At 44.9% G+C, this 144179-nt stretch overlaps 2 protein-coding genes and 1 long non-coding RNA gene across 3 annotated transcripts in view; 2 read left to right on the forward strand and 1 right to left on the reverse strand.

The window, feature by feature from the left end:
• The first annotated feature begins 18956 nt into the window (after positions 1-18956).
• Positions 18957-101768, forward strand: Poc1b (POC1 centriolar protein B). The gene is made up of 12 exons (XM_057757708.1): positions 18957-19076; positions 19581-19665; positions 38734-38905; positions 42891-43070; positions 57198-57305; positions 57435-57550; positions 61612-61745; positions 63754-63822; positions 64664-64816; positions 72777-72857; positions 98610-98825; positions 100397-101768. The coding sequence occupies exons 1-12, from the start codon at positions 19062-19064 to the stop codon at positions 100499-100501; spliced, it is 1434 nt and encodes a 477-aa protein (XP_057613691.1). The 5' UTR covers positions 18957-19061; the 3' UTR covers positions 100502-101768.
• Galnt4 (polypeptide N-acetylgalactosaminyltransferase 4) lies at positions 19970-22408 on the forward strand. The gene has a single exon (XM_057757707.1). It carries the CDS (start codon positions 20208-20210, stop codon positions 21957-21959), a length of 1752 nt encoding a protein of 583 aa, XP_057613690.1. The 5' UTR covers positions 19970-20207; the 3' UTR covers positions 21960-22408.
• Positions 101769-142048: 40280 nt separating the features above from the next.
• LOC130866610 (uncharacterized) overlaps positions 142049-144179 on the reverse strand; it is an 8507-nt gene continuing 6376 nt past the window's right edge. The window contains exon 3 of the long non-coding RNA XR_009056357.1: positions 142049-142434. This is a non-coding gene — a long non-coding RNA (uncharacterized LOC130866610). The remainder of the gene's footprint in view (positions 142435-144179) is intronic.

Raw genomic sequence — 144179 nt, forward strand, 5'->3', positions numbered from 1 at the left:
ATCTCATGTGGTTGGTTTAACTAGGAATGGCTCCCGTAGGCTCATAGATTTCAATACTTGGTCACCAGGGAGGGGCACTATTAGCAGGTGTGAGCCTTGTTGGAGTTGATGTGGCCTTGTTGGAGGAGGTGTGTCGCTGGGGATGGGTTTTGAGGTTTCAAACGCTCAAATGAGGCCCAGTGTCACCCCCTCTTCCTGTTGCTGCCTGCGGATCTAGATGCAGAACTCTCGCCTCCCTCTCCAGCACCATGTCGACCTGTGTCCCACCATGTTTCCCGTCACGGTGATAATGGAGTAGACCTCTGAATTGTGTGCAAGCCCCAGCTAAAGGCTTTCCTTTATAAGAGTTGCTGTGGCCATTGCGTCTCTTCACAGCAATTGACTAAGACATCTCATATGCAAAAGTATCATTGACTCGGTCTTAAAGATTTCCTCGCTCCGTTGTTGACATCTTCCCTGACACCAACCTGGTTTCTCATATGGATTGTTAAGACAACCTTCTTGGTTGGAAAGATGGCTCATCAGTTAGGAGTGCTTGCTACCCTTACAAAGGAATTGTAGGCAATTCCCAGTACCCACAAGATGGTTCATCACTATCTGTAACTCCAGTGCCCCTTGCTTCTTGGGTGGCTACATAGTCTCTGTCTGACTCCAGCTTCTTTCTCCTTGCATTCAGTTTAGTTTTCCCACCTACCTATATTCTGCCCTGCCATAGGCCAAAGCAGCTTCTTTATTAACCAATGGTCATAAAAATATATTGATAGCATACAGAGGGGAATCCCACATCACTACACAAGCGTGAGGAGCCAAGTTCTGGACCAAGCACCCACTTAAAAATACAGGCATGCTGGTGTGTGGTTGTGATCCCAGGACAGAGGTGGGGGTGAAGGTGGGGAGGGGCAAAGACAGGAGTCTTTTGCTAGGTAGCCAGGCTACTCTAATGGGTGAACTCCAGATCCTGTCTGAAAATACAAGGCAGCTATTACTGAAATGACATCCAGGGTTGACCTTGTATGCATATATGCATGTGTGACCACACACAAGTGAACACGCACACACAAAAAAATATTTTTTAAGATTTCCTGGCAAAAAATCAGCTAATCAAAGATTTTAGATATATCTACCTTTTCACCTCTGATTCATTTAAGAAAGACTGTAAGATACACTATTTATCTGAAATATGTCAATATAAGCTAAGATAATCTCTCATTGCCTTGTTGGCATCTGAGGCTGAAGTCTTTATCGGAATTTTTCTCACAGCTAAAAGCAGCTTCCTAAGGAACGGTTCCCCGCTAACTTAAGGGTTCAGAACTGCACATTTGTGGGTGAGCTCTTCCGCCTCCCCTCACCTCCCCAGCCCTATTTTCAGCGTCTCTCTGCATAAGCAGATGACTCAGGATTCTTGCTGCTTCCTGACTTTCCCTCCAACCGTGACTCTGATGTCATGGGGAATTTCCTATGATCATTTGATGAGGAATGGGACACTGCCAGATTTCAGAAGGTGTCTCTCTTGGTTGGTCCTGAAAGTCAGACGGGAATCTCATCATGGACAGGTTTTGGGGACGTAGATATGGTGGGACATATGAAGTAAGAGACAACTTATGGTTTCCTTAGATGGACAGGAACCTTTATAGAGAGTGGTTAATGAGTTGGTTGACTTGTCTAAGGCTTGGGAGACTGCTGTCAAGGTCATCAGAGAACGAACTATATAATGACCTTGTAAGAGGCTGTTTGGGTCTCATACTGGTCTCTCAGAGGACCTACATACTACAGAAGGAGGCAGCCATGATGGTCTCTTGCTTGATGGCAGTGAGTCTCTCTTCTGGCTTCCATATTCAGGATGGTTCTAGCCCCTCAAGAGTCTTATGCTGAAAAGGGTCAAGGGTCAAGGTTCCTGATGGGGGAAATCCACAGAGACAGCTGACCCCAGCTAGAAGAAGTTCATGAACTCTTATTGACAGCTGGGGAGACTGCATGGGACAGAACCAGGCCCTCTGAATGTGATGCAGAGGGGAGGGGCCTGGTCCTACCTCAACTTGATATGCCAGACTTTTTTTTTTTTTTTTTTTTTGGATTTTTTGAGACAGGTTTTCTCCGTAGCTTTTGGTTCCTGTCCTGGAACTAGCTCTTGTAGACCAGGCTGGCCTCGAACTCACAGAGATCCGCCTGCCTCTGCCTCCCGAGTGCCGGGATTAAAGGCGTGTGCCACCACCGCCCAGCATGCCAGACTTTTTTGACTCCTCATGGGAAGCCTCTACCTTCTCATGGGGGTTAGAGAAGTGGGAGGGTGAGGGAGGAGGGGATGGAGGGAGAACTGTGGCTGGTATACAAAATAAATTTTAAAATCTTTTTAAAACGAAAAAAAATGAAACATCCAACATATAATAAAGTCTCCAGGTAATAATTTTTTTTTAAAAAAGACTTTTATGTTTAAACATAATCGCTAGTATAATAACATTAACAGTGAAGCTGTTACAAAATGTCTTAGGGTTTCTATTGCTCTGAAGAGACACCAGACTACAGCAACTCTTATAAAGGAAAACATTTAATTGGGGCCAGCTTACAGTTCCAGAGGTTTAGACCATTATCCCTATGGAGATAAGCATGGCCATATGCAGGCTGACAAGGTCCTGGAGAAGGAGCTGAAAGTTGTACATCTGGATGGGAAGACAGCAGGAAGAGAAAGTGACCCTGGGCCTGGCTTGAGCATCTGAGACCTGAAAACCTACCCCCCAGTGACACACTTCCTCCAACAAGGTCACACCTCCTAATAGTGCCATTGTCTGTGGGCCTATGGAGGCCGTCTTTATTCAAACCACCCACAGGAAATGGTTAGTTCATCAAGACATTGCCCTCGCAGATAGGATTAGTAGCATGGTAGAGGAGGCCCTTCCATCACAGAACACGGAAGGTATTATGTGTGAACAAGGAAATACAGAATCCCCTGCCCTCCTGAACTGTGACAACTAAGTCTTTGTGCTGATAAGCCACCTAGTCCGTGGCATTTTGTTGCATTCGTCTGGACACACTGAAACACTAGCTACATTTATGTCCACGAAGAAAGTGAACGTGGGAATCAAAATGGAGACAATAATAGGGGTTAAGAGCTGGGTAGAGTTCCTCTCACCTCAGCTGACACCATTTCCTGGGGGCAGCCGTCATCCGGGCTAATTACATTAGACTGCTTCATCACAGAGAGGACAGCAATCTGTCTCCATGGTAATAATTGCACATTCCGGAGAGCAACTTCCCTTTCTTGTCCACACTCCTGCCAGCATCCTCATCTACACGCCTGGTTGACTCCTTCACCCCACGGCATCACACGCACCGTTGCTAGTGGTCCGGGACCTCATTCACAGTTAGACATGAGGAGAATCAGGCTCATGCTGTGGAAATTTACCATTCTGATGTCATGTAGGCGTAGGTGACAGAATGGCAGAGTCAATTCTCCCGCTATGCCTGCTAAGGGGTGACACTTGGTGACGTCAGGGTGCTGGCCTCTGAAGTGGTCAGACTGACCACTCTAAGCTCTGGAAGCCCAGCCATGGGTATGGAAGGAGTGTCTCTCACCATCACACTTAATATTTCACTTGAAGAATCTTTTTTTTTTTTTTGGTTTTTCGAGACAGGGTTTCTCTGTGGTTTTGGAGCCTGTCCTGGAACTAGCTCTTGTAGACCAGGCTGGTCTCGAACTCACACTTGAAGAATCTTATTTTCTTCTTAGAACACTTGCCTTTTGGGTCTGAGGTCCTTATTCCACATGAAAGACCTCCACCAGAAAACCCGAAACTGCCCCAGGAAAGTGTCGGGCTATTCAGAGCCTTGATCAAGGGCAGACGATGGTACAGGAGGCCAGTGTGTTTGGCTTTGCTCATCAGGAGAAATGGGAATTGTTGCCATCAAATGGGAGTGGCGCTATGCCTGGAACACACTAGACACTGCATGCCCAATATTCCCAGCGACCAGGCAGCCGCCGAAACCACAGAGATACCCGGATGCTGTGAGAGAACCTACCAAGGCGGCAGCTGAGGGTCCTGAGGCATGGAACTAATCGAGAAGAACAAAGAATCCACGGTTATCGGATTACACCGGTGGGGGGGGGGTGCAATGGCAATGGGTTATTTCATTCTAGGTGTTTCTTCCCCTCCCTCACTGTCTTCCATCCTACGAATGACAGATAGAGCAGCTCAGGTTCCAGGGAAGAATCTGACCGACCTCGGCCTGCACTCAGGCATGGGAGATGATGAGGATGTCTGCCTTGTGCTTGGGACCCGAGTTCCTAAGACTATACGAGAGACCAGAACGGAAGCTGGGTGATAACAGGATGGCCTGGCCTTGTTATTCTTAGACGAGTTCTCTGCCATTTTCCCGACAAGCTCTGTGGCCTTGGACACTGACCTCCGTTAGGCCCGCGGTCCCATTTGCTTTTTTTCCTCATTCTCTTCAAGGAGACCCTGGCAAGAGGCCAGCGCAGAGGAGAAGGAGGCCAGGTATTTTGATACCCTCCTCTTCCGTCATCCCTGCCTGGCCACTGCAGGCAGGGTTCCAACTGCCAGCCAGTGAGACCTCTCTTGTGCGTGATTCTAGCTCTGGCCAAACCAGTAGTAGCATTGGCTCCCAGTGTCCCTGCAGGGGACGTTTTGTTCTAAGGACCTGTCCTAAGTGCATCTTCAGTACGTGTTCCTTCTGTGTTCGCCACGCCCACGCCTCTGTAAGTTGCCCCCAAGTGAGGCGCATTCAGCTAAGCACTTAAAGGGTTCCAACTGTTTCCTTCCAATACTTGAATAGATCAACCGGGAAAACAGCTGAGATACAGGCGGCATCAGCCATTGGGAAACAGGGGGAAACCGGACCCAGATAAGATATATTTTCACATGCTGAAATTGGCCAACACAAAAACAATGTCTCTACGGGTCAGATCTCATTAATTTTTTTTTTCCTTATCAGTGAGGAAAACCTTATGAAACTGGTTTATAGGCGCCAAAGTTAAGGGATTTTCTAAGATCCATCCGTTAGTGTTAAGACCGAGACCAACCTGAACAAACTGGAATTGTTACCTTAATCTGTAGTTATTATCAGGACCTTCGAGTCCTGCCCAGCTGTTGCTGCCGAGGGGACGTTCTACTCCACCCATAGTCGATTACGTCACCTTGTTTCTTCCAGCATTCTCTAAGTCCGTCATGGCAGTCTGAGACTCTCTCTTAACATGTGGGGTCAGGTACCCACTCTCAATTGGTCACTCTTGAATTAGGGCTTTGGCCTCAAACTCAAAAACTGAACTGAACCAAGTGAAGCGTCCGGAACCTCCTTGCCCCTACAGCCCCGGCCTTTGCTGACCTATTGGTGGGTAGCCTTTCGGGGGTCTCTTGTTCTTTGCTAAGCTCTGACGTGGGTGCTCTGTCTCCCGGCGTGCTGTTAGAGCTCCAAAGACTGGCAATGTGTCAGAGGCGGCACCCGCCTCTGCAACATGAACAATCTGCCAGGCAGTGTTCTGGGTTCTTGGTACATTTTTTTTTTTTTTTTTTGATAAGTATTTCCTACAGACTCTGCTCTGACTTTGTTAAGTTCTTGAAGAAACGGGAATCTTTGACCCAGCTGACGAACCCAGCAGCATGGGAACCAAACAGTACAGGGAGCCGCTGTGTGTGAGCCGTTTGAATGCAGGCTCTCATTTCTATAATACAATTATTTTGGTACTTAACTCAATGGCTTGGGCTTAGTGGAAGTCAAACACTCAGCATACAGAAGATACTTAATACTAGCTCTGCTTATTACACACCAAACCCAGGGTGGGGAATCTAAGTGTAAACGGGGAAATGTCTCAGTCCCAGATCCAATCCCTTTACTCTTCCAAGCTCCTCTGCCTACGCAAAGGCGCCTTCTAGAGCCCGTGATAATCAGTTCGCCTCCTTAAGGAGTGAAGTCCGGGAGCGCCCTCTAGGGGACAATAGGGCTCCAAACCTCGGCTACATTACCGCTCACCAGATGTGTGCGGTTGTTCTCTTGGTTTCTCCAAAGGTTTGCCCTTCCTCTTGTGCTGAGTTCTGTTTGTCCTTCTAGATCTAGTTCTATTTCTTTCTTCTTTGTTCTGGAATCCAGTCTGATGATCTCTGAAGGCTTCATTTGTGACCCTCCTTTCCCTCCATCTCCAGAATTGTACAGAGTGGTCCTTGCAAACCTCTAGTCCCAGCATTTGGGAGGTGGAAGTAGGCAAATCAGGGTTCAGAGTCTTTCTTGGCTGCATAGGGAGTTCAAGGATGCCCAAGGAACACCCAAGATCATGTGTGAAGAAAAAGTACCTTAATTACTGAGCTATTTTCTTCCTTTGTCCATTAAATGCAGCTAAAGGAGCAGCAGAGGAAATCTTGGTGAGGTTCACGGGGTAGAGGAGAAGACCCAATCCGCAAGCGTGCTTTTGCTGATAGTAAGATATCCTCTCATTTAAAAAGAAAAAAAAAGGTTTTCTCTATAATTAAAATGTTCATGTCTTTGCATCATTAGACCTCTGCGATCATCTCAGCCTAACGCCTTTTCTCTCCCTCACTCCAGTCATGGAAAACAATTGGAATTGCTGCTTCCTGCTTGGAGGCCCAGCATGGTGTTTCATCCCTTCCCCTCAGAACTGGAGAACAGGCCGCGTATTGTCTTGAGACCTCAGCAGACACTGAGAAAAAGAGGGCAGGAAGAGTCCCTACTATGCAGAGATGTGCCTTGCAGCTGGTGGCATTCTCTGCACAGATGCCCCTTAAGTGCTGGTAGCATGCCGATGGACTTGACTGACTTCATTGGTCCCTCTGCTGAACTACGGGGCACTCAAAGCAGGGTCTGAGTCAGGTGGAAAAACAAACCGGAAGGTACAAGGATGAAATCGGCTGACTTAGGAAGGAACTAACTCCTGTCTAGCTCATGTTTCCACACGGGAGGATTTCTTCCCTGGAGCAGCTAAATTGACCTTTTACCTTTGGCTTTTGTTATCTTCCCGTGTGAAAAGCCATTTGGAGAGTTTGGAAGAAGGAGTCAGGTACCCACGGCTCAACCCGGTATACCTGTTTCTGTCTGTCCCCAGAGAGGAAATATGGTCTAATCTCCTGGCTGTAGGTTACCTTTTACCACTACCAATGCTCAGACTGAAGGGGTGATCCTCAGACTGCCTAGACTGGACTGTCTCTCCACCAAACCTCAGACTCCACACTCCAGTGAGTTCCTGTCTCTTCCCCTTTATATTCCTCTCTCTGCCCAGATGCATCACTCCTGTCTCCACCTCCCTAAGGCTGAGATTGAAGGTGTGTGACTCCCAAACACTGGGATTAGAGGTGTGAGCCACCACCACCTGGATCTGTTTCTGGATCAATCTTGTGTAGCCCAGGGTAGCCTTGAACTCACAGAGCTCGGTCGCCTCTGGGATTAGAGGTGTGTGCCACCACTCCCTGGCCTCTAGTGGCTTAGATTTGCACTCTGATCTTCAGGCAAGCTTTATTTATTGAATACAAATAAAATATCACTACAGTTGGGGCTGTATAATTTTTGAAGGTGCCTCCTAAAGATATGCATGAGTTTTCCAGCTCTCCTTGGTTCCAAGCCAGTCATGGTTGCTGGATTTGGCAAATATCAGAAAATATCCAATAAAACAAAAGTCGTTATATATTGATCCCATTATTAGTAGAGTGTAATGGCAAAGCTACATCCAGAACAATTCGTGCAATTGAGTTAGGGCAGCCATATTGCCCCTGGAAATTCTCTGCTTTGCTTGTTACTCACATGGGCCAGTAAAAACAGATCTGGGTGAATTCACACTTATTAATGTTCAGTGCCTAATGTAACTATGTGACCCGTTTATGAAAAGAAAATACAAATATGGACCCAGGGCAAAAGCTATGATCTGAAGGAAACACAACTGATCCAAACGACGATCCAACAATAACCATCTCTTTACTGCACTCGGCTTGGGTACAATTGCGCCTTGGTGACCGAGGAACCCGACCTGAAGGCTTTGGTCTGTCCGTGACAGGCTGAACAGAGGTGGCTAAGCCAATGAGCCTTCCTGGGCCTCTGGTTTCCTATCTCTGAGATGCTTGCTGGCCAAACCTAATATATTTCATTGCTGTGGTTCCCTATCTCAGTAGATGCAAAACACCTTTGAGGAAGATGCAGGAACTATTTTAAGAGTTCAAGAAGCTGTGGACATTGTGCCATGTGCACCATTATCTGATAACAGCATCTTAGAAGAAAGGGCCATATATAATCACATCACATGCCAATTGAAGGAATTATTTGCAAGACCTAGAGGTCTTGGGACACTAGGAATTCAAGCAATGGTGAACTGATTTAAGGGTGTATTTAACAAATGGCAGGGCAGGGTTAAATCCAGGTTTCCTGAACTCTCCACTATTGACACCTGAGGCTGGATGGATCCTGGAGGGCAGGGGTAGCTATGCTATGCATTGAAAGTGTTTCACACCTTAAATCTTGTGATCTCTATTCACCAGATGCCAGTAATGTCCATACAGTAGTGATAAACATAAAATTTCCCAGACATTGCCAAATATTCCCTGAGGGGAGGGGATTGCCTCTAGTTAAGAACCGCTGATTTAAATGATCTGTTAGGTAATTCCCAGCAACTCAGTAAAGTCAACTCTCTTCCGCCTTGACTGTGTCAAAACGCTATGGGCTGTAACAACATGGCAGGAAGACCCTCTGTCTTCGCTCTGTTTCCGACCTTGTCACCAGGCTCTTCACCATCAAACAGCTTTTGCTGATGTCCTCTGTCCCCTTTCAAGGCTCTGTATTCACTGAGTTTGGTAAATCAAAGTGTGGTCACGTTCTCCTTCCAGGAAGAATGTTTCCCTGGGGGCTGAGAAACAGTTCGGCTGCTTAAAGAACTTTCTGCTAATGCTAATGACCAGAATTCAATCCTCAGGACCGAAGGCATGGTGGAAGAAGAGAATCAATTCCCATAAACTGTACTCTGGTCCACGTATGCAGGGTGGCACACTGGGATCCATATATGTGTGTGCATACATCCGTGTGTGCACACTTGCACGTGTGCAAATATACATACACACACAATAATTCTTCTCTTGTCATCTTTAACCAAACCTTAGGCTGCCAGGAAATGAAAGGATAAAAAGCCAACTCCTGCTAAACACTAACTCCCAGGATGGTCTGAGTTCTGCTACCTGAAATGGGGGCAGGCTCATTAGAAGCCATCTTTATTTACAATTTCTTCTGTTATAACGAGATAGGAACAGTGTGTTAACAGGAAGAACAGGCAGTAATAAGCAACAGTGTTAGCAGGTGTTTCCTAGAGAGGAAAGATGAGCTACCTCCTGCTTACAGTGGGGTTCAATTTTCACCATCTTCAGACTTCACAATAAGGTTGCATTTTAATGGGAGTTTTGGTGGGACCATTCAAGACCCAAAAGCAGATTAAGATAATGGGTTTACACCCTGGTGATGGTTCTTACCATATTTTGAATCTAAAATGCCCCACCCCCCACAGTTCAAGGTTTTGAACACCTGTTTTCCAGCTAGTGGCAATAATCGGGAGGACTACAAATCCTTTAAGAGGTGCGTCTAGCTGGAAGAAGTAGGTTAGCAGGGTGGGCCTTTGAAAGTTATACACAACTCCACTTTCAGCTTTGGCCTCTGCTTCCTGGTCCATGCGGACACAGTTGCCCTGTGCTTCTGTGATGTCCTGCTTCCTGGTCCACCGGGATACAGTTGCCCTGTTCTTCTGTGATGTCCTGCTTCCTGGTCCATGGGGATACAGTTGCCCTGTTCTTCTGTGATGTCCTGTTTCCTGGTCCATGGGGACACAGTTTCCCTGTGCTTCTGTGATGTTCTGCCCAAGTGCATAGCCCAAGGAACTTCAGACTGAAATGCTCTGAAACCTTGAGGCGAAATAAAGCTTTTCTCCATTAAGTTGTTTCCGCCAGCTATTGAAGTTACAATGATAGGAAAATAACTAACATAGCCCTACACATTAGTCTAGCATGTTCTTCGGATGGCATGCTGTATTTCCCGAAGGATCACTGGCAATGTGTGTTCACTGGTGTTTTTTCTTACTGTACCAAATACACAAGAAACTCAGCTTATGAACAAAAGAGGTTTAGTTGGCTTGTGGTTTTGAAATTCCCAGTGTGTGATGGGTTGTCTCTGTTGATCTGGGGCTATAACATGGCAGTGTACCACGCTGGGGAACATGAGGTAGATAACTGCTCGTTTTATGGACAGAATGAGAGGAAGGAAAAGATGAGGGTCCCACAATGTTAATTGAGGGCACCTTGCACCACTATGACCCCTAGACCCTATCTCCTAGAGCAGTGGTTTTCAATGTCCCCAATGCTGCAACCCTTTAATATAGTTCCTCATGTTGAGGTGATCCCCAACCATAAAATTATTTTCGTTGCTACTTCATAACTGTAATTTTGCTACTGCTATGAATTGTAAAATGAATATCTGTGTTTTCTGATGGTCTTAGGCAACCCCCATGAACGGGTCATTTGACACCCTGTAATGGTTTGAAAGAAAATGGTCCAACGAGAGTGGCACTATTAGAAGGTGTGACCTTGTTGGAAGTGTGTCACTGTGGGGGCTTCATTCAGAGTGACAGTCCGTTGACTTCCTACTCCCTTCGGGTCAAGATGTAGCCAGCACCATGTCGGCCTGTATACTGCCATGTTCCCAGTCACGAACCCCTTGAAACGTAAGCTGTCACCTCAATTAAATGTCTTCTGTATTAAGAGTTGCTGTGGTCGTGTGTAGGGCCCATGGGTCTACCCCTGCTCCTGGGGTTCATCTTGAGGAGAGTTTCTGGACAGCCAGCTAAAACATTCTGGGAAGCATGGTGACAAACAGGCAGACATGGTGCTGGAGAAGGAGCTGAGAGTTCTACATCTGGATCTGCAGGCAGCAGGAAGAGACTGTGAGCCACTAGTTTGGCTTGAGCATCTGAGACCTCAAAGCCCATGCCCAGTGACACACACTTCCTCCAACAAAGCCACACCTCCTCCAGCAAAGCCATACCTCATAATAGTGCCACTCCCTGTGACCCTATGGGGGCCATTTTCTTTTAAACCACCATAAATTACTGTCATAAATTGCTGTCAGCTTCTTAATATGTTTCTAAGCTTCCCTCCTATTGTATGTAGCATTAACTGGCACTTAATCTCTTTTTAATGCCAGATAGTGTTCCCCTGTATGCGTGAATCTCATTTTGTTTACTACTGATCAGTTCAAAGACATTTAGTTTGTTCCAACTCTTGAGTAATGCTGCTATGAACAAGAGACTGTGTCCAGGTAGATGTACGTGTCTGGTTGCCACAAACAGAAACCTGGAAGTAAGAGTGCTTACTTATATGCTATGCATTTTTTAAAATGTTTGAACACTTTAATAACTAAGAAAGACAGTCTATGGACTTGTAACCGTTGCACAAAAATTAAACATACTTCCACAGGACTGAAACATTCCATTCCTAGGTATGGTTACTGCACTATTTTACAGTAACTATCTTACAGTGTGGTGTGTGTGTGTGTGTTACAGTATCTAATTGTGGTTTTCATTTACATCTCCCTAGTGGCTAAGATGGGAGTTGTCTCATGTGCCTGTTGGCCATTTGTGTACCTTCTTTGGTGAAAAGTCCCCTATCTGCCATCTTTTTTAAAGCTGGAAGGCACACGCTTTAGAATAAAAATAGAAGTGTAGGATGAGGGAGAATGAGGAGGCACCACATTTAGCCAAGGTGTGAGGCTGAAAGCAACGGGGTCCGTGCAGTGATTCTGGAGACAGGCATCAGAGCATCAAAGCCTCCGGGGATATGAGGCCAAAGTAAACACGCTGTTTCAAGAAATCTCCTTGAGGTGTGACTACTCCCTAGTGTCTTGAGAGTCACCCCATTCCATCCTCACCCCCATATCTCTTATATAGACATCTGGGAAGTCCTACTGATGCTTCACTCCCGACTTAGCAATGCCTTTGTCTTAATTAGGATGGGAAGGGGAAGGCAGGCATGATTTCCAAGTGGGGAAAGGGAGAGAATTCCTTAAATAGAAACTTATTAAAACTGTTAAATTCACACACACACACACACACACACATTTAAGTGGGTTCTGCAAGATTGCTCAGAGGGTAAAGGCACTTGCTGCCAAGCCTGATAACCTGGGTTTGATCCCTGGAAACCACAAGGGAGAGAACTAATTCCCACAGGTTGTTTTCTCACACACATGTACACAGACAGAGACACACACACCCATGTGCACACATTTTAAAAAAAATGTAAAAATAAAAATTAGGCAAAATTGGTTAATTAAAATACGACTCTCTTGTTTCTGAGATACTAAAATGCTACAATGTTTTCGGTAAGGTGTTTTAATATTGAAACCATGCTCCTTATGGAGGAGTTACTGATTTATCTGGGAAGGTGAGACCCATTTGTGGAGCAGGGTTATTGGTTCAGTACCAAGGACAGCAATCAAGAATTAGGGCCCCTGCTCCATTTCTGTTTACACCTGCACAAATGTATCTCTATTGTTATTTTCTCTCTTTTCTTTACCCTTCTCCTACCCTGTCTCCAGCGGGACAGACTCCCTCATTCCTCTGTTCTCATCTGTAATGAAGTTCATCCTGTGAACAGCACCTTAATCGTGTCTGCTCTTTCAGCACCCCAGTGATTGCTTTATTTCATTTAATATAGATGAGTGTTCTCTATGCATGCATTTCTGCATAGCACGTGTATGCCTGGTGCCTACAAAGACCACAAGGCGGCACTGGTTCCCCTGGGACTGGAGTTACAGATGGTTGTAAACCACTACAGGAGTGTTGGGAACTGAACCCAGGTCCTCTGCGACGCTTTGAACCACTGGGCCATCTCTCCAAACCTCTTCCTTTTTATGGTAGTTAAGAGACACACCGCATTTTCAACAAAATAAGTGATGATATTCCAGTGACATAGAAGTATAGCCATACTGCACGAACCCCACCACTCACCTACAGAATGGTTTCTCATCCATAAAAATGAAACTCTGTGCCCATTAATCACTGTCCTCCCTCCCCCTTCTCCTGGTCCTGGCAGATGCTATTCTATGTTTCTCTTACCCCTACTTTCTGTTTAGCTCTCTGGTTTTCACTGGAAAAATCACCTGTGGCGTAGGCATTCCATCTGGGGATTGGCACTGGTATAAAGACAAAATGCTGGCTGCCTTATTCCAGACCTACTGAACTTTAAACTCTGGGTAGAATTCTGAAAATCTGTTGGAAACCAATTGTTAAGAAGATTCTAATCTGGGTGGGGTGGTGCATGCCTTTTATCCCCACACTCCAAAGGCAGAAGCAGGCACGTCTCTGATTTGAGACCAGCCTGGTCTACAGAATGAGTCCAAGACAGTCAGAGCTACAAAAATAAACCTATGAGGGGGAAGGATAGGAAAAAGAGTCTAAAACTAAGTATTTTAGCATTTCATTAGTCACTAATTCCAGAGCATTTCATTGCCCTTAAATGAAGTTCTTTTCTCATCAGTAGTCATTCCCCATTATCTCATGCTATAATCCTTATCAAGCACAACTTTTTAAATGATTATTGAAAATCCCCTTCTCCAGGAAAATCTTGTCTAAGAACACCTCCCGAGGCCAGTCTAATGTCTTACGTATACCCAAGGCTGCAAAACTGCGATATGGTCACCACATTGATGTTTGCATCTTTCCTGTGATTACTAGGGACTGTTGATATCTTTACATACTTTAATCATTTCATGTAATGCATCCTACTTCTCTAAATGGTGTCTTCCAGGGGCTGAGACGCTGCAGAATAATACCAAACATGGGAGCGGCACAGCTCTGTCTTTCCTGGCTCCTCACTACAGTGGCGGCTGGCAGATACACAGCATGATACAGACATAATGCAACAGCATAAACCATGCCAAGTGGAACTATAGATAACACACTAAGGGGATGCAGCAGAAGTAGGGGAAAGGTTATGTGTTGTCGGGATAGGCCAGGAGATCATTTCACATAAACACATCTTTCTGGGTCCTGGTGTTTGTCTCTTTGTGCGCATGTTGGAAAGAGTGGAATGGGCATTTTCAGCTTCAGGAAAGTCCTCGCAACGCCTGCAGAGTCTGGTTGTATGTAGTGCGTTGCAATGGCTTATGTGTTAGCCCTAGAGTATATGTGATTAGATAAGGGGAAGGGGACTTGGTTTGAGGCATTTTTTAAAGACCCACACCCCAGTATGCACAGAATTCCCAAATGGCAATGCAACTTATAATTGCCCAAGAAGCTTGCTTGACAACATGTAAATTCCTGGGGTTCACACCAGACTTTCTATACCAAAACCTCTAATGGGAGGCGGGGCTCAGGAATCCATACCTTTAGCAAGCAGCCCTGACGTATCTGTTACCAGTGAACAAGAGAGACAGAAAGAGAAATCCTCGAAGTCAGAGAGCACATGGAGATTATGAAAACACTCTGAGAAATAGAGGGTGGAAACCGAATTCCAGCGCCTGTCACCATCTCTGTGGCAGGAACCAGAGGGACAGAAAACAGGAAGCTAGGAACACTGACGAGGCTATAATTGGTGAGATTTAGAGACTGAATGTTGATTGAAATAAATCAGTCACAGCCTTCCAAGTGTGTGTAATGCTTAAATGATCGGCATTTAGCTCATGTTTTTCCTGTCTACGCAGGCTCCCAGTCTGGGAGCACTTGTATCAAGAAGGCAGTATCGTTGCCTATAAACAGCTGTTTAATGCAAGTGCCATACAGTAATGTGAACAGCAGGTGGCACTTAAGTGCCTAAATTCCCAAAGTGGAACACCACTAACCTAAGCATCACACACACACACACACACACACACACACACACACACACACACACACACACAAACACACACACACAAGCCTTTATAAGGCTCGGGCAGACACATTCATTATCTAGTCAGAGGGAGATCCAGAAAATGAGAGCCAATGAAAGGCCGCTTGCCCTATCTAGTATGCAGTCTCCCACGAAGCCTTGTAGGTTTACAAATATTGACCCACCCCAACTGTGGCTATTTCCATACTAAATCTGACATTTTGTGAAGTGCAAAATAATCGCTGTGGGAAGTGGGCCACAAACAAACTCACGCAGGTTTGTGATCAGACATACTCCCTCGGCTTTGGCTGTTTGCCCAGTGTCTACCTATGAGCTTCGGCTGCTGGCAGCAAGAGTAGGGAGAGAAAAAAAAAAAAACAACATGGAAAAGGCTACAGGAGGGACAGCTTAGAGCAATAGATCGGAGCTGTGGGATGTATGTACGTGAGATTTTGCTTCTTAATCTTGGTCAAACTTATTAAAACCATAGCTAGTATGGAATTTTAAAAAATAACTAGCCGGGCGGTGGTGGCGCACACCTTTAATCGCAACACTTGGGAGGCAGAGGCAGGCGGATCTCTGTGAGTTCAAGACCAGCCTGGTCTACAGAGCTAGTTCCAGGACAGGCTCCAAAACCACAGAGAAACCCTGTCTCGAAAAAAAACAAAAATAAATAAATAAATAAATAAATAAATAAATAAATAAATAAATAAAAATAAATTACTGGAGTGGAGGATGTGCCTGGCATGGAAGCTCATGCAGAGGCTGGTTCTTGCCTTCCATTTTGGTTCTCAAGCCTGGCAACAAGGGCCTTCACAGTCTGAGTCACTACGCCAGTCTCACAGGACACAACCTTTTGTGTATTTACAATAAGCATGCAACAGTGAGGCTAAGCACGATGGTTTATAGCTGATAGCCCAGCATTTGGGAGACAGGATCTAAGGAATCTGGAGTTTGAGGCCAACATGGGCTATGCAGTGAGGCAGACAAAAATAATAAGATAAAAAAACAAAACAAAAACTTGCAATCATACAAGAGATATCAGGACTTTGCGGTGAGAAGAGGATCATTGAATGCCTAAAATCGTTTAGCTCTCCCTTTTCTGAGCCGTATGCCTTGGCTAGAAACGATATCTTTGTACTTCAGGTGGAAACAGGACTCTAGCAGGATTACGATGACGGCTAATGTCGAAGTGTAAGCAGGGACTTGGAAGAACATCTATCTGTAGCGAGCACATCATAGGATGTGACAATCTTGTATCGTTTTATTTCTGGGAATATGACAAAGGTTGTAAGGCCAACTTCAGATGATGAGAAAATGTTTTTATTACATTTTTACTCTGTAAGGAAAATCATACCGTTATACAATAGAACATACCCACCTCCCATTTTCCCCTCCAACTTCTCCTATAGCCCTCCCAATAAGCCCCTCTCCCAGCTTCACATCTGTATTAATGATCCACCATGTCCAATGGAAGCGGATCATATGTGATGGATGGGGGCGGGGCATTGATGGGAGCATGGGAAACCAGATAGTGGCCACACTCTCAAAGAAGAATCATTCTCCCTTCCCCAGTAGCTACCAACTGCCTACAGAGCCCTCAGTTTGGGGGTGGGTTCTGGAGAACACCACCCACATCTATGCTAGAACTCGGACCAGCTTGATCCTACACAGGTATGCATGGGCACCAGCCATGCCATGGCCAGAAGGTGGCATTTCACGGCACTCCCCATCCTTATCCTCTGGCTCCTGAACTCTGGGGTCGGGGTGGGGTGTGACAGAGATGTCCTCACTCTTATTCCCGGCACTCCACCCAGTTATAGGTCTCTGGGTTGACTGCTGTCAACTGCAAAAGGCAGAGTCTCTAGCCAGTGTTCAGAGTAGCCCAGGCCCATCTGTATAAGCATACATGCTTAGCAGGTAATCTGACAGCATGAACATTTATGAAAGTGACGGTAGCAGGCTATACCCTAGGGCGCTGTGGGAACTCCTTTAGCCTTTAAGATACCGACCCACTTTGGACGTGGTCTCATGTACTATAAATGCAGACAAAAACCATGCATGGACCTCTTGGTTGCTGGATTCGGTTCCAGTTCCCAGGGCAGGCAGAGGACCCTTGCTATGAGTTTATCCCCAGATAAATAAGCATTTGTTGTACTCCGTTCCGGGCTATAGTGAGACTCTTTTGTAAGCCAACAGTAGGGCTTATCTCTCCATCTATTTAAAGTATGTCTATTCATGAACTAAAGAACAGTCTGATACAAAAGGAACTTAAGTAGTTGTGGAATATCTACCATAAATACAGGGAAAGTTTATAGCGAGACACATGCTTTCATAACTTGCTTTGTCTCCTGGCTTTCTGGTTTTCTTATCTTTAAAAAAAAAAAAAGTTCACTTGTGACAAATAGAAGATTCCAAAAATAGTACTCAAGCAATTTTTAAAAAACTTTATACTTGTTTCTTCTTTTCGAGTTAATCTCTCCAACATTCTTCCCTTTGATCTGGTGTGTCCCAAATCAGACATAGCTATGAGAGATCTTGAAGTCTTGGTTTCTCCTGTATCTAACATCAGAGCATTTTACTGTAATCAAATATACAAGAAATAAGCATCTACTTATTTTGCTATCTAATGCAGACTTAATCACACAACGTGATCTTATTTATTTCTAGTTTATTCGCTTGCTTGCAACTAGTAGCATGCATCAAATTGCATTTGTTTTTATGGCCAAATAATATTCCTTTTACGTATAAATACCGATTAATCTGTAGGATACTTAGTTGTTTCTAGCTTTGGGCTGCTTTGTATAATGCTGCTATGAATGTTGGTGAATACAGATGTTTGGCCCCTGTTTTGCCAGATCATAAGTAAATTGTTTGATTTCTGAGTAATTTCCATGATTTCTGAGTATCTATCTGTCCATGTATCCCAGGCTGGCACGAATCTCCAACGTAGCCAAGGATGACCTTGGACTTCTGATCCTTCTGCCTCTCATTTCCAAGTGCCAGGTTGGGTTGGTGTGGTACTGGCAGTAGAGGTGAGGGGTTTTCTTGTTCATGCTAGGCAAGCACTCTGCAACCAAACTACAGACCATCCCAAGAATGGTAAGTTCTTGAGGGCAGGGAAAATATTTTGGCCTTTTTGGTTTTTTTTTTTTCCCCTTTTGTCTTGTTTTTTTGTAGTCTTTGGGGTCAAACATACAAAAGATATTTAACAACCGCCCACCCATGTGTTAAACTAATACTGTATTGCAGACTTTATCTACTTAATTGCTACATAGTGGTTAAGACTAAATGCAGTCACAATACAGCCCGTTAGAGAACCTGTAATTAAGACATCTTTCATTTACATAGAACATGTATCTTGCAAGGTATCATGACATTTTGTTGCCAAGAATCTGTTTCGTATATAATTTTCAGGTAAGTCCTTTACGCTTCTGGGCAGGGTTTGCTGTCGTCGTTTGGTGTCTCAGGCTTTGATGTGACCTCCCTTTTATAAACTGCCACCGACAACATTTTGTAGCTTTACCAACCTCATGCTGCCGAAGCACAGATGTGTAAGAAAGCCTGCAGTGCAAACCCTTATAGTAACCTTGCGGTGTAGTAATGTTCCTTCATCATGTGCCGCCGGCATTTGGATCTACACCACGTGCAAAACCAAACAAACAACAAAAAACCCTGCAATTAAGCCAAACCAGGTTATCCGCCAGGTACTTAGCTCCTCTGAATGCACTGTTACAGAAACTAGCATGCCTGAACCTCCCAGTTTCCCACTCCGGTCTTCACAACGTGTAGCGGATCCGTTGGCGCGCTTAGGGCGCGGTCTCTTTAAGGTGTAATGGAACTCTGATGGCGTCGAGCACAGGCTCACATCCGCCTCGCCCCCCCCACAGATCTCATTTCGCCCCAGGCTTCTCCCCGGTCCCCCCGAGCACCAACCCGAGGGTCCGCTACCTCGGATGCACGCGGGCTCCGCTATGTGCGAGCGCTGGACCCCGCACCGGCGCGCTCCTGCCGAGCCGTCCGCTGTCCCCCGCGTGGCCAGCATCTCGGGGCTCGTCTGGCCACGCCTGGAGCGCGGGCTTTGATTGGGCCACCGTTGTTGTAGTGACCGGGAGGCGCCGGCGCTCGGAGCTGACGGTTCCGGGCGCCGCACGGTCCCCCCTCGTCCCCGTCCCTCCCTGGCTCCCTCAGGCCCCGGAGCTGCCCGCTCCCCGCATGGCCTCCGTCCGGGTAAGGCCCCCGCCGGCTGTCCGAGCCGACCCTATGGCAGCGGGGCCAGGTGGGGGGGACCCCCGGCCCAGGAGCTCGGCCTATCGCTCGCACGGCGCCCGGCACCGGGAGCTCCGTGCCCAGATAGGGCGGTGAGCGCTGCTCCCGGGCTCCCGGAGCTCGGACCCCTTGACTTCCAGGCCGCCTTCCGCGCCACGCCTGCGTCAGAATCGCCTGGGAGGTTTAAAGGGCGCGGGAACCTGCGCCGTGCACCGGCGGCTCGGCCCCCCGAGCCGGGGCGGGTCCCTGGGCTGCACGCTCCGGAGCCTGGGCTGGGGGCTCCTCCGGCGGGGGGCACGGGCAGTTCCCATGCCTGTCACCCCGGAGGTGATGCCCGCGCTTCCCTCGCTGCCCATCGATGAGGCGGGGTTCTCTCCGGCCTCAGGGGACCGGCAACGCTGGCCTCTGATCCCGAGAGTTCGAATTCTGCACCTGCTTTCAAAACTTGCCAACTTTCCATCCTAGGAGGACCCGATTCTGGAACGTTATTTTAAAGGCCACAAAGCTGCGATCACTTCCGTGGACTTCAGCCCCAACAGCAAACAACTTGGTAAGTCGTCTTTTTTTTTTTTTTCTTCCTTTTCCTTTCTTTTTGTGACGGTAAGCAATGATCACTTAGCAGAAACCCTTTCCTTCCTTCTCGTTGGTCTCTGACTGAGGGAGCCAGGCGCGACGGGGCACATGGGACCACTCCAGGTCCCCTGGTCTTTGCTCAGTCCCGGTGCGGCCGGTCTGGGCCTGACAGGCAACTTTCGTGAACTAACCACCAGGAGGAGTGAGTGGGAAGGGGAGGGGTTTGTGATCGGCCCGGGGAGGGTGGAGTATTGGCTGGAGAGTTTGTGAAAAAGTTCTGAGACGAGCAGGAGGAAGTGGGGACCGACCAGTTGAGCTGCACCGGAGGCCGAGGAGCAAGGGGGACGGGGGTCTCAAGTGACCCCCGGGAAACTCCGGTGTCCTGGAAGGAGCCGAGCGCCTACATGAAAGGAGGGACGTGGTTGGAAGGTCGCCCCTACCTGAGCCGGGAACTCCAGCTACTAGGTCCGCAGCACTTCCCCCGCGTGCTGGCTGGGTGGCCGCGTCTACGCACGACCCATGAGGATCCGGATGGCCGTGAGGTGGACCTGGGCAGGCAAGAGCTGCCTGCTGCTGGCGTTTTTAACACTGGCTTATATCCTGGTGGAGTTCTCCGTCTCCACTTTGTATGCCTCCCCAGAAGCCGGCCATGCCAAAGAGCTGGGGCCAAGGCGGCGCTCAGACATTGAGACGGCGGGGGAAGAGGATTTGTCTCAGCCTCTTTATATAAAGCCCCCTGCAGATTCCCATGCTCTTGGAGAATGGGGGAGAGCGAGCAAACTGCAGCTCAACGAGGGTGAACTGAAACAGCAAGAAGAACTCATTGAGAGATATGCCATTAATATTTACGTCAGTGACAGGATCTCCCTGCACCGCCACATAGAGGATAAAAGAATGCCTGAGTGTAAAGCCAAGACGTTCCACTACAGGTCACTCCCCACCACCTCCGTTATCATCGCCTTCTACAACGAAGCCTGGTCCACTCTGCTTCGAACCATTCACAGCGTTCTAGAAACGTCGCCTGCGGTACTCTTGAAGGAGATCATCTTGGTCGATGACTTGAGTGACAGAGTTTATTTGAAGTCGCAACTTGAAACTTATATCAGTAATCTCGATAGAGTGCGCCTGATTAGAACGAATAAGAGAGAGGGGCTGGTCCGGGCCCGCCTCATTGGGGCCACTTTTGCCACTGGGGATGTTCTCACGTTCCTGGATTGCCACTGTGAGTGTAACACTGGTTGGTTGGAGCCACTTTTAGAAAGAATTAGTAACGATGAAACAGCAATCGTATGTCCTGTTATTGATACTATCGATTGGAATACTTTTGAATTTTACATGCAGACGGGGGAGCCCATGATCGGTGGGTTTGACTGGCGCCTAACATTTCAGTGGCATTCTGTCCCCAAACATGAACGGGACAGGCGAACATCAAGAATCGACCCCATCCGGTCACCCACCATGGCAGGAGGCTTGTTTGCCGTGAGCAAGAAGTATTTTCAGTACCTGGGAACCTACGACACGGGCATGGAAGTATGGGGAGGGGAAAACCTTGAGCTGTCTTTCAGGGTTTGGCAGTGCGGAGGCAAACTGGAGATCCACCCATGTTCACATGTGGGCCACGTGTTCCCCAAGCGGGCGCCATATGCTCGCCCCAATTTCCTACAGAATACGGCGAGGGCTGCCGAAGTCTGGATGGACGAATACAAAGAGCATTTCTATAACCGAAACCCACCAGCTCGGAAAGAGGCCTATGGCGATATTTCTGAGAGGAAGCTGCTGAGGGAGCGGCTAAAATGCCAGAGCTTCGACTGGTATTTGAAAAATGTGTTTTCTAACTTACATGTCCCTGAGGATAGACCTGGCTGGCACGGAGCTGTTCGCAGCATGGGCATCTCTTCGGAGTGCTTAGACTATAACGCTCCCGACAGCAACCCAACAGGTGCTAACCTTTCCTTGTTTGGATGCCACGGTCAAGGAGGCAATCAATTCTTTGAATACACTTCCAACAAAGAAATCCGATTTAATTCTGTGACTGAATTATGTGCGGAGGTCCCCGAACAAAAGACTCACGTAGGGATGCAAAACTGCCCCAAGGATGGTCTCCCTACTCCCGTCAACATCATTTGGCTTTTTAAAGAAGACGGCACGATTTTTCACCCTCACACAGGACTGTGCCTTACTGCTTTCCGGACAGCTGAAGGCCGACCCAGTGTGCAGATGAAAACATGTAACGCCCTTGATAAAAATCAGCTCTGGCGTTTTGAGAAATAGACAATAGCAGGGGAGCATCTTCTGTGTGGGAGCTGACAATAGCTCCTGGAAAGTCAGAGTGACCAGTGATGATTATATTCTTCCTAGAAGTCACCCAGAAGCTGGCCCTGAGAACACTGGCAAGCCATGGTTCATGTGGCGATGTCACTCTGAAGCTGGGTGCCCAGAGCATCGCTGCTTAATCTTTCAAAGTGCCTTCTTTCCTGGGGGCTTGTTCTATTTAAAAAGCTTTGTTGATGTGGTCCCCTACTTCTCTTCAAAGAAGCTGCTGTGAATTGAGATGCACAAAACAAGTGTGGGTTGTGGGTGTAACTCAGCAGCGGGTGCAAGACCCTGCGTCAGACCCACAGCGCCACAAAATGCACACTTGAGTGCATGACTTAATATTAAAGAATGTAAAAGCCCAAGCAAAATGGGGTATGAATCATGCTGATTGGTAAATCCATTGCTTATCCTTTTCTTTTTTTTTTTTTATCAAAGCTTGTGAATGTGTAATTAGAGCTATTACTGTTTTGATTATGTAGGGTTTGAATTTCTTTTAGTCAGCACATTAAGTTTGAGGTTTTTAGAAACAAATTTGTCTTTGATCAGATAGAAGTAGAGGAAATTTGATCTTGAGAAAAAGGCCTGAGGTTGATATATTGGAAGAGGAGACTGGTCCGAATGCAAGTTTGGAGGTTTTTTTATTTTATTTTATTTTTTTGACAGTTATCTCAGAAACCTAGACTCGGGCCAGATGAGATGCTGGGACATTCACATTCCGTGCTTTGTAAGCGTGAGCTATTGGAGTAAACTGACCTGTATATCGATACCTCGATACCTCACATGGCTGGCTCTGCAAGCCGTCCACTCTGTGAACGGGTTTGTGCGTGTAGGGCATCTTCTGACTGCCCTTCCTTAGGCTGTGAATGGACCAGAGTGGGGCTCACTCAGAATACTGCGCGTCCCTTCCTTAGCGCCTAATCACTTAAACAGGACTGGGGCCTCTCTTAAGTTAACCCCAAATGTGTTCGCTGAAATGGGTGAAACCGAAAGTGGGCCCAGGCCTGCAAAGGGTGTTGGACTTGCCTGAGTTCTTGCTCACCTGGAAATTTGGAGGACTTCTCTTAAGATCGCAAGGGAAGAAAGACTGTGTTAGTAGTTGTCGGTTGCCGCCTGCCAACTCACTGCTAACACCTGGCAGCCTGGCAGCTCTCGCAGCAGAAGGATGGCCTTGAGTCATTCATCTTGCTGGGGCCTCAGTTTTCTTGTCTGAATAGCCCGACCGGGTCTTTTGGAAATTGACCCTTCCATATACCTTCCTGTCCCCTACTCACCCACTGTGATTTCAAGGAACACTTTTGTGTCTTTGTTTTTAACATAGGTAGAGCTAGGCCTCTGAGCTGTGTTCAGTTTGGAAGACGGAGAAGCTTCCATGAGCCGAGCTCACCTGAAGTGTGTTTCTCAGTGCATGGGATTGTAGTTAGTTTTATAGTCATTTTATTTTGACAGTTGTTGAACTGATTTTGTTTTTTAAAAGTTTTAAACTTTCCAAGTAATTCTTTTACTAAGTATATGGATGTTTCCCAAACTAAGTTATTTCAGAAGTAAATACATCTTAAGGCATTTTTTGGTTCCTTACTATCGTTTTATCCAGAAGTCACAGGCCAGATTTGGGAGCGAGTCCCAGTTCCTTGACTGTGTTATGAAAAACGCGTGCTCCACAGTGAACCAGTCGTCAGGAACTCGTAAGAAGATTGTTTTCAGTGTTCACTTGACAGTCTGGGTGGAGAAAGGGAGCCTTGTAAACCCTGAATTGATGCAAATTGTTTAGGGTGACCATGTCAGAAATTAAAGTTTGTATGTTCTTGTGACTGTTTTGTTCTCATTGACTCTTTGAAGATCTGTTTCCGCTTTTCTGTAAGTTCTCCAGCATCCTTAAAGTTTTTGAAGGTGTGTCCAGATTCTGTGGGCAATGCTTGGCCCTTATGTTATTAAAGTAAAATACATAAAAATACTCATTCAGAAGGAAATTCTCCTTAATGCCCTCTTGCCTTCCCCATGTCCTCTTGAAACAATTTTTCTTTTTCCTTTTTGGAAAATTTTTCTTTTTGCCGTTTTGTTCTTGTTAGCCCCCTGTTAGATGAGAGAAGGAAATGACTGCAATCTGGAAGTGAATATTGAAATTATATTATGTTAGTATCTTGATGTCCCTGTCAGAAGAGAGAAGGGCTTTTAAGACTAAAGCATTTAGTTCTGTGTTCACCTTTTTCTCTATGGTGGTTATGACTCTTTAGGCTGGTGGCTTATTTATATCTATAATTCACAGCAAAAGGAAGCTGGAGTTGTGTTTTTATTGTCAGTGTGCTCCAATTTCATTCCAAAAAGTACACCATAATGAAGCATACAAATATTCTTTCACTTCTTATTTCCAATTTATTGTTACCACCCAAGCTCTCTGTTTTGCTGTAGACAGTTGGGGGCTGATCCTTTAAGCGAATTTACATGCTTAAATTAAATGCCACGAAAGCATTTGGTAAGCAAGGAGTTTCCATCTTGTCGTTTACTGGCCAGTCCCGTGACTAGATTATCTACAGAAGCAGCTTGGCAGCTGTTTTTATTAAAGAATGATAATGTGGTCCTCAGAAGGCGTCCTTTAACTTGAAATACCTTGTTAGTAAGGGAAAGTGTGTTTACTCAGCCAATAGTAGGCTCTAGCATGTGCATTGATGTTAGCAGACTAAAATAGTCTGTGCAAAAGTCGGGTTTTTTTTTTTAAGTTGTATATTCTTAGTTGTTTTAGGGTCTCAATTTTAATGAGTAAAATTTAGATTTGACTTGTCTTTTTGAATTTCTATTTTAATAACATTTTAAAATGTTAGTATAATAACATTTTTGAATAATCAGAAACTGAGGTTCGGATGTGTGCATTTTGAGCAGTATCTGTGTTTCTTTTTGTTAGTAGTATTTTAGGACACGCTACACAATGTATGTATGCCTAATTATTTTTGCAAACGGATTCCAATGATTTTAGCCTGTAGAAGCAAAGTTCCTGTGTACACATTTATGACTGTGGCTTGATAGTTATATAAACATACGGTTCTTTTCCTTACTTGAAAGTTCAGATAGGGTATTTAGAAAGTCAGGTTTCCGGCTTGGCCGTGTAAGATGTCGTTAACCAGTAAATGATTCAGAAGTGGTGTCAGCACTGTCGTGCGTTAGCTATGAACAAACTGGAAATGATAAGGCTCCCCAGGACCCATCCTGTCCACTCTACAAGGAAATAAGTGGCTCCCAGGACACGTGGACACTCTTCAAAATCGTGGGCTCAAAAGAACACGCTTGTCCCCTAATCCGCAACCTCCCACTCTTTCTTGTCCATGAGTACAGGTACCTTTCAGCCAGTAGTATGAGTGATTTTTTTTTTCTTTTTCTTTTGAGACAGGGTCTTGTGAACCCCAGACTGTCCTCAGACTTGCTATGTAGCCAAGGATGACCTTGGACTTTGCTCCTCCTGCTTCATCTCTTAAAAGCGATTCTTCAGGAATACCCCATACCCTGGCCTCTTTCCAGTGAGCTGTGCTGTCCCGAGAGTGCTTATTCTGAGGACCCTGCCCTTGTCAGATGTGCTGGGGCCACATTTAAGGACACACACTAGATAGAGTGAGCATTTTTTTCTGCTTGTTTTTATATACAGAAAGTTTCTATACATGCAGGTGCTCACACTCTAAGCAACTCTTTGTAAATCATGTCGTGTCTCCGTGTTTCAGTCTCACAGATGTACAGGCGATGACCGGACAGACTGTGTGCAGGACATTCGTGAATCCCCGGGCTATGGAGAAGGAGGGGTAGACAGTGGTTGCTCACTGAGGCTTTTCCTTTTCTGGTCAGAGCGAAGAGTAATGTGATGAGAACATTCTGGAGTGAGTGGCAGTGATTCCACTGGGTACGAAACACTGAATCGTGTAGCAAAGGGTAGGGCTTATGGTACGCGAATTATATTTCAATTTAAAAATTATTGCTGGGTGGTGGTGGCGCACGCCTTTAATCCCAGCACTCGGGAGGCAGAGGCAGGCGGATCTCTGTGAGTTCGAGACCAGCCTGGTCTACAAGAGCTAGTTCCAGGACAGGCTCCAAAACCACAGAGAAACCCTGTCTCGAAAAACCAAAAAAAAAAAAAAAATTATTGGTGGAGTAGAAGAGAGACTGGAGAATTCCAAGCATCCCAAAGAAGAGTTTTTTTTTAAATAATACATATGTTAATCCTCTGGCTTAGTATTAGGTCGAAGGTGAAATTCAGTCTGTATCAGTTTCCCCTAGCAATCCTGAAAAGCTGCAGTCCATTCATTTGGCCAGGAGGTATAGAGAGTACAGAACGGGGAACAAAGACCTTACTTATCCAGCCGTACCCGTGGCAGAATGGATCGTCAGGAAAGTCCTTAGAATTTACTAATAACAATCAGATATGCCTTTTCTGTTTGCTCAGTTTTATGGCTTGCCCGGCCCAGGCGGGGCACAGTAAGTCTGAAATAGGTGAGAGGTGTTCCGGCTGTCTGCTCAGTATTCCAAGTCCTTCCTTTGCCGTGCAGAAGGGGGGAGGACGGGACTGTTGACTTAATATCCTTTAGCCCGTACTATCACGTGCTCTAGATATACATACAAGAGAGAACAAAACAGATGTGTGTCCTAAAATGATATAAAGAGTTCACAGTCCAGTGGGAAAGACAAACAGCCTACAAATCCCTGTGTAGCTAAACTCTTCCTCAACAGAACAAAGACACAGCGCTGAGGAAAAGGACAGCGCGGTAGGGGGGATCTGAATGGAGCAAGAGTTAAAGGAGTAATTGATTGTCCACAGAAGTAATTCTTAACCGGAGCCCTGAAGACTCAGCTAGGTCGACAGCAGAAGAGGAACAGTGTAGGAAAAGGTCAAGGGTGGGGAAAACCTTGTCTTAGAGAAGTAGGAAACTTCCATAAAGGATAGAGCCCGGTACTCAGGGAGAGTAGAGCTGGAGGGTGGGCAGCCGGACTTGTTAGGACTTAAATGGCAGCTGGTGGGCCTACAGAAGAGTTGCCTCAGTTTTAGTCCCTGGAACCTCTGGTGTGTCTTTTTACAGGCAAAAAGATTGTTTTAATCATAGTTTATGATCTTGAGGTGAGATTGTCTGAGTGGGAAATTCTGTCACAAATGCCCTTATAACAAAACGGCACAGTCGGTCACACCTGCCATGCAGCATGGAAAGGGAGGAAGGACACTGCGAGGGCCTCGGGAGGAAGGACACTGCGAGGGCCTCGGGAGGAAGGACACTGTGAGGGCCTCGGGAGGAAGGACCTCTGTGAGGGCTTCGGGAGGAAAAACACTGTGAAGGCCTCGGGAGGAAGGACCGCTGTGAGGGCCTCGGGAGGAAGGACCGCTGTGAGGGCCTCGGGAGGAAGGACCGCTGTGAGGGCAGCGAGACCGGCCTGGGATGCAGAATGAAACACAGGCTCAAACAGAAAACCCAGAATAGCCAATCAGGCGTGGTGGTGGCACGTGCCTGTAATCCCTGGCATTAGGGAAGCTGAGGCAGGATTACTGAGAGTTTAGATTAGCCTGGGCTACATAGGGAGACCCAACCCCCCAAACCAAACAAACAAGTGGAAAATAGATAAGGGGAGGCTATAGGAAGCCAGAGGCAGACTGCAGCGAGGCAGAGCAGAGGAGGCCCAGAGGGAGAGGGGGTGGGACTCCCCAGGGCCTCTGGAGGGATGCTTCTCTGTCAGCACCTTGACCTCTGGCCTCCAGAACCGTGAAGAATAAACTTCTGTTGTTTTAACTGTCCAAGTTTGTGGTCTTTGTGATGACAGCCACAGGAAACGGAAGTGTGTTTAGGGATCTGGTCTATGGTTTAAGATCTGATTTATGCTTTGACTTATTATCATGGCTACTGTGTGGAAACAGATAGTAAAGAAGTTCCTGAGCTGTTACAGAAGACCGTCAGAAAGGCCATCGTGCATGCGAGGATGGTTATCCTCAAGCTAGGGTGAGGGTTTGCTAGGAGACATGTGGGGGTGTAAGTAGATAGAGGTCATTTGGGGTCACAGGAAGGGATCTGGTCACAGGAAGAAAAGCAGAAGAAGGAGAGTAAGTGGCCTGTGCGTGAGCCCTTCCTAGCTCCGAGCTTTGGATCAGAGAGATAGGCAAGGGACTGGACCAGTTGGAAGGGAGCCGGCGTATAGAATGGCAGAAGGCAAGCCTATGGTGGAGGAGTCAGCCAGGCAGAGAGATGGAGAACGGAGAGTGAGAAAGGGGGCCTCTTCAGTCAGTGTCCCTAGTCCTCTTCAGTGTTCCCAGTCCTCTTCAGTGGCTCCATTTGTGTCACACGCTGGACCGTGCCAGCAGCAGACCCCAACCGTCTGCTTCCTAAATCCATGTTCAACACCTATCCTGAGGAACTGCTTCGCATACCCCTGCCTTTCTCAGTAGCTTCAGCTCAGGGCTCCTGTGCCGGCCCATGTTCCTCACTGAGGCCTCTCACAAATGCAGCTGACCATGCAGCCGATGGCACGCCACTCCCACATCCATCCCTTTACGTTCTCCAGGCAGAATCCAACCCCTCTGAAATTTCTGAGAGAATCTTTGAGCCAGTGACAGTTCCTAGAAACACCTCCCCCCACGCTACAAACCCAGGATCACCCACTTTCACACATCTCTGCACACAAGCAGCGTGCTGTTGTTAGCCTCCCCCCTGGACACGCTGGCAAGGGATTTTAAAAATATGTTTAAAGGGGATGGATCCAGAGGGGAGGTAGGGGGAAGAACTGGAAGGAATAGAAGGATGGGAACTGGAATCGGGATATATTATATGAGAAAATAATCTATTCTCATTTATTTATTTATTTGTTTGTTTGTTTATTTATTTTGGTCTTTCAAGGCAGGGTTTCTCTGTGTAGCCCTGGCTGCCCTGGAACTCTTCCCTGTAGACCTCTACAGAGATCCTCCTGCCTCTACCTCCCAAGAGCTGGAATTAAAGGCGAGCGCCACCCACCCGACCAAGTATCTATTTTCAATAAAAGGAAAAATTAGTTTTAAAAACTACATCTTGCCCTATGCATGCGATCTCTCTGTCCAATCCCCCGCTTGGACACCTCACTTAGAGATCTGTTCTTTTTCAACACTAACACAACCCTGACCTTCCCCACACACTCCATCTCCCCTGCTGTATAGGTCAGATGCTGTTTAGGAGGAGAGGACACACGTATGCACACTGCTGTGGAGGCCAGAACACAGCCTAAGGTCTCATCCCTCAGGTGCCACTTCTGCCTTGCTTGGTTTTGTCCTTGCGATGTCCATCGTGTGTGTGGTCTATGCACTTACCAGTTCCATTGTGCGTAGGTGCGCGTGTGCGCATGCGCACACATTTCCGGGAGGCCAAAGGTTGATGCCAGGTGTTATTTCTCATTCTTTTTATTGCTTTGAAACAGGATCTTTCGCTGAACCTGAAGCTTATTGATTTGACTGGCTGGCTTATTGATTTGTCTGGCTGGCTTATTGATTTGTCTGGCTGGCTTATTGATTTGGCTAGCTGGCTAATAATGATCCCTAGCCCAGGGATTACAATCATATGTCATTGTGACTGGTTTTTTTTTTTGTTTTGTTTTGTTTTGTTTGTTTTTGTTTTCTAAATCTGGCTTCTCAGGGTTGAATTTAGGCTCTCATGTTGGCAAGGGAAGCACCCTTTACCAACCATGCCAGCTCACCAGCCTGAGGCCGTACTCTTGAATTATGCTAGGAGTGGAGCAGTGAGGCGGTCTGACCTGAAGGGGGCGGTCCTGACCTGAAGGGGGCGGTCCTGACCTGAAGGGGGCGGTCCTGACCTGAAGGGGGCGGTCCTGACCTGAAGGGGGCGGGTGAGCTGTGAAGAGAAAGGATGGTGGCTTTAAAGGACTTGAGAGGACTTGGTGTCCCCAAGCAGTCAGATCAAGGTTGAAGTGGTTGTGGAGGTTTCTGGCTCTAAGGGAGAGCATGTATCTGCTATTCTCGGGCCCACAGACCCCATTTGGGAAGGAGATCAAGCATGGTACAGGGCCCTAGCTAAAGGGTATGCAGAGCCCTATGGGGGTGAAAGCTTACACCATGATTGATGAGTGTAAAGATGTAAGGCTTAGCTTCTGGTGCTACGTTGAGGAAGACAAGCATGGAGCATGGTGGAACACATACATTCACATCCCCCCTTCCTCCCAGCTCTGCCCCCCCCCCAAGTTATCTTTAGTGAAAGTTAATTTTTTAAAGCCCCCATAGTTCCTTTAGACACAAGATTTTGTTTTTCTCATCTGGGGCAGAGAAATTTTAAATTTGGACCATTACTTAATTAAACTAACCATAGTTAGTTGGCTAGTAAAAACAGATTCGGAGAGTATTAAGCTGTTTGCATTTTGTAGTTCCAGTTACAATACTGTGATCTTATTGTACAAACCCTCTTCCTTTTGGGTTTGTAAATGTGTGTACTTAAAGATTACATCTTATTTTTTTAATGATCGATAGAGAATCCCTTGTCATTGATTTCTCTAGACTTCCTGGTTTATTTTTCCCTACGGAAGGTAGTCCATTGCTTTCTTTGATGGCCGCAAGGCCGCTGTGACGCTGAACATGCAGGAGCAGGTGTCGGGTAGCTTGTAGTAGGGAAGGACAGAAGCAGAGAGCAGAGAGCGTAGAAGAACTTCTAGAGTAGCTGTGCAAAAAGACAAGGTGTCAGATAGGAAGGTGAATTACCAGGCTCCTCGTGACTATGAAAAGACCCAGCAGAGGATATAGTTCAGACGAATAAAAATAGATATGGGCCTAGCAAGATGACTCAGCAAGCAAAGGGGCTTACCGTGAAGCCTGACAACCCGAGTTCAATCCCCGTGACCCACGTAAAGGCAGAAGGCGATGACTGACTCCACCAGCTTGTTCTCTGGCCCCTACACTTGCACCGTGACACATTTGCCCACACAGCATGCAAGTGTGCGTGCGTACACACACACACACACACACATACACACACAAATGTTTTTAAAGATAAATATGAATGTCAACCTTTTTAGCAGATTCTGGCATTTGTCCTCTGACTTAGATCCAGCAGTAATTATTGTACAGACTTATCAGAATGATATGTTTGTATGGCAATCATGCCATTTACAGAGCAGCATTGTATAAAAAAGCAAAAAGATCACAACTGATCTAAATAGGGTAGTTTCATTAAATAATTTGAAGGCTAGCTACACAATAGGCTAATATATAGATTTCTCCCTCTGGTTATAACAGTAATTGGAATCTGAAAAGAACCGTGAAACAAGATTCCATACACAATGTATCTTTTCCAGGCAGTGAGCCCAAGTACAAATAAATCCCTGGCCTTTGGGGGATGAGAGCACACAAGGTGAGCCCTACACCTTGACTTTCTTCCTAGCCACACTCTCCCCAGAGGATAGCAGAGACATAGAATGAGCAGCTTGTCCCACTGGCTGAGCTGCTCCAGATGTGGACTGGAGAGGCTGGATTCCGAGTCGTTTTTGAGCTCAACCTCAAAAGAATATCTGTCTGTGGGGAGTTATTCTAAAGCTTTAATTGACAGCCAAGAAGCACACATAAAGAGCAGGTTACACCATTCAGAGGGCAGACTCCCTAGGACTCCTTCTCAAATCCCACCACCTAGGAATACATTGGGGTCGAACTGCAACATGAGTTTCAGTAGGGACCAAGCACTTAGTAGTAAGTGACTTTAAGTTCTAGCTTCATTGCAAATGATTAAGAAAAAAAAATACATATTTAAAGGTATTTCTATAAAGAGAAAAGTGGTAGGGTCAACATGTAAACTTGATAAAATCTCCAGTAGGGAAAGGTGTGGGGTCTCTTGTACTGTCTTGTAATCTTTCTACAGGCTTGGAATTATGAAAACTAAAATGTCCCAAGAACAGAAAAGGGAACACAGAGTAAGGTATTCTGTGTATTAACAAAACACACGTGCCAGCATACACTGAGTAGACAGGAGAAGAAAGGGAGAGGCAGAATGCTAAAGGGCAGATACACACTGTCCTCTATATACAGAAGAACAGATGTGCACCGTCCTCCATATACAGAAGAGCAGATGTGCACTGTCCTCTATATACAGAAGAGCAGATGTGCACTTTTCACCATATATAGAAGAACAGATGTGCACCGTCCTCCATATACAGAAGAGCAGATGTGCACCGTCCTCCATATACAGAAGAACAGATGTGCACTGTCCTCCATGTACAGAAGAACAGATGTGCACCATCCTCCATGTACAGAAGAACAGATGTGCACCGTCCTCCATGTACAGAAGAGCAGATGTGCACCGTCCTCCATATACAGAAGAGCAGATGTGCACTTTTCACCATGTACAGAAGAGCGGATGTGCACTGTCCTCCATATACAGAAGAGCAGATGTGCACCATCCTCCATGTACAGAACAGATGTGCACTGTCCTTCATATACAGAAGAGCAGATGTGCACCGTCCTCCATGTACAGAAGAGCAGATGTGCACTGTCCTCCATATACAGAAGAACAGATGTGCACCGTCTTCTATGTACAGAAGAACAGATGTGCACTGTCCTCCATATACAGAAGAGCAGATGTGCACCGTCCTCCATGTACAGAAGAGCAGATGTGCACCGTCCTCCATATACAGAAGAGCAGATGTGCACTGTTCTCCATATACAGAAGAGCAGATGTGCACCGTCCTCCATATACAGAAGAGCAGATGTGCACCATCCTCCATGTACAGAAGAGCAAATGTGCACTGTCCACCATATAAAGAATGCATGAGAATGAACACACCAATGTCTGTTAGCACATAGAATTCCCAGTGGTTATGCTCCAGGAAAGGACATATGAGAAACTTGACTAGGACAACAGACTTTGTTCTTCTGTGTCCTAACAAGGATTTCCTCAAAGAATGAAGCTGTTTTCATAATGTATTTTATATATGCATATAAATCATATATATAATATATATGTAATTTTTTTCTTAGATTGGTAGATTTACTGACTAACATTTTTCTTGACATCCTCCCTTTGGCATTTTATCTTAAAATAGAGCAATAGCACGATGAATACTGTGAACTTTGACATTTTAAGTGATGTGGTAATGTTTACATGGGGTGTGGTTCCATAGAAATTGAAATGAATATGAAAGCAAATTATACGGTCACACAGTTCAGTCGTGACATCCATACTTGCATATCATTTTTTTTATTATTGATACTGGAACAATTCTTAACCAGAAAGAAGATTAAGGACTGGGTGAGGTACACACATCCGTAACCCCAATACTTTAGAGCTGTTGGGGTGCGGGAGGGTCTGGAATTCAAGGTTGTCATTGGCTCATGGCAGGCTTGTGTCTAGTTTGGGCTACCTGAGATCCTGCCTCAAAAAAGGGGGGGAAGGAGGAAGGAAGGAAGGAAGGAGGGAGGGAGAGAGGGAGGGAGGGAGGAAGGAAGGAAGGAAGGAAAACAGAACAACGGAGGAGGGGAATTCAGGCGAGAGAGCCAACGCTGACTTACATATTAGTATGATATTTTTACTATGTTGTTGACATTATTTCCTGTTTTTTCCAGACAGGGTTTCTCTGTGTAACATCCCTGGCTGTCCTGGAACTTGTTATGTAGACCAGGCTGGTCTCAAACTCACAGAGATCAGTGTACTTCTGCCTCCCAAGTGCTGGGAGAAAAGGCATGTGCCACCATGCCCTGTTTGTTTGCTTGCTTTTTTTATTTATTACTTATTTTTATTTCTTATTTGCATTGGTGTTTGGCCTGCATGTATGCATATGTGAAGGCATCAGATCTTCTGAAGCTGGAGTTTGCAGAGAGTTGTGAGCTGCCGTGTGGGTGCCAGGAGCTGAACCCAGGTCCTCTGAAAGAGCAGCCAGTTCTCCTCATGGCTGAACCATCTCTCCAGCCCCATCTAAAAGGAATAAAAATAATACATTAGTAGTTTTTATATTTTGTTTTCCTGAAGTGTAAGAGAAAAGCATAAAGTATTCCAAACTGCACCTGTGACTGGGACATTTCTATGTCTGGTGTGTCTTCATTGGTACATCTCACTTAATTCTGATTCTGCAGCTTAATCTTTTAGCCATTATACTGAAGTTAAACATCTTTCTAGGCTCCAAGCAGGTATATACTCCCTCCCCGACGCTCACACTTATGTTGACAGCATCTCTGAACAAACTCTTGGTTTTTCCTTTTCCCACCTCTAGACCAGAGGTTCTCAACCTGTAGGTCAAGACCCCTTTGGCAAATCTATGTCCAAAAAATATTTACATTACAATTTATAATGGTAGCAAAGTTACAGTTATGAAGTAGCAACAAAAATAAGTTCATATGTGGGCCACCGCAGCATGAGGGACTATGTGGGTCACCACAGCATGAGGGACTGTATTAAAGGGTCACAGCCTCGGGAAGGTCAGAAGCATTGCTCTAGAGCTCTTTTCATCTCATTAAATGGCCTTTGGTTTTTCTGGGAGACTGGCAGTCAGGACCGTTCTGCTTTTCTTCCTAAAATCCATTAACGAACCCCGTAGTTTCTACCCCTCGAGTTTTCACAGCCTCAGACCTAGTCAGATCACCATCCCCTCCAAAGAGCACTTTTGTGGTACTGGAGTTGATTTCTTTCTTACGGATCTTCTGTTTCCTTTGTGATATGCCTGTTAACCTACTCCAGAGTAAGCCCCAGTAAGGCCTTAGGCAGCTTCGAACTCCTATGGCAAATACTTAAGGAGGAAAGGTATATTTGGGCTTCTGGTTGGAGGTTTCAGTTGGTGGCCAAGTTACCTGTGTCTCTTTGGGGCCCATGGTAAGGTCCCAAGTCACAGCAGAATCACATGATGAAGGAAGCTGCTCCCCTCTTGGTGGCCGGGACCAGACAGAAAGGGCTAGGTGTCCTATGACCCATTCAAGGTCTTCCCCCATAATCTCACCCTACCCACTAGGCCCCAACTCTTAAAATTCACCACATCCTGATAAATACCACAAACTGTTGTGCAAGTCTTGACCACATGGGCCTGGCTGAAGTTCCTCATTATGTCACTCCAGTCATTCTCTTTGTGAAGGGTGATTTTAATGTCTTAGTTAAGCCAACTTGACTGTGTGCTCTTCTAAAAGCTCACCGTCCTCCATGTAACGTTTTCATAAGTTCATAACCAACCGCTTCAGTCATAGAGGAGGACTACAGCGTATCTGTATCTACTCTGTGCCAATGGGTAAGGAGATTCTAGCATGGGCTAACTTGAACAGAACTGCTGCAAACACTGGCATGCGCTCTGTGAAACGTCCATGCGTTCTCTTTGGTACATAGGTGGGGGTGTAGCTGCCACGTCAGATGCCAAGTGTGTATTCTACTTCAGATAGGTACATTCAAACACTTTCCAGAGTGGTGACACTAACCAGCATGACAGGAGACTTCTGGTTAGTCCACGTCCCCAGAGAGGCAGTGTCTCTTTTACTGTAAGCATTTGGATGAGGGTGTGGTGACCCTGGTTTCCTGTTGACTAACAGAATTGAGCACCTTTTCTTACTTACTGGCTTGTGGTTTATGAAAGCACCATCTGTTTAACCCTTTGCCTATTTTCTTGCTAGGTCATAATCATTGTTCTTATGGATTTATATGATGTTTGTAGATTTTAAGCACAGTTTGTTAATTATTGGGGTATTCATTCATTCATTCATACATACATACATACAATCATCTCCCTTGCTTATCTCTGCGTGCACACCGCGTGTGTGTGTGTGTGTGTGTACTATTCCCATATAGCTTAGTCTGACCTGACACACACACACACACACTCACACACACGAGAGCCTTACTTTACTGACTGGAATCTACTGTAGCCCAGACTGGCTTCTAACTCATAAACACTCTTTCTGCTTCTGCCTTCTGAGTGCTGGAATTGCAGACATGTTCCACCATGCTCAGCACAGTGGGTTCTCTTTTTTCTTTATCTGAACTCATTTATATATACATACACACACACATATATATTTGTTTGTTTGTTTATTTTATTCAGCATCTCCTGTTCTGGTCTTAAGATGAGGTTCAACTCCAAAGGAGTGAATTTTTAAGGAGATCTGGGGGTTGGGAGGGAGCGGCAGCTGGAGAGATAGCTCATTGCTTAAGACCACTTGCCACTGCTGCGGAGGGCCAGGGTTCAGTTGCCAGCATCTGCATGGTGGCTCACAAGCATCTGTACCTCCAGTTCAGGGCAGATGACAGTTCTGCTGATAGCAAGCTCCTTGTAAGCCCAAAGACTTGACTTCCATCCCCAGAACCCAGGCAAAGCTAAATAAAATCCAGGCATGGTGGCACCCTTACGAAATCCCAGCACTTCAGAGGCAACGACAGCAGATTCCTGGGGCTCATTGCCAGCAGGCCTAAGCTACTTGAAGAGTTCCCAGCCAGTGAGAGACCCTGGCTAATGAAGGAGGGGGAGGAAGGGAAGGGAAGAAAGAGAGAGGCAAGGAGGGAGGAACGATCAAGAAAGATCAAGGCAAGGCAAAGAAAATACCTAAGAAATAATACCCAAGGTTGTCTTTTGGATTCCATGTGTGCGCGCGCACACACACACGCGCGCCTTTCTTTGCTTTTTTTTTTTTTTTTTTTTTTTTTTTTTTTTTTTTTTTTTTTTTTTGGGAGACATTGGTCTTACTGTGCAGCCCTGAATTGGCCTGAAACTCACCACCAGACTGGCCTTGAATTCACAGAGACCTATTGGTCTCTTCCTCCAAGCACTGGGATTAAAGGTGTGTGCCGCCACACTGTCCACAGCGATCCCCGCCCCCCAAGGGAGAAAAGTGTTTTCATTTTACTACAGCATGAAATGTCATCCTCTTTCTTTATGATTAGCAGTTTATAGTTTTGGTTTTAGCAAACGACTTCCCTCAAAGTCATAAAGCTATTCTATGTTCTCCCAAAACTTACTGTTTTACCATTTTAATGACATTTTAATCCGTAACACATACAGACTTTACTCATTTGAAAAGACAAAAACAAAGCTCTTCTCTAGGGACAGCGACAGTTTTCCCACCCAGAGCATGGGGTGCCCTCTTTGCAAGACCCAGTGGCTTCCTGCTGCACTTGGGGTGAACTGTGCCTCTCCCTGTGCCTCCTTGACCAAAGCCTGTGCCCGTCCTGTCTTCCGAGCGCAGTCTCAGACTTTGCACACGAGTTTCCTTCTCCAGGCACAGTGGTGCATGCCTTTTCCCCCACTACTTCGAAAGCTGAGGCGGGAAGGTTACATGTTTGAGACCAGCCTGGGTTATAAAGGTTTCTCTGTGTATCCTAGCTGTCCTGGAGCTTGCTCTTGTAGACCAGGCTGGCCTCTAACTCACAGAGATCCACCTGCCACTGCCTCTCAAGTGCTGGGATTGAAAGCGTGCACCACCACCTCCCAGCTGAGTAAATGATGTGTTAAGATGCTCCCTCCACGTATGATGGTGCTAATGATGTCTCACTGAGGCATGATCTTTCTGAGAGGGAATGACTATGTCTCACTTGCCTTTGCATATCCTGTTTGCAGCATAATACACAGAACAAACCAGGATCCCAGCATAGCATGTGTGACCAGTTGTCTTCCCTCTTTGTCCCTAATCCCCAGTAAACAGACCCCAGTGCAGATGTCTTAGAGTTTGGACAAACTGCAGTAGAACATCAACTTTTTGTACTCTTTCGCCACCTCCCCCAGCCTCCCCCCCCCCTTTTAAAGGAAATATATTGAATAAAATTATGGCTCAAAACCTAGAAACTCACCGGACTTTAAATGTGGAGATAATGCATAAGCTGGGGAATTTGGGAGACTTGTGTAACTTTGTAAAGCTGGGCCCTGTTTTTGCCTGTCAGTGATATGCACTGTCCTTGAAGTTTACAAAGTTGCCAATATCTCCAAGCATTCTCTGTAGACATGGTGATTCCCAGTGGCCTGATTTCTGCTGTTGGAGCTGTTCTAGGATGTGTGCATGATAGAACTTGTTTTGTAGGCAAGGTTTGAAGATTTTTAGGCTAATGTCCAATATACAGTTCTTTTTATTAATCATCAAATGTCATAAAATTACAGAGCAGAAACAGACTTTTAAGGGCATCTCACCCAGCTTTAAAAACATTTCTGGACCAGTTGATGAAAGTGGGTGATTAGTTTCTCAAGCTTACCTGCACCATGGGCGTGTGAGAAAGAGAAAAAAAAAAAAAACCCATATTCCTAGGGAAAGCTTGTGGGAATGTTTAGCAATAAAGACATGATTTATACAGTGCATTTCATATGGTTCAGGAAAAAATCGTTTCTGCTTATACCCGTGTTTACGCACAGAGAGAAGCACCAAGGATTAGGCAAAGAGTGTATTAGGGCTACTCCTGCTGCTTTGACTTCTGGGTGAACTCGCTTCCACATACTTTTCTCAAGTAGCTCACCTGTCCCTCTGAAAAGATTGATTGCCCCCACACTGAGGTGAAGTAACTTCCAGCCACCCAGATGGAATGACTCAGTCTAATGCCCTCTTCTTCAGCCTTCTTCCTTCTGGTAGCTTGTAGTCCCTACGCTCCCCTTGGATCCTGGGACTAGTACCCCTGCTGAAGCAGGCCACTACCAAGTTTGCATATTCATAATGAAACAAAAATCATTTAAAACGATAAAATACTTTTGCCCTTACCTGGTCAGCTCTACAACCTCTGACTTCTTTGTTAATCACAGTTGTTAGTGACAAGGTACGCGTCCGTTCCTGTCCTAACCCTGGTTTGTTTGTTCTTCTCTTTCTCGACAGCCACTGCCTCTTGGGACACCTTTCTTATGCTGTGGAGTTTGAAGCCAAACACTAGAGCTTACAGATATGTGGGCCACAAGGACGTTGTGACCAGCGTGCAGTTTTCTCCACAAGGAAACTTATTAGCCTCTGCTTCACGAGACAGAACTGTTAGGCTCTGGGTTCCTGATAGGTGAGAGGAAGAAACACTTGATAAGTTTTGGATTGGAACTGTGAGGAGCTCCTGAGGTCTGGCTGCTCCTAATGTGCTTCTTGGGATTACCTCAACTAGTTAATGACCTGTACTCACTGGGATCACACAAGTACTACCCTGGTCTTAAACTCATACTATTTCGTTCAACTCAAAATTATGTCTTCCTTCTGAAAAACCATTTCTAAACTGGAGATAGGTACAGTATGTCTGAATCTTTGGGAGATGGCCAGCAATCTCCGTGTAACTCTGAAACACAATGGCATATATCAAAAGTTTAATTATTAACCTCCTTGTACCCTTTCATGGGGTTTTTTAGGAGCCCTTGGAACCCTGTTGACACCCTGTGCTTAGACTGTCCTTTTCTGATTAAAAAATTTTTAGGCAGAAATATAAATCATTGCCTGGCATTGGTGACACATGCCTTTAATCCCAGCACTTTGGAGGCAGAAGCAAGTAGATCTCTGAGTTCGAGGCCAGCTTGGTGTACAGAGCAAGGACCAGAACAGCCAGGGCTACACATAAACCTTGTCTTGAAAAACCATATATATCATTGCATTTGCTGAAGTCTCATTCCCTGATAACAGATCTTCTGTGAGACACTGTTCAGACATGAGCCAACAGCCTGTCTTTTTTTTAAAAAGCTCTGGAGTTAGGATATTTTTGTAAGTTTTAAATTTTAAGTATCCCCCCTCCCCATACCCGCCAACAGCCAGCCAGCCTTGTACCATGTATCTATCCCTCCTTTCTCCAGGGTGCTTTTTGAATGGCTCCTGTGTGCTCTGTCCTTTTCCTCTGTCCTGTAGCGGAGGATGGGAGTGACGGCATTCCCGTGACTCTGTGGCTCTATGGTGGCAGGGATGATGTGCAGTCTGTGACACTCCTGGGCACCTAGAGAGAAAGCACACGTGTGAATGGTTGCCTGCCGCCAGGCACTTCATTCTGCCACCACCCAGGGGAAATTCTGTTCAAAAAAGTCGGAACATTTTGCTGACAGAAGTAAAAACTCTTAAAGAGATTGACATGAGGATGTGCAGGGACTGTAGGAAAACTCATGCGGAGGAGGCGAGTTTGAGGCTCGGGAGGAAGCGTACGCTTTGAAAGCCTTAGCTCTGGAAATCGAGGACCAGTTTGTTGTTTCAGGGGTTGCAGCTGGTTTTTCTGTTACTGATGTGAGAAACAGAGCATCCAGGGGATGGGTGCACTAAAATCACCCCAAATCATTGCTGTACATATCCACCTAGTGATTGTATTTTTGTACTGGTTTCTCTTTCTAAATAATAGCAGTAGGCCATTTATTATTTAGATTATTTATTCTAAATAATCACAGTAAGCCAGGACAGTGGTGAATCATTGCAATGGGGAATTTATATATCAATGTTTAGTTGCTCATTACTGCTTAAAATCCCCCTTACTGACTAGCTCAATCCAAAGACTAACACTTCTCTTCATGTTGTGGGTGGCTGGGATGCTTTTTTCCCCCGTTTGGTGTTGGCAGAGGTAACCACACAGCCTCGTGAGCTGGTGGCTGAGCTGGAAGACACACTTGTGTCTCAGTCACAAGTGTGGGGCCTTGGTTTTCCTTGAGCCCTCTGACCCAGCAGAATAGCCTACGGAGTGGCAGGGGAGCTCCAGGATTGCGACACCAAAAACTGCTGGACGTCTTAAGTACTTGGCCCTCAGCTGCGCAGTGTCACCGGTGCTGGGCAGAATAAGTCACAAAATCAGACTGGATCTGAAAGAAGAGAGCGGCGAGGCACCAGCCCAGCAGACGGCACACGAACTCTGCTGTGCGGGCTTCTACTGGGTTCCTGTGTAGTAGGGCCCAGGGCAGGCCAGCCTACCCCAGAGAAGGCCCCAGAAAGATAGCCACGCAGTAGCACAGACTGCTGGGCAGGGTGTAGACTGAAGTTCAGGGACTGTTTTAATGATATTGACTGTCAGTGGCTTCCTGGTCACTATGGATGGCAAGTCTTTTCTTTGCTGTCTCCTGATTCTTTTCACAAGAGTTCCCATTGAAAACGGACTGAAGTCATCCTTGAATATTCTCTCCTGGATGTCTACTACCAATGTCGATTATTTTGTATGCATTATCCTATGCCTGGTGATAGAAATTAATGATAAAGTCAATTTGCCCCCATGGGCCACTGGCTGGGCAAGCCAGACTGAATCTCCCAAGCTTTGTAATACTAACTCTTCTGAGTGAAATTCAGTAGGTGGTTACTGAACGCTCTCTGTGTACCTGACGTATTAAATGGTATCTCACAGAAATGAGTACGGTCATTCCTGTAGGAGAGAAAGGAGTTTAATTTTAAAAGTCAGGATATACTGCAGTTATTCAAATCCTAGTAGCAGATCAGGGCCAGCATGGTGGGGTCAGATGTCTGCCAACGGGCAGGGGTCTTCCTAAGAGCATGACTGCAGAGGCACAGGTGTGTCTGAAGCACTCTGAATGTGCCGGGTACAAAGGTCAGCCCCGTGGCAGGATATCCTGCCTGGGAGACTAGGGCGTTGTGCTCTATGTCAAGGGAGCCAGGAGCACATTTACACTGGGATTTGTGTGCTTGTCATTCCCTTTTCAACAGTGATAAGCTCAGTCTGTAGGTGACGGGGGGGGGGGGGGGTAGGGGGGGGGGAGAAAGGATTAGAGCAGGGCGACCGATTAAGAGGCTTTTGCACTAATCCAGGTGAAGGGTGCTAAGGAGCTAAGGATAGAAGTTCCTGGAGGCAAGCAGAACTGGGGCAGAAAGAAGAGGGCTATTCAGAGGGTGTGGAGGAAGTGGTAACCGCCCCCCACCCCGGGTTTGGGGATGCAGTGCATGGAGGAGAAAGTGCATGGGACTTCTCCCGACTTGTGCCATAGAGACAGTGCTGCCTGCCCCAATCCCAAGGTAGCAAATGCAGCGTGAGGTACAGGTGTTCGGATTCCTGTGGGCATCTAAGATTTGAGAATCTAAAACAGATGTTTCTGGCTGAATTGGCGTCTTATCCCATTGTGGCAGTCTCCCCGTGTACTATAGGAAATGATTTTCCAAATGTAAAAAAAGGACTATAGTGACCATCATGCCTTGCGAACTTAACACTGACACAGAATTTCCCAGCATTCACCTTGGCAGTCAGCACCACTTAGTCTGCTGATTCTTCTGAGGTTTTGTTTTGTTTTTTTTTTTTTAGAGAGATTTTTAACTTACTGTGTGTTAGTGTGTTAATAGAAGAGCTGCGTGGGGAGGGAGAGCACACACGCATGAGGGCTTCTCTAAAGTGCTACCAGCCTTCATCTGTTTTTAAAAGATTTTCCTCACCTCCAGTGCCTCACATCTACTCTCCATTGCTCTGTTGCCTTCTTCCCCAATTAAGAACAGGCGTGTACGCAAAATTTCAAAACTCTTTTGCTGTTTGTGAGTGTAAGATAGAGGCCATGAGGTCAGCGAGGCAGTAGGTACGCGCTGGAGCCTCTGTAGTTGGTACCGGTTGATGCAGGCTCAGGAATAAGGAAGAACATCAAGAGCTGTTGTGTATCTAGCACGGAGGATCCTTCCTCTCCCGGCCCATAGCTCACAGAACTCCACGTGGCAGGTATGGCCTTGGGGCTGCCAAGCTTAATGAACCTAAGTTCTTCAAGGTTGAAACTTCTTTAGACTCCAGTCGGCTGTAGCACACAGTGCAGCGTAGTGACTGGTTCCGAATAGTATTTTCCCGCTTTCCATTAAGTCAGAAGCAGCAATGCATTTCACGGGCAGGAGTGACCAGCCTCCTTCCCATTAGGTACGAGCTGCGACGTCTGTGACCCCAGCCAGTGCACGGGAGGACAAGTGAAGCATGCAGCACCACGTGGCCTTCACGCACTTTTGTAAGGGTTTGTAAGCTTTAAGCTACTTGTAAGTTTCCGACTCAGTGTGGTGATTAAATATTAAAATTAAATGAACTATTAAAATAGTAATGTATCACTCTTAACCTTTATTTTCAGGAGAGGGAAGTCCTCTGAGTTTAAGGGACACACGGCTCCAGTTCGCAGTGTGGCCTTCTCGGCTGATGGCCAGCTTCTGGTTACAGCTTCTGAAGACAAATCGATCAAAGTATGGAACGTGTTCCGCCGGCGCTTCCTCTACTCCCTGTGCCGGCACACACACTGGGTCCGCAGCGCCAAGTAAGTGCGGAGCTCGGGCAGACAGGGATCGTCCTGCTCGACTACGACTGTCAACCCACAGAAAAGGGGCCGGGGTCACACTCGGTCATTCACTCAAGTCTTTACTCTGTGACTGCGTGTGCTGGGTCCCTTATAAGCAAAGTAGCCAAAATCCCTTGTTTTCATGGAGCTTACACAGTAGTGTCAGGCAATTAAAAATATTTTAGATATATAGATGCTCATATATACATATATATATACACATGTGTGTGTATATATATATGTAATATGTACGTGTGTGTGTGTGTTTGTGTGTGTTTGTGTGTAAGTCTGTGCAGTTTTCAATGGTGCTCAGAAGCTGCCTTACAAAGAAGTCTTCTTCAAGCAGGGACCTAGGGGAGGAAGGGGCGGAAAGAGTACGGCTTGAGGAGATTTGTCAGAGGAGGCGAGAGCCTGGTTGTCATTTGAGAAAAGCAAGGAGCAGAGATTGCAAATGGGAGCAGGCTGAGGTCAAGGCCCTGGTTGAGAGGAAACACCACGGACCGTGTTCCTGTCTCCAGCTCGCTTAGTCATGGCGTCAGCAGTGTGCTGTGTGGTGATAACTGTTATCGGCTTGAGAGGTCTAGAGTCACCTCAGAGACAGACCTCAGGGAGTAGCTATGGAAGAGTATCTAGGTGGAGAAAACCCACCCGAACTATAGGTGTCGCTGTTCCATGGGCATTGGATAAGAAGGAGGGTGCTGGCTGAGCAACAACATCCGTGCCTCTCAGCTCTCGGTGTGGATGCAGTGCGATGGGCTGTCTGTTTGCTGCCCCTACCATCCTGGCTTCCCCGCCCTTACTGGGCCCTTCAGGTGGGAGAGACCAGGATGGATGTGTGTGTGTGGGGGGGTCTGAACTCAAGAGTCATGGGCTAATATGTCTGTTAGAGAAACATCAAGACAGTATAGCATTCCGGGAGTGACGTGGCCTCTGTCCCCTGCTATTACCCGGATCTGCAGTAAAAGAGAGCCACAAGACAGGAAAAGCAGGAAGCGTTGTGAAGAAAGGCACGTGAGCAAGTTTGTCGTAGACAAAGCACCTGTTGAGAGAAAGATGAACTTTGTTAAAGAGCAAACTCACTCCTGTCCAGCGGAAGATAGGAAAGACGCCCTACGTGCACAACTCCACCCATTGAAGGCTGTGACTTGTAAAGATGAAAATTCATTTGAGCAGAGAACCTGAACTGAGAAAATTCAGGCTTGAGAGGTCTAGAGTCACCTAAGAGACAGACCTCAGGGAGTAGCTATGGAAGAGTATCTAGACGGAGAAAACCCACCCGAACTGTAGGTGGTTCTCTGCTAGGAAGCAACCACCTAGGCTCACAGTGGCCACTACGGCTTTGGCTCAGGGGGCCACCCTACATCTCCAGCTGGCACCCACATTGTCGGTGTTGTCAGCGTGGTACCAAAATGAAATGCTGCAAGAAATGAACCATGCAAGAGTGAAGGGCTCGCTCCTGGAGGCCTTCTTGAGCTTCCCGACGTCTGCTGAGGCGTAGCGGTGTGAGGCAGGACTGGGTTTACTGCCCGGGAAGGAAGGCATGGTTGGTCTTCTCATTTGACAGATGAGGAAAGGCAATTGCAGAGAGCTGAAGCTGGGACTCATTTAATAGTGTCAGCTGCCTTCGTTTTCCTTCCCCTACAGAGGCTCATTACCTGGTGTGTTTGGTGATGCCGTACTGAGCAGGACACAACCGGAACGAAGAATGATTCTGGGCCTCTGCATGCTTCTTTCAAACATACTGGTACCGAGGCTACTGATGTTTCCGAGCTGAAATCCTCACAGCGTTGATGGTGCCCAGGAAAAGCCTCCTCTCTCCCTATTTCTGTTAGGAAAGGCCTAGGAGTCCCCCAGCTAGCGGAGAGACTCAGTGGTTCCCTCAGGCCAAGTCAAGTTCCTGGGAGAAATGGCCGCTTTGCCCAGGAGTAGAGTCACACCCGTACCCCATGTTCTAGTATGGGGACAGAGGAGCCATCTCGCAGAAATGCTGTGGCCTTGGCCTGTTCACTGGAGAACTGTGGTCCCTGTGGTCCCAGGCAGGTTAGAGTGGAGTGGGGGTTTGAGTCTAGACATCTGTGTGACCTAGCAGTCCCCACTCTTTGCGGCTGCTGTGGTCTTGGGGGCGTGTTATTACTCAAGAGGTGCTGATTACGATCTCTGGCAGTGAGCCTACCAGGAATAGAAAGATATGAACCTACTCTTCTAGTGAATCATGTCTTCTTCAGGAAGCGCTCAGTTACCTTTCGGCTGCAGCCACCTCGGTGTCATTTCTCTCTATACACCTGGGCGGTTGAGAATGTCCAGTCTGGACCCAGATCGCATGTGGGTTGGAATCGCCATTCTTCAGTTGTGTGATCTTTGGGGGGCTACTTCACTTCTCAGCCTCTGTTTCCTTGCTTGTAATTGGGATGATGGTGAGAGTGGGTAGGGTATTCCAGTGTGTAAATATGTGGGTAAGTTTTTTAAAAAATGCCCAAACAAAGCTGTATGAGAAAAAAAATCTTCAAAATTACTGAGTTCAAGAAACTAAATTATTATAAAATGTGACTTACAGGAAAATAGTAAGTGAAAGAATGAGGAAGCGTGTGAGTGAGGTATTGAACTAGATTCATGTGATGAAAAGTCGAGAGAGGAAAAAGAAAGTCTAGAGACACACCCGGGTCCAGAGCCGAGGGAAGGGACGAGGAAGTGGAAACCAGGAGCAAAGCTCCCTGGCCGAAGGGACCTGGTGTTCTCTCGGGAGCATCACTACCCAGACGTGGTTAGAACTCAGGCAGTGTGCTGGGACAGGGCGGTCCACATTCGTGGGCCTGCCCAGAGCACACTGTGGTTCTGATCTCAGCCACTGAGGACACTTGACTTCTGTAAATGGGAAACAGAAGTTCGTGGTGTTTGGGATTAAGCAGGGCCATGGGACCGGCTTTCTCCAGCTCGGCACTGGCGGTTACGGGCAGACCCAGCAGAGGCCTGTGAAAATGCTGGCTCCCTTTTCAGTGGGAAGAAGACCATGGTGGAAGGCCAGGCTTCCTACTACCTGTGTAGCAGCGCTGAGCCTTCCTCGGCTCTCTGTGCTGTGGGGGAGACAGTGAGGAAGCAGCATCTCCCGTAGGGCAGCAATGGCCTGTCCTCCTCTTTAGGTTGAGGCCTGTAGTTGCCAAGAGACACCATGGACAAAGAACTGAGTTCAAAATAACGCTGACGCAGAGGACAGCAGGCTGTGAGATACAGAGAGGGGCATGCTGGAGCTGGGGAGATGGCTCAGTGGTTAAGAGCACTGGTTGCTGTTCGAGGACCTGGGTTCAATTCCTAACACCTACATGGCAGCTCACAACTATCTATAACTCCAGATCTAGAGGATCGAACACACACACACATGCAGGTCAAACACATATAAAATAAAAACAAATCATTTTTTAAAATAGAAAGGGGGCGTGCTTTCTAACGGCATGCTCCGCTTTCTGAAAGAGCGTGAGAGGAGGAGGAGGAGGAGGAGGAGGAGGAGGAGGAGGAGGAGGAGGAGCATCCCTGCAGAACTCCGCTTTGCTTGGTTCCTGTGCAGATGAGATGCTTCTGTAGGAGACGGCACTGGAACAAGCAGTTTGTGGTCAACCTATTGCCATAGTTCAGTGTCGTTGGTCCTTGTAGAAGCTTGTAAGATCCTTTTTTTTCCTTTTTTCAAGACAGGGTTTCCCTGTGTAGCCTTGACTGTCCTGGAACTCACTCAGTAGACCAGGCTGCTTCTGCCTCCCAGTGCTGGGATTAAAAATGTGAGGCACCGCACCCAGCTTTTAAGGTCACCCTTTAAATCATCTCCTTGCTACAGAATCTTCTGTGTTACACACACACACATGCACGCATGCACACATATGCACATGAACACATACACACACACATGCATGCACGCACAACATGCACATGAACACATACACACACACACCCCTCCTGTTACTGCTTCTGTAAAAAGCAAATTTGACCAGGTTGTTTCCCAGCTTTGAACGCTGAGTGACCCTTTGCCGAGACACTTATGCTTTTCCTTCTATGACAACCTGTCCCTCTGTGACAACCTGTCCCTCTGTGACAGCCTGTCCCTCTGTGACAGCCTGTCCCTCTGTGACAGCCTGTCCCTCTGTGACAGCCTGTCCCTCTGTGACAACCTGTCCCTCTATGACAACCTGTCCCTCTGTGTCCTTTTCATCATTCATTTGCCTTCCCACAGCTGCACGTGACTCTTCAGAATACAGCTGTGTGCCCTAAGTGTCTGCACCTTCTGCTTTTCAGTCAGGGCTTACAGCCTTCTTCTCTGACTCTGCTCTGCATTGCTTCCTCCAACAGGGTTGGGCTTCCTGTCCCAGCCTGAGTCTACTGATGTCACAGTGTCTGGACGTCTGTTAGCATCTCTCTGTCCCAGCCTGAGTCTACTGATGTCACAGTGTCTGGAGGTCTGTTAGCATCTCACTGTCCCAGCCTGAGTCTACTGATGTCACAGTGTCTATCTAGGAGGTCTGTTAGCATGGGTAGACTTTGAAGTAGAAGTATGTCGTTTATGCCATGCTTTCTTCTCTGGCCCTGCTCTAAATTCTGTGGGTCTGAGAGAAACAGAAACAGGGAAGCTCCTCCTGTGCTGGTAGAGCACCTGATGCCAAGGGCAGACAAGACCAACAACAACTATATTAACATTCACACACACAGATTGGAAAAGTCACATCTGCTAGTGTGACATTGGTCCTAAGACCCAACTCAGCAGAGGGAGCTGATGATGTAGGTATCTGGAAAGTGGACCTTCGAGACAGTCCCGTGCAGTATGAGACCAATGTCTCTATGGGCTCAGGGAAGCCCAGAATGATTACCCAGAAATGGGATGGGATGGCCCAAGTGTAGGCAGAGGCTGCTCTCAGAGAACTTTGATGGCAACATCCAAGGGTTTCTTCAGAACTAGGTCATTTTTGTGAGCCTTTAATACAAATGCAGGGACATTATATATGCATGCTAACCGTGGCACGCATGCAGCTCCACCTGTTCCTTGTACCGTTTGGTTGGGTCTCGTTCTGGCCGACTGGGTGTTCACTGACACGCCCGACTGTGACGGAATTCTTGCTGGTACCTGCGGTTCTGGGGGACTGTTTAACCACGCTTGTTTTGGTGCTGTTTGGGTGACTCATGCAGCCACAGAGCCCTCACCACCCTGAGGAGTATCCTTGATAAATACTGTGGTGAAAGTTAATGCGTTCCACTTCTCGGCAACACTATGCGTATGCTATCCAGCATGCTTGCAGATTCTTTTTCTACCTCTGCTTTAATCTTGGCTCATCTTATGCAGTTAGGACAACAGAGATAAGAGAACTATCTAGGTGGCCATTCAGTCCAGACTGCTCAGGGCATCTTCTGAGAGGGCATCCTAAGTCAGGACGTAAAGTTCTCTTTTCAGTCACTGTCAAGGGGCAAGAGGTCAGCAGGAACTAAATCATGCTGAGCAAGTCTGGAATAGAGGCCAGGGTTCGTATTTATAATGACACCGCCAGCTGCCAGAGGCCCTAAACGTCCTCACGCCTCGATGAGGGCCTTCTTAACTTGGACGACAAAGTCCGAATACTGTACAGAAGGCTCTTATAAGACCTGGGCTAAAGCAAGAGGGGTTCGTGGGGAAAATCTCCAGGAGTAGTTTGCTCATTCATACCCATCGATGCCAAGGGTACAGCACCATCAGTTTCCTGCTCGGGTAGCCCTGTAGCCAGGGAGCAGACATGCCAGCGGCTGTGGCTCTTTCACCCCAGCTGTTGCTGGGCACCCTCTGTCTGTTGAAGCAGGAGCCCGCCCTCAGTGATGCAGTACCACTGGCTGGTCGGAGCAGAGAAGCAACACAGTGTAATTACACGAATCCTGGACACATAACTTAACCTTCCTGGGCCTCAGTCACTGTTCCAGAAAATGAATCCAATGGAGGTATTTTCCTCATATAGTGGGGTAGCAATAAATATCAACCATAAATTGCTCTGTGTTTCACTTCTTCCTCCAGGGGCTATACTGGAGTCCCTTTTATGTGAGGTTCAAAGGTCATTATGCACATTTACATATAATTTGGGGGAATGCTATCAAGGTAGTGAGTAGCATCTATTTAATGTATTTTATGTTTTTGACCATCAGAGGTAATTTTATTTCTATAATTTTGCATTGCTTTTGTGAGTTTGTCTGTTTTATCTTGTTTTGTTTTGAGACAGGCTCTTACTATATAGCTAGACTGGCCTGATGTTCATGCTTGCCCCGCCTCAGCCTACTAGACTCTCTACTGGAGCAGCAGTTCAGCTATATTGCATGTTTAGTAGTAGAGTTGCTGGGATTAGTGGAAACATATTTTCCTGGCTGTTGCTGTGTTTTTACATTGGTATCTAAGTGTCTGGGTTTCAGATAATTTTAATTCTAGATGCTGGTATCTGGTCTTCTCTCTATTGGGTATGTGTTCAACTCCTTGGTTTCTGTTGTTCTTTCTGGTTCTTCGGAGAGTGTGGTGGGTGTGGGTTGCCTGGAATGGAATGCTTCTGAGAGCCTGCCAGGTGTGGTCATTGGTGGTTCTGAGTAGAATGTATTTCCTGGTGGTGGGAGCTGACACTTAGTGATGGAGGTGGGCTAGGGGGAGAGGGGTGGGGCGGGGGGGGTTCTACTGGAGGGAGGAAAGCCGGGTGTGCCACCAGGATCTGAGAATGGGGGTAGAAAGGGAGTTGAGGCCATAGCCAGCAGTGTGCTACAGAGCTGGGGATGAGACTGGGGGATTGGGCTTGGGGGAGAGGAGAGAGAGGGAAGCTCTGAAGCTTGCCTAGCAGCCTTGTTGGCTATCCCTTTCTGGTTGGAGTGGTGGCCAGCTGTCCCGTGGGTTCCATGAGTGCCGCAGAAGTCGGAGGCTGAGACGAAGGGATGGGTTGGTGAGGGAGGCTGTAGGAGATCTAAGCCATCTGCTGGAGACGGAGGCAGAGAGTGAGGGGGGCCACAGCAAGTGTTCTGCTACACATCTGTGGATGAAACCGCGGCACTGGGTGCGGGGGAGTCTGCAGATCGCCTCCCTGCTTCCTGGCCCCCTTTGCTGAACGAGGTAAAAAGTTAGAAGCAGCATCAGGGCAGCTTGTGAGGAAGAGCAAGATTGGTCCAGGGCCAGGGGGAGCCCAGGGATGCAGAAGAGGAGACAGGCTAGTCCTGAAGGGGCTCCAGTCAGCAGGCAGGACTCAGACCTTTGTCTGCAGCCATAGTGAAGCCGCAGAGCATTTGAGTGGTTGAAGATTTCGAGTTCACTTGTGTTGCTGCAGACGATGAGAGAGCGAAGTGCCAGATGCAGTTGAAGGGGAACTTGATGGTGGAGGGAAAGTTGGAGACATGGAAGGGGACTGGAAATCAGCCGTGAGTTTCTAGTACTGTTTCTGGGTAGAGAAGCTGTCTCCTGAGAAGAGGGCAGAGAGCGAGAGGAGGAAAATGATGCGCAGAGACTGGAATTGTGTTGGAGGCCCCTTCAGGCGGCTCTAGAGGGGAGGATCCCAGGAGAGAAATCAGGCATGTAAGTGGTAAATGACATAAGAATTCATCCCTGTCTGATGCCACGCTCTCTCCCGGTGTATCATCTTCACTTGTTTCTCGATAGTTGCAGGAATGAATCCTGCTAATACCGTCGACCTGGCTTCTCTTCCTACCACTTAGGGAGATATAAATGTTTCCTTCCTTGCCTTGACCTTCACCCTCAGGATGCAAGCACAAATCCTCACAGAAAAGTCTGAGACTGGGAGCTGGAGAGATGACTCAGTGGTTAAGAGCATTGCCTGCTCTTCCAAAGGTCCTGAGTTCAATTTCCGGCAACCACATGGTGGCTCACAACCATCTGTAATGATGTCTGGCGCCCTCTTCTGGCCTGCAGACATACACACAGACAGAATATTGTATACATAATAAATAAATAAATAAATAAATAAATATTTTTTAAAAAAAGTCTAGCCGGGCAGTGGTGGCGCACGCCTTTAATCCCAGCACTCGGAAGGCAGAGACAGGCGGATCTCTGTGAGTTCGAGGCCAGCCTGGTCTACAAGAGCTAGTTCCAGGACAGGAACCAAAAGCTAGGAGAAACCCTGTCTCGAAAAAAAAAAAAAAAAAAAGTCTGAGACTGCTCATTCGCAACTCATGTATGAGAGGTTTAAATCCGACTGTAGCCTAAACTCTCCCTGCACTGAGGGAAAGCTACATCCCACGTGGTAGTGAAATTCACAGGGTTCCATGGCTAGTGGGAGGAGGGTAAGTGGAATTTACCCTGTGGAGTGGAACCAGTTCTGGGCATTTCATTACTTTGAGCTGGCTTCCTCCTCCTCCTGCTAAGTACAGAGAGCTTACCAGACAGGAACCCGTACAGCCACGCTGTTTGATCTTAGAGCTCTAAATGCAGAGAACATGTTTTTATAGACAATCTATTGAATAATCAGAAACGGTCAAAAGAGGGCTATGACCGTAGCTCAGTGATCAAGCTATGCCTGGCATTGATTCTCCATCCTCGCCTAAAGAAGAAAGCAAGCAGATAATCCCAAGGGACGACTCCTGGAGTGCGAATTTGGACAAACAACTTTATATAGATGCCAAGTTAAAGAGCGCTTGCTGTTTGATTTGGGCTACTTGCAAACACCTGTAAGCCAGTTTTGCTTGAAAAGACGTCTGCAAATGTCTTCATTCTTTTGGTGTGCCAGGCATCGTTAAGGGATCCAGCAGTAATTTGGGGCTGACTTGTCAAGTGCTATTCAGAGAACCCATTAGTCACCGCTGACTAATTCCTGGAGTCTCCAAAGGTGCCTGGGTGGAAGTGAATTGAGACCGAAAAATCTATTAATTGTCCGTGTAGACTTCAAGTCCTCCTGGTCCGTGTAGACTTCAAGTCCTCCTGACATTTAAGAGAAAATCACAGTCCTGCTAGATGGTGTTGGAGCCTTGACAGTTCAAGTCTAGCTTTTCCTCATGAAAGTCCGGACAAATAGAAACCTGTCTTTTGGATGTGAACTTATTTTTGATGTCTCTAATTAAAAACCAAAGAGAAGAGGAGGAGGAGGAGGAGGAGGAGGTACAAAACAACATGCCCACTTTTGCCCTCTCAAATGAGAGGCATGTGTGGGAATTAAAGTGAAGGGGGAGGGGAAAGGCCTGACCTCTTAGGCCTTGGAAGCTTCTTCCCCCCTCCCCCAGCACCTGCTTCCCAGCCTCCTCCTGCCCTTTTTGCTGACCTGGGATGCACAGCCCCTTCATATCTTTAGTGCCAGGAAGTTGTTCCCAGGCCTTAATCTCCTGCCTAGGGTGAGTTTTCAATACTGAAGAGAACCTGCTTTTCCTTACTGACAAATTCCTTTGAACCTTGTTTCTTCCCTGGAGCTTCTGGAGGACAGAATTTGGTTGTAGTTGTTTGTTTGTTTGTTTGCTTGTCTTGTTAAAAATATCAGGATACCAGTATCTATAACTGTATCATTTGTGGAAGCATCGTGAGAGAGAAATCTAACTGTGTCCTGCTATTGAGGGCAGCCCCATGCTGGGAGCTCTCTTACCCTTTGAGTGACTCCATGGATGACTGTTCTCCTCGAGAAACACCACGAAGAAAGAGGCCGTGCTTGTTTCGCCTAACTGCTAACAGACACCAGTAACAGTGTGTGTAGTTTCTCTTTTATTCGTTTTCATTGTTTGAGATTTCCTATATGCATATAATGTGTTTTGATCAAGTCTAAACTGAATTCCCTCCCTTCCAATTCTTCTAGCCTCCCAACACAGATATTTAGTAATTTAAAAAAAATCATGTATATCACAGGAGCACTGCCTCATGGTTTCCTTCCATTTTAATGGAAGCCCGGAAGAGAGCTCATATGGTAAATGCTTGATATACATGTGTGAGGGCCTGAGTTTGATTCCCAACACCCATGTAAATATCAGGCAGGCTGGAAGAGGGGGATATCCACTTCCCTCCGCGAAAGGGGAGGGGTTTGGAGAGGGTGGGGCTTGTCTCTTAAAGGGTCAGGGTATCCAGGTGACAGACCAGGCCAGCAAATCATAACAGCCTGTTTTTATGCTCTTTCTCTCCCTTCTTCCCTTTTTCCTTCTTTCTTCTTTCTCTCTAATGCTAACACACACACACACACATACACACACACACACACACACGCACACGGGATGGGGATTACATAGACGCTATCTGAAACTTTCAGTGCTTTTGCATAAACTAGCCATTAGACAATACTTCCCTTTTGTCAGAGAGCTGCACACAGTGGTTCAGAAGTTTGGCTGCGGGAACCAACAGCCTGGCTCCAATCTGGACCCCTCTCCTTGCTCCTCGTATTAGTTATTTTTCTGTTGCTGCGACACCGTGACCAAGGCAACTCATGGGCTCACAGCTGCAGCAGACTCAGCAAGGTTGTCGGAGCAGCGAGCTGAGAGCTGACATCATGAAAAAGCAGTCACGAGAGCCAACTGGAAATGGCACAAGTCTTTAAACTCTGAAAGCTTGCCTCCAACAAGACCACACCTCTTAAATATCCCCCAGACAACATCACCAACTAGGGCCCCGTTCAAATACTTGAGCCTATGGGAAAATTCACATTCAAATGGCCACATTCCACTCCCTGGCACCTATAGGCCTGGGGCCATATCATAATGCAAAATGCAATTTCTTGGTCGTCACCTCTTGTAAAATCAAAAAACAAATTGTATATTTCCAATGTATCATGTCACAGAATATGCATTACTATTCCAAAAAGGAGAAATGGGACACAATGAGGAAGTACTGGGTGGGGTCTTGCCCTGAGGTCCCCTTTCAATGCAGATCAGGCCTCTACTTACTGGTGCTAATCTCCCCCCACCTCCCTCCCCTCCCCTCCCCTCCCCTCCCCTCCCCTCCCTCCCTCCCTCCCTACCCTCCTCTCCCTCCCTCCCTCCCTCCCCTCCCCTCCCTCCCTCCCTCCGTCCCTCCCTCTTTCTCTCTCAGAACCAGCAGCATTAACTGGAGCAGTAGTTTTCAGGTGCTCTGTTTCCCCTTACACTGTACATTTTGTATATCTTTCTTCCCCACTTGGTATTTTTCACTGTAGACCTGCATTACAGTCATTAATAATAGTCACACCACAGATATCAACATCAATATTATGCTGCTTCCACCAAAGAAAGTAGTCCAGTACTTTTTCATTTCGCCTCAGACAAATTCTTAGGACAATAGCAGAAAGAAGGCACATTCTCTAATAAAATATTACAGGGACAATCTCTGGGCCAGTTGTTAATATTGTTCCTCTCTGATACTTCTAGAGCTGGGCCCCCACAGTCTGCATTGGCCCCAGGATTACTGCCTTCAAAGTTCCTACTAGGATGGCCCAATAAGCTCTGCTTATAGATTCGAACACATTTCTAGTACAGAATCCAGAATCTTTTACTGTTCCTCCGAAAAACAATATGATCAAGTTGTGAACAATGACACCCCACTCCTGGTTTGAAATTCTTTATTAGTTCCTTTTCTGTGCTATGGTAAAATACTGTGACCAAGGCCACTATAGAAGTAGTAGTTTGTTTGGACCTACAGATGCAGAGTGATGTCAGGGAGGCCGTGGTAGCAGGCAATGCGTATGGCAGCTGGAGCAGCCAACCGAGACAGAGCTCACATCCTGAACAAGCCAAAGCAGAGGGATACAGTGGGAAAAGACACGAGTCTTTATAGTCTCAACACCTACCTTCATTGCTTTACTTCCTCCAACGAGGCCACGCCTACTAGACATCCCTCAACAGCACCACAGCTGGGGACCGAGTGGTGAAATGCATGAGATTTGAAGTATGAAAATTCTCATTCAAACCACCACACGCCTCTGCGTGCCCCAGTTTACTCCTCTGTGTGTGGAGACAAGCACCAGTACCTTTTATAGGATTGTTGTGCATATTAACTTAGTTTCTACAGGTGAAGTGTTAAAAGCCATTTTGTGATATATGGGCTCAATAAATATGGGTAAGATATTGTGATGATGGTGGTAGGATTGATCAATAATGTCACTAAGATACAGATCAGTAGGAGAGTGCCTGCTTACCGTACACAGTGCTCAGATTTTGATCCCCAGCACAATTAAACAACAACAACAATAATAATAGTCATAGAATGTTTTGCAATTGGATCATTCCAGTTGATTAAATGCTTTTATTTTATTTATTGTTTTTAATTGAACTATACAATTTCCCCCCTTTGTCCTTCCTTCCTCCTCTCTCCCCTTACACCCTCCCCTCTGCTGATTAAGCGTTTTAACATTTCTTCCTCAAAATGTTTAGAATAACTTCATCTTTTTTGCTGGGTAAGATTTTCATATTAAGTAATTTTCCAAAAATAAGGCTTATTAAGAAATATGGTAGCTGGGTATGGTGGCACACACCATTTATCCCAGCACTCTGGAGACAGAGACAGGTAGAGCTCTGTGAGTTTAAGGCCAGCCTGGTCTGCATAGAGTCCCAGGGCAGCCAGAATACATAGTGAGATCAAATTCAAAGAAAATTTTAATTAATTCCTACATGACTATATTTATATTGTGAAAATTTTAGTTCCATGAAGATAATGAGTCAAGTTTTTTTTCCCAAGTCCATAGCAGATAAGGTTTTCTGTTTGAAATATTTCTATAATATTGTTGCCCATATTTGAATATTTCTCAAGGAAAAGATTAGTAAAATATTACGTGTGATTTTAAAATCATAGAAAACTACTAATAATTAAAGATTTGCTTCCTTGAAGGAGTATTTTCATGTATTTTATATGAAATATAAAATAAAGTATATTTCATATATTTTAAGAGACTGATTCACATAGAGCTCAGTAATATTTCTGTTTGTTTTCCCTTTCACATGATGAATTCTGAAGTGTGGGATTCAAAGTTTCAGTCATGAAGAATTATTTCTAGGTCTCTCTTAAGAATAAGTTAGGGAGCTAGAGAGATGGCTCAGCAGTTAAGAACACTGTTTGCTATTCCAGAGGGCCCAGGTTCATATCCCAGCACACACTTGGCAGCTCACACCTGTCTGTAACTCCAGTTCCAGGACTTCTGACTCCCTCCCACAGATATACATGTAGGTAAAACACCAATGAACAGTAAATAAAAATAAATTACTTATAACTTATACATCTATACAGTAAGAGAGAGAGTTAGGAGTGCTGAGAAAAGAAAATAAACCTTTAATTACATTCCACACCCAAACTGAAACTCCAACAGAAATCTGGACTTTGGGCTGGAGTGAGACCACACTTAAATGTCTTCCTCATCACCGGTCTGTGAGCTCATTTCGTCCTTTCTGAGCTTGGCTGCTGCAGGACAACTAGTCAACAAGCCCCTTGGAGTTTCCTAAGCTTCACTCCAGTTTCTGTGTGCTCTTCTGACTTGAAAAGGCAGCTATTGTTACAAATAAAGAGTGAATATGGAAAAGTGTAGGAGCTGTAGACAAGGTGTCTGGAATCAATCTCTCTCTCTCTCCCCATTGGGCACTCTGGTGGAAAGCTGGAGCAGGACAGAGCGGCTGTTCTGAGTGACTTGTCCTGCTTTCAGTCCAAGCCCAGGAAGCCACTGGCCTTGGGATTCAGGTTGGTGTCCCTTACGCTTTCTCAACCCACCAACCTATTTTATTTTTTATTTTATTTAGCAAAAGCTTCACTACCAGGTTGGTGGGGTGAGTAAAAAAAAAAATCTCTTGAATCAATTAGGTAATGGTAGAAAATAAGCAATTGAAAATGAAAAACAAATAAGAAGTAGAGTGTTTTTAAAAATACGAGGTATTTGACTTGGAAGGATTGCAGGGTTTAATCAAAAGCTTCCAGGAAAACACAAAACTGAATCAATTATTTAATCTAAACAGGCACAATAAAAAAGAACATGGCTGGTCTATGTGACCTTTGGTCTTTCAAGGGTCTCCCCAGTGTTTGTCACGGTGATGTATTGTTGCAAAGATACTGGTTACAAAATGTAAGCTTGCTCTGCAGCCCAGGTATTGTTGTGACAGTGAGCCTCTGCTGTCTACTCTGTTTAGCCTGACTTCTGTGTGGCATGGACATGTGTGGTGGTGATTATCCAGCATTGCTCACATGTAAAACCTTCTGCTTCTTAGATTCTCACCCGACGGGAGGTTAATCGTATCATGTAGTGAGGATAAAACGATTAAAATTTGGGATACTGCCAGCAAGCAATGTGTCAATAACTTCTCGGATTCGGTAGGGTAAGTTCATTCTCTCCGCACGTTCATATGGATCTGCCCTCTAAGGAGATACCGTATTATAAACAATCCAAACTTTAAAACGAAGGTAAAGAAGTTGAAATGTCAAACCGCAATATTCTTGCTTCCTAGGTTTGCAAATTTTGTGGACTTTAACCCTAATGGTACATGCATAGCTTCAGCGGGTTCTGATCATACGGTGAAAATCTGGGATATACGAGTGAACAAATTACTCCAGCACTACCAAGGTAACGGTGGTTTCCCCGACCAGAAAGAAGTTTCACTATGGGATGGCTGCTATGAGTAGGGCTTGTGGCTGGGTTTAGATCTCTCTGCTTGGGGGTCAGAGGCTGTGCTTGACCTGGCTTGAGAGCGGAGCAGTTGACTGCCACCAACAGAAGAAACACAATGAGAAAGAAAGGTACAAAAACAAGCCGAGAGAGAAAATGGACTCAGTGTGACCATGTCAGGGAGGTAAACAGAGGACCAGTTGACCCCCAAGTCTGTCTTGGGGTAACAACCGGAGCTTCTGTCTTAGGCAGAGGAAGGACTGAGGCTGGGTGCAAGGAGGTATGTGTATTGCAGCCCTGCTGGCCGAAGCGCCGGTGTAAGAGGTGTCAGATTCTGTACTGCAGGCAGAGAAAGCCCTTTGAATCCCATTGCCAGAGGGATGCATCTGCTTCCTACCTTCCTTTGCTTTCTCCCCCATCATGAAGCTCACCTTCCCCGGATAATTATCCTTCTCTGGGAGATTGGTCTCTTCTGAGAGGTTTTCTGTTTCCAGGACTCCAAGGTTTAGGACATGTATGTACTTGTATATGTATTTTTAGCCATAGGTAAGGAGCAGGCACAAAGTGAGGGCCAAGATCCCAGATATTTCCCAGGGTGAAAATCTGGCTTTCAGTTGCTTGTGACCCAAATAAGGAGTCAGCATTTTAGCAAAAGCAGCTTCTGAGCGGCCATTTCAGTTTTTCCTGTGTTTTGCTATTGCTCAATCTTGAGGGAATTAATGTCTGGCCAACCTGGCTCTGAAGATTTTCTTAGCTCAGTCATAACTAGTCATAAACTAGTGCTTGAGAAGAGAGCAAGCTGTAATGGCTGAGCATCGTGTGAACTGAGCCAGTCATGTAAGCCCAAAAGTCCACATCCCAATAGAAAAGAGAATGCTGGCATTCAAAGCCAAATAAATGCAATTAAATAAAATCTATAGGGAGTCATCTTCTGTCTAATTGCTCTGACTGTGGACTACTAAGAATGGCCTCCAATGAAAGGGAGTTGGTGCAGGGTAACCATCTTAAGAACTGTTTCCTGGGGCTGGAGACATGGCTCAGAGGTTAAGAGCATTGGCTGCTCTACCTGAGGTTCAGAGTTCAGTTCCCAGCAACCACATAGTGGCTTACAACCATCTGTAATGAGATTTGGTGCCCTCTTCTGGCTGCAGGGATACATGCAGGCAGAACACTGTAAAGATAATAAATAAATAATAAATAAGTCTTTTTTTTTTTTTTTAAAAAAAAAACTGTTTCTCTATACCCCCTTTGCTTTAGTTGCTTTTGGAAGGGCTCACACAAGTAACTTAATTCTAGTTGTTCACTGTGAGAGAGGGTCTTCCTATGGGTTAGACCCAATCATGAGCCTCCTACTTTGCCCTCCTAAGTGCTAGGATTATAAGTATTCACCACCATGCTTTATTTTGCATGCTTTATTTATGAAATAACGACTTTATTTTGACTCTGAAGACAACCCCCTAGAAAATTATCTAGGAACAATTTTCTCCGAAGATATGGCTGAGTAATCATCTAGTGATTATTCTTAACTGTCCCTAGTCACTGGCATGAGAGTTGGCCCTGTGTCAGCTAGGGAGAGGAGATGAAATATGACAAGGAAGCCGGGCGGTGGTGGCGCATGCCTTTAATCCCAGCACTTGGGAGGCAGAGGCAGGCAGATCTCTGTAAGTTCGAGACCAGCCTGGTCTACAAGAGCTAGTTCCAGGACAGGCTCCAAAACCACAGAGAAACCCTGTCTCGAAAAAACAAAAACAAAAACAAACAAACAAACAAACAAAAACAATAAAACAAAAACCAACAACAACAAAAAAAGAAATATGACAAGGAGCCAGTGTCAGAAGACTCCCTAACTCCATCCTTTCTTTTGGAGCCAAATTCAAGCAAATGAGAAGCAGAGACGGCCCTTAGGCTAGAAGTCATTCTTGATTCAGTTCTGTCTGTCCTATGGGTGACAGCCTGGCATCTTGATCATGCTTAGGTCATTTTGTTAGAGGATATATTTATACAGAATATTAGCATAAAATCTACAAGGAAAATAGAAGTCACTAACAATAAGAACAGATATTTAAAGGCATACGGGATTCAGAAAGAAGTCCACATTAGGGTCTTTTTTCCTGCTTTGGACAAGGATCAAGACTGAGGGAACCATATGTCTTAGAACACTCATATTTAGAATCTTCCAGATGTTGAAAAACTGAGGCTGGAGTCATGGCTCAGTAGTTAAGAGTACTTGCTGATCTTGTAGAAGACCTGGATTTAGTTCCCAACACCCACATGGCAGCTCACAGCTTCCCAAAACTCCTCTATGGGCACCAGGCACACACACAGTGTACTTACATACATGCAAACATAACATTTTACACATAACATTTTGAAATAAATAAATCTTTTTATAAAAAGGAAGTTGAACAATTGCCAAAATGGCCTTGGTAATTTTACTGCATTCAGTATTATGATTGACAGCATCATGGCCATCAAGCTGTCCTAATTCTCGTCTCAGAAATACATTTAAGCCGGGCGGTGGTGGCGCACGCCTTTAATCCCAGCACTTGGGAGGCAGAGGCAGGTGGATCTCTGTGAGTTCGAGACCAGCCTGGTCTACAGAGCTAGTTCCAGGACAGGCTCCAAAAAAAAAAGCCACAGAGAAACCCTGTCTCGAAAAACCAAAAAAAAAAAAAAAAAAAAAAGAAAAAAAAAAAAAAAAAGAAATACATTTAAATTTGCATCCATTTAGTGAACAGTATAATTTATCAATAACAGGCTACATCATACAGAAGTTGTTTAGATATATATTTGTCTTTATATACATTTTTTATTTTTGAGATTATAATAAAATTGTATTATTCCCTGATTCCCTTTCCTGCCTCCAAACCCAAACTTTCCTATGAAATCTCCACCCCACCCTCCCCCACTTTGTTTCAAATCATTGCCTCTTTTTCCTTAATTGTTGTTAAATGTGTGTGTGTGTTCCTAAAATCATAACTACAACCTGCTCAGTCTGTATAATGTTACTTGTATGTACACAACACAACTGCTCCACCTAAGGCTCAGGGATCGTTGCAGAAGAGGGGATGAAAAGATTTTTATAAGAGCCACAGAAAGAGGCTGTGAGATTGTGTCTCCTAAATATGTCAGAAGCTACACCCTTGGCACCCTACACATGAGCTGAACTAGGATGACCCCAACAGAGATGGCTGACATTGAAAGACAGAAAGCTCCAGAGGAACTACAGGCAGCTAAGGAAGGGAAGAGCACACCAGTTGACTATCTGATAACAAATGACCCTGAAAAATACATACATCCAAGTTACCGTAGTAGTTTTCAAACTCTTGTCTCCTCTGTGTGAGAGTTGGTCGCTATTCCAAAGAAGTCAGTAGTTCTTTGGTTGTAAGGGTAAGAAAACCGACAGAAATGAACGTAAGTCTGTGGTACAACATTGTGTATAGAAAGCATCCCTTTTGACCATTGTACTCTGCTGCTTCCTATTGGAAGGATGGTGTTCCCAAGTGAGTTCTCGTGCTTAAACTCAGGGCTGCCCTACACACATGCCTCCACACTCGCCACTCCTTCATGCCAAGCCCCCCACCCCATTGCTCTTTAAGTTTAATTTGAGGCTGAATTAGAGAGCTTATGTGAGCTGATGATAGTCAGCTATTAACTGTTGGGGTGATACAGCCAAAGACTTTATAGCTGTGTACCCAGTAAGATTCTCTTTATGTGACACACTCTCCTTTCTGAAGCGATTCTGCCTCATTAACTGGAAGCTTCATGTCATGAGACGCCAGAACACTTAACTCACTTCGGGGAGCTAGGATTCTGCTGTGACAGAGTCGCTGCTTAGAGCCGATTCTCGTTTTCACTGTAACGCTGCTCACAAAGCACTGGAAATGCTCCAAACTTCAGAGCCCCTCTCTGCAAATGATTGACAGGGAAGAAGGCCTGTCAATCTACTACCATCAAACTACCATTAGGATGGTCAAGACATCATAAAGCCTGAATTGTGTTTATTTCCTGCCCTTTAGTTCACAGCTGCGGTGTGAACTGTCTGTCATTCCATCCTTCGGGAAACAGCCTAGTCACGGCCTCTTCTGACGGGACACTCAAGATTCTGGATCTCCTGGAGGGAAGGCTCATATACACACTTCAAGGACATACGGTATCAACACTGAGATTTCTGTTTTGTGATCGATGCTCTTCAGAGTTTGGTCCCATTAGTTACATGTGCCTTTCTTATATGATGCTGGTTCTCCGCTCTGACACTCAGCCTTTCGCTCCTGCCCCCATCCCTCCTATCCTGATTGGTGAGTTAAGAGCAGCTCGGCGATGGGAGCCTAACATCTTTTATGTGAATATAGGCTCCCCACATCTCAAAATAGAAAGGGCTTTACAGTCTAGAAAAGAAAGGATCTGCCTGCCTGATCTGTCCTGCCCAACTTCCTGCTCTGCTCTGGTCTACAACGGGGTTAGGGCAAAGCAGGACCAGCTCAGTCACGTGCAGACATGTGTTCAGAGAAAGTAAATGCAATCAATGACCATGGCTAAGGGTTGAGATATCTATAAAGTAATACTTCATAATTAGGAAAAAGATAGAACAGCGCTGAGGAGAAACACTCTTGGCACACAGCATTTTCATCTAGGGTAAAGGTGTTTGTGAGTTACAGCTGGTAACGGTATCCTTGTCCCTTTGATAAGAAGCCCTGGCAAGTGGCTGAAGAGAGAAAGACCTTACTCCATGACAGTTCCAGAAAGGGTAGTCTACAATGGCAGGGTAGTCATGGCAGCAGGTGTTGTTGGTTGTTTTACTCTGCTCTTTTGGCTACTTTGACTTTTTTGAGGGGCCCACCACCCAGCTCTCAAATAAATGAATGCCCAGCCTTAGCTTGGCTTGTTTCTTGCCAGCTTTTCTTAAATTATCCTATCTTTGGCCTCAGGGCTTTTATCTTTCTCTATTCCTGTATACCTTTTCTTTCCTTCTTATTCTGTGTCTGGCTGTGTAGCTGGGTAGGTGGCTGGTCCCTGAAGTCCTCCTTCCTTTCTCATTCCCAGATCCTTTTTCTCCCAGGTTTTTTCTCTTGTCTATCTTCTCTGCTGCCAGCCCCACCTATTTCTCCTGCCTTGCTGTTGGCCGTTCAGCTCTTTAGTAGGACCACCAGGTGCTTTAGACAGGCACAGTAACACAGCTTCACAGAGTTAAACAAATGCAACATAAACGAAAGAAACACACCTTAAAATAATATTCCCCAACAAACAGGGCGTGCAGTCAGACATTGCATTGCTCCTCTGGAAGTAGAGAGGGATAGAGAGACAGAGAGACAGAGAAGAGAGCGAGAACTTGGCGTGGGACCAGGTTATAAAACTGCGAGGCACACACACCCTTAAAGATGTATTTTCACTTCCTGAAGATTCCATACCTCCCAGACAGCACCACCAGCTGGGCATTAAGTGTTCGAGCATAGAAACCTATGGGATACATTTCACATTCAGTAATAACACAGGATATATGTGAATAAGGCAAAGTGTTTTCTCTAAAACTTTGTATATTAGTTTATGTTAAAAAATAAACAAATGTTAATATTGCAAGATGAGAACTAATTCCTCCAGTTGTCATGGACTGATCGCATGTAAAGTACAGGAATTGTTCAATTTCCAGTGCTCTCAGTAAATAATTTCAGGAGCTTCCCCCACTGGCCTCCGATTGTGCTGTGCTGGGCATCCTCAGGGCTGGACTGCTGGCTTTGACTGCTCACAGTCCCCGCAGCCTGCTTCAGGAGAGAACGCCCAGTGAAGCCTGTTAGGGTCATGCGGCCCTCAGTGCCATTACTTCATATTATTGTTCATTTTTAATGAGTAAAGCTAGAAAAAGCTTAAACAGAAATTCTTACCAGCTTATTATACATGTGGAAACTTTTATTTTTGAAAAAAGCTTTATATAAAAATTCTTTAGAGGAGAAAATGGCCATTCCTTTTGCGATTATCACTTCCTTGTGTTCTAACATACCTGGGTCCATTCTGTATCTGCGCTTGGCCACCATTCGTTGCCAGCTACTGGGTGTGTCCATCGGACGCTAGCTGCTGTGTGACAAGTTAGACTGTGGCACTCATCCCTGTTAGCTATGAGAAAACAGCTCTCAATCCTCTTCTCTTTACTTCCCTTTGTCTCTTAGGGTCCTGTCTTTACTGTTGCATTTTCAAGGGATGGAGAGCTGTTTACATCAGGAGGTGCGGATGCCCAGGTTTGTACACCTTTGATTTGGATGGAAGGACCTGATTTGCATAAGGGAATCGTTGATGTCCACGGGACACTCATCACTTTCTAGCCTGTGTGTGTTGAGACGATTACCAGTGGGGCTTTATGTTAACTTAACGTCAAGTTTGCTGTCGCATAGTTGAAATAGTTCCAGCTGAATAGTTTTAGGAATTCTGCAGGTATTTTCTCTTGCTCTAGTTTATGTTCAAAAATACATTTAGTTGACACTGAGTGCCCAGTTTCAATGCCCTTTTTACCCAACTTATTGTCTAAGATTTTGTTTGTACTTCTTGTTTCTTCAAATGTTGAGCTCCCTGAGGATGATAAATTGAAATCATTATGAGGCAAATCTATGTTTACATGAGATGAGCAAAGTTATTTATATTTGGTGAGAAGCAGAGAGAAATATTTTAAGTTTATAAAATATTAAAGAATTTTGTTTGGTTTAGTTTAGATTGGGTTTGGGGGATATTTTTGAGACAGGGTCTCACTGTGTATCACAGACTAGTGATACTAGTGAACTATATAGAGAACTCACTATATAGGCCAAGCTGACTTCAAACTTTCAAAGGCCTCCTGCCTCTGCCTTCCAAGTACATGACCTGCACACCCAGCTCAAAGTAGAAATTTTAAGTCGGACATGAAGGCAATTCAGAAAGCTAAATCTCTTCCCTGCCATGCCTAAAATATTGAAGAACAATGACGGACGTGTGTCTCTGCACCCAGACACTCTAATGCTCAGAACAGTTTTAGATGTCTGACTGTTTAAGACCAGCTCTGTGGTTTCATATGCTGGCCACTAACTACCAATACCTTTGACTCTGTAGGTCTTACTATGGAGGGCCAACTTCAGTCAGTTGCACTGCAAAGATCCTAATAAAAGAAACCTCAAAAGATTGCATTTCGAGTCCTCTCCACACCTTCTTGACATCTACCCGCGATCACCGCATCTCCATGAAGAGAAGAAGGAGATTATTGAAGTGAGTACATTGTGCATATTTTTTTTTACATGTTATGGTCGTTGTAAGGCTGTTAATGAACCCGGTGCTGAAAATTAGACTGGTTTATATAAAGCCTGGCCCTGCCCCAAAACAACAGAGCTTGGAGAAAGTCTGTTGTTTTTACTCCTAAAATTAAACCATAGGTGTACAGTAATGTGTCCTAATGTGACTACCTTAGATTCTTCTTGACGGCTCGGAAATAAAGGTAAAAATTGTGTTGGCAGGAATAGAAATGAGAACTTAAATCTAAGGCTACAGAGTCTGACCTTGGTTTCCTTGCCAGTCACTTTGGGAGAGCTGGTTTGAGGGTCATCATGAGGATAGGACTGAAAGGCAAGCGTTTTTATAACAACTAATGAAACAGGTCTCCAGAAACCACTTTATAGCCAAACAAACTAACAGACCCACCCATAAACATTTAAAGAAAATATTTAGCATTAAATATAATAAGTGAGACCATATTAATGATTAAGACCAATTTGCTTGCTTGCTTGCACACTTCCCAAGTACCTGGACTGCAGGCATGACGCTGTTCGAGTCTTTTTATTAGTTGAATGTAATGCGTTTGTTGGTGCATTCCCTTATTTCAACCCATCAATATAAGTTTTCTCCCTTCAAAGGAAAATCCATTTGTGCTGAATCCTTATCTCATGTTAGGCTGTTAGACCGTCTCTTACTGTTCTTTTTAAGTCCGTTTCTGTTCCAAGAGCTGATATCTGAAATCACTGTCTCCCTGCTCCTTTGAGTTTGCTTTTTTGTCATTACAGATGATTTTAGAGTATTTATTTTGCTTTCCTGTGTTTTGGTTTTAAGACAGATCTCCTGTAACTGAGACTGATCTTGAACTCACTCTGTAGTGGAAGATGACTTTGAACTCCTAATCTGCCTGTCACTGCTTCCCAGGTGGTGACTGCTGGCTTCTGCTGCCCACACACCCTGCTGAGCCCTGAGACTTTATCTGAAGGCAGGACACAGCAGCCCAAGTCACTCCTTAGTCACCCCCTCTGTCCTGACCTCAGTCACTTCTTTAGATCTGGTTTCATTACTCCTGGTCATTCTCAGGACTTTCCAGTACTCTCACTTGAAGCCTCCATACCTACACTCTGGGTGTTCTTCCTCAGGGCTAGCTCTGACTGACCCGGAACTCCTTGTCCCCAAGTGCTAGGACTTCCATGTGTTCACCCTCCCACGCAGGAGAGTCTTTCTTAGGTTTTGTCTAGTCCATCTGTATTTGGAACTTTCTGGAGTTTTTTGTTTTGTTTCGTTTTGTTTTATTGGCAGTGTTGAGTTTCCAATTTCTTACTGTAATTTTTATCCTTTTGAATAATATTCTGAGTATTAATCATTGTACTTTATTACATGTTGAGGCGTACTCTGTCATTATGCACATGTGTGTGCACACTTCTGTGTGTGTGTGCCTGTGTGTGTTGATGCCGAGAATCCAGTTCAAGGCCTCTTACATGCTACAAGTGCTCCACCCCAGAGCTCCAGTCCTTGCCCTCATTTTCCCTTTTATTCTTTAAACAAAAGAATATACATTTTTAAAAGAATTATTTATTCTTATTTCATGTGTGTGGGTGTTTTGCCTGCATGGATGTGCGTACCATGAAGCCAGAAGAGGCTGTCAGATCCCCTGGACCTGGGAGTCATAGATGGTTGAAAGCTGCCATGTAGGTGCTGAAAATCAAACCCAGGCATCTGGAAGAGCAGTCAGTGCTTCTAACTACCATCTCTCCAGCCAAAAAATGTAATCTTTTTCCTCAGTTGTTAGAGTTGTTAAGTGTGCTGGCTGGCCTCCTGTGATCACGTAGAACACAAAATACATGTGGCGTTATATTTTCCTTGAGAGTCCAAAGCTAGTTTGGTGGTCCTTGGTGGGTCTTACTTCAGCATCTCTATGGCTTGGCGGGTCTTGGTCAGGGTAAAGAACTCCTGGCCATGTCATTTACGTGGCGCTCACCCAAGTGACGTGTAGTAGAACTTGAGTGGTATTTCCCCCGCATTGTGCTCTCCAGGCCCAGACATAAAACAAGCCATTTGCTCTTTGGTTTACTGTCATCCCGGGCCATTTAAGAGAGCTAGGCTTTCAAATGTCAACAGGTTGACCGAGCAGCTCATTCTGACTCTTTAGTCGAGAGCCCTGAAACCACACAGGCTTCCTTGTGCTTCGGTCAGGATGACCCAGACTGGGCAGAGATGCTCTCAGCTACTTTGCACATGTGCGCCTATGTTCCTATTCAAGGCTGCCTTTTCATCATGGAACTAGAGGCCAATTGCACGACACAATGCAGAGAACGTGTCTGAATATTTTGCATGGCCCAGAAGAAGGCCGTCTTAGGTATCCAGCTCAAGTCACTTGTACGTATCATTGCTATTTGAGTTAACTGTCTAGTATGACTTTCTGTAAAAGACTTTCTGATACTGTGTCAGAGAACTAAATGGATTCTTTGAATAAACAGCCAATCATCTCGTTTTAAAAATAAGCTCACAGTAACACAAAATATAATGCTTTGTAGAAAGCATATTTTTAGCGTTATTAAAAAAATAATTGGGTATTAAGGTTTTGGAAGTTTTTGTTTGGTTGGTTTTTGGTTTTTAGAAATAGGGTTTCTCAGTGTAACAGCCTTGACTGTTCTGGAACTCACTTTGTAGACCAGGCTGGCCTCAAACTCACAGAGATCCACCTGCCTCTGCCTCCCAAGTGCTGGGATTAAAGATGTGTGCCACCATGCCTCGCTATCATATTATTTTTTAAGTCTTCACATTAATGGATATAGATCCGTCACAGAAAGAAAAACACAGGTAAAGCTTTCACATGGATGTCATGTAGATCAGGAGAGAATTACTGTGCTCACTTGTGATAAACTATATTTAAAACACTTAATTCTGTGGGTTAAAATTTCTCTCAAAGCTTTAGGAGGGGCACTTATGTTGAAATATGAGCGGCGGGGCTGCGTCCCCGGCACCCGGCCGCCCACATGGCTTATGCCCCAAAATAATTACACGGAAACTGTATTCTTTTAAACACTGCCTAGCCCATTAGTTCCAGTCTCTTATTGGCTAGCTCTTACATATTGATCTAACCCATTTCTAATATTCTGTGTAGCACCATGAGCTGGCTTACCAGGAAAGATCTTAACCTGCGTCTGTCTGGAGTGCGAGAATCATGGCAACTCCTGACTGGGCTTCTTTCTCCCAGCATTCTGTTCTGTTTACTCCACCCACCTAAGGGTTGGCCTATCAAATGGGCCTAGGCAGTTTCTTTATTAATTAACCAATGAAAGCAACAGATTAATACAAGACCCACCTCCATCACACTTAAATTACTTCAGAAATATTTTTAAGCTGAAAACATTCTGAGTGTTCAGAATTTAAAGAAAATTACTATTTTTAACAAAAAGTTTGAAATAATTTCTCTTTTTGTTGTAGTAGCCAGGATTGTTTAGTTTCTGAGTTTGGAACAGTATCAACTCCCTATGATTTATACTTTATGTTTTCTTAACCTTCTATGTGAAGTTGTTGGGCAAAGCCCGCCAGCTTGCCAGCCTTAACCGCTCTATTTGTGTAAAGGTCGGGAACCCTGCAGAATCCAGGTGTGAATTATTAATCCTTACACGGATAGAGAGGTGACAGTCACATGGCTCTGAGGAAAACCAGAGGAAGGCACGTGAAACATGAAAGAAGCCTTGCTGTGTGGGTACCCCTCCTGTGTCCCCCTCCTCTGGTCTACTGACAGCCACCACTGCGTCCTAATTAAAATGAAGCAGGAGACCTGCGTCCTTCTGTGATGTCGGGAAAGCGCAGTCTTTACCCAGGGGTCTTCGCCTAGCCCGGATGCATTAGTAGAACTTCATGTCAGCCTCGCCAGCTGCCACGAGAGAGAACTGCGTTATATTGCTCCAGGAAGGAAAAAGAAACTCTGCTTTCAGAGGGTAGTCCTGTGTGGCATCTGGAGTCTTGTCGTCTTTTCCATATTTAATGGAAAAACCAGAAAGCATTCTAAGGGGTAGATCCTTAGGAAACTAGGGGGTCAGATAGCTATCCTCGGCTTGGCAGACTATTAGAAGGCATAGTACTTAAGTCAAAATTATTAATAAAATAATTATTTTAATTGCTTTCAATTTCAAAATGTCCACTTGAATGTCACCGTTCTCTGTAAATTGCATATGAAATTCAGCATGCTATTCAGCGGGACAGGACATATCCTTTTACTTAAATATTGTTTGATAGCCTGACATGATTCCTTGTTGAGAATTCTGTTGTGATCAGTATCTTATCTTAGGTCCGGTTTTAACCTTAATAAGGTTAGGAACATTAACACTGAGGATGAAAATATGGTTGCCTATCTACCAATCCTGGATTTTAATTCTAACCAAAGTACATGCTTATGCTTTTTGACCCCAGTAAATGTCCCGAGGCACTTATATGATAGCAGTAATAGCAATAAGAATGCCTAGCGCCTATACAATACTCTCCCATGCCTCTGCATGAATGATTTCATATTGCTACAAATACAGATACTGAAAGTCGGCAATGCTTTTCTCCACACGAGAGCTGAAGTGGGTGGAGTTGCTCACCACGGCTCACTGCGCATCGTCACCCATCTATTGCAGCGCTTCCGTCTCATAAAAGTTAGAACCTGGCCCTGTCAGCAGACAGTGGAGGTCCCAGCTTCAGGACCCACCCGTTCCTTACCCTTCAGGACTGCGCAGTCTAAGGAAACATTACAGACTGCATCAGTATAGGCGCTGATGTAGTTGGACTCCTTGGTGATGGTGGCCCTTAGAGCAGGGTGTGGAGGGGCCTTCAAGACTCCACACAACCTCCTCCTCATTCAGTGACCTCAGTTTTACACACACACACACACACACACACACACACACACACACACACATGCATGCCCTGCTCAGCTGATGAGAGCCCAGCCTCAGTCCCACCCGTTTCAAGGTAACTTGACTTTATGTGACAGCGTTTTCTGCTGCCACGCAGTAAAACACTAGTAATTACACACATTCCAAGCTGACAGACAGCCGAAAAGGTTTTTGACTGGAGGTGCCTCCTCTTTTCTTGTAACTTAGCTTTCTGAGCAATTTCTAGCTCGCAGGAGGAAACCAACTCGTTGAGCATTTATGTCTACACTAGATGGCAGTAGAGAGAAGAGGAAATTGTCTCTGGCTAGCTTGCCTAACAGTGAAAAGAGTGAAGTCAGGTGTCTTCATAGGAGGTGTCTTCACCGAGCTGGGTGAGGAGGTGCTGGTTTTGTGCTGCGGACCCCCCGGAAGGAAGCAGGGGTGTTGGTCGGACTGTGTCTTCCAGCTGTACACCTCCTCTCTACCACAGTGGGCTGGATAATTACAAGCTGCTGTTAACATTCCTGAAACTACAGATAGAGACCGAGCCTGGTGGCGCACATGCTTGGAATCCCAGCACTTGGGAGACACGGGGGATTGAGGCCAGCTTGTGCACAGCCATTGTGAGATCAGTCCCTACAACAAAGCCAGCAGGCCAGCAGGCTGGCTCAGCACGGCTTGCAGCCCAGCCTGCCAACCTGACTCAAGTCACTGAGATCCGCCTGGTGGAAGCGAAGAACCCAGTCTCACAAGTTCTCCTTAAACCTCTTACAAGTGTACCACAGTGCATCCCGCATGTAAGTGTGCATGCGCACACACATAGAATTGAAGTGTAATAACTTTAGCTCCAGCCGTGCCCACCCAGCCCGGGTGCTCAACAAGCTGTTCTAGCCGGGGCTCAGCCTGCAGTCAGGGTCCATCTCTCCCAGGTGGGTCTCGCTAAAGCGCTTCACACTCCAGCCTCCTGGTTCTCCCAGACTCCTTCACTCTCCGTAATCTGGCCTCTGTCAAACTTCAGTCTCTTTCTTTCCTGCCACTGTCCTTTGGCTCATTGGTACCATACCTCTACCCTGCCACCATCCTGGGAGGCTCTTTATCTCACCCTATCTTTTTATTTTATGTGCATTGGTGTTTTGCCTGCATGTGTATGTGAGGGTGTCAGATCTTAGAGTCAACAGACAGTTATGAGCTGTCATGTGGGGGCTGGGAATGGAACCCCGGGTCTGCTGGAAGATCAGTCAGTGCTCTTAACCACTGAGCCATCTCTCCAACCCCTCTGACTTGTTTTCTAAAGTTCGTCTTATTTTTATTTTTGTGTGGAGAAGTTGTGTTGAGCTGAATGTCCTTCGTAAGTGTCCTCTGTCACTGAGCAATGAGCCAGCATTTTCTTCTGGGCCCCTAGGTGCTCCGAGTGGTGGTCCCATTGGTTTCCTATAAGGTCCTGCCGTCCGTATAGGGTGACTGGATTTAATTTGGTATGCTTTGGGGGCCTTTGAATTTAGAAACAACTACCCTCAGAGGCAGTCATCAGTCCAGAAATCATTCCGTTTTCTCTGTAATTTTACTGCATACGTATTTCCAAATCTCTAATTAAATATTGTTGTGCTTTGGATGGTCGGGAACTTTGGGGTCCACTGGATTGTACTGAGTATTTTTTCTATAACCAACCTTTTCATTTCGTATAGAAACCTTGAGATGTGTGTGTAACACGAGGTGCCACGTTAGTGTGTTGTACAGAGCTGCGTGGACGTCAGTGACATCACGTTACAGGCATTCCGTGTTACAGGCATTCCACACGGTGTAGTTCACGATTGTCTGTTACATAGCTCTGAGCACTGCTAGCACACCAAGCTCTCCGGTTTTTCCCATGGCGTTTAATTTTCACTTTTCTCGTGAATAAGACCGCTGAGCTCCTCTTCATATCGTCATCAGCCCTTAGGTTCACTCCCGTGGATTTATTTCTGTGGGCTCTCTGCATTTTCATTTCCGTGTAAAAGTTTTTAATAGAGATTTTAGTTATTGACCCTTTTATATTAGATATCATAATACCTCCTCTGTTCCATTTCTGGGTGTTAATTTTATGGTATTCCTTGTGATCCCCCACATCAGGTGTGCTCACAGACACATTCCCCCCTGCCTTGTACTTTGCTTTGGCAGTTTTCCAGATGCCATTCTCTGCCTCTGGTTATAATAAAGATCTAACATGTTTGTCCTGGCGTATTCTAGAGTCTGACATCACATTTGGGTTCTACTTAGCCCCTGCCCTCCCTTCCTAGCAGGGATCCACGGACCTAGTCAGTGTTTAGAACTGTCCGTCATCCCTGTCTGTTAACGAATGTAGCCCCTGTGTCCTACTGTGTCATTTTCTCCACTGTAGTGCGCCTTGCTTCTGAACTGTCTGTGTGCTCCTGTCTGTGTACTCGAGACTTCTTCAACGTCAACAGAAGTGTTAGGCTTTCCCATGACTTCCTGGTGAATTTTATTCAGTTTTATAGTATTTGATGTGTCCATGTTTTAACTTCATGCTGAAATGCATTGGGTTTGTTTGTTGGTTGGGGATAACAGTGTTCTTCAGTCAACAGTAGAGTCTGGTTCTTTCACCCATTTTTGAATGGAAGCTGATTCTTATATCTTAACACTTTCTTTCTTTTTCTTTTTTTAATGTACTGGCTAGGATTTTTTTCTGCATATCTTGAGGTGGGTTTTTCTACTTTAATATTCCCCTGTAGGTGAATTACATTAGTAGGCTTAGTGGATTCAGGTTTTGCCAATAGTTGTGTGCTTATCAATGAATATATGCTTTATTTCTAGAATATGTGTGTTTGTGTGTGTGTGTGTGTGTGTTTTGAGACAAGGTTTCTCTGTAACTTTGGTGCTGGTCCTGAAACTAGTTCTTGTAGACCAGACTGGCCACAAACTCATAGAGATCTGCTTGCCTCTGCCTCCTGAGTGCTGAGATTAAAGGTGTGCGCTACCACCGCCCGGCTAGAATATATTAAGAATACTATCTGATTATTTTTTTTTACAAATAGTATTTGGTTTCTTATGATAGAAGATATCGCATTAACTTATTTTATGTATGCACACAGATTAATCCAAAACTTGAGGTGATGGATTTGCAGAGTTCCTCTCCTCCTGTCGTGGATGTCCTTTCTTTCGATTCTACCACAGTAAGTCCTTTTTCTTTAACTTCAGCAGTGTTAAATTACTTATCACAATCGATTTCCTTAAGAAGTGTGTGAGTTGAGTAACAGTCTAACTCACAGCATAGCAAGGCTTAGCACAAGTCAGGTGTAGGTTTCTAAACAGCCACGAGGGGGAGCAGCAACCATTCCAGAACAGCTTTTCCTTTGAAGACCTTAAACTCAAGTCTAATTGACTCTCCTGGCTCCCCGCTACCCACTTCCTGCCCCTCGTATATTACACTGCTGCCACAGGACAGACTGCCTGCTTTGTCCAAAGTCTTCCAGGGATGCTTGCCATCTAGACTTGCCTTTAGAAGCTCTAAGGACAACAGGCAGTTCCTTCCCTTTGTTTTTGTTAATCTCTTGATGGAAAATACTTGTAATTTTGATTCTAAAAATTATCGGCTAGTCTACACACTGAATGTCGAAGGCTTCCGAATTAACTTGAGCCTTTCACCTTCTGAGTCTGCTCACTGTGCTGCATCAATCACGGGTCACCCTGCTGATCGCACAAGCCTTGCAATGGGAACAGGAACAGCACTACTGCTAGGCTGTCCATTTAGTCCCATACCGCAGGTAAGATTGTAAAGAAACACAACCTGACTTAGCGCCTGGAGTGGATGCCCAGAATAGTATGGACTGCAGAGGAGGTCCTCCTGTGCCAGGAAGTACTCCAGTTACAAAGTGTGCTCATGGCACTGGTGTCCAGCAGAGGACATCTTCTCATGAGACGTTGTGGTATCAGCCACATGGCGGCAGCCAGGAGCTCACTACCAGAGGGAAAGCCCGGAGTCAGCTGGCGAAGCTGGTCTAGGCACTTAAAGTGCTCATGTGCAGAACCCATCAGCATTTCTGCATGGATGAATAACTTGTCGAATTAAGCATTAACTAGCTGTCTAAAATTAGTCACAATGCTTTCCCTGTAGTAAGTCTTCAATGAATTTGTCCCAACATATGTCATTGACCTTATACATTCCAGTGAGCTGAGTGTTTCATCCTATAGTTAGGTTGTGACTTATCCAGCAGTGTTTGTGTTCCTGAAATTTAGTGTTCCTGACTGAGAAACTATCTCAGATCATTAAAGATGTTTGTTGTACTTATGGCAACTCTGGCTCCTTGCCAGCACTCTTTATCCGTTGCAGAGGCTCATGGCTTGAGGGCTTCCAGCATTCCCAAGTTGGCTGTGAAAGATGAGCTTGTTACCTGCTAGGGCAAAAGGGTGTCTGTCCCTTGGAGGTAACCCAGTGGTACCAGAATCAATTATTTGACAAGGTGTCTGTGAGATTTTGAAAAGGGGTTCTGGGTAAGAAACGTGACAGGTTTGACAGTTGTTGTAAAACACAAGTAGGATTGAATACTACATTACCCACAAGAAGGAAGCTTTAGCCTGAATTATTGTGACCCTGGATTTTTGTAAGAAAGCCAGTCTAACATCAGTAGCCTCACTTTTCAGACACCTTCCAGGTAGCTGATTTGAGAAGTAGGGAGGCCAAACCCTGCGGCACGTGCCTCTCATCTTAGGATCTGGGAGGCAGAGGCAGAGGGCTTTGTGTTTGAGGCCACCATGAGTTACGTAGTAAGACTCCATGCCAGAAGACGAAGGGCTGGCACGTGTCAGCAGGCAGTCGCCTAGCACATGGGAGCACACTACAGAGAGACTTGGCTGTCCTCCAGGTCTTCCTATGGAGAAGAATTGAGGCATGCAGTGTAACCGTTGGTATCTTTGTGGTTTACACTTCTGTCTCCAATGCCTGGCAGAAATTTTGACATATTATTTGGGGATCAAAATAAGATGTTACCGAGCTATATTTTTAAAGCTTGGTCGTACCTAAATAAATAAATAAATGTCTCTCTGCAAAAGGCTGGTGCTGGCTATTATATAGACGTGGCTTTAAAATGTTGATCTTCTCAAATGCTTTAATCTTTATTTTGATTATATCAAGTTGCTTATTATGTAGTTTTCTACATAATAAGAATATAGAAGCTTCTTAAAGAATCTTTTCTGCAGGCTTCTAGTTTGAATCCTAGTATATTCATAAACGTAGACCAAGGTTCTGCCATTGAGCATTGAGTTCGGAATGACTGGGATATAGTTGAGGTTTGCCTAGCACGCTTGCACTCCTGGATTCCGTTCCTAACATGGGACAAGATTGCACTAAGGCAAAAAAAAAAAAAAAATTAAAAAAGAAAAAAGCCGGGTAGTGAGGCACACCTTTTATTTAATCTCAGCACTCTGGGACAGAGGCAGGCAGATCTCTGTGGGTTCAGGGTCACCCTGGTCTGCAGAACAAGTTCCAGGACAGGTTCCAAAGCTACACAGAGAAACCCTGCCTCAAAAAAAAAAATGTGCTTAGGCATTTAGCATTTGCTATGTATGCCCTATGCAGAGTGTCCCAGGTCCTCTTCACCACTGTTGTTGTAGAAATAAAGTTGGAGACGTTGGTTCGGACACTCTCTGTAAAGTGCAGGCCATGTAAACAGGAGGGTCTGCATTCCCACAATCTTGTATGAACTGGGCTTGGTGGCGAGAGCTAGTAATCCCGGACGAGGAGAGGCTAGATTTATGGGTCTGCTGAGCTCACTGACCACAGGGTCTAGCCTACTTAGCAAGGCCAGTCTGGCTTCTCAAAAGCCACGGTGGGTGGCTTCCTGAATTTGGCCTCTGATTTCCACATTTACCTACATACTTCCACCTACAGATGTGCCAGCATGTGCTCACACACACACACAGAAACTTGTTACCTTTAGGCAAATTATAGTCTTAAGTTTTTAATGTGTTAGCTTTATTGTTTGTCCTACAGGAAGATAAACAAAATGCAGGCAAAAACTCTTACAGTTGTTCTTTTGGTCCCCCAAACCCTGAATTCTTCTCAAAGAGCTGAGACAGTGTCTTCAGCCTTATCGCAGCCACGGTGCGCAGTGTAAATGTAACGTGTGTGCCTTTTTTTAGAGTTGAGGACAGTGTTTCAGGTCAAATTAATTATTTATAATGAACTGAGAAGTTAAAGTTACGTTGTAAGGGGAGAAAAAAAAAGCCAAAATGAGCAGAGTTTTAAACTGTTCGCCAAAATCAAGACGGGCCGCATGGAGAAGCATCGCCAAGCTCAGCAGTAGCACCCGCTCTCGGTGGAGGGAACAAATGGCAGCTTCAGGGTTCTTGAAGTCAAGTATGGCGAGCTTTCAAGGATGTGTTGATAAGAGTAGTGTCCCAGAAGAGATTCTTAGTCTCCTGAGGTGACAATAGAGGACTTTTCCAGGCGAAATGAGCCCTTACCCTGAGCAGAGATGGGTAGGAATTTTTTTTTTTTAACTAGAATATTTCAGGTAAGCCAAGCAAAATTAGTGTATTCCTTCGAGACTTTTGAAAATTTGCACCATGGTAATAAAATGTACAGTAATCTACTTCTGGATTTCTCTTTCTCTCTTCCCTGTGTGTACATCCTTTGCATGCATGCACACACACACACACACACACATATACATACACACTCACATACACACACATATACACACACACTCACATACACACACATATACACACACATATACACACACATACACACACTCTCACACACACACACACTTTCCTCCCTTCCTGAGGTGTGGCTTTGTAGTATGGGTGACCTTAAACTTGTGATCCCCTTGCCTTGCTCGACCTTTTCCCTCCACACCTGGCTAGTTTGGGTCCTTTGCATTGCCTTACCCAACAGATGGCAGATGTGACCGACTCCTGGCAGGGTACCCACTCATATACATCCATGTCGCTCAGCAAATATTTATCAAGGAGCTGTTCTGTGTTGCTCCCCATTCTCGGTTTTAAAGAAATGAGAAGAAAACAATCAATTAAAATCTACCCAGCAAAGCTCCATCTTACACCCTCGTCAGGGAAACAGGCATGTCTCGGATTAAAAGCGTAAAGTTTATGGGACAGTGGATCACAAAAAGTGAAGAAAAGCACTAAAGTCTTTGGGCAGTAGCAAAAGGCTGCCGAGTGTGGACAAAATCCCTATCATGCCGGGCGGTGGTGGTGCACACCTTTAACCCCAGCACTCAGGAGGCAGAGGCAGTGGGATCTCTGTGAGGTCGAGGCCAGCCTGGTCTACAAAGTGAGTTCTAGGGCAGTCAGGCTGTTACACAGAGAACCTTGTCGGAGGGGGGGTGCGGGGGGGGGAGACCTGTCACATGGCTGGTGCCCTCCGAGGAAGGAAGTCCTGCAGTAACAATGAGAACAAGGACAGTAGCAAGCAAACGGAGGAAGCTGTCAGCCTCGGCAGTGGGGGCTTAACACAGGCCGGCTCAGGGGAGGTGGTGATGGATGGCCGGGCTCCGAAGACATTTTGAAGGCTGAGCCAAGAGGATTTCCTGACAGATTGGATGTCGGCTGTGGGACTCCCTAGCTCCTCTCCTAGAGGACAGTAAGGTGGAGCCCTGAGTGATCTCCGGGCAGCTGGGCATATCTTCTTCTCAGCCTCATTCTGACAGAGCCAAGAGGAGAAAAGTAGTTGTGGGTTTCTTGTCGTGGGTTCTAGAACCAGGGAAAGGAGATTCTCGGCCGTCTCTGGGACTTTGGGAAATACACTGCCAAATGTCATTTAGCGTCGTATTTCTCAGCAAAGTGCATGGGTTTCTCTTTTGCAAAGATTTGACATCAGCCTGTTCGAGGGAAGAGAAAGGGTGCCCGCTTTCATGGACCAGATGGTGCATACTACCTAGAAAACAGTGTTGTATTGACACATGTGGACACAGGGAGAGTAGACTTCAGACAGAAGACTTCCACCGGTGTTGTGGCAACAGTACATCCTGGTTACCAGACAACATTGTGTAACTCGTTCAGAGTTATTTCAGTTCCTAACTACTTATGTAAGCAAAGATTTGGAAGGACTTACTTGAAAGAACACGGTGTCTGCAAATTTAAATATCTTTAAACTAAAATGTATAACTTTGACAGCTTAAAATGCCCGTGTGGGCTGGAGAGACGACAGCCCAGTGGCTAAGAGCACTGGCTCTTCCAGCGGACCCAGGTTCAATCCCCAGCACTTACATGGCAGCTAACAACTGTCTGTAACTCCAGTTCCAGGGCATCCAACACTTTTTTACAGACATACATACAGAGTAAACATCCTCACAGATAAAGATAAATACTTTAATCTTATTTAAAAAACAAGACAAAAAAAAAGCAGATGAACCTATAAGTCAAGGTACATTAGCCTCCTGTGCCCTCCCCTCTCCCGGTGCTAACTTCTGGGGTTTACCCACAAGCCTCTCTTCAATTGGAGTAGGTTCTTTTTGAGGTTTTTAAGCTGTGCAGCGGCTTATAATGCTACATTTGATTTGTAAGTTTAACACATACAATTTCTTATTTTGGGGGGGTGGTGGAGGGTTTGAGACAGGGTTTCTCTGTGTAGCTTCGGAGCCTGTCCTGGAACTCGCTCTGTAGACCAGGTTGTCCTCGAACTCACAGAGATCCACTTGCCACTGACTCCCGAGTGCTGGGATTAAAGGTGTGTGCCACCACTGTCTGATGCACATATGGTTTCTAAACCCAGATGTGCTAGTGGCTTATAGTAAGCAGGCGGGTCTGTGTATCCTTAAGCACTGTCTCGGTGGCCCTGCAGTGTATGTGTCCTGCTCCTGGACTGAGGGTTTGGAAGGAAATACACACATGACTGCTGGACTCTTAACTGGTGCCTCCCTCGATACAACTTTCATTAAAGACTTTTTGGTCTTTATTTCATCCAATAGTAAATGCATTAAATTACACAGCAATGTTGAATGTTAGGTTCTAGGGTACTTAGTAGAAATAAAAGAGAAATTTTTTTTCTGGGTAGTGGTGGCACATGCCTTTAATCCTAGCACTCAGGAGGCAGAGGCAGGCAGGCAGATCTCTGTGAGTTCGAGGCCAGCTTGGTCTACAAGAGCTAGTTTCAGCTTAGGCTTCAAAGCTACAGAGAAACCTTGTCTCGAAAAACCAAAAGAGAGAAAGAGGAGAGAGAGAAATTTTTTAAAAGATTTAAGAAATACCTTAGCCAGGCGGTGGTGGCGCACGCCTTTAATCCCAGCACTTGGGAGGCAGAGGCAGGCGGATCTCTGTGAGTTCGAGACCAGCCTGGTCTACAAAAGCTAGTTCCAGGACAGGCTCCAAAACCACAGAGAAACCCTGTCTCAAAAAACCAAAAAAAAAAAAAAAAAAAAGAAAAGAAAAAAAAAAGAAATACCTTAAATTAGTCCTTTATTATAAAATTGAAATATGTGAAATAATTTAATTGTCAAAGGCAGTGAAGAAATAGAAGATGCATGCTTAACAAAAGTAGATGAGGAAAAACTGCATCTTCATGGGTCTCCTGTCAGAAGTAAAAAGAGGCCTTGTAGTTCCTCAGATCCAGTCTTTAAAAGAGAAGAACCAGCGATGGGGAAACTGTCCGGATAGTTGGACCCTCGCTCTTAAAGAACACAGCAGCCGCATGCTATGGAAACCACCAACATTTTAAATGCAAAACCGGTCTTTCCCTGGGTCCGTGGAGACTGCATTTAATGCTCCAACAGCAGAAATGTGTACTCTGCTGAACACAGCTCTCAGTATCATAGTCTTCAATTCATCTCTCTGGGAAGGAAATGGTGCCGGCCAAGATTGTCTTTTTCTACCTACATGAATCTACCCTTTAGTAAAAATCATGACAGTAAGTCCAAGTTCTTTTATTCAAGTGTACCCTCCCCCACAAAAAAAAATTGCTAATTTGAGCTCATTTATGGTTCAAAGTCATGGGGAAAGAAAATTTGATGAATTTATCAAAAATTGTTACAAATCAAATTTATATAAATTGTTCTGGTTAGATAATATGTTGTTTGTTCTGTTTCTTTACCCCTGAGGACAAGAGAGGTTTCTTTTTCCATGTTAAGCGTGTTCATATTATAGCAGGAAACTCTACAAAAGGTTTCTTTATGATATGCTATTGACTGCCTCACAGAGTGAGTGACTGTTGTAGCTCCCTTCAGAAAATAGCACATTTCTGGGCACGGGAGGTGTTGAAGCTGCAGATCTTTGTTCTGCCTCTAACTTCCTGCGGTACCATCTTTCTACACCATGACTCTGCCCCGGTGACAGCACCGGCCCCCCTCTGCCTGGGAACCTAAGCTGCATCCCCAGTTCCCACAGCTGAGGCGAAGGCATGTGGAAAATGCCCGTAGCTCTCAGTCCGCACAGCCAGTGACAACTGGTTCCTTCCTCTTCCTGGGGAAGAGCAACTTCCTCTGAGATGAGAAGACAGGCACCCGGAGGAATGCGGGAGCAACGGGAGCCTTCTCACAGGAGATTAATGACTTGGGGCAGCGCTCTGAAACCGCTCTTCCCCTGGCTGTCAGCATGAAGAACTTCCTGCCCACCCAGAGGAATGCAAGGCCATCTGTGGGGCTGTGGGATAAAGTGACCTTCCTTTTAGCCCTCCTGTGCACTGTGCTGGTCAGGGTCCGAGTGTCGGGAGCTGCTTAGGTGGTGAAATGAGTGGCCCTGATCCTTTCTCGACAGTGAGTTATACTTATATGGAGGCAGTAATGAGTTTGCTGAAGACTTCTCAGTCAGTTCTTGGCGCTTTCTGAAGTTACGGCTATGAAATCTTGGGGCTTCCGAGAGATTCACAACCCCATGATCTTGGCTCTTCAGGCCAGCACTAGCTCTCCCTTAGTTTTGTCTCTTGCCAGTTCCCTTCTGTTCTTGGAACAGCCAGACAAAATAACCACTCTTATACCTGGACCGTAAGGTATGAGTATGCATCCTCAGGCACAGATAACGAGCCTCATTGCTGAACCAGCCAGCCAGTCCCATTACTTAAACTTCAGGCTGACTTGATTTGGCTTTTACAATTAACACATTTCAGAGTAATTCGATTTCATTCTTCCTAATTCCTAAAGTATTTTCTTCTTCATGTGAGATAAGACTCCGATTTTCCATGTGCTTTTAAACTTTCTTTTTTCCAAATCACTGCAGATTTTTGATGGGTTTCTGTGTTTATGGTGACTAAATTCTTTACTGTTTGTTTTCAGTAGAAGAGGGGATGGAGAAGGAATGTCAGGCATTTCCTCTTCCTCTCCAAAATGTCCTTTTAATGAACATTCCTCTTCCCTCCTTAGGAACGAAGTGTTTTAGTTCCCAAGGGCCCTCTGAGAGTCTTCTGTGACAATCCCGTCCCTTTCTTTGTTCCCCAGCCTTTAAAAGGTCATTGATCAGGATGTTTGCTATCTCCACTTCCCTCCCAGCCCTCTCTAGTCTTGACAAAACTTCCAGACCTCTGCAAGGAGTCCCTTGTGTTAAATTGTTGCAGCTAAAACAACTGTTTCAGCTTCTGCTGTTCAGGGAGGCCCTGGATAACATATAGTAAGTCGCCCTGAAGAATGGACGAGATCTAAACGCAAAGATCTCTATGAAAGAATGCTTGCCGCAGCATTGTTTCTGACAGCATCAGCAAGAAAAGAACGTAAAATAGATATCCTTTAAAAGATACTCGCTAGGTGGAGGGATAGTATGTCAGCAGATGGGCTGTTATGTGCTGGTTCTGTGTCTAATCACAACTAAATGCAATGTGATGCGGTTCTCTCTGTGGTCCTGGTAGGGTAGAAAAATCTATGGAACACTGCTATGGCATCTGACTGACAGTGGCCTGCCTGCCTTGAGGACTGGGTTCGACCTCACCCCCAAGGGGGAGAACACTGACAAAGATTCAATGCCGACCGAGTTTTCGATGAGAGTACAATGTTGACGGGTTTTCATAGTAGTGCCATGGTTATGATAGAGAATGGTCTACTCTTTAGAACACAGCATTGTCAGAGTGTGGGTAAAGGGCACAGTGCCACCAACTGTCAGGAGATTTAGGGGGAAAACTCACCAGTGTTGATATAGAGCTACATGACAGTTGTAACAAAATTAAAAATCTACATTGTTATTCCTGCCCTCATTGTCCTCTGTTATTGTTTTTATAGCAACAGTTCCCTAATTTGAAACTGTTTCAAAATAAAGTATAAGGAACAGAATTATATTTTTCGATGTCTCAAGTGAAAATCCTCCAGACATCATATGAAAAGAGTTTGTTTTTAAAAAATGACTTTAATTTTGTAACAGGGAAGGGTGTGTTGATCCAGTCAAAATTCTTTCTCCATGCCTCCCATACTCTAATCTCATTGGTGGAATTTGCCCCAAGTCCATCTAGTTAGCAAGCAAATAATGAGCCTTTGTTTTTTTTTTTTTCTACTTGACTTTCGACTATGTGATTTTAGTCACTGTGTGGCATATGCTTCTACAAGCAGCAGCTTTTGTATTCTATAAAGAAATGGTTTAAAAGGAATAAATGACAGTTAAAAAATAGCAGAAGACACGTGTGTGCCTCCAGAGAACAGATCAGTGCTGTCCCTACCAGAAGCAGACACTGTGCGCCCACTGATGTAGAGTCTCCCAGGAAGAGGGTAAGGTTGTTAGAATCCAGAAGCCTGGAGAAGAGGCCTCGTCTTCCAGGCTCAGGAGCTAGGGGACAGACTGGGGGTATACAGACCTCCAGTAGCAGTGACCAGCTGGCTCTAAAATGCCCAGGATCACTAAGAACTGGGAGTAGGAGGACACTGACAGGAAGAGCACGTCTCCACCTCACTGGCCTGGGTTCCCCATCTCACGGTTTCTCTCTGCAAAGCCTAAGGAGAATCTGCTATCATGGGCTACTGCAGTTTGCTGAAGGGCCAGTCTGCCTCACAGACAGTTCCAAAGATGGATCTGGTTTCGAGGATAGGAACTTTTAAAAAGAGCTTTAGAGCATTGACTTCATTCTAAAATATTTGTACAAATGCTTACTCTCAGTAGTAATATTAGATTTTCTGGAGGCTGGCGAGATGGCTCAGCAGTTAAGAGAAAACCAGAGTTCTTTCCCAGCACCCACATCCTCCCTCCAAGCCCTCCTGTATACCCCTCTTCTTTTACTAATTGTTATCACATGCATAAATTATGTACATATGTATTCCTAAATATTACCTCTCAGTCTATATAGTGTTACTTGTTTGTGTTTGAAGGGATGACCTTCTGGTGCCGCACGCCTAGCTGGTGTGCTCTTTCCGGTCTCAGCATCCTCAGCTGCCAGTGGTCCTTCCTGTGCGCTTGAGGCCTGGTGAACTCTTCCTGTCCACTTTGACGTGTCCATTGGCGTTGCCCTTGTTCAACTCTTGCTTGGGAAGTCATGTCGGTGAGACTCTGTGGGTGTCGCTTCTGACATTCCTAGGAGCCACAGTGTCCCAGCAGACTTCCTCACGTTGATGGGAGGGCAGAACGTGTGTGTATACGAATCTATGGCTATAGTGGGAGAGAGTGCTTTTCCACACTGTGCCTTCTGGGCTCACATACACTCAGGTCGTCAGGCTGGGCGGCAAGTGCCTTCACCTGCTGAGCCACCTTTCTTGCTGGGTGTTTATTTCTGATTATTACGATAAACAGGAAGTATTGCCAAGTTAATTTCACGTTTAGAGATTTGTGTAGCTTTGACTTGCTGCTCATCTGTGCTTCTTAGCCTGCCTTTTTGTATAATTTTCTCACTTTTCTATTGTTTTGTTCATTTAAAAATTTATCTCTAGGTCACTTAATTCCAGCGATTGCCCTTTTGCTGGAAACCACAAACATGCTGTCCTCATCTGTCACTTGTCTTGACTGTCAGAGCTGTGTTGACATTTGGGAAATGATCATTTTGTCTTTATGTTTTGTTTCGATTCTCTTCAGAAATCCCTGAAAGGATTTATATATCTTTAGCTATTTTTTTGTTTTTTCATTTTAAGTTTTATTTTTAATACCAAATTTAAAAATTTTAAATATAGTAATTTAGTTATCAGATGCAGATTGATAACTTAAAACATGTACTCAATCCACACTGTTTCTTTGCTTATTTGAATTACATTCACTAAACATGTTTTTTTTCTTTAATGGCCTTCTGTTCTGTCTAGTTTTCCCGATTGATCTTCTCCAATGCCTTAATTGTTGTACCTTTAAAATGTCCTTTCCGGCTCTTTACCTACCATGGAAACTTGAGGATTATCCTGCTGGTTCCCAGAAAACACCGCGCCGAGCACTACTTGGCCTAGCATTTGGCTTATAAAATAATTTGAGAGTAATTGCCAACTCGAATAGCTTATGTCACTCATCTAGGAATGTAGTATTATAGATGAGTATCTAATAGCCTTCCTGCATCAGATTCAGGAGTATCCTCGTCACATTCCTGTGGTCCCCGTAAAAATAGCCACCGTGTACTACTTAGCATTACCCCCTCACTTACGCATCCGCACAGATTCTCTCATTACACAAAGCAGCCTTAGGGGCGAGGCAGTTTGCCCAGAGTTACACAGCTAGGAGGCGTGGAAGGCAAGCAAGGCCTGGGCTGGACTGCGTCTCTGCTCTGAATCCCTAACTCCCCAGACGGTTAAGACCTCGGCTGCCTGCCTTGTCACTTAGAGTCCTAGTTTTAGCTTCCTTGCTCGCGTTGTTTCACAGAGTATGCTTCTCCACTTAGCTTAGTGAAAAGGGAGGCGTGATGAGTAACTCTGATTATTAAATGTCATCTAACATCAGGCATTTGCTAATGTTGACGAAAGGATGCTCTAAATTGGAAATCTGCAATGGGGGATAATCATTTATAAAGTTTCGAGGTCACGCATAATTAAAATCACTCCTTATTTTAGCAGAGCTGCGAATTCATCCTTAAGATAAAACGAAGACACTTACGTGCCTTGGAATATCAGCCAAAGAAGAATTTGTCTAAAAAATAGAGTCTTCCAGATTTGTGCTTCTAAGAAAAAAACTATATATGTTTGTACAGTTCATTGCATACTGATGTTAATGCTATGTTAATTTTTTACATTTGTGTGTGTGTGTGTGTGTGTGTGTGTGTGTGTTGGAGTGAACACAATCCACTGTGTCCATGCATGGAGGCCAGAGGACAGTTTGGAGTAGTCTATAGGTTCTGTCCCCCAACCAAATGGATCTGGGAATCAAACTCAGCTCATGAGACCTGGCAGCTAACGCCTTACTGAACCATCTTGCTGGTCCCTATTAACAGTATTAGAGATTTTATTTTCTTCTTTACTTTTCTAGCATTTACATCTGCTGTTCTGTCTTAACACTTGGGCATTTAATGTGTTAGGAACATCCCATGCAGAGAAAAACAAGCTCACTGAAACACAATTAAATGACATAAATTTTCTGGGCAGTGGTCATGCAAGCCCTTAATCCCAGTACTCAAGAAACAGAAGCAAACGAATCTGTGAGTTCGAGGCCAGCCTGGTCTACAGCGTGAGCTCCAGGACAGCCAGGGCTACAGAGAAACCCTGTCATCATCATCATCATCATCATCATAATAATAATAATTGCATAAGTTCAAACGTATAAGATTTTGTCTAAAATTTTTTTAAGATTTTTTTTTTTTAATGTGCATGGATGTTTCGTCTGTCTGTATGTTGTATGTGGTACCTGTGGCAGCCAGAAGAGGGCATCAGATCCTCTGGAACTAGAATTATGTTTGGTGATGAGCCACCATGTGGGTGTGGGGAACTGAACCTGGGTCTTCTGGAAGAGCAGCCAATGCTCCCTCCAGTTCCAGTTCAAATGTACTTTTAATTGAACATGTTGACAAGTTTCCCGAATTGTTAGACTGTAAGAATTCCTTTTAATTTTCATTTAAAAGTAAACCACAACCCACTACAATGTATTTAAAACTTCCAGTTTAGAGACCAGCAGTGTTTTCTCAGATAATGCATTGATATTTTTTTTTTTTTTTTTTTTTTTTTTTTGGTTTTTCGAGATAGGGTTTCTCTGTGGCTTTCGAGCCTGTCCTGGAACTAGCTCTTGTAGACCAGGCTGGTCTCGAACTCACAGAGATCCGCCTGCCTCTGCCTCCCGAGTGCTGGGATGCATTGATATATTTAATTCAGTGCCAAGAGCCGTCCTCTCTGATATTAAATGTGACAATTATTCTTACTCGGTTATTAGTCAAAGGAAATGACAGTTGTGGGCTTTACATCCAAACCGCGCACACGTTTGTGAATTTGCTTGTTTGGTTTTAGCTTTTGCATTACCGCCTCTTTGCAGGCAAAGCAGGGTTCTCTTGGCAACGGGGACACTGCCTCTTCCTGTTGTGTGTTCGGTACACTAAGCTCTGGTATCCTATCCTGCTACTGCAACTCAGGCTATGCAAAAGCTCTGGCCTTTCTGTGCAGCTGTTATCACATCATTTTTTTTTCAGCCTTTTAGTTACTCCTCTTTTTAAATATAAGCGGAAATGAATTTTGTAAGAATTTAAGCAACAGTTTTTATTTAAATCGGGTCTTTTTTGTTTATTTGTATAGATGTTTGTTGTTATTTGAGGCAGAGTCTCATTGTGTAGATTTGACTGCCTGGTACTTGCTGCGGTAAAACAGGCAGGCTGGCCTTGAACTCACTGGCATTTGTTTTGTTGTTGTTTTGTTTCTTTTTTGTTTGCTTGTTTTTCTGCCTCTCCTGTGCCCGGCCCAGTAGAATCTGGAGTGCTGGTGGACTAATGCCAACCAGCCTGTGAGAGGAGAAAAGTCAATATATAGCAAATCAAATGTCAATACTCACAAATCAAATAGGCCTCTGGCCTTTGCCCTGTAAACCCAAATGCGTACATTTCTCCTGGGGTAGAAAATACCGTGACTGTTAACCAGAGATGAGTGGGATTCCTGTGGTTGTGCACTTCAAGGCAATGAGCCTGTGGTGTCAGCATCGTGAAGGAAGGTGACTCAGCCTACATCAGGGACTGATCCAGTGGATGGTGTTCATCTCACAAGAGACAAATGAGCCAGACACCAGGTCAGGGGGGTTGGGGACCGGGTTACAGCGGTGAGCGAAAGAGCATGGAATAGCTCATGAGCCAACAGGAAAATGACTCTGGAGAGCCAGCTGGACCACTAACGTTTGTGAGGTGAGAGCAGACACAGTTCTCGTGAGAGGCACCAGAGCTGAGGGCTAAAGTCTTGTTCCTCCACATTGACTGCTGGAGAGTTGGTCTGAGCATCGTGTGGGATCTTAGCAAAGACGCAGTCTCGGGCCTCACCCCAGATTTAACCAAATCAGATCACACCTTTTAATGAGAGCCCCCAAGACTTGTGCACATTAGAGTCCCAGAAGCGCTGGTTACAGTGGAGAGGACTGTGGGGACCAAACATGCATCTCGTCCTTTCCAACGGGGAAATGATCTTCCTGGTAGCTGAATGGCTGTATTAAAGCCAGTTAGGAGCATAAGTCAGTAATCCAGACAAAAATGAAGATAACTAGAATAACTCAGTTTAGTGACAATCAAGAGAATGGGATTCATTTGAGAGATATAAGACACAGTGGATAAGGTTTGGAATGGATTGGAAGAGAGGAGAGTGGTTGCCAAGAATCATTTCTAGATTTCCAGTGTGTAAAATGATAAACTGATTCAGGGAAGCAAGGGATTTTCCAAGTTTTCATTTGGACACCTTAAGTTTGATGTGTCTGAATCATTCAGTATATTAATACATAGCAAGTATACAAGATTACACACAACCTAAAGAAAAGGGTAGTATAGAAATCAGAGTGTGTAAGTGTTCTGCATCTGTGTGGTAATGGAGCAACAAGCTTAGAGAAGATTTCCTGAGAACACAGAGTAAAAAGGGTTCAGTACCACACATGATAGATCCCCAAGGTGACAAATACACAGCTACCCTGATCTGATACGAGTTGTGTACAAGTGTGGCAGTGCTTGTGCCCTCAAAACATGCGTGAGTACTGCGTTAACTAAAACACATGCAGTGCTTTAACACTTGAAGTTGATTGTGGGCCTTGAGATGTTTTAGTAAAACAACTTGATGAAAGTGGATAAACCTGTCAGGGAGGCAGGAAAAGACCAGAGAGAAGTATAGAAACCAGGAACCAGTATCGTGGCAGCCTAGCAGGGAAGAACATTCCAAAAGAATGTTGTCAGTCCACACATCTGAAAAGCCAGGGAAGGAGTCTCTGTCCAACTCCGCAGACATTCCTGGTAGCCGTCCGAAGCGGTGTTTTGGTGACATCATACAGAGAAAAGCAAGTATGAAGAGAGTTGATGGGGAGGCGTGAAAAGAATGAGCTCAGCTGGCGAGCACCACTGTAAACCAAGCCGGGGAAATGTACAAAGGAAGGCTAGTAGTGCGAGTGAAGGATGCTGAGTTTCTGGGAGTCGTTAGAATAATGACGTGCACGGGTGTGAGGTGAGTGGGCAGGGGTGCACAGGCGTCAACCCTGAGAAATTACAATTGTAAGCAGACTTTTCTGTCCTGCCAGCCAGTTCCCAAATAACTACACAGAGACTTATTATTAATTATAAGTGCTCAGCCAATAGGCTTGTTACTAGCTAACTTTTACACTCTAAATTAACCCATATTTCTTATCTACACTCTGCCACGTGGCTCAGTAACTTTTTCCAGTATGACAAGTTCATCTCCTGCCTCCTCTGCATCTCCTCATGACTCCTGAGGCTCCCCCTCTTCCTCACCTCTCTTTCTGTCTGCCAGTCCCACATAACCTCTACCTGTCCAACTCTCGGACAGTCAGCTTCTTTATTAAACCAATTACAGTGACATGTAATCACACAATGTAAAGGAATATTCCACAGACAGCGGAGAACAGAAAAGTTCATCAGAGATGGTGTCTCAGAAGCCACTGGTACTCAAGTCAAAGCTTTAAGAACTAAACCATAACAAAAGGAACAGAGAGAGAGAGAGAGAGAAAGAAAGAGAGAGACAGAGAGAGAGAGAGACCAACAACTGCAAAGACAAGAAGGCCTAACTTCGTCCTGCCTAGCTATTGGCTATTCAGCTCTTTATTAAACCAATCAGAAGGCACCTTGGTAAAGACACACCTTTACAAAGTACAAAAAGATTATTCTACAACAGCTACTATGTCTGGATAACATTAAATTTTACACTAATTACTGTTTTAAGGAGTAATTATGTTTATAGATAGGGTGGTTCAATGCAATGTGACTGCCAATTCCTTCCAAGTAAATTTGTAACTATAAAGCAATTCTAATAATTGGACCAGTAACATTTTTGAAGGAACTTCAAAAGTGAATTTTAAAGTGGATAGGCAAAACTAAAGAGCCCAAACTGCCAGAGTAAGCTTGGAAGACTTGTAGGCTGTCGGTGTGGTGGTGTCGCAAGAAAAGAAGAGCCTGTACTAAGAGCACAGAAGCATCCGGTGTGGACAGCTGCCACATGAAAGAGCGGACTTCACACTTCTATGAAGGTGGACTCATCCCTGGACAGTCTGAAAAGTCAAAAGGAAAATATGTCCTGACTTTTAACCACAAAAACTACCAGGACCAGATAGGTTAAAGACTTATTTAATATGAAAAGCCATACTGACTTAAAAGCTCTAAAAGAAATGAGAAAAGTAGGTTTATATATTCAGGGTAGCAAGGATTTCCTTAAAAGAAAAGCATGGACAAATAATAAAGGAAATGTTTGATAAAATTGGGTACATTAAAAACAAAAACTTGGTACCAGGCATGATGCCCATGCCTGGAATCATAACACAGGCTCATGATAATCATAACAGGAGGATCACAAATTTGAGGCAAGTTTGTTCCTCAGGGAAAAAAAAAAATCTTAAAAACAAAACCAAACAGATAAACACCCTGAAAACAAACACTCAGAGGATAAAAATGAAAACAAACCAGTGTAAGAGTGCATTAGACACAGAACAGAGGACAGGTATCCAGAATATAGAGAGCTCTTAAATTTATATTGGAAAAGATAGATAAACCAATTAAAAACTTGGCAAAGTCGCTCAGCAATAAAACATCTCTTTGCAACAGAGACCATTATAGAAAACCACAGCCAATCAAAAGGCCGAGAACAAGGGACCGACCATGTGATGCCAAGACCTAGCTGATAAATCCACAACACAACTTCTGCCTTAAGGCTGAGGGATCGTAACAGAAGAGGGGGCAGAAAGATTGTAAGAGCCAGAGGAACAGAATATTTGCTGTGAGATTTCCCCTTCTGAAAATGCTAGAGAAACTACATCCATGAAGTCTCACCAATGTGGCTGCCTAAACGTGATCTGCACAGGTCGGCACCAGTAGACACGTGTTGGCAGAGACTGCATGTTTGTTCCCAGCTACCCAGACCATGAGATAATCACATAGAAACTATACTATTTGCAATACTGTTTGGCCAATGGCTTAAGTGTATTCCTGGCTTACTCTTATATCTTAAATTAACCCCCCCCCCCCTTTTTCTTTTGGTTTTTCGAGACAGGGTTTCTCTGTAGCTTTGGAGCCTGTCCTGGAACTAGCTCTTGTAGACCAGGCTAGACTCAAACTCACAGAGATCCGCCTGCCTCTGCCTCCTGAGTGCTGGAATTAAAGGCGTGTGCCACCACCGCCTGGCGAATTAACCCATTTCTATTAATCTGTGTATTGCCATGTGACTGTGGCTTACAGGGTAAAGTTCCATCAGTGTCTGTCTCCGGCAGGGCTACATGGCTTCTCCCTGACTCCGCCTTCTTTTTCCCAGTATTCAGTTTAGCTTTCCCACCTAGCTCTATTCTGCCAAGCCACTGGCCAAAACAGATTTATTCATTAACCAATGAAAGCAACACATAGACAGAAGGACTTCCCACACATGGAAGGGGAAAGCAGACAGGACCTCATTCCTAGATAAAGACTTGTAGGTAACTAAGAAAATAGTCTGCTCTGCAAGGAGCCCCCCATTTGGCTGTCCCAACACCAAGTAGTCAGCCCTGAAATCATACACATTCAAGTAACTTTATACAGCCTGAGCAAGTTTTATTTATATATTTAGGTGTGTGTGTTTAACAAAAATTAAAGACATAGACATAGAAGTATGAATTTGAGAGTAAGGGGAAGGCAAGTACATGGGGAAAGTTAGAGGGAAGAAACAAACAGAATAGGAAAAATGATGTAATTATATTTTCATTTCAAAAAACACAAAAATTTTTTAAAACTTGATAAAAGATTAAATTGACAGGTTTATAGAATTTACTGACATATACATTAAATATGCTCAACTGACCAGTAACCCAGGAAATTCATAGTGATATTATAGCTATGACAAGGTTTCCCGTCCATATTAGGCAGGATTTTATCTGTGGAATAATTGTCTTTTAGATGCAAGACTGGAAGAGCCAGCTGATACTAACATGTTCAACAGCACTTGCTGTAACCGATGGCTGTTCCGCTGTAGAGATATCTGCTGCACACAGGAGACCTTTACAGGAATGCCTAGCCTAGCATTTGTTGTTGGTTAACAGTTATCAGAAGGGAACCACTATGGGCTTCCCATAGTCACTAGGATACTGTTGGGCAGGCAGTGATAAGGAGAATGGCCCCCACAGGCTCATGTGTTTGAAACTTGGTCCCCAGTTGGTAGAACTGTTTGGGAAGAATCAGGAGGTGTGGCTTTGTTGGAGGAGGCGTGTCAGTGGGGACAGGCGTTGAGATTTCCAAAGATTCATGCCATTCGTGGTGTGCCCTCTGCCTTTGCTTGTGGATCCCGTTTGTAGTTTGAGCTGTGCGTTCTCAGCTGCTACTTCCACACCTTGCCCGCCTGCCTGCTGTGATGCTTCCTGCCATGACAGTAATGAACCCTTGACCCTCTGGAGCTGTAAGCCCCCCAAACACCCTTCTGTAAGTTGCCTTGGTCATTTTGTCACATCAATAAAAATGTAAGACAGACAGTGACAGAGTCGTATTTGTCGCTGTAGACGGTCTAACGTGATAAAATGAAACTGAGCCAGCTATGACTTTCCAAGCCTCTGCCTCCAACCCCTGCCCTACCACCACTACCATGTTTTTCTGGCAGGAAGCTTAATTGGTGTCGCATCTGCCCGGAATATTGAGAAAGCATGCATCTGCCCCATTGAATTGGCAGGAAACATTGGTGCCGCGTTTGCCCAGAACATTGAGAAAGCCTATATCTGCGGCTCTTGAAGTTCACAATTAGTTCAGAAGAGAGAGAGCACTGATTCTGTTTCACTCGCCGCCTCTTTCCTGATCCCCAGATGTTGTAGTCGGTGCTTACATCATTAATTAATGGTTGTCTGCTGCAGTGCGGGTTTCCAGGGCAGGGCGGTAGAAAACAGATCTTCCATTAAGGACCTGGTAATAGAGCCTGCGTTTTCTTAATCATACAGTGATAAGTGAAAGTACAGGGGCATCTTTATACAAATCTCATTTGTACTTTATGCTACCCATTCATGCCTTCAAAGTAGATCAGTTTCCATAGAAATGAAAATAATGAGAAACACTGGTAATGCCGACTTTGTGTCCTCAGCTGTGTCCGGAGGACCGAAGCTGTTCAGATATCCCAGCTGATAGCTCCGTAAGGGATGTGCTTTTCAAATCCTCTGTAAAACTTTATGTGTTTTGTGTTTTTCTGTTTTTGTATATGTGTTTATTTGGCTGGCTGGCTGGCAGGCTGATTGGTTGATTTTGTTGGTCTATTTTATTAGTTAACTTGTTTTGTGTTTGCAACAAAATGCCTAGCAAAAGCAACTTAAGGAAACAGGAGTTTGTTTTGACTTTGACTGTGAGAGTACAATCTATCCTGATAGAGCAGTCATGGTGGAAGGTGTGTACGGGTGCTGGTCACGTGGCGTGGACTATTGAGAGCACGTATCAACAACCTCTGTAGTTGAGTGCTGATTAAGAAGAGAGAGCTCCGAAGCAGTAAACACTGGACACGGATCAACTCACTTCCTCCTTCCCATTCAGCCTAGGACTCCCAGCCTAGGGAATGCTGTCCCCCACAGTGGATGGAGCTTCTCATCTCAAGACAATCCCTTACAGCTTTGGCTAGATGATTTGTTTGGGGTAGGGGGGGCACAATACTTTCTAACCTTAGTAAACTTAGTTTTGGAGGGGAAAATTCACATAACATTTTTTTTTAATTTTCATCCTAGAAATACACTGAAATTGATCAGACTTGGTCAGATGGGTCATTTTTATAAAGTTATATAGTATACTGTATAGATATAAAACATAAATCGTGAAAATTTTAGTTCGAATTTTCTGTGGTAGGCCTGTGACAGATTCATCAGTAGGATTGCTCTTTCTCTTGCTTTCCGTCCTCTCTTGTCAGCATGGCTTTGATCTTAGGAAAAGAATTAACCAGGGAACAATAGTCACTCACCTTTAAAGGACAGTCATCCTGCCTTCGCCGTCAGTGCTCTCAGAGGATCTGGGTGGCAGGCTGAGCTCTTTGTCCTGATGGCAAGCTCTGCATGGGTGACTCCCACTTCTGGCCACCAGGCTCCCTGCCTTTTCGTTGCTGGTCCCCTATGTGTCTGTCTCTGTCTTTGGACAGCTTATAATGTTTGGTCCCTTTGCATCCACGCTCTTGACCCTTTGTCCTGCTGTTGTGCTCACCCACAAAAACTCCGTCTGGATTCATTGTTTCCCTGCCCAAAGCGTCTGAATTTGCTTGACTAGATAGCGGGTTGGCTGGGCTCACTTCAGATTGCTTCCTCAGAGCCCCAGGGGAAGTCGGCTAATGCCTACTTGCCCATTTTAATGAATTGGCGCACCCGTACCAGCCTGTTATCCCTGATTTCCTTATGCTTAATAGTTCCCATCAAGGCAGGGGAGATGACTCTCTAGTTAAAACATTTGCTGTGGAAGCCAGGAGAAGAGAGTTTGGATCCCCAGAACCCACATGCATGCTAGGTGGGTGTGATGGCCCACACCTGCAGTTCCATCACTTAGAACACAGACAGGTAATCCCAGAACAAGCTGGCGGGTCAGAACTGCCGTAACAACAAAATCTGGGTTCAAATGAGAGTTCCCACTACAGAGTGTAAGGCGAACACTGATGAGGTGGACTCCTGATGCCCACTTAAGTCAGTTAAAATGAATATGTATTTTGGGGCTAGAGAGATGGCTGAGTTAGAAATGCTTCCTGCTCATGCAGAGGGCCCAGATTCACCACCATTTACAGTTCCAGTTCTGAGGGATCCAAAGTCATCTTCTGGCCTCCATAGGCTTCTGCACAAGAAAACACACATACATGTAAATAAAATATAAATTGAATATTTTTAAATTTTTATCTTCTATTGTAAATGGTAATACGTTATCCGTAAAAGTGAGCCATGACATTTAGAGAACTGGACACTTGTCTATAGAATGTGACTTTCAAAATTGTTTATCTCAAGCAGCTTTATTCTTTTACTCTATTTTGGTTTTTCAAGGCAGGGTTTCTCTGTGTATCTCTAGCTGTCCTGAAACTCACTCTATAGACTAGGCTGCCCTCAAACTCACGGAATTAAAGGTGTGCACCACCGAAAATGGGACTTTTTAAGCTAAGAAAGGATCTTGTGCTCCTCCAGTATGCTCTGGCCTTGCCTAGGGTGCGGTGGTTCCCTAGCTGGTTTTTACAGTGATGAGAGATGTCACCAAAGGAGAACTTAGAGTGGAGGCTGCCCTGGTGTCTTCGGTAAAGGGCTTCCCTGGAGAGTTGTAGACTTCACCAAGGAAGTACCGTGTGAGACACGCTCCCTTGCTGCAGCCCCGTGTCCACTGCAGAAAGGTCTGGTTTGCTGGGTAGCGAAGGCATCTCTGTCCCCACTGTTGGCATGTCAGCTTTAGAGGAGCTGCAGGGTGCCGGCCTCCTGTGAGCCTTCTACTGCTGTCGCTGTTTTTCTCAGACCTAAGGACCCGTCTCCTATGTTTTCTGCTTTCTTAGCTCCAGCTGTGTCTCTAGTTGTCCTGCAACAACAGAGTCCTCAAGAGCGAGCATCCTGTCCTGTGTATGTTTGGTACTGGCAGGTGCTTCACATTACACCAGACATTAGCAGGGATGTTTGGGAAGACAGCATCTTAAACGTGGTTTCTCTCCAATTTTATGATAAAGGAATTTATTCTTAATTTATGATGTGTGCATCTCATTTTTCTCCTCTGCCCACAGGAAGCAAAGACAGGATTGGTTGGTAGGGGCAAATCAGCTAATATGTTGTATGTTCTAGTTCCTTTGATGGAACAGCAGACATCAGTTGGCTGATGTTTGCCGTGAGGATTGGCTCTTTTTTCCTTCCGGCCTGTATGCTTCCATTTCTTATCATGCCCATATGTTCTGTGATGGTAATCTGTCTGTTTTCTTTCTCCAAACAAGAAAGTTACTATTAAGACTCTATTAGAGTTCCTTTATTGCTTTGACTTCCTATGTTCCTAAGTCATTTACCCCTGTTTTAGTTCATTGATTGAACTGCTATAGTAATTAAGTTGGGACCTTAATGTACACAGAGCCCTCGGCCTCACCTTAGTGGATAGTAATAGTGGATTTTTTTAAATTTACTTTCGTTATTTTTTGACAAACAGTGAATTGTTGTATTTATATGAAAAGGAAATGTGAATGTTACACCTTCCTAAAAATAATGGTCAAGAGTACCATGGAGAGCAGTGGCCTTGCCCCAAAGTTTTGCATGTGGAGAGCTTCAGCATTTTTCGACTTAACTTTGGTTTGTTCCTACATGTATGGCCTTGGGCAGGCTGTTGAGCTGCTCAGTGTCTGTTTCCTTTTCTGAAAACCAAGAGCATCCTTTGAAAGTGAAGGAACTCAGCCTTGCTAGAACACCAGGGGAGGCTGTGGAAGCCAGGAGAGTCTACCCGTGGGGCCACTGAGAAACTGAAATAAGCTCACATGTGGGAAGCTTGCAGTGGGCGCCACACGTCACCTTGCCAACAGAAACACCTGGAGAAACCTCTGCCAGGAGCCCCCGGCCCCTAGCAACAACCAAGAATTTAAGAGTAGAAAAATAAACAAGCAAAAACTCTGAGGCATGTATTTTATTTGGGTTGTATTTTCATAATAACTTTAATCAGGAAATTTATACGCTATAAAATTGACTCTTTGGACATGTGCACGTCACTAGTATTTAACAAAGTTAGTAAAATAGTTTATACTACTATGACTAATGTATTTTTCTGTGTGTGGGCATTCTGCAAGAATGTGCACCGCCTGCATGCAGTCTCCACAGCGACAGGCGTTACCAGTGGTTGTGAGCCACCACGTGGGTGCTAGGAATTGAACTCTGGGCCCTCTCAGTCAGCTCTTAACTGCTGAGCTGTCTCTTGAGCCCCTACTATGACTAATTTTAGGGGATTTTGTCACTGCTGAGGGACTTTAAGACCATTTTTGTCGCCGGGCGATGGTGGCGCACGCCTTTAATCCCAGCACTCGGGAGGCAGAGGCAGGCGGATCTCTGTGAGTTCGAGGTCAGCCTGGTCTACAGAGCTAGTTCCAGGACAGGAACCAAAGCCACAGAGAAACCCTGTCTCGAAAAAAACCAAAAAAAAAAAAAAAAAAAAAGACCATTTTTGTCACTACTATGCACGTTGCCACTGTCATCTTATTCCCCTGGCAACCCCTGATTTTATTCTCCCATTTTGACTGTTTTATAGAAATAGTATTACAACATAATAGCTTTTGGTGTCTAGCTTCTTTAAAGTAACCCAAGGCTTCAAAGCTTCATCTGACTTATGAAATTAAGCTTCATCTGACTTATGAAATTATTCAATAGCAATGAATATGGCCAAGTACAATTGCCATGTGTGAGTGTAACAGGTTGGACACTCCTGGGTCCATCGAGGTCCAAGTTTCGTCCTATTTCCTTCTAAAAGTTTTATAGTCTTAGTTCTTCTATTTAAATCTCTGACCTTTGTTGGGTTAATATTGTTAATATGGTGTGAAGTCAAGATACAAATTTATTTTGTTAAGTGTATCTAGTTTTCCCAGCATCTTTTGTTAAAAAGATAATGTTTTTTTTTCCCAAAGTAAATTTTCTTGGCAGTTGTCTGAAATCAGTTGACCATATGTTAATATATGGGTTTATTTCTGACCTGTCAAATCTGTCATGTTGGTCTATAAGCCTTTTGAGGGGGCTAGGGATTAAGCATAGTGCGAGACACACACCAGACATGGACCTTAGCACTGAGACACAGACTCAGTTTCACGCCGTATTAGGTCCTGGAACTTGCTGGTAACTTTTGCAGTTTGGAGCATGCTGTCTGTTTTTTCTCTCATGTTATTTTAGCTGTGTGGTTCTTTGCACTTCATTGTGAAATTTTAGGGCCAGCTTAAGCTTTCTGTAAAAGAAAGTGACTGGAAGTTTGATAAGATTGCTCTGGGTGCCTTTGTCAGTGTTGGGGGGGGTCACTGTCATCTTTTTTATGACAGAGTCTCGATATATAAGATAGTCTAGGCTATAGTGGAACTCCTCATCCTCCTGCCTCAACCTTCCAGGTGCTAGGATTACGGGCATTTGCTGTCTTAACAGTGTTGGTTCTCAGATCTGTGAGCATAGGATAGGAGGTGTCTTTCCATTTGATTGGAGATTTAGTTCCACTTAATGGTGCCATACCGTTCCCAGTGTACAAGTGTGACACTTAGTTTGTAAAATTTATTCCTAAATAGTTTAATTTTTAATGCTATTCTAAGTGGAATTATTCTTAAATTTATATTCTAGCAGTTTGCTGTTACTGAATTGGAGGATTTTTTTTTCTTTTTGTTTTTGGTTTTGTTTTGATTTTTTTGTTTGTTTGGGATTTTTTGTTGTTGTTGTTTTTAGAGACAGGGCTTCTCTCTGTTGCCCTGGCTATGCTGGAACTCTTTCTGTAGACCAGGCTGGCCTGGAACAGAGATCCACATGACTGCCTGGCAAGTGCTGGGATTAAAGACGTGTGCCACCACCACCGGACTAACTGGAGGATTTGATTTGTAGTGAAATATATGTAACAAATAAGATACTTTTTAAAATCACTTTTAAGCGTGCAATCTACTAGCTGGTTTACCAGAAAACTCACAATGTTCTCTTACCACTGTTTATTTCCACAACCTTTGGCATTCCAAATAGAAACTGTTTTACCCAGTAAGCAACGTTTCATTACCCTTCCTCCCAGATGCTAGTAACTTTCATCCCTGACTCCCCTCTTTGAAATAAGACGTGAAAGTGGACCATCGCACATCTACTTCAGGCCGCATAGTGTTTTCAAGATTTTTCCCATGTTGGCATTATCAGAATTCCATTTTGTAGCCAAATACAATGTCATTCGCGATTTATACCACGTTTTGTCTGCACATTTTTCTGCTAATAGGTCAGGTTCTTTTTTAAGCTATTGTGAGACGGGCTGCCAAGGATATTGGTACTTCCATATTGGCCCTTCGCATCGGCTCTCGGTTCCTTTGGCTGTATACTAAGGAGTGGTATTGCTGAATCGCATGGCAATTCTGTGATCAATTTTTTGAGGAATTGCCAAACTTCCCATAGCGGCTTCAGCATTTCCTGCTTTAAGCAGTGAAACGGGGCGACTTCAATTTTGTTCATCTTCACCAGCGCTTGTTACTTTCCTTTCCTGGAGACTCACAGTCATCTTAATGGAGGCAGGTGTTTATTTGAAATTGAAAATAAACTTCATTCAGCAATCTTTTTAAATGCTAAATCTCCTCACCAGGCAGACATATAAGAAGTCTTTCACAGAGGATGAAGAAACATTGTAAATTTTCTCTGCTTACTGTTAGCTTTGTTTCTTCATTGTAATTGTTATTTCTGTACTTCGTTATGTAAAGAAGATAAATGATTCGCTGTAACCTGGAAGTGTTAGATATATATTTATTTATGCATTTGTGTGTGGGTACTATTTAAGTTTGGAAACTCTAATTGCTCCTGCCTTTTCCATGGCATTAAAGACAACAGATTCTGCTAGCCGAGCTGTACCAGAGAAGGGTGAAGACATTTGTGGGTATTTCCTGAACCCTTCCTTAATACCAGAGCGCTCAGCAACCACTGTGAAAAAGAAAGCAGAAGACTTAAGTGACCTCCCCTTGGAGAGCCAAAGAAGCGTGCCGCTCGCTGTGACTGACGCTCTAGAGCACATCATGGAACAGCTCAACGTCTTGACACAGGTAGGTTGACCTTCTGCCTCGGGGTAGGATATCTAGAGCAGGCCCGGGGGTAGCAGCAGGTGAGGCTAACGGTGCAGGGGGAGTTTTGACTGGCAAGGTAAACTCAAGTAGTCGTTAGCTAGACACTCCGAGCTAAGCTAGTCTGAGCAAGCTTATAAAGTATCACAGAAACACCCCTCTCTCCCTCTGTCCCTCTCTCCCTCTGTCCCCCCCCCCCCCCGTGTGTGTACAGACCCTGTGCTCTCTGTGGCATCCTGTGGCATCAGTGCAAATATCAGTGGTACTCTGCTATGAATGTTATTTGGGTTTAAGCAGTAATATTTTATCCTTTGAATTTGTATAATATTTATATTGGTCACGTATAAAGAAATATTTAATAGCATAGAAAAATTTATTGTAAGTAAACACTCCTTTGTAGTACAAAATACTGCCGAAGTTTCTGGTTTTTCACTGACAATCCTCTGCCTGCCGAGTGTGCAATGTCTCTCTCCAGAGTTTCTTCCCGATGGCTTGTGTGCCCATTTTAGAATCTTAGCCAGTCTCTCGAGGCCATTTAGCACAACATAGAAGTGCGATGGACCTTAAATACTGTTCTAAAAAATCTTCCAGCTCTCAAGAGGTATAGACCTAACATAAGGGAAGTCTTGTGTTGAAAAGGAAACAATGGTTTCCCCAGACTGCTGATGGTGTCCTTTGGAGACATCTTTTGTTCTCCTTGTGTGTGCATGTAATCTTTGCTGTGCACAGTGCACACACTGCCTCTCGCGTTACACAGAGCAAGGGGTAAATGCATGAGAGAGAGAGCAGCAACAGTTTCTTGCCCAGAATAAATATTTCAGTCTCAAACACCTCCTGCCTAGAAATCACCTCAGTTCTCAACACTGGCCGTGCATCTACCATTGAGCCGCTAGAAATCATGCAATGTCCACAGGACGCTGTTTCCCTTATCTGTCTCAGGTAAACCATCAGGCACTGAAGAAGACTCAGTGGTCCTGCCAGTGTTTAGAACCAGTGACTAAGGACCTACACATTCCCTCTCCAGGCCTTTGAAGTTAGGCAGCGTGTCTGTGGGTGTGGAATTCTGACATACTGTGAGAAAGAGCCCTGTGAGACTCTGAAGTCACATTTGCTCACTAAAAGTCCCATGAAGCACACCCATTTTCCCTTTGAAATCTTGTGCCGCAGGTGACCCTTCCTTGTGTTTACCAAATGTTTTTTCCTTTAAAATCTGCTGATCTCTCGGGCACCACATTCAGTTTCAGTGGACAGTGGACACTTTTTTTCCCTAACGGTCACCTGTCTGTCGGGTCCTCCTTAGTTGTTTGGGTTGGTTTGGGGGGATTTGTTGGTTGGTTGGTTGGTTTTGTTTTAACTTCTTCAATACTTGAGAATGCTTTGCTCTGCAGGTGGGCACAATAGCACACTAAGTTGGAAGCCCATTTTTTAGTCAGTTTGGGAGCAGGTGATTGATATTCAAGTCCAAAGACCGGCTGCTGTAGAGTTAAGCCCATCGCTCTAAACACCAGGTTGCCCAACACCAATGCCTTCTCAATGTTTTTTTCCCCCCTCAGACTGTTTCAATTCTGGAGCAGCGACTAACTTTGACAGAAGATAAGCTGACGGGCTGCCTTGAGAATCAGCAAAAGCTTTTCAATGTCATCCAGCAGAGAACTTGACTGAGAAAGTGTGTGAGCACAAGCCAATAAAGGAAGACCTATTCAGATGCTCAGGCAGGTGTAGCCAAGGCAGTCCACCCCCACCATGCACTCATTACCACAGCTTCTTTGGAGGGCGAGCAACAGAACAAAAGGTTGAAGTCATTTTTTAAGAACTAACTTAAACACATAAATCAGTGTCAAGGATCAATTTAAGCTCCTCCCAGTTATAATTGCAGTAATGAAATTATAAGCATTTAAATCCCCCCTCCCCATATTATTTGAAATGTCAGTTTTTATCCAAAGTGCAAATTCCCACCGGGAAAGTAACCAGACCTCTAGATTCCATTGTTAAATCATTTCAATTGACCATGTTCAGGCAGTCCCTGAAGGTAATTCATGTATTTCTTAGATGAACACACCCTTGATGCGAAATAATTCACTTCCTTCCAGGTAGCATCTCAGAAAATACTACCTCATGTTTCGTTCAGGTCAGAAAAACTACCCCCTTATTATCAATGCCCTGGAAAGAGGCTCCCGGAGAATTTTCCACAGCGAGAATAGGCTTAATTAGCAACAGCAGCAGAACGAGAGTTCTCCTTGTTTGCCGGCATCTAGAACCCACACGGCCTGAGTTACAAGTGCGGCCTGAGCAAACACACTGCGTTGTACTGAGCTCTGTGTTCAGAGTTCACAGAGATTATGTTTGTATGATTTCAGTGTGCCCAAAAGCCAGAACGATGAAAATGTATACTCATGTAGATACAAATGAATCACGTGTGTTATCACTTAGGGCGATGCCGGTGGCTGAATCGGCATATTTTTATTTAGAAAAAAATCTGCATCTTCTATTTTATCTTAATGAATTGTGATTTGAAATGAAAGGGAGGCAGGCATTCCAAACGACCTTGGTCACAAGTGAAGCATATTTATCTTCAAATGGAAATCAAAGTCGAAAAGAGGTGAATCCAAGGCAGCTTTGGGCCTGGAGAACAAAGGCCACATGCCTCTGAGGGGGCCAAAGGCTCTCTACGGCCTGCAAATGAAGAGAAAATGAAGGCCTGGCAGGGTGGGAACTGAGAATTCTCTCCACTAGTTCCAGCTGTGTACCTGGGCTTATCTTCTGTCGCTGCGTGTTGTAAATGCCTTTTCTGTCCTGTGAGTGTGACTGTCTAGACATTTTTACAAGCTCACAAAACTAAGAGGCCCTGGACTTTTATACCTTCATTGAGAAGACTACATAAAAAATGAAATGTAATACCAACTTTTGTTTACTCTTTTTTATGCTTCAAACAATAAAGACAGTTCTCTTTTAAAAAAAATAATGATTTTTTTTAATGTTGATAACCTAGAAATGTTATCACTGCCCTCCTCTAGACTGCACTCCTCTGAGTGGCAGTCTCCTGGAGAGCTCCCAGCAGCCCCGTCCCCAGCCTTATCTCTAGAGCTGGTGACTCAGGAGCCCCACAAGGGGCCCTGAGGCCTGGGTTGCTAACAAGCTGAGGTGGTCTGGGTATTCATGGCCCGAGGCCCCTATTTAGGGATCCAGCTTCTGCGGCTTCTGACCACCTGGGATGGCCGCTTAATTTGCCCATCATTACAGACCTTGATGAAAGGTATGATAAGTACAAAAATACCCTGAAGTCTTTCCTCCGGGTGTCATTTTATGACCCCCACCCTTTTGTCTTTACTCTCGAGGAATCTCCTTGGCCTTCAGCAGCCCGCAGCACACTCTCCTTAGAGTGCTCCCAGGCTTGGTTGAACAGTTTTTGTTTGTTTGTTTAAGGAGAAAGCGAAGGTGTCAAACAAAGTGCGAAGTTTGGGTTTTGTTTTGCTTTGTTTGCTTTGATATCCCAAGGACTCAAGATCTCTCACCTAAGATTTAGGTTCTTGCGGTGGGTTGTCGGGTTATCGGGTGGTCGGGTGGTCGGGTGGTCTGCCCAGGAGCCATTGCATGGACAGAGGAGGAAGAAACCCTCGAGGTGTGAGGTTTTCATACCTCACAAAATGCTTGCCAGTCACAGGCTCACTACAATCTGGGCTTTGTTCTCCGTTCCAGAGTTCTATCAGGGAACGGCAGGAATTCTTCCTGCCTGGAAGACAGGTCAGGCAGGAGAGCTAGGCAAGTCAGATAACAGTAAGTGTCCCAGAGAATGCCCTAGCTCAAAGTTTGGAGAACTCCCTCAAGGCAGACAATTCCAATCAAGGGAGGCCAGAGGCCCTGCCGCCAGAGGGAGGGTTGATGGGTTGATGAAGGTGACCCAGAGGGAGGAACTAATAGGGTTGGGGTCGGGCAGACAAAGTGCAATCAAGATTGGAACCTACTGTTTGTAAGATGGGACCCTGCTCTGTTGCCATTGCTTTTTAGACAGTCTCTGTCAGCTGGCCTCCTGCCTCAGCCTGGTTACCGCTCATGCCTGCATGAGACTTGTGCCCACTCTTTTTCAGAACCACTCTAGCCCACAGTGCAAGGGTGAGAAGGGGCAACGGGAGGGAGACCAGCGGTGGGTCCCCTGAAGTGACCTAGGCAAGAGATGGCGGTGGCTTGGCTTATTCAGGAGGTGGGAGGCGGTGGGAAGCCATTGAGTGTTCTGTGTCCTCTCAAAAGACTTGCTGAAGGGATGAACAGGGTCTGAGAGGCAATGGAGCTAGAATGACTCCAATGGAAGGAAAGGTGTACACTTTAATAAGATGGTGTTAACGAGGCAAGGAATTCCTAGGGATATGGTGATTGGGGGTGACATTTGGTGATGTCTATCTAGAGGTTGTATTTTTTTTTTCAGGCACGTGGTGGTTAATACCTTTCATATCAGTCCTTGGGAGGCAGAGGCCAGTAGATATTTTGAGTTTGAGTCAAGCTCGGTCTACATAGCAAGTTCCAGGTTAGCCAGGGTTCCACAGATGAGACCCTGTCTTTGCAGAGGTTTTGTTTTGTTTTATGACAGGGTCACATGTAGCCCAGGCTGACTCTGAAGTCCTGATTCTCCTGCCTCCACATCTCCAGTATTTATTACACATACTCCCCATACTCCCATCCCTTGCTATTAACTGTTTGGGTAAACTAGTAACTCAAGAATAGGGCCTCGCCAAATGACAAAACATTTGAGTTTCACCAGGCAGCACAAGGGAAAACATTTGCAAGGTATTATCACCGCTAAAAGGTGGTTTCTGGCTGGGCAGTGATGGCCTTTAATCCCAGCACGTGGGAGGCAGAGGCAGGCAGATCTCTGTGAGTTCGAGGCCAGCCTGGTCTACAAGAGCTAGTTCCAGGACAGGTTCCAAAAACCACAGAGAAACCCTGTCTCGAAAAACCAAAAAAAAAAAAAAAGAGCTAGTTCCAGGACAGGTTCCAAAAACTACAGAGAAACCCTGTCTTGAAAAACCAGATGGTTTCTGATTGGCTAAACTGCTGGAGTATGAGTGTGTGCTCCCTCGTTTACTGAGGCCCTTGGACTGGACTGAGGCAGTATGGTCTAATGGCCTCTCACTTCTGTATCTCAACCTGTCAAAAGATTAAGTTTGCATCTCACTTCCAAATTTAAATTTTTAATTTTAAGAATTCTACTTTTTAATTCTCATCTCAAACTGTATAGAAGAAAATTGTTTACGTGCTACATGCTAGGAATCCCAGCACCTGAGAGGTTGAGACAGGAACATTGCAGGTTTGAGACCAGCCTGGACTTCATATTTGCAATACTGTCTGGCCAATGGCTTAAGTGTATTCCTGGCTTACTCTTATATCTTAAATTAACTCCCCCCCCCTTTTTTTGGTTTTTCGAGACAGGGTTTCTCTGTATCTTTGGAGGCTGTCCTGGAACTAGCTCTTGTAGATCAGGCTGGCCTCAAACTCGCTGAAATCCACCTGCCTCTGCCTCCTGAGTGCTGGGATTAAAGGCATGCGCCACCACCTCCCAGCTAAAGGAGTATTTTCATTTCAGGGATCTTCAAAATGCGGGTCTTCTCTTGGGGCCAAAAGCAGTTAAAAGTAGAGTGAACAGGAACAAATGGCCTCTGTTAACAATTTTTAAAGGTGGGGGCTGGAGAGATGGCTCAGCCAGTTAAAAGCACTAGCGACTCTTCCAGAGGTTCCAGGTTCAACTCCCAGCACCTCCATAGCAGCTCATAACTGACTGTAACTTCAGTTCCTGGGTACCCAACACCCTCATTGCAGGCAAAGCACCGATGCACATAGAAACAATTGTTTTAATGTATATCTATTTGAGATGAGAGAGCATCAGCAAGCCCTGCTGTTTGTTCCATAGCTCTCTGTATTCAACTGCTGTCTATGAAACCAGACTCAGCCCACGCCATTCTCTACTGTTGTGCCTGCAGGGTGGGAAAGACCCACACATCTTAGCGTCTCTACTTCTGACAGGTGAAAATAGTCATGTGCCTTGTTTGTGAAATGATCTGCCGAGTAGCTGCCACCGAGAAAGTGTTTAGTAATCGTTAGCTGTTATTGCTATTTACCCATCATCCCCTCGGCTCCATTTGCCAGTAAGATGATGTCCATTGCCACTGAAAGGGACACAGACTAATATTTAAAAGGTGGGTAATGAAAGTGTGACAACTAATGCTATATTAATGTTTCATTTTTTAAAAAATTCAACAGTAAAAGAATGCATACATACAAGAAATTAGGATTTCATACAAAGAAAACCTTAGGGTGCCGGCCAAATGCTGGCCATTGAGTAGCTCCAGAGGAACTCGGTGTGCGAATATTAATGTCTGGATTATCCTCACTGAAAGATTGGCAAACCCCGGAAGTCAGGAGGGAGCTGGAATGTGACTCAAGTGTCAGTAAGGGGCAGATTTGCCTGGAACTCTCCTTCCTGGCCCTTTGGCTATTTGCAAAACAAATAGTGTTTGCTCCTCGCTTTTTCTGTGAAGATAAGCCAGCCTCGATGCTTACCTCACATTTTTCCCCCTGGGTGGGAGCAATTTGACACACACAAGGGGGGCTGGAAGATAAGCCATCTGTCCCTAGATAGAAGTAACTCTACCCACCCTGAGGAAAGGGGGATTCAAGTGTTTGGAGGTTTTGAACAAATAGCTATAGTTAGTCCACAAGCAAATGTAATAATAAAACAAAAACTAAATGTCTCTCCAGTAGACTTTGAAGTGATTATTTTCCCAAGTGGCTTATAGTGTGTTAACCAGGTACAGGTTTTAGATTTCACACACCAAAGGGTTGTTGAACGTACGGTGAGCGTTGAACTCTAGGAACATAGTGTGATTGCCGGGTTACCCTCCCGCTCTGACTCAGCCAGGTAACAATTGCAGCCCGAGCTTACTAGGAAAATAGGTCAGTGGCTTTGCCAAGAGGCAGAGGTCAATTCGGGGATGGGGGTGGGGGAGGGAGGTGCACGGATGACTCTATATTATAAAGGTAGATCATTTGTATTTTCCTTGGTGTCAAATCTCAAACATATTCCTATGAAACACAGACACCCTAGCCTGTGCGGTGGCCCATGCCTTTAATCCCAGCACTCAAAAGGCAGAAGCAGGCAGATTCTGAGCTAGAGGCCAGCCGGGGCTGCATAGTGAGCCCTGTTACAAAAATTAGATCCTGATTTGAGATTTTTACAAAATAAAATGCATTCCATAACCAGGCACTCTAATACACGGCTGGGAAGTCCCCTCCCCCTGAGAGTCGCCTTGGTCTGGTCTCTACCTCCAGGAAAACCCGCCAAGTGCTGACCCCTCCCCAGGGAGAGTCAGGACCACTTCCACAGACTATTTAGGCTGTGGCCCAGAGAAGGAACATGTGGTCTTTGGGGAGTTTGCATGGTCCTCCCCCTACCCCCAGTAACTCACTACCCACTCAGCTCTCTGTTCATGCTGGGGCAAGGTACCTGGAGATTTAAACATAGAGACATGGGTCATCCTTGAATTTCCCAAGAATGCCCCCTTTATTGTGTCCAAAGGATCCTTAACTGATAGCCATGCCCCAGCCAAACCCACCAGAAACCACTCCCCTGCCATCAGGAACTCCTGAGGGTCTCCTACTCAGAGCAGCTGCAAGCATAGAAAATGACTTTTTTACAGGAAATTCAGGGTCTGGGGGTCCACAGCCCCCAACACTACCACCCTGCCTTGCTTTCCCCGCCACCCGGGAACACTGCATTTATTAAACATGGGCATTTTTTTTATTTGGTCTAATCTGGTCTAATTGGAATTATTTGCGTTGGTGGAGAGGCTCCGTCTTAAGAATTATTCCTAACAGCCACTAAGATAAATTGATCACTGTAAAACTTTAAGCTTTGATAACAAAAGTATATGCATAAAAATGGGGCTGGAGAGATGGCTCAGAGGTTAAGAGCACTGGTTGCTCTTCCGGAGGGGCCTGAGTTGAATTCAATTCCCAGCAACCACGTGGTGGCTCACAACCATCTCTAATGAGGTCCGGTGCCTTCTTCTGGTGTGCAGGGATACATGGAGACGGAATACTGTATACATGATAAATAGACATCATTTATTTTGAGAAAAATAGATAGAAGCATAATTCATAGCATAATTAGGACTACCAATATCTTTAAAAGCAGAGTTTAGTTGATATACATACTGTAATAGATTGAGTAAAATGCTGCAGATTCTCGGTGGCTGCAGCAGAAACACTGCAGGTCCCCAGTGGCAGCAGCGGGCAGTGAGTCCCGAGAGCAGCCAGTCCCAGGCAGGGATGGCACAGTTTCCTGAGTGGCTGCAGCAGGCCACGACTCCTAGGCAGGGAGCCATGTGGTGGGTGAGAGACCTCGATGGGGCAGCCAGTCCCACGAGGAGAGACAGACAGATGGGCACCCCATGAGACCACACCGCAGGTCTCTGAAGGCGACTGGTTCCAGGCAGGTAGCCACGCGGCAGGTAAGAGACAGAGATATGGATAGGCACGCCATGCAGTGTGAGGTTGGATATTTATTTAGTGGGTTATAGAAGGGAAGGGGAGAAGGGGGGAAGAGCAGAGAGAGAGAGAGAAACAGAAGGGGGAAAGGGGAGAAGTGGGCAGACGCAGAAGCTGCCTCTTCGAGAGGGAGACAGGAAAAAAGGAAGGGGTTCAGGCTGCAAGCAGGATGGAAGATCTGCCTGCTTCAGCAGATGGGGGAGTGGGTGGGGCTTGTCTCTTAAAGGGACAGGACAGATCATTACACATACTATGAAATTAGGCAAAGCCATTTCTGTATAAGCTAATTTGCCTTTTTACCCAAGGAAAGAAAAATTGGCCACTTATGTTCCAGACCACATGATACAAAGTTTTAGTCAATATTCTATTCTATGTGTCATATATTCTGAAAGTAAATAATAAAGTTTTTTAAAAATATTTATTTATTATGTATACAATATTCTGTCTGTGTATATGCCTGCTGGCCAGAAGAGAGCACCAGACCCCATTACAGATGGTTATGAGCCACCATGTGGTTGCTGGGAATTGAACTCAGGACCTTTGGAAGAGCAGGCAATGCTCTTAACCTCTGAGCCATCTCTCCAGCCCCAATAATAAAGTTTTAAAAGACATTGTTTAATAATACAGGAGATGTGAGAAAGAAAATATAAGTTGTAGTAAATAATATTTAGCCCTAAAATGTCCTAAAGAGTAAATGAAAATAGAAGTGTTATGGACCAAATTAGATGGGTGTCTTGTCACCAGAGCAACCAGTATGAACCAAACACCTCTCGAAAATGTGGTGTAACCGCAAGGAAGCTGAAGACAAGTAGAATAATTGACCTTTTGAAAACTTTTAAGATTAATCATTGATCCAAGAAGAAAACATGTGCTTCACTTCAGGAGGAATTTAAAACATGGTCAACTTAGAGGCCTGCCATTACAGTTATGGAAGATTTTCAAGTTCACGGTGACAAACTGGACTGTAAAATGTGAGGAACAAGGCTAACAGAAATGGAGGCAGAGGCAGGCGGATCTCTGTGAGTTCGAGACCAGCCTGGTCTACAGAGCTAGTTCCAGGACAGGCTCCAAAGCTACAGAGAAACCCTGTCTCGAAAAACCAAAAAAAAAAAAAAAAAAAAAAAAAAAAAAAGAAATGTATTTTATGGCTTTGCATAGTGGCTAAGTGTATACCATTCATAGGGCTGGCAGATGGATGAGTCAGGCTCATTCCTCGGCAGCCCACACACACACACACACACACACACACACACACACACCCTTGCTCCCTGGACTAGCATTCTACCACTGAGCTAAACCTTCAGCTCTCTTTGACACAAATTCTTATCTTTTATTGTCACATTTAATCCTCGTGCAGACTTTGGGCTTTCAGTAAAATCTAAGTAGAGCAGGATCTGAAGAGAGGCACTGGTGGCAGCTTGAGAAGCCAGAAGCCTCGGCAAACAACCCCCTGCTCTCAGTTCTTCCTCCCCTCACAGCTCTCACTGAAACCAGGTCTGAGGAATGGGAGGGAGAGAGGGAGGGAAGGACGCAGGCAGGGGGAAAATGGCCCCCTCCCTCCGTCTCTTTACTCTATAACAAAACATATGAAGTCATCGACTGCTTTTAAAATTATTTCAAAAATCATTTAATGTCCACAAATTAGTACTTTAAGCGTTTGGGGGAAAAATATGAAGGAAAAAAAAAATCTGGCAAGATTCTCTTCTACTGCATTCTGTTTGCCCCAATCCTCCTGCTGGGATCCTGAGAGACCTCAGAAGGGCATGGTGGATTTCGGGGAGCAGTCCAAAGTTGGGGGGAAGGACTTTTTGCTGAGATGGCTTCAGGATACTTTTGCCTGAATTAGTTCTAATGAAACACTATCCTACCTCAGGTTGTTTCCTCTGCTTAATCCCTAGAGGAAATCCCTTTGCTTTTCAGAGATAAAAAGTTAGCAGAACAAAGAGAAACTTGAGGGAAGCGCCCGAGCCTTTGCTATAGAATTTCATTGAAGCTTTTCCAAGCCCCGGGACAGAGCCTGAGGGCTGTACTGTTTATTCCTACACCTGGATTGGATATCAAGGACTCAGAGATGAATCATTTAGAAACCTAAGGTTGCAGGGGGCTTTCGCTTCTTCAGAACTCTCTAATAATGACTGTGTCAAAGGCAGAAATTACACGGAAAGTTCAAAGTTATTAAATCCCCTTTCTCCACCACTTTCGTTGAGCGAGAGTCGGGAGGCTTGTTTTTGGTGCGAAGAGGGGAGATTGATGAGGAAGGACCGTGTCAGCCGCTCCAGGTGGCATTCTCGAACAAGGCAGCACCTGTCTGAGACCACCGTCGTTTTCATTTTCAGCTTAGACAGCGATTAAGGCAAAAGACACCGGACTTGATGCGGATGTGGTTGCTACTCACCACCAGCCAGTCCTCCTTCGCCTTAAAGACCCTTCGTCCTTCCCTTCCAGACCCGGTTCCTATTCCTGAAACCCACCGCCACCGAGGCCTTAAGCCTATTATCACCCGCCTTGTATCGCAAGAACTTTTAATTCCTATCGACTCGCCCCGCAAAACTCCAATCCTTCCCTCTGGTGCTTACCGCTTGGTTCAAGACCTCCGCCTTATAAATGAGGCAGTTATTCCAGTTCACCCACTGGTTAACAACCCTTACAATCTCCTGTCGTATGTCCCTCCTACAACCTCCTACATTACTGTCCTGGACCTAAAATATGCCTTCTTTACTGTCCCTTACACCCGCTTTGCCTTCACCTGGGAAGACCCTGACTTTCAGTCCTCCAGACAGCTTACTTGGACTGTTCTCCCTCGGGGTTTTCAGGACAGCCCCCATTTCTTTGGCCAAGCTCTGGCTGGAGATCTCTCAAACTTTGACCCAGGTCCTAGCACCCCCCTCCAGTATGTTGATGATCTCCTTCTCTGCAGTCCTACGTTGTCTCTGTCCCAACTGGCCACCTCTGTACTCCTGAACTTCCTTGGATCCCTAGGATATCGAGTCTCACCAATTAAGACCCAGCTGTGCTCTCCACGGTGTTCAACTCAGCCCGGGGTCTAAGACCTTTACCTCTGACAGGGTCCAGGCCCTGTGGTTTTACAGCTCCCAGCCACATGGGCTCAGATCCTCTCATTGTTGGACCTGCTAGGGTTCTTCCGTCATTGGATCCCTAACTTTGCCATTACAGCCAAGCCTGTGTACCAGGCAGCCAGAGAGACCTCCACGGCGCCTCTCATCAACTTGGCCATCGCCCATAGCTGCTTCTCTCTACTGTGAGGAGCCCTTCTAACAGCTCTTGCTCTTCCAGACCCCACGGAACCTTGCCACCTCCATACAGATGAGAGGTCAGGAGTGGCCACGGAGGTCTAACCCAACAGGTTGGGCCTTCGAATAAGGCCGTCGCCTTTTTATCCAAACAGCTGGACCTCACTGTCTGTGAGGCAGCCATGCTTGAGAGCTCTGGCAGCAGCAGCTGAACTCACTGGGGAGGCTCTGGAGATCACCCTGTCCAGGCCAATCACAGTATAGTCCACCCACCGCCTCTCAGACCTTCTGACATTCCTTTCTCTCTCTCCTTTGCTACATCCCCTACCGTGCCTGACCAACCTAGCCCTTGGCCGGACTTACAAACACAGTAGATGAATGACAAAAAGAAGAAATGAAAAGGGAAGGACAGAACATGGCTGCTCGTAGATCCATGGGAGAGCATCGTCAGAAACAGGGATATCTGGGAGAGTCCAGAGTGGGCATAACCAGACTGAGCTAGGCCATGTGGGAGAGAGCGAGCCAGGGGCAGCAGCCAGGAGACCGAAGGTACAAGAAGGGAAGCCCAAAGGTACAAAATGTCTGAATTATATAGGAAAGAGCCTCTGGGGAAAGGGCAACCCAGAGCCACTGGGCTGAAGAGTTCAGGGCAGAGGGTGGGGCTATACTGAGATCCCTACCTGGTAACTGGTAGGAACTGAGGGATGCTGGGAGAATCTGGCAGCCAGGTTTGCTTTGATATGTTAAATAAGCACCTCAGTCCATCGTCTTTGGTTTGAAATTTAACAGTAGACACATTTGATTTGGTCTCTAGTGTTTTAATTTGATGTTTGTTTTATTCCTAAATTTGGTGCTAATACTTAAAATTTTTTCCTTTACATGGAAAGCTAAATCTCTGGCTTCTATTGAAAATTAGGAGGCCCTGGTGTTATGCGTCACATTTTGCATAGAGCTTTGTTAATAATTAGGTAGTCGGTATCACGGGCAGTAACTTCCGACTCACCTGACCGACGTGTCTTTGTGGCCACCCACAGCCTGCAGTTTTGGTCTGAATCCAGACAAGTGTGATTTGTACGCTCAGGGGTTCATTTCACAGGCTCCCAGACTTGAGAAGGCAGAACCAGCAAGGTTGGTCCCTTTGCTTTAAGGAGGTGGAAACCCACGATGGATGAGAGCCAGTACCCAAGCCAAAAGCGCCGTCTCTCTCTCTCAAGCCACTCTTCCCCGGCTCTATCCACTGTTCGATACTGCCATCTGTAGTTTTACTTTTCAAAACACTGAGCAGATCTCAAGAATCACAGAGTCTTCAGTAATCATATGTTAAGTAGAAAAACCAGCTCTTCGTGTAGTGGGATGAGAACTGTTAAAATGACGTATTAAGAAGCCTCTTTGGGTACCAACATAGAAGTTTTTCTTGTATTTTTCCTAACCTCCATAATTTCATATTAAGCTGTATGGTGGTACCTGTCTGTAAATTCAGCACTCGGGAGGCGGAAGTAGAAGGCTGGCTAGATCCTGTCCCTTGTCTCCAAAACAAAGCATCCCACCCCCACCCACCCCCTGCCCAAGACAGGGTTTCTCTGTGCCACCCTGACTGTCCTGGAACTCACTCTGTAGACCAGGCTGGCTTTGCCTAGTCTCTGCTCCAGAGGCGGGGCGGGGGTGGGAAGTAGGGGTGGCGGGTGGGTGAGGTGGGGGGAGTGTTAAAGGCATGCACCACCACCACTGAACACAGTGAAGCCACCGCTTTGCCAGATCATGGCAATCCACTTCCATTTGCTAGATACTCACTTCCCTGCCTCCCCCGAGGTTCCGATTGCCCATGTGCCCCTTGCTGGCTAATGAGGCATAAGGGGAAATCTTCTAGGGGTTCAAGACCTTCAGGACCCCCAGATTTAAACACAGTTGTATAACGCTAAGCGGAGCTCTAAAGGAGAAGTACAAATTTTGAACTATGGTAGAAAAACAAATCTCCACCATTCGTTACTTTACACATTATCCCAATTACTTGTAGCTGTGTGTGTATATATATACACACACACACACACACATATATATATACATACATATATATATATTCAACTTATACATATTGAACATTTTTATATTCTTTTCTGGCAATAAATTCAAACACATCGCCAGAGCTGGAAAGAAGAGCTAAACTTTTGATTATCTGCTCCAATGGAGAAGGTTAGTGAGAAAATCAATAAACGATCTCATCACTTTCCCTCTAAAAAGGTGCTGAGAACCATCCACCTCGTTGTCCCAAGTTTGTTCCTAACAATCCCAGGTTTCCACGCGGTTGACTGAGCAGAGAGGTCTTTATTCTGATCATCCCAAGAGGGATGTCTGTGTTGGACTTGATGCGTGCTCTGCTGGAGACCGGACCACTCGGTTCTGGTTGCCCTTTGATCTCCCTTGGTGCTGCTGCAGAGGTAAGATGGAAATCTAGAAAAGTACACTGAGGGGAGACCAGCAGGTGGAAGGGGTGAAGACCCCAGATGTCACTTCACAAAGCCCGGCTACGTGATGCAGAGCTGAAGAGCAGGAAACAGGGAGACTGTGACAACCGCTAGACTCTGGTGACTGAAGGATTAAGGATGCATTTGGTTTATTTGCGAGACCTCAATTATGTCAACCCAGGAAAGTGGGTGGAAGCCGGTTATTAAAGTAATGAGTTATGGTGTAGGCTGAACTATGCGAACCTGAAACCAAGATCAAGTGGGAACTCAGAACTGGCGCAGTCATCAAATATTTAGGTGACCAGGTCTGAAAACTTTGGACAAACTTTGGCCAGAGATGAGCGTTAAGGGACCACTGGTACTCAAAGGTAACACCAAAAGTTTCAAGTCCAAGTCGCTTCTAGGTCGGAAGGAGTACCAGTTATCAGTAATGTTGTGTTAGTTTGTTTGTTTTGATTTTCCTCGAGACAAGGTTTCTCTGAGTAAGAGCCCTGGCTGTCCTGGAATTCTCCATAGACCAGGCTGGCCTTGAACTCAGAGGTCCACCTGCTGCTACCTCCCTGAGTATTGGGATCAAAGGCGTGCACCACCACCGCCCAGCTTCAGTAATGTTTCAACTGTGGGTGTTGATAATTTTACCTTAAAAAGGTGTGCATGAGGGGATATGGGTGATGGCTCACTCTATGACTTGCTTGCTGTATAAACCTGAGAATCTGAATCCAACCTCCCAGAATTCTTATAAAAAGGAAGGGAGGGGAGGGGAGGGGAGGGGAGGGGAGGGGAGGGGAGGGGAGGGAAGGGAAGGGAAGGGAAGGGAAGGGAAGGGAAGGGAAGGGAAGGGAAGGGAAGGGAAGGGAAGGGAAGGGAAGGGAAAAGAAAGAAAAAAAACAACTAGGCAAGGTGGCAAGTCCCTGTATTTCCAGCGCTGGGAAGGGAGGTAGAGACAGAAGTATCTGTGGTCTTTGCTGGCCAACCAGGCTAGTCTAATAGATAACCTGCAAGCCAGCGATTGACCCTACCTACACAAACAAGGTAGATGGTTAGATGGCTCCTTAGTAATGATATCAGAATTGAGTTAACTTCTGGTCTGCACAGGCTCCGGCACACTTGAGCGCACACCCACAGCTACACACACACACACACACACACACACACACACACACCTGGGGCTGGGGAGTGACATCATTTAGACAACTGTTCCCAAGCCTGGGACTTCCTGAGACTGAGCTCCAGAACCTCTCACCGACTTTGGGCCACCAAAAAGAAACGGCTCATGTTCAAGGCCATCTAATCCTAGGAAAGCACTGTCCTTGTGATAGATATTACTATTGGCCACTTCACCGGGGAAAGAGAGAACATTTGACTTGAATTAACTTCTACTTCCTATTCAAGTGAGATCAACCCGAAAGCTCCAATGTGATCACAGCCTGGCTGACCCAGGCAAAGCTAACAAATGTTGAAGTTGGCCAGGGGCGCTTGGGAATGGATGCCAGTGTCATAATGATGCATTGTTCCGTTCTTAGCAGTTTGTGGGGGCCCGTCCTGAGAAGGATTTCACTTCAGACTCAGTGGCGAAAGGTTAAGATTAAGGCTGAAAAGAAAATAACCTTCGGAATTCAAGCTCCAGGAAAGGAACTGTGAGCAGACTTTGTTCCTTCCAGAAGTGTCCTGAATGTAGGTCAACATTAAGTAGTGCACGCCAAAGCCCGGGCTTACAGGAAATCTGGGTGGGGCTAGAAAAAGAGGAAAATCCAAGTGTGTGAAAAGCGTTGAGTAAGAGAAAGGGGAGGGAAGGGCAAAGGGAAGCCGGTTCTCGGTACTCCTTGTTTTGTTTTTCCCCTTGTGTGTGGTGCCGGAGTGGAATCTGGGGACTCCCAGATGCTATGCTATTGCTTTGCCACTAAGCCACATCCCCTGTGCTTGTCTTCTTGACCTCTTCTGATTCTCCAGCCCCCATCCCAGGAAAGGTATTATACACAAGGAACTCCTTCCTTGCCCCAGACCTGGTCACCGGAGCGGGAAAACAGGGCAGCGCCCCACTGATTCCACTTCCAGATTCTGAGGATATCCCAGTGGCCGGTCCACCCACTTGCCCATTGTAAAGTAAACCCATGTGAGTGGTACCCTGGAAGTCGCTGGAATGAGTCCGGAGGAGTTCAAGCAAGCAGGACGGTCCTACTTCCCTCTATCAGGCCATTATGCCTGGGATGCTCTGAGCGTCCTCCAGATGTGTTCCAGACCTGGCTGTGAAGGGGAAGCTCGTGATTTTGCCGTTATTTGGTCCCTATCCTCTCAGGAGGAGAAGTTACCCTCTGCAGATAAAGTGTGCCCATGTGGATCTGAATGGTTCTACTTCCTTTACTTTCTATTTTTAAACTCCAAACTTACAGAAAAGATGAAAAATATTGCAAAGGATTGCTATTATTATTGCCACCTTTTACCCAAACTCTCCCACTGCTAAAGTTTTGTCAGCTTTGACTGCTCACCATCGAAGATCTGTCAGTCATCTTCCTGAGACAACTGAAAACGAGAGACGTGATGCATCGGGCCGCTGCAACTTTCAAAGCTAATTTCTAATAAGGACATCTCCATAAAGGTAGTCCAATTATGAAAGCCAGAAATTAGGGCTGCATGGTGGTTCAGCTGGTAGAGCGCCAGCAGCATATAAACCAGGTGTGGTGGCACACACCTCTAATCCCAGCAATTGGGAGCTGGAGGCAGGAGTGGTCAAGGTTACCCTCGACTACAAGGTGAATTAGAGGCCCAAAGCAAGTCAATGAAAGCAGGAAATTGGTCCTCTAAGGTCACCACTTAACTCACCCATTTCATTCGGATTCCCCTACTGGTCTGATGTGCTCAGAAAAATAGGGTCTCCTTCTGTTTCTAGAACGCAATCTGAGACTGTGTGTTGCATCAGTTGTGATGGCTCCAACCTGTAACAATTCTGTAATGGTTGTTTGTTTTCATGACCTCTGTCCATTCCAAGATTCGACCCATGATTTGTAGAATTTAGGTTTGTGTGATATAGCCCTTTGATTGACTGCATTTGGCCAGGTAAAGGGCAAAAGTCATGCCATGTTTCTTTAGAATGTCCCATCGGGGAGCATGCATGGTCAACTTGTCCTAGTATTGCTGGTGTTCACCTTGCTCTCAAATCAAAACCAAGCAGCTATGCTTAACACGATAGAGTGCAGGTTAAATGTCACCACTTCAACTATAATAGTTGTCCTTGCTCCAGCCCTGTACAGGAACAAGAAAAAAAATCATGCCCCCAAAGAAAGTACAGTACTGAAGTGACCGTATTTCCTCAACTGAATAATTTCCTTGATTAGGTGTGGGAAGAAAAATACAATTTGTTTTTTCTCTCCTAACAGAAAAGGGTGTATTATGGCTGACACATTCAGGAAGTACCAAGTTTGCTGTTAAACAGATTATACGACGCGATTGTGAAATATCAAAGCAGGAGTTTACTCTGGGTCATATTTCGACCGCCAATTCTCAAAGCCATTGATCCACCCTGCTTATTACAGCCATACCCAACTAACCCTAACCCTACATGAGTGCCAACTTCCAAACGTGTCCAGTGTAATCCAAACGTTAACCGTAGCTGAGAGGGGATCAGAGAGATACAAGTGTAATGCTGGGGCTGTGAATTTGGGGGAAGCTGTTTCTAAGAGAAGAGGCACACCGGAAGCAAAGCCATGGCCCCCTGCAGAACCCTGAGGCCCCTAAAGAAGAGGCTGCACCAGAAGCCACAGAGTTGAGCCTAGGAAACCAATTCCTCTAAAAGAGATATAGTTGAGGGCTGTCTAAAGTCATGTCAGAGGTGGCATATATTTTAAATTTATGATCGACAGATCTATAAAGGCAAAATTCATTGTGATTTTATGTTACTTACTTCCTTATTTGTCATGCATTTGTTTGGAGAATTGGCTTATGGTTTATTATTGTTGTTGTTCTTGTCTCTCTGAGATAGGGATTTTCTGTGTAGCCCTGACCATACTAGAACTAGGTTGGCCTCAAATTTAGCGATCTGCCTGCCTCTGCCTCCCAAGTGCTGGGATTGGATTAAGACATGAACCACTATCTCCAGCCTGTTTTTGTTCTTTTAAGACCGGGCTGCACGCACATAACCAAGGCAGGTTTCAGATTTTTCTTTGGTCGTCTTATATATTAATTCATCACCCCTTGGGCTGGCAATTAGAGTTAATGCCAAAATGCAGGAGATGAATATGAAATATTTTGTTTTCTTACTAAAGATAATTTTAAAAAAAAAACAGCATATGACGTGAAAAATAAAAAGTAAGTAGGCTAGAGGTAGCATTTCAGTCTCCTTTCTTTTGTTTTTTGGTTGTTTTTTTTTGTTGTTGTTGTTTGTTGTTTTTTGAGACAGGGTTTTGCTGTTGCTTTGGAGCCTGTCCTGGAACTAGCTCTTGTAGACCAGGTTGGCCTCGAACTCACAGAGATCCACCTGCCTCTGCCTCCTGAGGGCTGATATTCAAGGCTATCATATCACCACACCCTTCAGTTTTCTCTCTTTAATGCACAAACCAAAATATTTTACACACACACACCTCTCTTTACCTATTGCAATTAATAATTTCGTATTTCAGGCAGAAAATTAAGACTACTGATGATATAAATTATTTTCCTAAACCTAGAGATGATTTTTAAGAGTTATTTATATTGCTATGTGTCATGAAGGAGAGAGCACTGATGGGCACCAAAGATTTTACTAATTTTACTAATATAAGCAGTCACTGATGGCTCAGGGCTGCGGGGCCAGGACTGGGGAGCCTTGTTTTGGATGACAGCCCCAAGCATGGCAGAAGTGGGGTTTACTATCACAAAAATCACAAACATTGGTTGCCAAGTTACAGTTACAATTGTCACCAATCTGGATTTAGAGAGTAGGGGCTCCCTTGAATGTTCCATCATTGTCAATCAACATACAATGCAAGCCTTTCAGTGCAATCAATCAAATTCATTTGTTCCTTCTGCTGTTAGGAACAGCCAGAGAACTAAAGATTCATAATCACTATATCCATGGTTTAGGGAGGAGGTTGATCAGCCATTGGAAAGTTCTCAGCTCCCTTGGGACCTGAGTATTTTATTTCACCCTCCAGATAAAATGGAGTCTGAAGTCAAAATGGCAGTACTCCGGCCAAGATGCTTTTGCCTGATCTCTTCAATATTGCCAATGTATTTTCATTTCTATTTATCAAAATCTTGGCTTCTTCAGCCGATTAGATACTTTTAATGTAGGAAAAAAATACCGCATCAAGGTGTGTGAGAGCCATTTTTGGCTTTTTGAGGGAGAACCTCCCTCTTCAGCCCTGGCTGCCCCCAAACTCACAGTAATCCTCCTACCCCAATTTTGAAAGTGCTGGAATTACAAAGGTGAGCCACTACAACTGGCCTAAAGTATTTTAAAACTATCATACTGATAAAACATAGGATTCTTTTGCCAGCGTGGTTTTAGTGGTAATGGTGCAGCTGGTGACACTATGGCATTCCTAGCTGTTTTAGTCTTAAGGAAGCACAAAAGAGGCACAAGAGAGGCTTCAGGCGACTCCAGAATTTCCAAAACAAAGGAGCCATATATATATAGCCAAACTTTCTTTGGACCACTAGCTCCCAAATAATGACACAGAGACTTCTTAATAAGCATGAAAACTTGGACTGGAGAGATGGCTCGGAGGTTATGAGCACTGGTTGTTCTTGTAGAGGTCCTGAGTTCAATTCCCAACAACCACTTAGTGCCTGAAAACCATCTATAATGAGATCTGGTGCTCTCTTCTGGTGTGCAGACATACATGCAGGCAGAATGCTGTGTATATGATAAATAAATAAATCTTTTTTAAAAACTATGAAAGCTTTTTTTTTTTTTTTTTTTTTTTGGTTTTTCGAGACAGGGTTTCTCTGTGGTTTTGGAGCCTGTCCTGGAACTAGCTCTGTAGACCAGGCTGGTCTCGAACTCACAGAGATCCGCCTGCCTCTGCCTCCCAAGTGCTGGGAAAACTATGAAAGCTTAAGCTTAGGTTAGGCTGGTCTTCAACTAGCTCTTATAACTTAAATTAGCCCGTTTATATTAATCTATGTTCTACCAGGTGATTTGTTACATTGATTGGTTTAACAAAAAAAGCTGACTGGCCAACGACTGGACAGAATAAGGTTAGGCGGGAAAACCAGGCTAAAAACACTGGGAAGAAGAAGGGCGGGATCTGAGGAGTCATGAGGAGAGGCCACCTATGAGATGCAGAGTGAGCAGGATGGGAAGTATGTACACAAGCCTCAGGGCAGCACACAGATGAATAGAAATGGGTTAATTTTAGTTATAAGAGCTACCTAAAGTCAAGCCTAAACTATAAACTGAGCATTTTTGGGGTAGGGGAAGCCGAGCATTTATAATTAATATTAAGTCCCTGTGTGGTTATTTGGGAGTCAACTGGCAGCACAGAGCTGACTGGAGAACAGAGAGAAACTCTGACTACAGAGGCATTTACCAGATAGATGTAAAAGTTTCTCTTTCTTCTAAACACACTGTCAGTTTTTCCTCCTTTTATTTTATATTGAAGATTGAACCCAGGGTCCTGCGTGCCAAGCAAGTGCTCTATCGCTGATCTTCATCCCCCATCTCCTTTATATTTTTCGAGACAGGTTCTCACTAGGTTGCACTGGCTAGTTTTGAACTCACGCTGTAGCTCAGGCAAGTCTTGAATTTGTCATCTTCCTTCCTCGGCCTCCTGTATGCTGGGATTATAGGCCCATGAGCACAGCTTTTTATATTAACCTGTTCACTACATACTGTGGAGAGCCACCCTGATTGATTACTCCGTTGCTAGAGCCAATGGTTCCAAACCTATTCTCCTCTGGAAAATCCTGCCAACGAACAACTTGGCAGAGACTCTTGATTATTTCCTTAAGAAAAACTCCCAGATGCAGCAATGCCAAGTGAAAGTTCCCACGCACTTTCCTTTCTTTTCTCCTTGTCCTGCGTGATATCTGCTTCCTTCTTTCGTACGTCTGGTCGTATCGTATTTCCTTAGGTAATGCCTTCTGCTTTTCCAGGCTTCCCTCTCTCGGCTGATAGCATGGCTTCCTATTTCCGTGAGAAAAAAAAAAATAGATGTTGCTGGAAGTTTCCACAACCCACTTTCCACTCTCTGTGGTCAAGTCCTTAGCCCAGTTCCCTGGAGGCTGAAGAGTTGGCTTCTCTTTAGCTCTGACCCTGGCCTGCCCAGTCACACTGCTCTGCTAACTCTCTTTTATGTCTCCTTCATTAGCCGTTTTCTCTTCTTTCTCATTAGCATCTAACAATTCTTATTTTTCCCTTCCTTAAAAATGAGTAGATGGTTTCCTTTTGTTTGTCCCATTTTCATTTTTAGGCCCAGTTGCTGCTGCTGTTTCCTCTTCTTCTTCTTCTTCTTCTTCTTCTTCTTCTTCTTCTTCTTCTTCTTCTTCTTCTTCTTCTTCTTCTTCTTCTTCTTCTTCCCCTTTTCCTCCTCTTCCTTCTTTTCTTTTCTTTTTCTTTTTTTTAAATTTTGGTTTTTTGAGACAGGGTTTCTCTGTAGCTTTGGAGATTGTCCTAGAACTTACTCTGTAGACCAGGCTGACCTTGAACTCACAGAGATCCACCTGTCTCTGCCTCACGGGTGCTGGGATTAAAGGCATACACCACTACTACACAGCCAGATTCATTCTTTTTGCTAGCTCTGGAAAAAAAGAATTGTCTTCATTCACTGTGTCCAATATCTTCCATCTAAGGAATGACTTCTACTTCTTATCGTATATCTCCAACCCAGGATCTTGGCTTTAATATCATATTTATGTTTCTGAACTCCACAGCCCAGAGTTCATGTAGGTTGCCATTCTTTCCCCTGTATTTACGTGTAGCTTTGGAGAAGTTAGTCTATACATAATAATCAAAACCTACTTTCAGTTCTTTCGGTGTGTGTTATCACATAGACTTTGCACACTCATCCACACATACCCATTCAAATTGCCTTTCAAAAAGATCCTGTTCCATCTTGCTGACAGTCTGTGACAGTGATATTTTGTCCCTTTTGATAGCGGTCTTGACTTTCATCACTTTCCTGAATCTCCCCATGATCTGTTTGTCTGAGTACACACACCTCTTCTTCCTTAACCGTGGTAAGAATTTGCTGGGCAGTGGTAGCACACGCCTTTAGCCTAGCACTCAGGAGGCACAGGTCAGCTGGGTCTAGAGAACAAGCTCCAGGCCAGCCTAGTCTACAGAGCAAGTTCCTGGAGAGCCAGGGCTACGTGGAGAAATCCTGTCTCAAAAAAAAAAAAAAAAAAAAAAAAAAAAAAAAAAAAAAAGCAAAGCAAAACAAAATCTCCTAGCCAGTAAATGACTAGACACACTTACTAGAGAAAACTTCCTAGATGCAAAAAGGCAGGTTGCTAAAACCAAGCCGGTTCAGGCTTTGCTTTGAATTTGGATTTGTGAATTACCCAACTATGGACACAGGCTACTAATAGGTTTTCTGCCCCCTGATAATTGGTTTCTCCACCAACGCAGTAAGCCAGATCAAACCAAATCAAAAAAGTGTAAGAAGAGGTTTATTGGAGCAAAGCAATTTTGGATGGCTTCTCCGATCCTAGAGACTGAAGCCAGAGAAGCCACATGCCTGAACTAAAGCAGGGAGACTATACAGCCTGAAGGTGAGGGGTGATGATGTGCCTGCCAAGAGCTGAGTTTGTGCTCAGGTGTGGTCAAAAGCTGGGTGATTTAGATGGGTCTTGGGCTGTTGGCAGCTTCAGGGGAGGAGCAGCTATAGCTGCCAAGAATGTGCCTTTTCTTTGATGGAGATTCTCTGAGAGGGTGGGGTTTGGAGAGAGAGACAGAGAGAAAGGAGTGGGACTTTCGTGGTCATGCAGAGGTGAACTGGAGGTTCCAACCAAACATCCCAAACTTTTTGGGTATATGGGCACGGGTTAGTTACTGTTTGTCAGAGAATAGATACTTCTTCAGTTGACTGCATTGCACGCCTGGAGGGTCGCGGTGAGAAAGAAGCCCCCAGACAGGGTTAGCTGAATGAAGTGATTTTAGTAACATTTGTAAGCTATTTTCTTTCCTCTGCCTCTGCCCTTCTTCCCCAGAGTCAGGCATTTGTCCAATTCAGGATAATGAGAGTTTAGAATTATCCTTTGGATACCTTTCTGTGATGGACCAAGGGGACAGACATGCTCAGGAGGTAGGGTGTTATACAAGCCATTTGTTCAACTAAAACTACCAAGTGTGTCACATGAGTTCACTGACCGCTCTGGAGAGGATGTTTGTGAAGAAGACAGAAGCTGAGCTCTGAACTGACCACATCATGGATGAAATAGCGAGCGTCCTGTGACTCAGTGGTTAAGAGCACTGGCTGCTCTTCCAGAGGGTTCAGGTTCTATCTCCAACACCCACGTGGCAGCTCACAACTCTCTGTAACTCTGCTTCTAGGGGATCTGACACTCCCCCCCCCATACATACAGGCAAAACACCAATAAATACATAAAGTAAAAATAAAAAATAATTAAGTTTGGTGATGCCTTTAAACAACAACAAAATTTGCAAATAAAAATCCCTAAAGTCTACACATCTCAAATGAACGCCCATATAATGAGAATATAATGAGAATAGCCATTCTTAAGTTGTGGGGCTTCACACTGGATTCCACATTTTTACCATATGCACTTATCCACCACCAAAAATGGGAGGGGGAATCCATGATAGAACTGGGATCAGAAAAGCAATTAGATTTATTTATTTATTTATTTATTTATTTATTTATTTATTTTTTGGTTTTTCGAGACAGGGTTTCTCTGTGGTTTTGGAGCCTGTCCTGGAACTAGCTCTTGTAGACCAGGCTGGTCTCGAACTCCCAGAGATCCTCCTGCCTCTGCCTCCCAAGTGCTGGGATTAAAGGCATGCGCCACCATCGCCCGGCTATTTTTGGTTTTTTGAGACAGGCTTTCTTTGTGTAACTCTGGCTGTCTTGGAATTAACTCTGACAACCAGGTTGGCCTTGAACTTAGAGATCTGCCTGCCTCTGCCTCCTGAGTGCTGGCATTAAAGACATGCACCACAGCCTGGTCTACAAGAGCTAGTTCCAGGACAGGCTCCAAAGCTACAGAGAAACCCTGTCTCGAAAAACAAAAAAAAACCAAACAAACAAAAAAAAAAGACATGCACCACCACTGCTTGGCTCAGTATTAACATCTTTCTAAGCCACAGGCAGCCTGAGTCAAAAGAAAAACATTCAGCAAGGTTGATACTATTTTTATGGAGTCTTGAACAAACTGTTCAAATTTTGGACTCAGTGAGTACCTCACTCTCTATCAGGGTCTTGGATCTGGGTCCGTCAGTCTAGTTACACAGATAGACTCTTGTTTCTCATTCCTCCTTTGAATGTATGCTTCTTCCTGGAGGGGCCCCATCATGACTGTCTCTGTATCTCAGACACACTGAGGATGTAGTAGGCATTTAATTATACTCTTTTAAAAAGTAGATTCATCAGACTGTAGTCCATTAGAAGCAGATTCATCCATCCTACTTAACCTCTAACTGGCCTTGTGACCTTGGGCAGATTGCATGCATTTCCACTGCTTTTAGCTTGCTTACCTGTGAAATGGAAGATGGGGTGCTTTTGAACACCCTGATTCTGTCTGCAAAGTTCATCTATCCAAAGAATTACAAGTTGTCCCAAACTTTCCCTGTTTGGTGTTTGATGGTTATCAATAAGTTCCTACAAGAGTGCTGGTGTTTTGCAAGAGATTAAAGAAGTGCTTTCAACAAAACCCATAAAGTTATCTTTAAAAAAAAAAAACCACCTTTGGCTGCATGATTGCTTTGAACTTGGGTTTATCCCCAGCTGCGCTTCAAAAGGCACTTATTTCGCAGGTACTCTCCCGAGGGATACTCCTCTGCTTGAGAAATCCGGACACCGTCCTGTAATTATCCCAACACGTGTTAAGGAACACGCCTCCCGCTTCTGGGTCCATCCCCGTTGTCTTCAAAGGTGGGAAAAAGGCTGCTGAAGTCTGGAGAAGTGTCCGAGGTATTCCTGATAGCCCAGGCACATGACTAGGAGGGAGGAAGCATTGGGAAATAATGACGCAATCCGCTGAAAGTTACAGAAACAAGCGTGATTTTGAGCGCCTGCTCTGAGAAGTCCTCAGTGGGAAAAACAGCATGGCAGCCAAGGTTTTGGTCTTCTGTAAGTTCCCCAGAACCTTTCAGGCAAGAAAACATGAACAAGGAAATGCCTTGGGCGAGTTATATAATAACTGTCTAGACAGCACGGACATGCTACTTTCTCTAAGTACTTACATACGTCTTCTAAGGTGCTGGAAATAGGTTGTTTGGCCCAGTTGCTAAGGATAAGAAATCACTGCTTGTCTTCTCAGGCTTCAGTGATGCAGCCTTGGGCTTAAGTGGCTCTTATTCAACCATCTCATCATGGGGTATTTGCTCATTAAGACGCCACCAAGATTTGGAAACTGGAATTGGGACATTTCAAGCAGTTCAACAGTTTCCTTCTCACAGTACAATATTATTTAGGTCTTTCCTTGGCTTCTGAGAAGCAAAGTTCCCATGTTTGCTATTCAAGAGTTCTAAAAACATTAGACTCAGTGACCAAAATTCCCTCCTTGGCTCTCTGACTTCTTCCTTCTTTCCAAAGACAGGTTCCACCCCCTGCTGTCTCCAAGGAACAGATGAAGTAGAACTCTTTCTTTTCTTTCCTATGTGTGTGTGTACATGTGTGTGTACATGTGTGTGTGCATGTGTGTGTGTGTATGTGTGTGTGTAACCTTGAAGTGACTATTTTGGGACAGCTGAGACTATAAAATTTGCCCAGAGCTAGTTTCTGCCCTCTTGTTTGGTTTGCATCTATCTATCCTTCTCCCACTTCTCCCTCACTCCACCTGTCACCCTAGGAATCTAGGAAAGACATTCGGGGCTTAACTGAGCATGAACGATTACAATTCAGCATGCGATGGATGGAGTCTGCTTACTTAGGTGCCAGGAAACAGGAGGCCAGGGAAGATGGACACACGCCCCAGGCCTTCATTTCAGGAGCCCAACCTTCTCTCTGTGAAGCTGAGGGACTCAGCAGGGCTCTCAAAGGTTCGAACCACACTATCTGTTGCCCACAAAGCCTTCCCATGGCTAAAGTCACATGAACCAAGGAAGACAGCGACTCACCCAATGTTGGTTGACAGTGTTGCGGGGAGCCATATCAATAGAATGTATCCACCACATCAATTTTCAGATCTTAATTTAATAAAATGATTACCTTCTGTCTGTAGGATGACTAAGCTCCTACTCTATGCTTACTTGGTATATTTTTTATTGCCCAATGAATAATAGAGTAATAGAAATATCATATCAGTAAGTGGGGTCTTAAATTCACAATAAAAATCACATCAAAGGCTAAAAGTCAAGGATAGTAGAAAACTTGTGGGGACTTGTGGAATTTCTGTGTGAGACTTGGGTGGCTTTTCCACTCAGACACACATGCCTGTGTTGAGTCAGACCCGCGTGAGGTCTTGACTCCCCTGGCAGCTGATCGTAAGCTTGCAGCTGAAGCGTGATACATCTTTCCATGGCCTCTTAGGATCTTGAGGGCAACGGTGGGCAGTGTGGCAGGAGGCAGTCAGTGAACTGGCAAAACATTTCTTAGAACACTTAGAACATGTTCCTAGGGGACAAGATCCCTGGGGACCAGAACAGATACACAGAGAAAAAGACATAAAAAGTAGAAAAAAAGGCCCTGGGAGAGTTCATGTAATTCCACTTTAGGGAAAGACCGCCATGTTCAGACATTCCTATAAAGCAAAAGTTCCGTGTTGAACAGCGTGACACGGGGCTCCAGGTCATCTCATTTTTGACCAACCTACACAGCTAAGGACACATCCATCTGCGCATGCCCCGCCTTCCTTCACCTGCTCACTTCCTCTTCCCAGAAAACTCAGTGGTGTCATCAGCCTTTCCAGGAAGCCTCCCGACACCGCAGAGGATGACTGGCTCCCCCACGCCTGTCTTGACCTTTGTCCCTGCCATATTTTATTGGAATTCTTTTCCATGTGGACTGTGACCTCCATGAGGGCAGTGACTGGGGTTTACCTATGGCCCTCGGAACCAAGCCCAATGCCAGGCACAAATAAACAGAGTCATAGTGAGCAAGGACTTGACAGATAAGGGCTGCAGGTTTGCGAGGACAAGGGACGGTTGATGAGGTCACGGAAAAGGATGAGTCGCGAGTTGTAAAGATTGAAAGTAGAAGTAGCAGGGTTGGCGGGAACAAGATTGAAGATACCATTTACAGGAAATGGTAGGGTCCGAATGGTAGGGTCTGCCCCAGCTGGCCCGCACAGAATGTGCTACCGGGGTTAAGGGAGAAACCGGACTAATTTCAGGAGGGTGGATAGCCGGAAGGCAGAATGCACTTTGTAGGCTGGATTTCCCAAACCGGGGCCGTGTAATTCCGTTCACGATTGCAGACCGGAGGGCAAGCTGATGTCCCGTGGCGCTCCGACCAAATTCTTCCCAGAGAGTCTCTCTTTGGCATTTTAAAATCCCACCATCTCAGTCCAATGCAGTATTTACACACCTCAGAGGTGGCTGGGGTTATTTGCACAAACTACAGTAAACCAACACCCACTGAGGTCCACGCCAACTCGACTGGAGCGTATCCTTAAAGCCGCAGCTCCCTTATCCTCAAGCTGCTTTCCTGTGACCTGAGCAGGGCTTCTTGTGTCTTTTCAGGTCGTATAAAGAGCTCTTACTTGAGGCCTGCACCGGCAGGAAGTGGAAATGAACAAGCCATTTAACAGAACACACTGTACCTTTTTAAACATTAACCATTGTTCAGGTCTGAGGTCTCGGCTGCCGAAGGCAGTGAGGGAAATCGGGAATTCAAAGCCAGAACTCTTACCTACGGAAAATTTTAGAGTTCCTTTGTGTGTGTGTGTGTGTGTGTGTCTTAAAATTATATCAAATCAAAATTTATATACAGATGTTTGGTTATTTTAAGAAATAAACACAGAGCTATCCTGACTTATCTCTTAGCCACAAATGGCTTTATCTGGCCAAAGCCATACAGAAGATCAAGCTCGTTCTACCTGACAGTGTTTAAGCTGGGGTGACATCCTGCCATCAGAGCTGACCCCGGGACTTACTGTTCCTATGGACTAGAAGGACTCGGACAGTCTTGGCTCTGTGTTGGCATGACGACTCTTTTAATTGATGGGGGAACTTTTTGTTGCTCTCTTGATTTTCTTTTCCCGTGAATGTGATTCACAGAAGCACACATTTAGGTGAGATGGTTCTACCAGAAATTAGCCGGCTGTAATCATCATCATTTTGTTCTTGGGTACTTAGGATGTACCCAAACATAGTGAACATGATTTTTGGACATTAGCTCTCAGGGTCTGGAACTTCCTTCTAGAGGGTCAATCAAACTATATTGTATGTGTGCCAGTCCACTACATTGTCACACTGTCCTAAGTTCAGGGCTGGTATCTAATTCACTGGGTATCTCTGTGCCCTACACATATGAGACACTCAGTAATGTCTGTTACATACATAGACATCATATGACATAAACCAAATCATGCTATTTCCAGGGTTCTTATCAGTGACTGGGGCCCTAGCCTGGTGTTTCCAGTGTTTGGCCTCTCAATCAAAGAATTGAAATAAGGGCTTATATGGATTTTCAAAAGCAGCAAGGAAAAAAATTATTCATAAAACAAGGCAAGTCAGTCATAGTATCAAGAGTGTCAGGCATCCATATAAGAGAGAGTATTCAAGGGTCCTAATTATGGTTTGGGCCTTTCTTTTTTTTTTTTAGATGTATTTATTTATTGTGTATACAGTATTCTGCTTACATGCATGCCTTCAGGCTAAGAGGGCACCAAATCTCATTACAGATGGTTGTGAGCCACCATGTAGCTTCTGGGAATTGAACTCAGGACCTTGAGTCGAGCAGGTGGTGCTCTTAACCACTGAGCCATCTCTCCAGCCCTAGGCCTTTCTTTTATGGGATTCAACAGAAAGAGAAATGTACTTGCTAGGGGTTTAGTTTGGGTGGTCCTCTGTTTTGATTGACAAAATATGTTATATAACCATTTCCTCTAATATACATGTCTTTTCCCATAATGCATCCTGAATTCCATTATATACACACCTAATAATGTGTAGAGCTAAGATGGCAGATGAGGGATTTTGCCTAAAAGTTCACACAGGGACACAGTTTTGCACATGCGCCAAAAACCAAATCAGCCTGGATTGGCCCCCTATTCTCAGACCCTTGCCCACCCAGAGTGTGAATGGATAGAGTCTAAGTTTGGTAGTCCCTAAAGGGAAGAGAAACATATTCGAACGTTCAGAGAAAGGTGTGGATGCGGCTTGGTGCAGGTAGTGGTTCTGGTCTGCAAATGGGTTGCTAGGTGCACTGTGGAGAGAGAGGTGTCAAGATAAGAATCCCAGGTTGCCACGTGCAGCATCAGAAGAGAGCTGGGTGTACAGCCCAAGCCGGGCGGAGTTCCAGATTGCTAAACTATTTCCTACGCTGCCTCAGAGTAATTTCAAATGTGTTGCAGTGGCATTACGGACATGTTGTTATTCCAAATAACAAAATCTGAAAATAAAATAAGTCCAAGTTGCGGAAGAATATAGGCACGATGGAAGTATTCTTTGTGATATTAGCTTCAGACTCAAAATGAAAAATTATACAGAGAAAACCTGTGACCTTGAAATAGTCTGTGACAAGGTCATGTGAAAATGTGCTAATATTAAATTGCACATACAATGTTTATAGCTGTGCCATGGAAGGACTATTATTTATAGAGATAGGGAAGTGTGCCCAAATTCTGACAGTAATAAAAAAGGAATAATTTATGAACATTATTTCCTATTTTGCATATTTTCTATTATACTTTTTCTCGATTCTGGAGGTTGAATATGAGTCTTGTACTCACAAGCAAGGCAAGTGCTTGATTCCCCACTCACCAGTAGTCCTCAATTTCCTTTTGTTTTTCCAACACAGGGTTTCTCTGTGTAACAGTCCTGGCTGTCCTGGAACTCACTTTGTAGACCAGGCTGGCCTCCAACTCACTGAGATCTGCCTGCCTCTGCCTCCCACCCCCCTTAATTTTTTAAGGTAGAGTCTCAGGCAGCTCAGGCTGACTTTGAACTTGCTACTTAGCTGGAGCTGGCCTTGAACTCATAATCTCCCTGCTTTTACCTACCAAGTGCTGGAACTGAAGATGTAAGGTACTGTTATGAGCTTTGTATAATTGTATGTTGAATAACATGTAATTGTAAAAGAAATTTTAGTACTTGCTAGTGTTTGCTTTGCCTGGGTCCTGGCCTCAGTCAGCTTCAGTTACGACAAGAGAGCCATCCAGACAGTTCTTAGGAGGGAAAAGTTAAAGAGAGCCATACTGAAACCAACAAACGAAGTGTATATCTGAAAAGAGTATTAAATTATTGATTTTACACACATTGGAGAAGATTACTTACAAGCCTCAGGATAACCAATGAACTAGAAGGTTAGAAGAATTCCTAACCCAGTTAGAAATTCGAATCTCACGAGGACTTTCCTGAGATGGACTGAGTGGCCCTGGCTATGCCTGACCCCACGCTGAGCCTGCACCTGCGTGAGAAAGGAAGGGAGGAGAACCATGGAAGAGCTTTGACCTATTGTATTCCAGATATCTTCAATGGTTACACCTCTTGAGGACTTCAAGGCAAGCCTGTGAGCAGCCTTCTTGTCCCTGCTGGAAAACCCGAAGATCAGAAGAATTAATTACAATCAGGAAACAACGGACTTGCAGGTGACAACTTGAACTTCATGAGTCCAAAGTTTGCCGTGGTGGCTCCCGACAACCGAAGCACTTGTTGAGACAGCTGATGGCAACGTCTCAGGTTATGAAAGACCACAGGCAAGGTACAGGTACCTCTCGGAGACTAGCTCCTGTCACGAGCGCCACGGGCCACTCCTACTCTGACTGTGTCTCGTACCTTTGGGAAGAGAAGGTCCACTGTCCCTGATTCACTTTGGGAAGTTGTAATCTTAAGAGTCAGAATTTATGGCCACTGCCCGAATATTATCTGGCCTTGTGTCACGCGGAAAGCATCTGGCCTGAGGAATACAGTAAGCTTGGGTACAAACAGGGCCATTATCTAGCCTAGCTTAAGCATAAACCCTGGACAAATCATACTTGAAATTCCTTTGCTACCCAGGGTCCTGTGGACAGAGCTGGATACCAGCACACAAGCCCCACGCTGTAGAATGGATGGCTAAGAACTAGGAAAAAATTCTCCTTGTCATGTTGCCCCTTCTTCCCTTAGACTAAATCTATGTTTATGTTCTGATTTTCCAATAGTTAGCAAACCCTGGGAATTAGAAGTTATCCTGACCCAAATCGAAATTGAAATGGACTCACATAATTGATTTTGCCAAAACAGGAGTCAAAATAGTGTTGCCCATTTGTGGTCCGATAAACAATTTTTAGAATAGTTTTGACTTCTAAAAAAATTGTGAAGCTGATAAGATGTTCACAGAGGACACACTCTCCACTGTTATTTTATTTTATTTATTTTAGTTTTTTGAGACAGGGTTTCTCTGTAGTTTTGGAGCCTGTCCTGGAACTAGCCCTTGTAGCCCAGGCTGGCCTCGAACTCACAGCAATCCGACTGCCTCTGCCTCCCAAGTGCTGGGATTAAAGGCATGCAGCACCACCGCCCGGCTTCCACTGTTATTGATATTATTAATATTTTCCTGAGGGCTTACAGTTGCTACCTCTTGAGGAAACAAAATGGACAGCACACCCTTGACCCAGACTTCCATGGTTTGTTTTCCTAATATCCTTCTGGGATCCCAGCCAGATTCCTTGCTGCACTGACTTGTAAGGTCCCTTCAGGGTTCTCTGGGTTGTGACAGTTTTTCAGGCTCCACTTTTTATTCTGGGTGACTGGCAGAACACTGGTGAAGTTTGCACGAAGGAAGTTTTCCTGTACGAGCTCCTTTCTTCCGGTTAGATGAGGGTCGTGGGTTTTTGAAAGGGAACTTCAAAGGTGAAGTACCCTTCTCATCGCCCCATACCAAGCATTCATGACTGATTGTTGTTGATTTAAGATTTATTTTTAAAGAAAATAAATCACGTGGAAAGCCACCCGGAGACAGAAGTGGCTCTGCATAGTCTCTAAACCGATTGTGCTGGCATAGATGGATTGGCAAGCTGTCCTGAAACAAACACATCAGGGACGGTGCTTAGTCCAGGTCCGGTTATAAGATTTATGCAAAGTCACTTACAGGAAACAGAGTTCCAAGCCAGGCGGTGGTGGCGCATACCTTTAATCCCACACTTGGGAGGCAGAGGCAGGCGGATCTCTGTGAGTTCGAGGCCAGCCTGGTCTTCCAGGACAGGCTCCAAAGCTACTGAGAAACCCTGTCTCGAAAAACCAACCCCCCCCCCCAAAAAAAAAACCCCAACAACCTGAGTTTCTTAGCAGAAAAGATGGTCTTAAAATATAGAACGTAGCTAGGATGCTGTATATGGAGCGCTTGGCGGCACGGAGAGCCAGCGCATGCTCAGTTCATTACACAACACCAGCTGTGCAACCCTGCTGTTCAACCTACAGGCCTACAATCCCCGGAAGACAACATTAGCAGCGAACTAGACTTCCACATTCCGTGCCTCCCTTGAATTCATAACATTTCCAAATGGCTGGAGCGCTCCTAAGAGCCCACACCATTCTTTACCTTGTAGGGAAAGAAAACACTGGCAGAGTGGCTGGTTCGTTTGTTACATAAGCGCACCGGCTTCTTTCAGTGATTTAACCCTGATTAAATTTAGCTGTCAGCCTTTAAAGTTCTCAGAGCCATGTTCCAGCCTAGACAGGGAAGCGACATGCTGGCACCCCTTCCCTCCTACCTTTGTGCAAACGCTGTTTTCAAGCAGCTAGCCAGGCATCCGTCAAAGAGCAGACCTTTGCTAAGCTCCAGGTGCCCGGTTTGAATGGCTCTTCCCACCCTTGAAGCCCGGCCTGGCTGCGAAGGTGTTGGAGGCTCCCTGAGTACCAACTGCGCTTGCATAGTTGAAACTGCTTCTTTGCTTTGGGGGCTTTTGTTTGGTAATTTATTTTTGTGTTTAAATTTGGCAAGTGGGGCTCTTTCTATTTTATTTTATTTTATTATTTTATTTTGCTTTTTACCCAAACCCTCGGACTCTTCCTGTTTTGGCGTCTTGCCCCTCTCTCCAGCCCCAGGATTTTAACTGAACAATCAAGGTTAGGCAGGAGGACAGGAACAGCTGTTTCCCGTAATGAGGGTCTTTTTATGCACTTCCTGTTGCTTTCCTGTGGAGAGCAGACAGTTGCCCTGCATCCTTCCCCTAGAGATGGCTGAGCAGGCTTGTGTGTGTGTGTGTGTGTGTGTGTGTGTGTGTGTGTGTGTAGCCAGCGGAGTCCCACAGACCTATACACCCACTCTGATGTGTTCTCTTAATAACTCATCTCATGCGTTCTCTGGGTGCTCACTATCCAGAAAATGAAGTGGGAGGAGCCAAAGATCTAACTCCGAGTCCCTGAAGTGGATTACAGCTATCGCTGCCGGCTCTGGCCGCCACAAAACATCTTGCCCGAGTATAAACCGTTGTTTTGTAATCAGGTCCATATGCTCTAGGCTTGGTTGATTATCGGGGTCCATCTCAGATGTTCTGCGATCACCAACCACTTTGATCCCCTTCTTCCTAGTCAGCATACCCAGCTGTATAAATAATATTAGTCCAAGCACAACTTCCTGAACAAATGGTAAAAAGGAAAAAAAAAGTTGATAATGTCCTATGTTCCCAGAAGCACAGGTGCTTCAGATCAGTGGGGCTAATCTTGTGGAAACAGCCTTTTCCCGAGACAGAAAGCTTTTGTGCTCACAGGTTCAGATTTGGGAAGAAACTGGAATTTTCTTGGAGCTAAAAATGTTTCCTTTAGAGTTAATAGATTGCTAGCATTCTGTGTGGGGTTTTTTTTTTAGAGTCATTAAAACAAATAAAAGAAAAACCATCAAAATAAAAGGATTAAAATCTGAACTATTATGATTAGTGTATTGTAGTGACTAACTCCTGCTTATGAGTTTTTCAAAGATGACTCCCATGAAAGCATGAGACAAATACATAATTATAAAACCATCCTTCTCCATGGCTACTTTTACCAAGTGACCCACATGGAGACTCCTAGAAAATGACCTGGCTTGGGTCCCTTAAAAATGTTTCTTAGGAGCCACGTCATGGTAACACATGCCTTTAATCCCAGCACTCAGCAGAGGCAGGCGGATCTCTGTGAGTTCAAGGCCAGTATGGTCTACAGAGCTAGTTTCGGGACAGCCTAGGCTACAAAAAGAAACCCTGTCTTGGAAAAACAAAACAAAACCCCCCAAAACCAACCAAACAAAAAGTCTCATGACTTAAGTAGAGAACCTCATAGCTGAAGAAATACAAGGGTTATCAGGATTTCACCCTACATGATGTGCATATTTCTATTCAAACTCTCAAAAGATATTGCTTTGTAAACGTCTAGGCAAACACCAAAAGATCTAGCCTTTTTCCAGTTGAGAGGTGATGTTCTAGCTTGTCTGATGCCGGTCATGGGGGTAAAGCCTGGTGCTTTAACAGATCCCTAAGCTTCTGGGACTCTGATCTTTGTCGTCTAAATAGGGAGCTGAACTAGGATCTAACTCTGTCTGTGCCTTCAATAAACTAACAATAACACCATTATAATAGTACAGGTAACAAGAAAAGAGAATTCTAGATGGCCCTGGCTATACTTCTGTGTTGGCTAGCTATGTTGGCACAAACTTATTAACCATTTAGACCCTTGATTTTGTCATCTATAGAATGGTTATAGCAATAGAACTATATGTATATGAGAAGGCCGGATAAATGATTAGATGAGATCCCCCCATGAAACACTGATCATACTGCCTGATTTTTGTAATGTATGTGAGAAAAACATTACCTTCTGTTTGCCAAGAAAACATTTTTGTAATTTGTAATTATGTACTTTCCATCCTGATCTCACCAACTCAATCAATTTTATAAAGATGAATTAATCAAGAAAATGGGTATGGAACATGGAGAATCTCTTTAAATTCTATAGGCTGATGTAATGACTATGTCATCAATATCCCTGCTTCAAATGTTTTATGGAAAATAGTTAGATGTATATGTCCTCTTTGGCTTGCTTCCCGTGACAACCCATGGATGAACAGATACACTGAAAATGTGGTTCCCCCAAAATATTTGACCAACAAAGATTAGTTTCTGACAAGCTGTAAAAGCCAAGTACAGGTATGTGCGTTCAATAGGGATTGTGTGAATTGCGAAGGGATATTCTGAGTCCAAGTCAGAATATAATGGCTAACCCCAGGTGAACTGAACCCACAGCATCAAAGTACTTTGTTAATGATGAAAAAGATGGAGGCAAGATAGAGGGTCAGTCATGAGGGCCATGGTGTTGGCCAGGAAAAGGGAAGGCTCAGCTTCTACTCACATCTGAAGTAATTGCCTGCACTTGAGGAGGTTATTTGAGCCTTAGTTCCTGATCTGCAACATCAGGAAAATTCCTGGTCAGGGCTTCTCCCAAAACCAAGTCATATGACTGCCAGAAGGGATGCCATATCATCATAGAACATTCCACAAATACAAGGGATGATGACAAGGTCCCCAGCTGGAAGGACAAGGCAACCCTGAAATAAGCCCATGGAAAGAAATGCCTCCTTGGTAGAATTCTTACCCCTTTGCATTTCTTTGAAATCAGCAATTTCCATTCTTAAAATTTCCTTGACTTCAGATGACGTCATATACCAACTGCTAATTTGCACAAGCACCCATTTCCACTTGGAAAGACATCCAAAACCCCAACCATTCTAGACTCATTTTCTCCCTGCGGGTTAAGAAGCTCTGTGGCCATCCTGTTTGCTTCTGCCTCCTTCCCCTGGGACAGAAACCCAAATAGGCAAGGACGTCACCTGCTTAACTCACCCGCATGCCTCACACAGGATATGGCGTGGGGCGTTTAGTGGGTCCTAGGTAAGTGTCTGTTGAATGAAGGAACATGCAGATGTCACTTCACCAACAGGACGCCAACTGGTACCCAGAGCAAAGATGAAGTAGGGATGGAGGGAAGATGGAGAAAGGAAGGATGGAGAGAGGGAGGGAGGGAGGGAGGGAAGAAGAGAAGTGGGTGGCAGGAGAGGGCGGGAGAAGAGAGTGAGGGAGGGAGAGAGGGAGAGAGGGAAGAAGGGAAAGAGAGGGAGAAACAGACAGAGGAGAGAGAGAGAGAGAGAGAGAAGAGAAAATATTTGGACGCATTAGAAAGAACCCCGGCAAATGTTTTAGAGGTACCTCTAAGTGCTCCCTTTTCTCCTATCACTACTTTCTAAGCTCTAGAGAAAGAAAGCTGGTTATTACTGATCGAAGGATCTTTCCTCATACCAACGTTTAAAATAACCCCCGAAAACCAGTAAGAGTTATAGGAATACAAAGGGTTAGGACCTTGAAGCTCTGCTTAAGATAACCACCCATCTGACCCTCTCAGAGAAGCTGTGCATTTCCTGTGCAAATAAATGGAAGAATAAATATCTCCAAAGCGCAGGCTTCTGATGGAGGGCTGAGTTTGAAAGCAACCCCACAGAGTGATTTTTCAAAATGCAGGTTGGTCTAACTCCAGTGGCCGCTCCTCCGTCATCGCCTGTCATGTAATTACTGTGGGACTTGGTTATTATCGGAGACTGAATGAAACCTGCCCCCAGATGAGCACCACTGGCCTTGCCACAGAATCTCTAAGGGCACGTGATTGGCAGAACCAGGGAACCTGGCGGCTGTGATCAAGTCAACTCCAGGAAATTTGGCTCCATGCTCTTTTTTTTTTTTTTCAGATCCAGGCTTGTGTCGCTGTTATTCTGTTAGGGAGACTGCAAAGTCAATGTTTGAGAGATGAATGGCGTGGAAAAAGTTGACCTTGGTGGCTTGGTAAATATTTGACCCAATGACTCCACCTCCCACCCCCAGAGTTTAACCTTTAGCCTCGCATGTTGGAGCCTGAAGCATGTGAGGAGCAATTTTGGTCAGAATCCTAGGCCTGAGCAGCAAGCAGAAGCTGGCATAGGCTATGTTAAGCAAACAAACAAGCGGACTGGAAGAATCTAGAATAGCTCACAGTAAAGCAGGAGAAGTGAAAGAGTCTGGTTTCTCAAAATGACAGCAGCAACAAAAAAGAAAAAAAAATCTAAGAAAAGCTAGGAATTCAGCTGTGGGAAATCACAGTTCCTGTGTTCTGAGACTCCTGGGGCAAAGTTACTGGAGCCATTCTGTTTCTGTGTCACTTCTGGGGACACTGGGATTCTAGGTCAAGAGACGCTGATCGGCCTCGCTTCAGCCAGGTGCCCACCTTCACTTTGTTCAGGATAGGGGGAATTGCTGTGATCTTTTCCTTTTTTAAAAATATTTATTTATTTATTGTGTTTACAATATTCTGTCTGTGTGTGTGCCTGCGCGCCAGAAGAGGGCACCAGACCCCATTACAGATGGTTGTGAGCCACCATGTGGTCGCTGGGAATTGAACTCAGGACCTTTGGAAGAACCGACGATGCTCTTAACCTCTGAGCCATCTCTCCAGCCCTGTGATCTTTTCCTTAAAGGAAATGTGGGTCCCTTGTAGAAAGTCAAACCGTACGCATATCCTGTTGCGAGACAGCAGCTTCCTTAGCGGGAAGAGATTGGCCGCTGTGCTAGGGAGGTACGTAGAAGTCGCCCTAACCGTGGTCAGCTCTGCGCGGGCAGTTCAGCTCCATCCCTTCTCTATCTTTCAAACTCTGAATCAATATCCTGGACATCTCCACACAAGGCTAGTATAGGCTCCCTCTCCCCAGAAGCAAGCAGGGGTGCGTGTACACCCTAAGATGTCAGGGAAGGGGAGATGGCTAAAAGGAGCAACATGGCTGCCAGCCTGGTGATACCCTGACTGTTTGTTTCTTTATTTGATTTTTTTATCCCAATCCCCAACCGAAGTTTCCCCTCCCTTCCCTCTTCCCAGTTCCTCCTCATTCACCTTCCCCCGCCCCCTGCCCCAACTATTCCTCTACAGCTTCCCTTCAGATACAGGCAGGCCTCCCGTGGATAGGAACCAGTCATGGCATTATCAAGCTGCAGTGAGACTGGGCACCTCCTCTTCTGTTAAGGCTGGATGAGGCAACCCAACAGGAGGAAAGGGTCCCAAAAGCAGGCAACAAAGTGAGAGATGGCCTGCTGTCACTGTTAGGAGGACCAAGCTACACAACTGTCACGTGCATGCAGAGGGCCTCTGTCAGATCCACGCAGGCTCCCTGGCTGTCATTCAGACTCCGAGTCCCTAGAAGCTCAGGTGGGTTGGTTCTGTGGGTTTTCTAGTGGTGTCTTTGACCCCACTGGGTCCTACAATCTTTCCTCCCCATCTTCCATAAGATTTCCCAACCTCTGCCTAAATACCATAACCTTGTTGTTGTTGTTGTTTTGTTTTTCTTTGTTTTCGAGACAGGTTTCTCTGTAGCTTTGGAACAGGCCCTGGAACTCGCTCTGTAGACCAGGCTGGCCTTACAGAGATCAGCCTGTCTCTGCCTCCTGAGTGCTGGAATTAAAGGCATGTGTCCCCTCCTTCCAGCTATAAATAACTTTTTGAGGAGATAAACTCTTTGCGGTTTTCCCCTAAGGGGCAGCCTGAAGTCATGGCTACAGCAGCAGCTTGGAGACAGCTTGTGCTGTTGTGACATTGGGGAAAGGCACACAAAGTGTCAGCAATGTTTTCTCTCATTCCCTCTTCTAGAACTGACTTCACTAAATGTTTTATGATATCATATGATTCACAGATTGGACAAACAGATCACGACAGGGTGCTGAACCAGCTGCCGGATCAGTCTCTCCCAAGGAGGCAGCTGCCCAACTCTGAGATTCAGGATTGGCTAAGTTCCTCAGTTTCACTACAGGTGACCTCTTAGGGGATGCATGGTCAGGCCATAATGCACCCAAGATCACACCCAAGTGTGTCCTGGATGGAACAAAACAACCCTACAGGGAAAGAAATATTTTCAATTGCATATTATACTTGCCTAAAATGGTGGCTTAGGCCTTGTGACCTCAACACTGAGAAGTCTGAGGCAGGAGGATCAGAAAGCCACCCTGGACTATGTAGTAGGTTCCAGACTAGCCTCGGATATATATGGAAGACCTATTTAAAGAAAAACAAAACAGATCCAGTGAGGCGGCACAGCAAGCAAAGGCACTGGCCACCGGGTGATGATCCGATTTGATACCTGGGACCCACATGGTAGAGAGAAGCCACCCTTACAAGTTGATCTTTGACCTGTACAAGCATACCATGGTGCTCTCTGATGTCTGCGTGTGTGCATGTGTGTGTTTGTGTGTGTGTTTGCGCACACATGGGGAGAGTTTATAACAACAAAATGAAATGTTGTTGAAGCCTGTTTTAGCTTGAGAGACAGCTAAGTCTACTGTTCCTTTAGTTATTATATGGGTTTGTTTCTCCCTTAATCCTGTTGGTTATAATCTTTAACACTTCTAGTTTTTTTTTTTAAAAAAAACTTTTTCCTATGTAGTGTATAAAAAGCTAATAATTGACTTTTTTTTTAGAGCAGCTCATTATGTTCCCTTAGATTTCTTATTTCTTCTTTTAGCTCCATTGCCTACTCTAGCATGTGATTTCCTTATGTCCCTATCACTATGGCTATGAGGTACCAAAGCAGGACAAGGTTGACATTCCCTGGACATCCATCACATACCAGACGTTATACCAAGTGCCTTTGCTCATATTATTTCGTTCACACTTGCAGGACTCTCCATGGACGTATGGGTCATCCAAGACCCAGAGAGGTATTTTAAAGTACCCAGGGTCATAGAGCTAGTAATTGATGAGTTCATATTGGACCCCACACATACCAGGTTTCAAAGCATTATCTGTTCATTATGTCAGGCATAATAGCTAATTATTAGTTCATTAAGAACTACTAAGCACCAGGCACACACGGGCAGAGAGCCTGGGAAGGCTAAAAATGAGAGAGGTATGGAAGTCAAAAATGGCTTTGTCTCATGGTTCCCCATTCCCCTAAAAGGCACCTGGAGGGTAACAGACTCACAGCTGCTGAACCTAGTATCAAGTAGCTCTGGGTCAGAAGGAAGGTCTACTAAGATGGGGCTCTAGGTTCGGAATCTGTTGTGACAGCTTAGAGACTAGCCAAAACGAAGCATTCTCTTACAATTGTAGGGGGACTTTTCTTTCCCACCCACCAGCTCCCAAATAACCAACATGGAGACCCAATAGTAATTTTAAATGCTTGGCCAATAGCTCAGGTTTATTACTAACTAGCTCTTACGACTGAAATTAACTCGTTTATATTAATCTACATTCTGCCACATCGTGGTACCTCTTTTTCATCTTGTACCTCCTGTTTCTTTTCCATGTCTTCCTGGCGACTCCTTTGACTCTGCTCTTCTCCTTCCCAGTGTCCTTAGTCTGGTTCTCCCACCTAACCTTATCCTGTCCAGCTATTGACCACTCAACTTCTTTATTAAACCAACCACAGCATAATTTACATAGGGTACAGATGGATTATTCCACAGCATCCGGTGATGTTGACTCATTCTTTTCTTCAATAAATCATTTGTACATGTCTACCAATGTTTGGGCAAACAACAACGAATAAGTTATCAATTTATGAATGCTTAGTACTTTCTTCAAGGACTTTCATATCTATTGAAGAAGACAGATTCAGAAGCTCTTAGGACAAGTGAAAATATATTGTGTACTGCACTAAATGCCTTCTATAATCAGCCTATTGTGGGCACATACTGATGGATAACTCAGTAGCCATCTGACCTTGATTTCCTGTGCGAAGTCTGGTGAGATAGTTAAACACAGGCACCCTCAGTACTCCTTTCTCACCAAGTAGCCCCCTGACTTTTTTTGTTTTTGTATTTTCCAGACAGGGTTTCTCTGTGTAGCCCTGACCATTTAGAACTCACTCTGTAGACCAGGCTGGTCTTGAACTCACAGATCCACCTGCCTCTGCCTTCATCCTGAGAGTGTACAGCAACACCATCAGTAAATTTCTGGTGAAGTAGAGAAGATCCCCTTGGTGAGGTATTATTGCTACTGATGTAAGATGGAAAGTAAGTTAGGTTAGTAGAACAAACCCAGGTAAATCTGGAAAAACATCGAAGGCATCAGCTGGAGAGATGGAGCCCTCAGGGCCGATGCCAGAAAAATACAGGGCAGAGTCAGAAAAAACAGGCATAGCTGGTCTTAGTGATTTCTGGACACAGATGTGAGATGTAAGATGCAGAATTTTTCAGAGAAACAAAATAAAGCATCTCCTTTGACTTCCTTTCTGTTCACCTAGACTGTGTATTCTGACTTAGCATTGGTTTGGACAGAATTTTCTTTATAAAAAGGTTTTTAATTAATCTTTTTTAAGAATTTCATACATGCGTATTTACATCACCCCCTTCAATTTCTCCCTTCCACTCAGTCTTAAATTCACGACACTTTTTAATTATTGTTACATATATATTTTTATATCTATGTGGGTATGTTTGTATGCTTTTATGTCCATTTAGTGTTGCTTGTATGTATACATGTTTAGGATAACCACATGGGTTTAGATAACCTGTCTAGGGGCTCTACCTAGATAAAACTGATTCTCCATGTTTCAGCAGCCATTAATTGCATGTAGCTCTTCATCTAGAGATGTGTCTTTATGAGATTTCTTTCCCATCCACATTGGCATGCTAACTTATGTTGTCATTGTGCTGATCCTGTTTAGGTGACCATATCGTTACGATTTCATGAGTGTAACTTCCTGGTCATATAGAGCAAGACATTTTCTCACAGCAGACCTCCTGGTCCTCTGACACCATCTTTTCTCTCCTTTTGCCTTGAGCGTTGGGTATAGGAGTTGTGTTGTAGATGCATCCGTTGGGCTTGGGACACATGGTCAGTTGTCTGCCTCATTTCTACCAGTTGTGGTTTTCTGTAATGATCTCTGTTTGCTGCAGAACAAAACTTCTTTGATGCGGGGTGAGAGCTTCACCTTGCTGTGGATATAAGGGTAAGCGTTTAGGATGCACTTAGAAGCTATATTGGTCTAGGAAAGTGGCGGTAGTGGGCTCCCTTTTAGGGCATGTGACCTTACCAGTAGTTGGGTAGGTTTACAGTCCTAAGCAAGGGTTCCCTCCTATTCAGTAGACCTTAAACCCAGTTAGTGAGCTGTTGGCTACAGCTGTTGAATTGGTAGAATTAATATTGTGAAAATAGCTATCCTACCCCCCAAAAAAATCAATTTGCAGCTTCAGTGCAATTCTGGTGAAAATCCTTGTTATATTTTATACAGAAATAGAAAGAAAAGAATCCTAAAACTCACATGAAACCATAAAACACCCCAGATTGCCAAGGTAATCTAGCAAAAGGAACAACACAGGAGGGATTACCATAACAGATTCCAAACTATATTACAGAACCATAATAATAAAAACAGCATGGAAGGCAAATTCTTATTTGCTAAGAAGGTCTTCGTTCATCACCATCCTCTGAGCCTTGTAACACACACATCATTTCCTCCTAAAATATTATCTAGGAAACTTGGCAGGGACACCAAGTTACTCTTTCAGTCTTCTCTCCAAAGGCCCAAGGATATGTGTTCAAGTAGGTTCTTGGAAACAGTCCTGAAGAGCGTGCCACATTCCAACACCAACAAGCATACTCTAAGAATGACAGTGTGTCACAGCAATGCTTACTAAGTTCATGTTCTTATTTACACGCTCATTTACGCGGCCACAGCCCACACAGTTCACACAGCCTTGCCACATCTTTATGGAGTGCTCTGCGGTATCAAGTTAGCTGCTTAGGAAAAGTGTCTGAGTACCTGGAGTCATGCGGAAAGAATTCCGCAGTGCTGGGGCAGGCAGAGTTATACTTGATGGACTGCAATGTTCCTTCCACATACGCTCACATGGCACAGGCAGGCAACAGCCTCTATGAGTCAAAACCCACTGCCTCCTCGTCCTTTGTACTTTGTCTTTTGAGCCAATAAAATACAGTGACACCCAGACCTATAATATCTTATCTGCAGAAAAACAAGCCACTAGCAAAACTATGCACCGAACTCTGAGCCAGCCTCTACAAGAGCTTCCTAGAACCCTGGATTTGAGGGACCCATTTTTTGAGGAAAAAAAAATCAAGCTGACAATCTTCTTGGAGTTTTATCTATCTTGGAAACAGGGTACCTAAAAGGAAAAAAAAAACTATTTTAAATAAGAATTTGAGCACTCGGGAGGCAGAGGCAGGCGGATCTCTGTGAGTTCGAGACCAGCCTGGTCTACAAGAGCTAGTTCCAGGACAGGCTCCAAAACCACAGAGAAACCCTGTCTTGAAAAACAAAAACAAAAACAAAAAACAAACAAACAAACAAACAAAAACCGTTTAAATAAGAATTTGAGTGGCACTTAGAATTAGCAAATAATTTCTTGAGTGATTTATTTTCATTTTAAAAAGTATTTTTGAGGCAGGATCTTTTCTTTTTTTCTTTTTCTTTTTTTTTTTTTTTTTTGCATTTTTCGAGACAGGGTTTCTCCGTAGCTTTTGGTTCCTGTCCTGGAACTAGCTCTTGTAGACCAGGCTGGTCTCGAACTCACAGAGATCCGCCTGTCTCTGCCTCCCGAGTGCTGGGATTAAAGGCGTGTGCCACCACCGCCCGGCAAGGCAGGATCTTTTTAACCCCACCACTGACTTAAACTCTCTCTGTGACTGACAATGATCTTGAACTTGCTATCTCCTGCCTCTACATCCCAAGTGCTGGGAGTTTGGATAGTTGATGCCATGCTGGGTTTGTGTGGTATCCGTAATCAAATCTAGAGCTTTGTGCATGGTAGGCAAGCACTCTACTAACTGAACTACATCTCCAAATCTCCAAGCCCTTAAGGGATATTTCAAAAGATAAAACAAGGTTTTAGAATAGGCTAGTAGCTTCTGGAGCCTAGTATTCTCTGTGCATACTCCCATGCTTGTAGGCTGGCCAAGAAGCCGTGTTCTGTGGGACATTTTCATGGGTCGTAGCAGGGAAAGAACCGAAGCATCTCACCACAGTTGATGCCCTCAGATAACTTTTTCTTGATAATTTGATTTAGATTTTTGTATTTGCGGCAGCTTGGTCAGCCAGGTTTCATTCGGAATACCTTTGTGGCAGCTTCTTTGCCACAAAGCACACTAGACAGAAATGCTCAAAGTCAATTCATGCGGCTACCCCAGTTATTTCAATTTAAGGAAACAACAATTAGGATATTTTCAATGATGAGAAGAACTCCATTAAGCTGTCACAAATGTCAAAAGTTCCTGGATCTGTTAACACTTATGTAATTGTTCTGGAAACCCCACGCGCCGGAATAGACCTACAACGCCAGGCATGACTCACTGAATATTTCTATGCACACACTTGCTCTAAAGCACCCTCCAGTTGGGATTCAATTCTTCTAAGAACAAAAATAAAAGACAAAATATGGCACACCAAATGGAAAAGTTTTCCCTGTTAATTTCTTTTTTCTTTTTTTCTTCCTTCTTTCCTCCTTAAAGAAAGGAAAGAAGGAAGAAAGAAAGAGAACAAAAGGAACACAAGAACATGTTGGTTCTCAAATCTGCAAATGGTCTTTATTTCTTATTTTGTCTTCTGACTTTATACCCAAGGGTTTTGTTTTTGTTTTCTTTTTTGTTTTTAGTTGTGGCTAGTAGCCATGATTGGTGCCCTGATCTTCTGCTCAAGGCTAAAGACGATGATGCCTGAGATGAAGGGCTGAGCATCGTCTACACAGCTGGACCTCAATCATGGCGTCTCATCAGAAGCCTACCCTCTATTCACTTTTGTGAAGTCGAATGTTGGGGGTGGGGGATGGAGAAAAGCTTATGGAGTCCTGATTTGGTATCTATATCTTCTATAAAATGAGAGGAGGCTTTATTTTTTTATTATGATTAAATCTCT

The sequence above is a fragment of the Chionomys nivalis genome, chromosome 25, assembly GCF_950005125.1.
Source record: "Chionomys nivalis chromosome 25, mChiNiv1.1, whole genome shotgun sequence".
Lineage (NCBI taxonomy): Eukaryota > Metazoa > Chordata > Mammalia > Rodentia > Cricetidae > Chionomys > Chionomys nivalis.

Excerpts from the sequence above, each read along its gene's own strand:
- Poc1b (XM_057757708.1), top strand. Across the intron at positions 57,551-61,611 it reads ATTACTCCAGCACTACCAAG|TTCACAGCTGCGGTGTGAAC; the intron begins GTAACGGTGGTT and ends CCTGCCCTTTAG. Across the intron at positions 64,817-72,776 it reads AGAAGAAGGAGATTATTGAA|ATTAATCCAAAACTTGAGGT; the intron begins GTGAGTACATTG and ends GTATGCACACAG.
- Galnt4 (XM_057757707.1), top strand. The coding sequence starts at position 20,208 with ATGAGGATCCGGATGGCCGTGAGGTGGACCTGGGCAGGCAAGAGCTGC.